This window comes from Euprymna scolopes, chromosome 32 (genome assembly GCF_053919585.1).
Source record: "Euprymna scolopes isolate OS-2025 chromosome 32, ASM5391958v1, whole genome shotgun sequence".
Classification (NCBI taxonomy): Eukaryota; Metazoa; Mollusca; class Cephalopoda; order Sepiida; family Sepiolidae; genus Euprymna; species Euprymna scolopes.
In genome coordinates this window covers 83,879,383-84,023,561 of record NC_136513.1, presented here as the reverse complement: position 1 = coordinate 84,023,561, position 144,179 = coordinate 83,879,383, and the positions used below count along the sequence as shown (strand labels likewise).

Genomic DNA, 144,179 nt, shown 5'->3' with positions numbered 1-144,179 from the left:
TCTTAAGATCAGAAAAGAGAGAAGAAGAAAGATTTTGGTCATTGCTGGCCTTAGAAGTGTTGCCATAGACTGTGGAGTCGTCTGCATAAATGTCTATGAATGATCTAGGAATGTGATTTGGGAGATCATTGTTGAAAATCAAGAAGAGATTTTTAGATAGGTTTTATATCGAAAAGTCTTCGGTAAGTATCGATCATCAATAATCGGCAAGTGAAATATTCTGATAAAAGAAGGAACAGGCGATTTTGAACAAAGTTAACACCTTACACAGCCTAACATCACAATATGCATTTGAAAAGTTTTATTACCATACAAGCCGAAAGGCTCAATGTATAAATTCAACAGAAGGTGCGCGTTCGAAATGAATGTTTCTGTTTATAGCACAGAAGAGATATTGCAAGCCTGTCTCTTCTTTATCATTATTTTCATGGCAAGTGCTCGTCTGAGCTCCAGTTTATGATCCCCCCTCACCAAACTTTCACCAAAGACACACGTCTAGTTGCTTTCCAACTCACTACAATTTGGTCGTCTTCAAGTCCAATGTAAACAAATTCTTGATGAACAGTCCCCTTAAGTAATCCAGTTTACCGAATTTCCACTACTAATGATTACTACGATATTATCCCATTGACTACTGTACACCCGTTAACCCTTATCCTCGAGTTGCCTCCGGGCCTTGATAAGTAGTGACTCCTATGTGTAAAAAAAAAAAAATTCCATAATGATACTTGACATTTTCATTTGAAACTTAAATTCAAGCCATTATCACTGCAGAAGCAGTAAGGCCAAGCATTTAAAATCAACAGTAGGTTCTTTGATATGGCAGAAGCGCGTTTGAAATGAATGTTTCTGTTTAGAGCACAATTGAATTATGATACTTGACATGTGCATTTTAAACTTTAATGCAAGCCATTATATATAAAAAAATAATTTTATAAAATCAACAGTAGGTTCTGTACAGTGCAATGTAGACTACAATGTAATATGATCTAAGTCACTGTTGCGGGGGGGGGGGGGGCGTGTAAAGCTTCCTTTTGGTGCACTACCACGATGGATCCCCAACTAGAGCAGGCAATCAATCGATTTGATTGAACAATTGGTGATGTCACCGATTTTCGATGACAATAAAAATATGGGATGGTGAAACATTCGTTGATCATCACTCAATCCCGGGCAAGGTCGGTTCTCCCTACTAGTAAAAAATATAATTGAAATGAAAGAAACGCCTTTACTAAATGAGCCACGTACTTACAAAAACGTCAAATAAGAAAACGAAACTTACTCATTTTTCGTCTTTCCTTTTCCTTTCGCATTCTTGGGCATCTTTGCTGGTCTTTATTTAAATTAACTCAACTATTAGAAATATATATAAGTAAAAAGAATTTAGACGCGTGAGAAATTAAAAGAAACATTCAAACAAAAACATATGATGAACTTCGTTACGATCCCGATGGTCTCCATGTTTTTTTTTTTTTGTTTATTGTTTGGCAAACAAAGTTGTGTGCGCGTCGTAGCAACCAAAAATTAAAATGGCGGACCGTTTTGTAGATAAGGGGGCGTGGTTTCGGAATAGAAGCTGCATCTTTTGGGGGCGTGGTTTCGTCGAAATACGGACTGTATCGAGGGTTGGGGTGTGGCTTGGGAATAGAGATCCCTCGCATCGTTTTGGGGATGGTGTTCGAAAATAGAGCTTGCACGGCTCTTCCCCCCCATGTATTTGCTGCTTGTTGAGAGAGAGAGAGAGAGAGAGAGAGAGAGAGAGAGAGAGAGAGAGAGAGAGAGAGAGGGGGGGGCTACAGTTCGATTTTTTTTAAATATATCATTTTAAGAAAAAAATATTAGGCACTTCTACAGAATTAGGACGAGATTTTGTAGTCGATAAATGGAGTTTTCAGATACACCCCCCAAAAAAAACAATGGTTTGAATTGACTTTTTTTGTTAATTCTAATAAGTCACAGTGGTAGCTTCCAAATTATACAATCGAAATTACTTGAATATTACTGAATTATTAAACAAAACAACTTTAATCGTGTTAGCAGGTGAAAATACCGCCATTTTGTTTAAATCGAAACGGAAAATTACCTCCCTTTTGAACTCTCCTGTGTCTTACGACCGTTTTCATCAAATTCTATTTTTTATTTTCTTTAATAAATAATTTTCTACCTTATCAATTTTTGTAATTTTTGGATATAATCTTCTTAAAAATATGAGGAATATGTAGATACTATCGCTTTCATGTGAAATTCAGTTTCGTTCCAATAGTGTAAAAGCACCAAATATTACTTAACTGTCATGTCGAAAATAATAATATATCAAAAAAGTACGAAAATTTTATTGAGTAGAGCAACTGCTATTGTGTTTTTAGTAAAAAAAAAAAAAAAAAAAAAAAAATTCTAGAACTATAGGGTACACGTTGGGCACCATTATGATGTAATCTAAAATATGCATTCTGATTTATGTCGCCTGTGTGTGAAATCTTCACCATTTACTTTAAAATATCTACGAAAAACGCAATTTCCCCTTGAATTTTCTGTAAAAATAACTTTCTACTCGATCAATTTTAGCAATTTTGGGGATATATTACTATTTTCGACATGACAATTAAGTAAGTAATATTGTTTTGCTTATAATGAAATATTTAAAGAAACCGATTTGTCGCTTGTCTCTCAACAAGCTCCATTTTTTATTTTTTGAGTGATTTAAACAAAATAAAAAGAAACTCTGTTCATGGAAATTCTATTTGGTTAACATGAAGGAGGGAAAGTTTTTCTCAATGGTTATTATAATTAAACTAGCGGGGGGGGGGTACCCGGCGTTTCCCGGGTGTTTGGAGGTGTGTGATTGTTGGGGTGGGGGTGGGGTGGATCAAAACAACCCTGTTTAAAAAAAAAACGTTGATCGGGTGTTTGGAGGTGTAAAAGAAGACAAAATAAGTTTTAGTAGAAAGGTAGGCTTGAACCCCCAACCTTTGACGCAGAGATGGAAAGGAAATGAAAAAAAACCTGCGACCTAATCATCTCGACCACGGGAATAGATGAATTGATAAGTGTGTTAAGTTGACGTTTATAAAGCGAAATTAACAGGTGCGAGAACGTTAAGTCGCATGATGTTTGACCTAATTTTGCGCTGGAAGCCAGTTTCTGTTTTCCCCGCTATGCGGCGATAAAAAATATCTCGAAAATAGCTTGTGAAAGTCGGGTAAATTAAAGATAGCTGCGACCCGAGTTCCTTAGTCGTAGATATTATTATTTAGACAGCATATACAAAGTTTTAAGGAGCGAGCCAACCGAGAATCACGGCGAAAAAAAACCTTTTATAGACATACACAAAAAGCGAAACCACATACATACATACACACAATTTCGCTTTCATATATATAGACTAGCGAGGGGTACCCGGCGTTGCCCGGGTGTTTGTAGGGGTGTGTGGTGTTAAATAAAAAAGAAGCCGGGGGGGGGGGATCGAAGCCGAACCCCTGAGGCGAAGTTTGAAAATGAAATCGGCCAGCCAGAAGTGAAAGATGTTTGAAAGTCGTCGAGCGTTACGACGACGACAATGACGATGTAAGCATTGTTATAAGCGAAGTAAGAAAAGAAAACAACGTTTTAATTAAGCGGGGGGGGGGGAGGTAAAACAAAAAAAATAACGTAAGGCAAACGAACGTTACGTGAAAAATGGCTTAAATAATACAGGGGTCAATATTTAAATTTAAAAAATCGAAAAAAAAAACATCTCACACCACGATTCGAACCCTAAATACTTAGTTAATGAACCAAGCCCTTAACTACCTGCACTAAAGCGGCGTATATAGAGTCTGTTCGGTTTATCAACTATTTAAAGTAAATCAGGTCACGACGTCATGACATCATCTGACGCATGCGTTGCTAACCCCCTGTCGAATCTGTCTAGATCTCTCTCTCTCTCTCTTTCTCTCTCTCTCTCTCTCTCTCTCTCTCTCTCTCTCTCTCACTTCGTCTGCCTTACTCTAAGGACTGGAAAATGGCGTCTGGCTGTTTTTATTTAAAAAAAAACTTCGATCGTTAATATTTTTTGTAAGCATATTTTTTTTTACTTCACTTTTTTTTTTTTTACTTTATTTTTCGTTTAACTATCGTATCTACCTATTTTGAATGTGGTAATAACTTTGGTAACGTTGCCATAGCGTAGAAGTTCATAGTTTGGCTTTAATTAATTTTTTTTTTTTTTTACCGATAACAACATTTTTAAATCGTAAATTCCGACGGCCATTAGAGGTTGCTGACGTCAAGATCACGTGACATGACTCAGCGGGTTTTAAATACAAGTTGACCCAAAATAAACGGCCGCGTGTATACTTTATGTATAAGAGTTGGCGGCCGTATTTTTGGGGGCAGTTGTAAATCGATTTAAAAATATGTAATGTTTAACATTAAAATGTCACTTTTTTGCTTAGTTGACGCACTTCTGATGGTCACTTTGGGCCGATTTTTCAATATTTGTCATCCGGAGGGTGGGGCTTTCATATGATACCGAGTTTGTGAATTTTTGTTGTGTCTGTTGAAAGTTTTTAGAAAACACACAAACATACATACATACATACATACATACAAACACACACACATACATTTTCGCTTATATATATATATATATATATATATATAGATAATTCAAGTGTTATTTATTCTGCACTACAAATCGCCGATTTCTCAGTTAAATTCGACAGTGTTGTCAAAACTTCCGACTTCCAAACGCAACGATCTTTCCAGCTGACTTCCACACGTCTGCGTAAGTAACACGCCTTCTCTCAACACGCCTCAAGCTCGCTTCACGTCCGCTTTTATAGACCAGTCTCATTTGCATAAACATTCACGGTCACGTGATTACTCACCAAAAAAAAACAAAATGTCTCGCCATGTTAGTTTTTCCTTTCTTTCTCTTTCATTTCGTTCCACGATCGACCCTTTGAATCATGCACACGTGCTAGTCAAGTAAGTCACGCGTTTCCCTACAGTTATAAAAAAATCGGTTAATAAAAAGAAAACAACAAAAATACAGAAAAGGCAGAAAGATCTTGCTGATGTTGTCAGAAATTGCATAACTTGAAATGCGAACATTCATCCATAATAATACTGGTGGCAGGGTTGGATCAAATACTGACTTTTAACAATTGAAATACAAATACAAATACTTTTATTCTTAAGTCTAAAAATACAAATACTTTTATTCCTCAATCTCAAAATACAAATAAAAATACAATAACTGATTTAAACAAAAACAAATATAAGTACTTTTTTTTTTCAAAGTAATAAAGAAATCCGAAAATATGCAAAAAAAAGAAGAAAAAGAAAAGAAATATTTCCTTCCAAATTTGACATTACATTACATTCTATATCATATCCTCATTGCATTTTATTATCATTAGAACTCTGAAAGTTTCCTTCTCTCTTTCTCTCTCTCTCTCTCTCTCTCTCTCTCTCTCTCAAATATAAATACAAATACAAATACAAAATACTATTTTCCTGGATGTCATAATACAAATACAAATACAAATGACTTTTTCTTGTGATGTTAAAATACAATTACATTAAAATTGTATTTAAATACAATTGAAATACAAATACAATTGTATTTGATCCAACCCTAACTGGTGGTCAGTATAAAAGTTGTAAATTGTGTTAATTAGCAGACCATACTATTAAGGATTGCTACAAATATTCTTTCTATGACCCGAAAGTACTGTGAGCCAGGGAGCTTCAATTATGTATTAAGCAGTCACTCAGATCAAGAATGTAAGGCGGAAGAGGGATTTCCTTACCATTGCGCTACTTGTGGACTAAAGACTCATTTTTCTGTAATGTGTCCCAAGACATCAAAATTCTTTGTGAGGAGGACTGTCTTATCTGATGAGAATAATTATATATTCCCTGTCACCAGAGTGTCCTTGAAAGGAAAAGGACCACCAGTGTTTTGTTCCATTGCCACTGGGAGTCAAAAATCTTTTTTCTCCCAGATTATTTTGCAGGAAGTGAAATCTAGGAAAAAAATTAGTGCCTAGACCTGTAAATGTAGATTAGGTTCTCAAAACCCCTTTCATTTCACTGCCCTATTCACGGACATTCTTAATTTGAAATTTCAAGTTGATAAAGTTGACGCGATTACATCTAACATAACTGAGGCAGGTTTTCGTCTCTGTCATGGATATAAGGATTTAAATGGCAACGTGCTGTATGATTTCGTCGGCTTGGATTTCATTTAGCGAATAAAAATTTTCCGTGTGATTAAATGTCTTGGAAAATTTCAAATAGAATTACTCCATTTGGGGATGGGCGTAATTTTTTGAAGCCCAAATCAAGTAAGGAAACTGAGCATGAGTTGCCTCCCTTTGATCAAGTTTGCTGATCATTACCTGCTTGTCCTTCATATTTGGTGGAAAGTGTATTAAATCCAATCCCTCTTATTTGGACACTCTTGGTCCAATTTTTCTATATATTTCCACAGTCAAACAACGTTGCAGCTCACAAGAGTTATGACAGCCAGCAAACTGGAAGTCCAAGACTCAAGTTTCGCCCTCATTTGGGCTCATTGGTTAGACATATCTAAACTTGGTGTTCAAAACCCAAGCCTCTTGCATGCAGGGCGAGTAAACCTAGAATGAACCGCCCCCTTAAGTAAACATTTCATCAAATCTCCACACTAACGTAATGTACTTGCAATAACCCTTATCCCTGAGTGGCTTCCGGGCCTTGATAAGTGGTGATCACTGTGTAAAAAAAACAAAAAAACAAAAAAAAACTAATAACACAGATCAATCAAACCATGGTGAAATCCGACTATGGAATGAACCTACTTTGTCTCGAACAAGGGATATGGTCATCCAACCAACAAGAACCCCAGCCGATGTCTGACAAGTAGGAATTTTATACAAGCTGGGACAATGCCATCCAACATGCTAACAGAGCGAGCAATTAGTAATAGAATTTTCAGAATGTGAGAGATTATATAATTATTTCCACAGTCAAACAACGTCGCAGCTCACAAGAGTAATGCACGTCTACAAACCGGAAGTCCAAGACTTGAGTTTTGCTCTCATTTGGTCTCATTAGCTAAACATATCTGAACTCTAGATTCAAAACCTGAGCCTCTTGCATGCGAGGTCAGTACTCTGCCACATGAGCCACATAAGCAAACCCGCCGCACACAAGAAAGTCTATTAACTAACACAGATCAAGCAAAACCGTGGCAAAATCCAATTATGGAATTAACCTACTTTGTCCTAACTAGTATAAAATTCCTACTTGGCTTATAGCTGGTTAGATGACCAAATCCCTTGTTTGAGACAAAGTGGGTCCATTCCATTTTTATAAATTTTTCTCTTTAGGTCAAGATCGAAGTCAAGTATCTGTTCTTCAGATGCTGCACTTTGGTTTCTTGTTCCCTGTTAATGGAGGAGAAGTCCTTCACGACTGAGACAATTTTAATTTTTTGTTCCTTTTTTTCCACATTAAAAAAACGACCCTGGTGTCTGACTCTGTCCCTGGGGCAGGCATTGTAAATAGGGACAAAAATAACACAAACTTAGAAACAGAGTGCAAGGGAAATGTTTGAGGCAAAACTGGTAAAAAGAAATTTTATAAATTTATTTATTGCGGACTATTATCCTCATCTTTCTTAGTTGTTGCCTCATGACGTTTTGGTCAACTATTCCACTGGCCTCCATCAGATAGGAACTCCGAATCTGTATTCTCAGCAATTACTGCCATCCATAGTTGTTGTCATCTCACCACGTATTTTAGTCAATTAAGCCTCTGTCCGGCTTTGGGTAGGATTGAAACCGCTATCTTCAGACAATATCTATTATCTTTCCACAATGGAGTTCACCGTTAAACGAACTGAACTGCTTGGGTCAGTTCAGCATTTTCATAGATTTTCTTCGAGAAGGAGAACAGATTGAAGTATTTCTGAAATTAATTTCTTAAGAAGACTAGGCCAAAGAAATAGTTGGCCGAAACGTTCTGAAACAACAATAAAAAAAAAGATGAGAATAATAGTCCTCAATAAATAAATGGGTTTGTATTACTGTACACATAGATTCGAAAAAGTTGTCAAAAAACAAATATATAACAAATAAATGTTATCAAAGGCAAGATAAGTTACTTTTCTACCAAACTGGATATATTTTTCGTGTTTTTATTCAATGTAACATATTTATTCAGCTCGAAAACCATACAGTGTTTACCGATGTATTGGAAAATTCAAGATGGCGTCTGATTCTCTCTTTAACACGGTAAGTTTGGGAAAAGGTGTTATAAATAAAAAACTATACAAAATACTATTAAAAACCCGCCGAATATATGTCAACTTATGTCACGGTAACATATATTGAGCGAGTTTTTAACAGTATTTTATCTGGGTTTTTATTTATAACACCTTTTCCCAAACTTACCGTGTTAAAGAGAGAATCAGACGCCATCTTGAATTTTCCAATACATCGGTAAACATTGTCTGTTTTTCGAGCTGAATAAACATGTTACATTGAATAAAAACACGAAAAATATATCCAGTTTGGTAGAAAAGTAACTTATCTTGCTTTTGATAATATTTATTTGTTATATATTTGTTTGTTGACAACTTTTTCGAATCTATGTGTACAGTAATACAAACCCAAATAAATTAATAAATAATACTCATTTTAATAGTGAATTCCAATTAATAGAAATGGTATAGTTAAAATAACTTGAATGATTGAAAAAAATTATACAAGTCATTCATTATTATCATTAGGGTCACCATGGACATTTTTAACTTTCTCAAAGCTGATAACCATATCAGATACCTGGCAAGATACAGGATGGCCCACTTAAAACTAGTCCGATCTATCTAATCTTTCCTTAATCAATTTTTTCAGATTAAGCGGCCCACTTAAAAGTAGCCCACTCTCTCTAATCTTTCTCTTAACCGCCAACTGACACCATAAGACAAAACGCACTTGTCATCATGTGATTTTTATCTTTGGAGGACTTTAAAACAAGAATTTTTTATTTCCATACTATATGGACCAGGCGTGTACGCAGACCCCACAATTTTAATGAATCATCATTGTTCCAGATCAAACATATCCATTCCTGTGTCTCTATACATCTTCTATCATTATATGTGATCAGTTTTCTATAATAGTCAACCATATAGGAGCCTATTCGTGACCAGACAAACACACACACACACACACACACACACACACACACACACACACGTTCAGTTTTATATTATATATATATATATATATATATATATATATATATATATATTTGGTAAAACTGATAATTAGTAAAAACTTGAAGAGAGTGCTCAATACTATTGCAGAGCAAATATGTGTTTTATTTTTTTTATTACCATTTTATCTGTTTGGCTAACAATCACTTCTGCGAGACCTGACGAAGCTGTTGGATCGTAAACATGGTCCAACATCTGAAACATATGTAACCAAACAGATAAAACGGTAATAAAAAAAAAATAAAACATATATATATATATGAACAAAACTTTCATGAGCAACATTTCTTTCCTAAAACTACACAATACCATGGGGCTGCTTCCCGGCTGACCATGACATGGTTGTTTCAAGTTTAATGAAAACAAATTCTTGTCGAGCCACCTTCTTAAATAATCAAATTCTGCCCAATCACCATAATCGTTACTAGTCATTACTTTATGAAGTATTTATCGATTGATTTCTTTAAAAAAGTAGAATAATATCTTATCTGACACTGTTTGCTGCCGACTTCGAATCGCCTGTTCATCTGATACACCAAGATACCCCACCCCCCCACCCCGTTTCCGTTCTTCTGTCATTCGAGAAAGCAGATCTTATTACCAGCTGATATCAATCCATTCGTGTGTATGCATAGATATTCACTTCAAGCTGTTTATTTTTAACCGGGAATAAAGCAGATTCAGTTACATAAAATTATTGCTCTGAGTTGAACACTTTCTTCAATCAAATGTTCTTTCGGGTTTGTATTACTGTACACATAGATTCGAAAAAGTTGTCAAAAAACAAATATATAACAAATAAATGTTATCAAAGGCAAGATAAGTTACTTTTCTACCTAACTGGATATGTTTTCAGTGTTTTTATTTAATGTAACATGTTTATTTAGCTCGAAAAACATACTGCGTTTAATGATGTATTGGAAAATTCAAAATGGCAGCCGACTCTCTCTTTAACATGGTAAGTTTGGGAAAAGGTGCTATAAATATAAAACTAGGCAAAATACTGTTAGAAACTCGCTCAACATATGTTACCGTGACATAAGTTGACATATATTCGATGGGTTTTTAATAGCATTTTGTCTAGTTTATTATTTATAATGCCTTTTCTCAAACTTACTGTGTTAAAGAGAAAGTCGGGCGCCATTTTGAATTTCCAAATAAATCGGCAAACACTGTATGTTTTTCGAGCTGAATAAACATGTTACGTTGAATAAAAACACGAAAAATACACCAAGTTTGGAAGAAAAGTAACTTATTTTACCTTTGATAACATTTCTTTTTTATATATTTGTTTTTTGTCAACTTTTTTGTATCTATGTGTACAGTAATACAAACCCGTTCTTTCTTTTATTGATAACTTGTGTTCAACTGTAAACATATATTGCTGGTCGGAAGTGTTTTTCATGTTGAGCTGCATTGACGTTTGAACAGTGGTCAAAGGATTCGGTCGCTATGAAGTTACAGAAGCCATAATTGACTGCAGCAAGTTTGATAGTCTGCGGTTGAATGACTGGGGTGGTGGAGTCTTACTTTCAGGTATTTTCAGCTGAATGGATGGTTCGGTTCAAATTCTTGTCATTTGTTTATAACCTTGCCTCCAGCTGCAAAAAATTTACCAAAAGTCAAAGGTTGAATCATTGGTTGCAATTTGGATCCAAAAGAAATTTTCCTTAAATGGTAGAACTGACGTGTGTGCCATTATGTCTTTGTTCTCATCTTTTACTGACATGGACTTCACCAAGATGTGAACCATGTCACCATTATCCATAGAAATTCTTTTCTCCCTAGACTATGGCGGGTCTACATTGTGGCTGACCAATGTTTCATTTAGGACGATCAAGTGCTTGGTATTGATGCGAGTCGTTACCAGACTTACTGAAGTTTGCTACTAGGAAAAAAGGCATGTCATACCCAGTTCCTTGACAGATTCGCAAATTAGTGTCACACACTCACCTCCTATCAAACTCCATGCAATGTAATCTTTTCCAATTATATTTGATTTTTACTTTAAGCTGATGTTTAAAACAGACGACCAGATTCCAATCAGAAGCAGAAACAATCCCATGAACCTCGTCTTTGTGGATGACCAATGAAGTGTTTTTCTTGTGTAAAGAACCATTCTTGTAGCCGACAAACAATCCGGGTGTATCTTGTCGAACTCATAAATCTTTCTGTCAAACTGAAGAATTTGGGCGAAATTTCAAACGGAACCCTTTATTTACTTCACAAGAGTAGCATGTTTGCATTTTATCAGCCATGACTGGACAGGGGTCCTAAGCAATTCACAATTGTATTTTTTTTTTTTATATCAACAAGATGGGTGATAACAGAAAAAATTATGAATGACAAAAACATAATGAAGGCTACAAAATAACGGGATGCAACATGAATACCATTTCCAAAATAACTGGATTCGGCATTAAATAACCCGAAAGGGTTGATATGCTGTAAAATAAAACAAACTCTACAAATAAATATTTGATATTTTGCAGGCTAACCTCGTATATATTATTTATATGAAAGTCGTAGTTGCTATCTGGAGCCTAAACTATTGAAAAGTCACTGGGGAAAATATAGAATTAGAACTAGTGTCCGCAAAGAGGATGATCTTATAGCCAGAAAATGCTTGAACCAACTGAACTACAAGAGATCATAAACATTATTTCCTGCTCGATTCATATCAGTATAATTTTATAGCTGAAATGAACATAGTTGCTAGGAAACTAAGGATCTATATTTACTTTCATTGCCAAGAGATGAAAGTCCTTCATGAAAATTCAGATATCACCAATTTTTGTGAAATTTTAACAGTAGATTCTCATAACCTAAAAACAAATTCTCCAACGTGCAACTCTGAGGCCATGATTCTCGTATTTGTGAATGTCCGCAGTTATGATATGGCAGTTAGAAACTCTTGATTTTATCTCCGCATTTCTGTAAGATGATGCGTTGGAGAGAGAAGTATTCCTTAGACCACCATCTGATGCTTGTCCAGGTGTGGAAGCTGAAAAGATGCATTTATAGTTCATGGTGCAAGCGACTTGTGATTGACTCATTTGAAAGGAATGGTGAGTGCATACAACAGCGTTTCTTTGGCACAATATCACTTGTGACTTGATAGGCAGTCTGGCAATACATGTAGATGATTTCATAATCTGTGGAAATGGTTTATTTCAGAAAAATGTGATTAGAAAATTGATCAAGATGAGTGCACAGTGAACGAGGCATAAAAAAAAAAATGACTAGTTTATGCATTGCCCCACACCACCACGATTTAGCACCAAAAGTCCCCAGTGGATGTCAATTCCTGGTGAAAATGAACAAACAGTGCAGTTTTAGGCCTTAACAGATGTAAATATGAGTTATGCACCATGCAAAAAAAGAAATGACTAAGTCTATCATTTGCACCCTCACCCCATTTAGCTCCAAAAGTCCATAAGGCCTTAAAATATTTAAATTTGAGTTCAGCACCATGCAAAACTGCTAAATAGACATACACAGAAAATTTTGGACAAATATGGTAAAATAGTCCCAAAAATGGAGTGTTTTTATTAGCCCTAAAATAGCCCCTGGGGCACACCCAAGAGTTATTGCGAAGCATAGACAAACAAAATTATATAGAAATCATTTAGTTACAACTTTTCAGAAAGATTTATGAAAATCCAAGGCATCAATTTTTTTTATAAGCACAAAAGTGTCAATTTTAGTCATTTTAATCCAAATGGCACCCCTAGAGGGGCAACCAGAGTTTTCCTGGAAAATCCGTTCTGTAACTTTTTTACTCATATCATGTTTAATGTTTGTGCAATTTTTCACAAAATTCCAAGGCGTACTTAGTGAAAAAAGTGTGGACGGACAAGGGTGAATTTTGTCAGAGGACAAAAAAGATATTAAAAGTTAAAAAGCATCCAAGTGGAACATTTAAATTTTTTTTTTCTAAAGCCCCAATAGACATAAAGAAAGGGAGATCATTAAGCAAGGGTGATGAATTGAGTGAGGACGAGAAGATATAGTTAAAGAGAGTGACAGTTCAAATGATGTGGGAAAGTCTGTTTGGAGTGATCTCCTCTTTGTTGTTGTTAATCTCTGAGTTAAGACGGTTGAGTTATCTGGTTGGAGTGACCTGCTCTTGGTTGTTGTTGTTGTTGTGCAAGTGAATTTTGGAGAAGGAGTCCAAAATATGGAGGACATCTTTCTTCGTTGGTGTTGAGAAGTTCTCTGAGTCGACTGGTTTTTGTGTGACTAAATCACCTTGCTCTCCACTAGAAGAAAGAAATGTAAATGTTTATAACTACTACAATGAAACCCTGCCGAAACCCATGTAAATAGTAAGCAAACGTACGTTAGGACATGATGTAAAAATCCTTATGATATACGTACCCAAGATGTCATATTCCAAAAATCATATAAATTTATCAAGTAATATTTTTAACAAAGAAAATAAAATTTTATGAGGAAACGAAAATGATATGCCTTCATTCACCATATTTAATAGGGACAACTCATTTAGAACTACCGAGATAAAAATCAGCTTTGTAATGAAATAAAATTAAATTACAGCACTTGCCTTAAAATGAGTTTAACCAACTTCCTCCTTTGGAGGAAGTTGCATGAGAGTATGAAATTCACAAGTCTAATGTATGGCTACGATTTTTTATTAAAATTATAAAAAATCGTAAAAAATTATTCCATACATATATATAACTGAAATTTTGAAACATTTTCAGATTTCAGATTGTATAATACTGTGAACTTTAACATATACATATAAATATTAGTATCAATATTTATAAGACAATCTCAGTCAGATAAAAAAAGAAGCTCAGTATACGAAATAGAGCAATATTATAAATAAAAAAAATGGAATTTCAATACTCCATGGAATAAGGAAGAAAACTCAAAATTTTTGTATTCCTTGTCGGATAATAAATATTTTGTAAATTTTTAAATTTACAGAATTTAATTCCAAATTTATATATATATATATATATATATAAGGGAAAAAAATCAAGACTAGTTATTTATTTGTTTCCCACGAAACAAAATGTGACACAAGGTCGATTTAATGTGGGAGATAATCAGCTCCCCTCAAAAAGGGATTCTGCAAAAATAAGATTGCCTAAGTATTTCTTAGAACTGCACGCCTGTGGAATTGTCTTCCGTTTTCCTGCTTTCCAGCTGTCTATAATATGGTTGTCTTCAAGTCCAACGTGAACAAGTTTCTGATGAGCCGTTCCACTTAAGTTAACAAATTTACCGAACTTCCATTACTGTCGATTACTATATTGTCCTTTTGACTACTCTACACTTTTTAACCCTTACCCTTGAGTGGCCGATCGGCCTTGATAAATGGTGACGCGTATGTAAAAAAAAAAAGAAAAAAAGGTATAGAAGAGCTTCCCCCTCCATCAAATAAGGACAATTAATTTGAGTGCAGCATCTGAGCAGACACCACACAGTTCGAGTATCGGATGAAATCAAGACTGTACCTATTTACTATGCCTCCCCACGGGACAGAGTTAGACACCAGGGTCGGTTTTTAACGTGGAGAAAAGGTACAAAAATAAAAATTGTCTCAGTCGTGGAGGACTGCTCATCGACTGAAATAGAACAAGAAATGGAAGTGTAGCATCTGAAGAACAGATACTACACTTTGAGGTATTTATTTGCTCCCTCACTAAGCAAATAAGGCACAAGGCCGATTTTTAAAGTGAAGAGTGAAAGGGAAATGGGAACCAACTCCCCGGGGAGTAGGGGAGCTGGATAGTGACAATTAGTATGAAGGGTTGCCCCTACATTGACCAAGGTCTTATATGTGGGGCTGCCGGAACAGATGGTATTTATTTGCTCCCCCACCGAGCAAATTAGGCACAAGGCCGATTTTTAATGTGAGGAGTGAAGGGAGGGGGAAGGGGAAAAGGGGACTAGCTCCTGAGAGGTGGGAAATGGGAGCTGGTTAAAGGTCAGGCATGTGGGGTTGCCTCAACATCTGTTCTTTGCTTGCAGTATCTGCCGGAACAGATGGTATTTATTTGCTCCCCCACCGAGCAAATTAGGCACAAGGCCGATTTTTAATGTGAGGAGTGAAGGGAGGGGGAAGGGGAAAAGGGGACCAGCTCCCGAGAGGTGGGAAATGGGAGCTGGTTAAAAGTCAGGCATGTGGGGTTGCCTCCACATCTGGTCTTTGCTTGCAGTATCTGCCGGAACAGATGGTATTTATTTGCTCCCCCACCGAGCAAATTAGGCACAAGGCCGATTTTTAATGTGAGGAGTGAAGGGAGGGGGAAGGGGAAAAGGGGACCAGCTCCCGAGAGGTGGGAAATGGGAGCTGGTTAATGGTCAGGCATGTGGGGTTGCCCCCACATCAGGTCTTTGCTAGTCATAGCTAGTCATAGCTTGCAGTATCTGCCGGAACAGATGGTATTTATTTGCTCCCCCACCGAGCAAATTAGGCACAAGGCCAATTTTTAATGTGAGGAGTGAAGGGAGGGGGAAGGGAAAAAGGGGACCAGCTCCCGAGAGGTGGGAAATGGGAGCTGGTTAATGGTCAGGCATGTGGGGTTGCCCCCACATCTGGTCTTTGCTAGTCATAGCTAGTCATAGCTTGCAGTATCTGCCGGAACAGATGGTGTTTATTTGCTCCCCCACCGAGCAAATTAGGCACAAGGCCGATTTTTAATGTGAGGAGTGATTACACATGAATGGATAGTCTGGTGGAAGATAAATAATCCAGTGACAGTAAAATCCAAATATATATATTATATTAGCTTTATATATATATATATATATATATATATATATATATATGTATATATATATAGTCTTTGAAGTTTTTAACATTTGAAACCACACAAAAAATTATTTTTTATCATTCATTAAAAAAAACATCTAGTCAGTAAGTCATTTAATCACCTGCAATCACTGCATCCACTCTCAAATTTACTATAATACCAATTTTTATATTTTTTAAGGGATCATCAGTTGTTTACCATGAAACACTGTTTCGGGGATTTAAAAACAAAACAGTGTATTACATCATGGCTCCCCAGCAGTGTTGATCAAACACCACCACCCTTAATCTTAGGAAGAAGACAAGTTACAAAAACTTTTTTTTCCAATTTCCTATTCTTAATTGTAATTACTAACCTTTTCATAGTATAAAAATGAATTTCTTACCTGTGCGATTCATCAATTTCCACATTTAAAATGGATACATTTTTTAATTTTTTAATTTATCAGTCTTGTATTTATAAGATTTGGATTAATCCATTTAACTACTTATCACCCCCACTATAGTTAGTAGTTTGTATATTTACATTCTTATTTATTTAAAATTAGATATATAAAGGTTAAAAATATTTTATTTTTTACATATATACATTTTTTTTTTTTTTTTAACTATATAAATTTATTATATGTAATTATAAATACATTTATACATTGCTAATATAGTTTTGGATTTCCTTTATCAATATAATCTGGTTTATCTTAAACGATTCAAAAGCATCAGGATAACGAACAAATGCTTTATTTAACTGTTTAAATATTTTATTTTTATCTCCACCTTGTTTTATCATCCTTATTACTAAGCTAGAAACTGGTGGTATAAAATCTGTTAATTTTAGAGTAACGCGAGCTATTCTCAAAAACTCTGACATAATGGTTCCATAAAACACAAAAACGGGGCAGGTGCTATCCTTATGGGGCATACGTACTATTTTAAAGGGGAAAGCGTTTCTTTTATCAAATATTTTATAAAGAAAAATTCCATCCTCAATTTTTATATCTAAATCCAGAAATGTAGCCTGTTGTCCTCTATGTTCACAATTCGCAATATATATATATATATATATATATATATATATATATATATATATATATATATATATATATATATATATAAGGCTCCTATATGGTTGACTATTTTAAAAAACTGATTATATATAATGATAGAAGATGTATCGAGAATCAGGAATGGGTATGTTTGATCTGGCAGAACGGTGGTTCATAAAAATTGTGGAGTCCACGTTCGCGCCTGGCCCTCAAAGTATGGAAATAAAAAATGAATAAAAAAAAACGTTTACAAGTGTTTTTGATATAGATGTACATAAGAATACTTTGATAAGTATGTTTCAACTTAAATAGGGATGGTATAATAAAATTGTGGGGTCTGCGTTCGTGCCTGTACTCCATAGAAATATGGCACAAACTTTAACAAAGACTTTTCATATCTATCTGCATAAGTATACTTTGATAATTATGTTTCGGTTTGAAAAAATATGGTATAATAAAATTATTGGGTGTTCGTTTGCGCCTGACCTCCATAGAATGTAAATATGTCACAAAGTTTAACAAGATTTTTTAAAAGGGGTGAGGGTCCACAATAACACCTTAACTTTAATCTTAATTCACGTTAGCTTTTATTTATTTTTTGGAGTTGAATCATATTGTGTCGAATAAATTTACCTCATAAATTCACGTTCTTATTAAAGTGAAAGTCCCCCCCAAAAAAGTCGGAACTTTAGACAATTCTTGACACAAATGTTACATAACTCTGTTTTTTTCCTTCTCCACTTGCAGGTGGCACTCTTTCCAAAATAGATAAATAATAAAAAATAAGAACGTTACTTGTTATCGTGTCAAAAGAAGGAAAAAATCCTGCTCATGTGATTACATGTCTTTTAAAAAACATTTACATAACCTCTTATTTTTATTTATATATCTGTTTAAGCTTTTTTTGTCAGTGTACTAGAAGGAATTCAGTTGATTACAACCATTTCTGCGGGTTCTTTACATTACAATAGTACAACCCTGAATCCGACGGTGCAATACTACACCGTTCAATACTGTAAAACTGAAACGAAGCTGTTCTGCTTGAAAAGGACACCATTTTCTTTTTATTCATATTTATATCGATTCTTTGCTTTAAAAAACTAAAGTAATTACGTGTTTATTTTTTTAATATCCCATTTTGCTGTTTCAGATTATTTTACTAAAGTAAGCTTCATTATTTTTCAAAACTGTTTTTGTTTCTTTGTTTTTCGATATTTCGTCGATATTATTTAGTAAGATTGTTTAGCAGAAAAGCCAACAAACGACTACCCAAAAAATAAATATACAAGTTACCATAGTCAATAAAAGTTCAGTTCATGTTTTTTTAAAAAAAATAGTTTTTAATGCTCTTTACTTGAAATAATTGCAGCAAACCGAGATTAAAACAAAATTTGAGGCGATAACTACTTAAATGAATTTTTATATAAACTACACATGCCATAATCGAATATTCCTCAAGCACAAAATAACGGAAAACATTAAAATATGTTTATAAATATTCCTTACGTTGACGGAACTCTCTTAAATTGTTAACACAGAATGTTTTTTTAAAACCGGTTCGTGATTAAAAAAAATTTTTTTTTTACTAATTACTTAAAAATACAAACCAATGAACTTTTCTACCGTAAAAGTAACTTTTATTGACTATGGTAACATTTATTTCTTGTATATTTATATTATTATATATATAACATTTTCTCTTTGTAAGTAAACATCATTTTGTTGGTCACTCTTGGCTACGAATGGAAACAAAGTTGATATAAAAAAATATATTTTCGCGAAAATTATCTTTACTTTCATCATATTTTGCTTAGGGTAAAATTTTGGAGTATCAAAACCTATCTCTTTACAACCCCCTCCTGTTCATAACCTATCATACTTTCATCAATCACAGTCCATTTTCTGTAGGCTGTTTTTGAACCCAGTCAACGACAGGTACTTCTGCTAGTATATATATATATATATATATATATATATATATATATATATATATATATATATAGTATGGTATAATCACGTTGGCACACCGGTTCTCATCAGATCACCGAAGTTAAGCAATGTTGAGCCTGGCTAGTACCAAATGGGCGACCATTTGGGAATTCTAGGTGCTGTATGTGTTTTCGTTTATCTCGGCATTGTTTCCAGTCGTCCTGAACCTCCACTTGCCACTAGTATTCAACAATGCTGACTCAGGAGAAGTGTGGTTGGAGATTGCGCAACTCTTGCCTCAAAAATTTCACATGCAGGCACCACTACCACTGTAAGGGTGCCTGCATGTGAAATTTTTGCTGTATCCATAGTCTGTCAAGACTCAAGAAAGCCTTTTTACATATATATATATATATATATATATATATATATATATATATATATATATATATATATATATATATACAGGGTGATGTTCTCATCGTATGACCAATCAAAGTAGTTCAGCGGGTTCAGATCAGGGAAGGAGTTAGGCCAGTGAGGGAAGGCTACAAAGTAGTAGCACCCTTTCTGAAGCCAAGCCCAGATCCCTTTGGACGTGGGCTGACGCCAAGTCCTATTTTCACATCCAGGGTCTGCCAGAGGCCACCTAAGTGCACCAGGGGACCACCGCACTCTCCAAAATATCCAGGTACACTTTGAAGATTTGAGGTGGCATGATGTGGCCCTCACTTGAACCACACTAAAGAACATAACTGTGGCCAGAAACTTTGTTTTCATCACCCTGGGCACGTCCCTGCTATTATCCGGATTTGCATTTTAAGCGTGTGTGCAATGGTTCTGTTGTCATAACTTGGATCGGTAGAGAGCCTGAATGGTACAGCAGCACATCTCCAAACTCGCTTGTTGAACATTCAGATATGATAGAAGGCTCCTATCGCTCTTGGGATTTGTACAAAACTGGTCCACTAGTAAATGGTCTGCAACAAAAAAAGAAAACCGGTTTTCATCAAACGGAAATGGAATCATGTCGTCTTTTCTATGCAGCAATTTTATACACACACACACACACACACACACACACACACACACACACACACACACACACACACACACACACACACATATATATATAAGTGGTCGTACAGTTAGGTTTATTAAGTTATATATATATATAATTTCAAGTTAATATTTTCCAGAGGTGAAGCAACCAAAGAAGTTTTAATGAGGTTAATGCAAATGTGCTCATACTGAAGTAACCGGCTAACCGAAACATGCCCATGAATGTGTAGCGATATATTAATGATAAACTACTTGATCGATTTACGCAATTTTTGGAATATGACATTTTCATCCTATGACAGGTGGTGCATGATAACAATTTGTCTGTATTTTTCTTTTTCTTTTCTATTTTTTTAATTTTTTTTAATTTTTTTTAATTAGATTGAATTCTGGATTTGTACTGAAAATAGCCACCAAATCATTTCAACACATTTCTTTTAAGCTAATAAACTAAGTGCTCCTCTCAGTGTGTGTGTGTGTGTGTGTGTGTGTGTGTGTGAGTGTGTGTGAGATTCTATTCTATTAATGTCGTGTGTGTTTTCCGCCGCTAACTCTCTTGTGAAGAACAAGTAAAAAAGTATTTAATTTAACATCCGTTCTTTCATTTCCTGTCATTTGTCTCACCAGTTCAATCGTATATAGTTTAAGCATTATTAAGTTGAGCAGAGAAGAATAAAGACTATCACCACTGGCAGCGACAACCTAAAAACCTTCAGGGTATATTATGAGCAACTCACCCGACAGTCCCCCCCCCCTCTCTCTCTCTCTCTCTCTCTCTCTCTCTCTCTCTCTCTCTCTCTCTCCATATATATACTAGCAAGAGTACCTGTCGTTGACTGGGTTCATAAAACAGCCTACAGAAAATGGACTCTGATTTATGAAAGTATGATAGGTTATGAAAAGGAAGGGTTGTAAAGATATAGCTTCGAATTTGGGAGTATCAAAACCAAAGCAAAATATGATGAAAGTAAAAATAAAATAGATAAACCCCATAATTTATTATACCATACCTGTTCACACTGAAACATTTATCACAATATTCTGTGGATCTATATTAAAAAACCTTGTTAAACTTTGTGACATATTTCCATTCTATGGAGTTCAGGCGCGAACGAACACCCCATAATTTTATTATACCATATTTCTTCAAACTGAAACATAATTATCAAAGTATACTTACGCAGATAGATATGAAAAAGTCTTTATTAAAGTTTGTGCCTATTTCCATTCTATGGAGGCCAGGCGCGAACGCAGACCCAACAATTTTATTATACCATCCCTATTAAGTTAAAATATACTTATCAAAGTATTATTATGTACATCTATATCAAAAACACGTGTAAACGTTTTTTTTTAAATTTTAAATTTTTTTTATTTCCATACTTTGTGGACCAGGCACGAACGCAGACCCCACAATTTTAATGAATCATCATTATTCTAGATCAAACATACCCATTCCTGTGTCTCGATACATCTTCTATCATTATATGTAATCAGTTTTTAAAAATAGTCGACCATATAGGAGCCTATTGGTGACCACACACACACACACACACACACACACACACACACACACACACACATTCAGCTGTATATATATATATATATATATATATATATATATATATATATATATATATATATATTTATATAGAAGAACAATAGGAATGGGAAATGAAGTCACAAAAACTATATATTGGTGGATATAGTTTGGTTCATTTATTCAATAAGGGAATGCAAACAATTAGTTGATGGATAGAAGGGACTCTTTATGCCAAGGCATTTCGAAGCCTAATGCTTCTCATCAGAAGAGTAGAGAAGATGCTAAGTAACATAGGGGGGATGCGGCGTCTAGTGTGGGATTCATTGGGAACGAATCAATTATAATTATAGATGATGTTGGGGGAGTTTTATCGAATTCTAAATAAAGGAGGAGCGTATATTATAGACTGTAATGTAGAAAGGTGTATACGGTCTTTATTATAGTCTTAAATGTATGTAGTATATGTTTTAGAGCTAAAGTGGAGGTATAGTGTGAATGGGTTGTAATTCTATTTTATCGGTGTGTAAGATGTCTATTATTATTTTTTACATGCAGTTCACCACTTATCAAGACCCAATGGCCACTCGAGGATAAGGGTTATTGTGTGTACAGTAATCAATGAGATAGTGTAGTAATAGTATTGGAGAATTGATAAAGTGTCATTACTTAAGGGGGCGCTTCATCAGGAATTTGTTTGTGTTGGACTTGAAGACATCCAGGTTGAAGTCGGAAGGGAAACAGGCAAACGGAACAGAGTTCCAGAGGCGTGCAGTTCTAAGAAAGAAGCTTTGTTCATGGAATCTTCGTTTTGATTTAGGCACAGATAAGGAGTGGGGAAAATTATTGACGGTGGTTTCAGCTAGTCGGGTGTTTTTTGAAAATGATTGGCGAGGGGGGACCAGAGAATGGAGCTCAGACAAGCACTTGCCATGGAAATAACGATAGAATGAAGACAGGCTCGTTACGTCTCTTCTGTGGGAAAGAGGTTGCAGGGAAGAGAAAAGGGCATCCCCCACTAAGCCACAAAGTCTATTTTGTACTCTGTCAAGGCAGGATAGGCTATTTTTAGCAGCTCCTGCCCAGATGTGGCAGCAGTACTCCATCCTTGGACGTACTTGGCTTTTATATAGATAGAGAATTACATCATTAGTGAGATATCTTCTGGAGCGGCAGAAGGATCCCACCATTTTCCCAGCAACCTTGGCCACAGACTTGATGTATGTGTTCCATTTAAGATCGGGAGTAAAGGTCAAACCCAGAAGCTTATCAAAAAATGGGGCCTCCCCTAGATGAGAGCCATCCATTTCAATTGATGCCAGATGGGGATCAGAGCGTTTATGATGTAGAGATAGGAGCTTGGTTTTAGATGCATTAAAGGTAACCAGCCACCTCTTCCTCCACTGTATCACATGCTCAAGATCAGAGGAGAGGGAATCAGAGAGAACATCATCATTTACGGCCTTTGATGTGTTGCCATAGATAGTTGTGTCATCAGCATAGATGTCAACGAAAGATTTTAGTATGTGTTTTGTGAGATCATTGATGTAGATCAGGAAGAGAGTTGGGCCCAGTATGGACCCCTGAGGGACTCCAGCATTAATACTTGATCTAATTGATCTTTAATTGATTTATTTCGTTCCTAATCAATCCCATGTTAGACGCCGCATCCCCACTATGTTACCTAGCATCTTCTCTACTCTTCTGATGAGAAGCATTGGGCTTCGAAATTCCTTGGCATAAAGAGTCCCTTCTATCCCCCAACTAATTGTTTGTATTCACTTATTGAATAAATGAACCAATCTATACTTACCAATCTATAGTTTTTATGACTTCATTCCCCATTCCTATTGTTCTCATATATATATATATATATATATATATATATATATATATATATATATATATATATATATATATATAATAAAAATCTTGATATTGAAAATTTATTTAAATTTTCAAAAAACTTTATAAACCTATAAGGAAGGCATACAAAATTTTAATTATTCAACAAGGAATACAAATAAAACTAAGAAGAAAAAAAAACATATATATATATATATATATATATATATATCTATATATATATATATAGATATATATATATCTTGACACAGTTGTATCGTTTACACACGAGAGAACGAGAGAGAGAGGGGGAGGAAAGAGAGAGAGAGAGAGAGAGAGAGAGAGAGAGAGAGGGGGTAGTAAACAAAAACGTGTGCGTTTGTCCTGGTTGTGCCAAATCTCAGAGATACATTTACTAAAACTTATACAAACAACAGGTGAGTGGAAATGTACGATTTTTTTTTTTAAATAGTAAGTTCAGATTTCGTTTAAAAAATCTTTTTTTTACGTAGATGACTTCATTAATTAATGATAATATTGGTGTTTTTTTTTGTCGCTTTTAACATGAAAATAAATTTAAAAAAATATTACCCAACGAACTATTTTTCCCCACGACGCGGCATAATGTTAACGTAAACGAATATCAATAAAGCGTGTCCGTGTCATGATTGTTAAAAATAAAAAAGAAAAAGAAAAAGAAAGAAAAACTTGGCGAAAATTTTATTTATTTGTTTAAAAATAAAAACAGGTGCTTGTCCAGAATATAAATAGGATTTTTAAAAAGTTAAATTTAATTTTTACGGTATCGCTTGTTGGTTCAAATTTAGAATTCAACCTAATCAAAATGAAAACAAACAAAACCACACACACACACACACACACACACACACACACACACACACACACACACACACACACAAATCTTTATGATGTACGTACCCGTCATGGGACGGAAATGTCATATTCCAAAAAGCATATAATCTGATGAAGTACTTTTATTTTTATAAACAAAAATCATTTTTAAACGATTTAAAACGATTACTGTGAAATCGTTAGCATTACAAGACTGATCTCTCAATTTTGAATTATTGTGTACTTATCTGCCTTTTTATCAAGATGATGACGCGAGACAATCCCTTTTGCTTTTGCCATAAGTTTGATTTTCTTACTTTAAAATATAACTACTTGATCAATTTACGTGATTTTTGGAATATGATATTTTCGTTGCGTGACAGGCACGTACATCATTTTTCTGTATTTTTGGGTTTTTAAATTTTTTTTTAAATTCTAAATAAGGACCTTTTTGTTTGTTAACATGTTAGATGAAAATCTTTAGGTACGGGCAAAAATGGACGATTAAAGATTGGGGGACCTAGTTTTGAAAGCCGATCTATCATGATTTTTTTGTAGGTTTCTGACTACTTTTTGATTGTACCTATTTACTATGCCTCCACACGGGGCAGAGTTAGACACCAGGGTCGTTTTTTAACGTGGAGAAAAGGTACAAAAATAAAAATTGTCTCAGTCGTGAAGGATTTCTCCTCCACCGAAAGAGAATAAGAAATGGAAGTGCAGCAACTGCAGCATCTGAAGAACAGATACTACACTTTGATCTGGACCAAAAGGCCAAGAACGACTACTTTTTGATTGTATTTGAAAGATTAGAGACTAAAGTTAATTTCCTAAAGTAAAAAATATTTGTACACCTGAAAAAAAAAAAAAAAAGTTATGAAAAATGTTTTCACGCGAAAGCAAAGAATAGTTAGAAAACGCGTCCCTCCCCGTGCAAAGAATGGTCAATGGGCTTCTAAATAATAACGTTATTTGAGTACGAGTACCGTCTGTATTCTGCGTAAGTAGAAAAAAAAAATGACTAGCGTTTTTTTTTTTTTATTAAATCTTATTTTTGTGGAAATGGATAAATAACCGAAATCTCACCATCCTCTCTCTCTCTCTCTCTCTCTCTGTCACACACACATGCCCACATTTTTCTCTCTTTTTCTCTCTCTCTCTCTCTCACTCACACATATGCACACATTCTCTCTGTCTCTTTCTCACATGCACACACATTCTCTCTCTTTCTCACTCTCTCTCTCTCTCTCTCCCACACACACACACTCACTTATACACATACACACACAACCCGTCAGACGGGATTACCAGTGGCAGCCTGGCGAAAGATTGGAGCCCTTCCCTTAAAAATAACCGGTGTAAACACGCATATTTACTCATTCAAGCGTGGCCAACATAAACAGAAGGCCATTTCATAAAGGTTACATAACTTGGTGACGTCGCAGAATAAACTACAATTGCCACAGTTAGACGTTGGACGACTATTATGACGCTAATTATTTTCTGTTTCGATTCTCCAAGAAATTGCGGATGAAATTTATAAAACTGGTCCAGAAATGACCGTATTTTCTTTCCCAAAAAGACAGAATTATTAGTGCAAATAATGCGAAGAGTTCTAGCATTGGAGCCGCGTTTTCAGTTTGGGAAAAGTTAGGTCACGTGGTACTCGGTCGACGGTGTCACGTCAAATAACATAGCCCCCCCCCCTCCCTGGTTTGATCCGTGGTGGCTTTCAGCCCTTCTTCATAAAAGTTTGAGAAATACCCGCCCCCATTTTTCTCGTCATTATTTTTTTTATTTACGACATCTTAAGCGATTCTCAAGAGTCCAAAAGAGAGAACAGTAGTTACGGGCAAAAATGGGGGGACCTAGTTTTGAAAGTCGATTTATCATAATTTTTTTGTAGGTTTGTGACTACTTTTTGATTGTATTTGAACGATTAGAGACTAGTTAATTTCCTAAAGGAAAAAAATATTTGTACACGTGAAAAAAAAGAAAAAAAGAAAAAAAAGGTTATGAGAAATGGGGTTTGTATTACTGTACACATAGATTCGAAAAAGTTGTCAAAAAAAAAACAAATATATAACAAATAAATGTTATCTAAGGCAAGATAAGTTACTTTTCTACCTAACTGGATATGTTTTAGTGTTTTTATTCAATGCAACATGTTTATTCAGCTCGAAAACATACAGTGTTTACCGATGTATTGGAAAATTTAAAATGGCGGCCGACTCTCTCTTTGACACGGCCAGTTTGGGAAAAGGAGTTATAAATAAATAATAATAATAAAAAAAACTAACAAAATACGGTTAAAACTCGCTCAATATATGTTACCATAACATAGGCTGACATAAATTCGGGGGGGTTTTAACAGTATTTTGCATATTTTTTATTTTCACCAAAAGTTGAAATTAGGTTTACTTCACCTCAGTTCAACTTGAGGAAACGGTTATTTGCCGGTGGAATCCAAGTTTAGGTTATTGACGGTGGAATCCAAGTTTAGCGTTACAAATTCCAGAGAATTATTTGAGGATGCACACTATTGCCAAACGAATTATTTCGCGCTAAATAGTTGTTACAATATTTTGGATTATAATGGTATGTTCCCGCATAGTTGGGAGATTCTATTTATAAAAGATGCTGCTGGGAACTGACGAATCAAATTAATTCCCGTTCTGCAACCAACCAATCAGAAACCAGAATTGCTCTATAAATATTAAACCTTTCTATAGCAATTTTGCATATGCTTTTTCCGTCTCGACATCGGAAGAATCTTTTGCTCTGTGGATTCCAACTCGAGAACTGTCTACTGCAAACCAGTCAACTCCCAGGAATTGTAGAACAACGAACCATCGGAAACTGCTCTGTCTACTCCAAACCAGTCACCTCTCAGGGCTTGTGTAGAACAACAAACTATCGGAAACTGTTCTGAAACTAAACATGGCTTACACTTCTAGAATAGTATTTTTTGTTTAAAAATTAACCATTGTAAGCGTCAAATAAAATATCGAAGCTGGTCATTTTGTTTACCTTACCGCCATCATGTAAACTGAAAAATAAAAATGTCGGCCTCTTCTTCTTCATAAAGTGATTCTTTAATCTGATTGGGCCATTTTTTTTTTCTTCGAGAGTGACCTGCCTTTGGAGGTGGGGGTGAGGGATTTTCCCTTTCTTTTAATTTATTTTACATTTTTGAACAGAATAAAATAAAATAAAACAAACGAAAAAATCATCAAACAAGATTTGAACAAAATAGAATAAAACAAACAAAAACATTATTGAACATTTATTTTATGTATGAAGCCCAAATCGTTTTTTTTTGGGGGGGGGCGGTGGGGGGGGGAGGTTCGATAATCATCCAACTTTGTTAAAAACAGTTGAACTTATCCTAAGCTAGACACTCACACCAAAATACTGTGAGAAATTCTGCAGAAATAAGCAGGCTCCTCATTGGTCGGTTTGACCACCCACGATTTTGTTTGGACCTATCAGATTGATTGTTGTTATTAACTGCTAAGTCGTATTTTTGGTGCTATTTTTATCTTTAAGGTTGCGCCAATTTTCAAAAAGATAGCAAGTCGAATGGCCGTAAAAACTCATCTCCTTATCCGAAGCATGGAACCTCAAACCCTTTTGTCTCTTTTAAACGTATTAATGCCCTAATGTGGGGCAAAAATGTTATTACCATTTTCAAACACAAATGCCCTTATGTTGGGCAAATTATTATATTCTTCGCTCACTGTTGTTCTTTACGATTTGATTGACTTTCATCATTACTTATATAATGTATCTCCGAGACGATTTTAAGGTCTACATTTTGACCTGTCCTGTGTCCGCCATTCGAACGGTTATTCACATTGAACTCCATGATGACCACCAGACTTGCAGCATTCATTCTTGGAAGGCATCACTTAACTCATCGACTTGTTGCAACTATTCTTCGAACAGCGTGGCGACTCGAATCCTACAAACGTGAAGATAAACCATGAACTACTACTCTTACAGGTGTTACCAGCTCTGTTCAGTAGAAAGTTAAAGATGATACATCTTTTGCAGTTTATATCTTTTTACTTTAATAAAATTTATGTTGAAGCTTAAAGGTGAGCCTGTTGTGATTTCTGATTGCTTTCTTTCATTCTGCCAAGGGCAAAACCGAGGTGGGAGAATATCTTATAATATCACATTCACTCTGTGGCTTGATCAAAAACAGTTGGACTTACCTTAAGCTAGACACTCGCATCAATATACCACATTTACTCTCTGGCTTGATCTTACATAATTGAATGATTTCCAGTTTGTTTTCAAATGATTTTATTTACCAAAAAATTCATTGTAGGCTAGGTAAGTTATTGTGCTTGTCCCAAGAGAGAAGTTGTTGTCCATCCAAGATCTGGGAAGAAAGAGATTGCGTTGCCGGTTTAACATTTTATAAACTTGATCATGTGACTGAGAGCTGGCTTCTGATTGGACATGCCAGGAAGGGAGTATATTTCCAAATCTCCAGTCATGAGAATTCGCTCCTGCTTATGTTTGTTACAAATCCGTCTGCTACAGTTTCTAAATAATAACGTTATTATTTCAGTGTGGTAACTTAGATGCACAAGTACCGTTTTACATGTTTTTATTTATTTTAAGGCGTTTTTGAAGTTTAAAACAAGTAGTGCCGAGTTGTTAACTTAGAATAATAAGATGACAGAAATTTTAGGTGCATCGAGTTTTGATGTAAATAAACACTTAAAAATAAGTTATGTAGAATAACTTATGGTGGCTATATTAATAAATGCCTTTAAAAAATGGGCCATGCTGTTAATATCCATCTTCATTCAAAGAGTTAATTTTCTGGTCTAACACTGTCGACCGAGTATCACATGACCTTACTTTTCCTAAACTGAAAACGAGGCTTGAATTTCAGACCCCTTCTGGGCTAATTGTACCAAATTATTTTACATTTGGACATGGGCAATTAAAAGGGAGTATTTTTTTTCTGGGAAAATACTGTAGTGAGAGTTAATATAATTTAAGTGCATTTAATTATTAATATTAAAATGCTCCATTTTAAAATAATCCTTGTAACAGTCGTCTGTCACCTAACTGTGGCCATTGTACTTTATTCTGTGATGTCACCAGCTTACGTGACTTTAGTGGAAGGGCCTATTATTTACGTTGGCCATGTTTGAATAAGTAAATATGTGTGTTTATCAACTAACCTTTTGTACCATTTTTTTTACAAAGAAGTCACATTTTATTAAAGGCCACTCGAGGATAAATGTTAAAGAGTGTACAGTGGTCAAAAGGACAATATCATAGTAATCATTAGAAGTGTAAATTTGGTAAATTGGATTACTTAAGGGGGACGGGTCATCAAGAACTTGTTTACATTGAACTTGAAGACGACCATATTGTAGTCAGCTGGAAAGCAGGCAAACAGAAGACAATTTCACAGGCTTGCAGTTCTAAGAAAGAAGCTTTGTTCATGGAATCTACGTTTAGGTTTAGGTTTAGACACAGATAAAGAGTGGGGGGAAATTATTAATTGTGTTTTCAGCTAGTGTTTTTTGTGAATGTTTGGCAAGGGAGAACCATAGATTAAAGCTCAGACGAGCATTTGCCATGAAAATAATGATAGAGCAGAGACAGGTTTGCAATGTGTCTTCTGTGGGAAAGAGATTGCAGGGAAGAGAAAAGGGTATCTCTTACTAGGCTATGAAGTCTATTCTGAACTCTGTCAAGGCAGGATAATGTGCTTATAGCAGCTTCTGCTCAGATGTGGAAACAGTACTTCATCCTTGGATGTACTTGGCTCTTATATAGGTAGAGAATTGCATCGGAAGTGAGATATCTACTGGAGCGGTAGAAAGATCCCACCATTTTTCCAGCGCCCTTGGCAACAGATTTGATGCACGCATTCCATTTCAGATCAGCAATGTTTAAAAAGTTTGTTAAAAAAATGGTGCTTCCGCAAGACGAGAGCCATTCATTTCAATTGGGGCCAGATAGGGGTCAGAGCGTTGACAATGGAAAAGAGAAACTTGGTTTTAGATGCATTTACATTAACCAGCCACCTTTTTCCTCATTGCACCATGTGTTCAAGGTCAGAAGAGAAAGAAACAGAGAGATCTTGGCCGTTGTTGGCCTTTGAAGTGTTGCCATAGATGAATTTTAATGTGGGGAAAATCCAGCTTCCCCATAAAGGGTGCTCTGGATTAGGACAAAAAAAAAATTATTTAGAAGGATTTCTGGTGCTTATGTGAATTAGTGATGTTTTAAACAAAAACATTTCAGGTGAAAACATTTTGTACTTACATGTCATGTCGAAATTTGTGTAAATTATAAAAATTATAAAAATGGCCCGGTAGAAAATATAATTACAAGAATAGAATTTATTGAATTATTGAATTTTACTGTAGGTTTTACTGTGGAAGAGTTGTGTGACCAATCGAGTGTGTCAAACTGACTTATCTCCCTTGATTTTAATTACAGGCCACCATTTCTAAACACAAAATGTTAGAATTGTATTGTGGATGATTTATTTTTATTAAAATACATCTAGCATATCTTCTACCGGATCATTTTTCATAATTTTTGGAATTTATACTAATTTCGACATGATATGTAAGTATGTAGTAATATTTTCACCTGAAATGCGTTGTTTTAAAACATTACGAATCTTCACAAGCATCAGAAATGCTTCTAAATAATTTTTTGCTTTTGTCTCAATCCAGAGCACCCTTTTTGGTTCTTATTCATATCAGAAGAGAATACTTGATCGGTAATTTTTTATTTCTAAGATTTGATTCTTAAAACGTAGTACCTCACCTCTTAAATGAATAACTAATTAATGTTACCGAAGCATTTATTGACTGCGTTTCTACCCGTATTTTGTTTAATTTATTATTTTTGAGCGATTATTGAAACCCCAAGGAAGTGACCTTCTCATGGCAGCCACTTTTTTTCTTGTTCTCAGATTACATTCGACTCTGCTTGTTTTTCGAACTGAATAAACGCTTTAAAATAAGTTAAAATACTAAAAAGACTTATACAGCTAGGTAAAAGAATGGCTTATCTTGCCTTTGATAACATTTATTTTGGTACACTTGTATTTTATTTTTTAAACATTTTTTTCCGGTTTGTTGTCTATAATAATAAAAAAAAAAAAATGGCTGATTAAAAAAAAAAAAGTAATAAATGTTTACCAAATAAAAAAATATGACAATGAAAAGTATATCAATAAATCATTTAATTCCTTCAAATCTCTGCCCATCAGTCTAAAATAAAGCTTGCTGTTTTTTTCACGGACCCCCCTACCCCCACCCCAGTATGCCAGTTAGACTAAATTAAAATCAATTACTTCCTGTTCTTAACATATTAGGTTCATAAGAAAGTTCTTGGGGAATTCTGAACTTTGATTCCAAATGATGTATTTTCAAATAAGTTTTCATTAAAATACCTTTACTTTATATATCATTTTAAAGAGCATTATTCGTCTTATCTAATCGTTTAAATAACAATCATTTTAAAACAATTAGGTCTTCTTTTCAGAACAATGAAAACAAAATGGCTAAAAAATAAATTCGCACAATTTTCATATTTCAATTCAATATTCATATTTCAATTCAATTTTCATATTTCAATTCAAATTTCTTATTTCAATTCAATTTTCATATTTCAATTCAATTTGCATATTTCAATTCAATTTTCATATTTCAATTCAGTTTTCATATTTCAATTCAATTTTCATATTTCAATTCAAATTTCATATTTCAATTCAAGCTATGTCGAAAAGCTGCTGAACAGTTCGTGATATCAAGGAAGCGTTTGGCCCAGGAATCACTACTGAACGCACAGCACAATAGTGGTTTAAAATATTTTGTGGCAGTGACGAGAGCCTTGAAGATGATGAGTGTAGTGGTCGGCTATCGGATGTTGACAACGATCAGTTAAGAGTCTTAGTCAAAGTCAATCCATACACAGCTGTTCAAGAATTTATTTCTGAATTAGACGTAATGTATACAACAATTTCCAACCATTTGAGAGAGGTTGGAAAAACAAAAGCTTGATAAGTGGGTGCCTCACGAATTAAACAACAATTAAAAAAAAAAATGCTGTTATGAAGTGTCATCTTTCCTTCTTTTACACAACAAGAATGATCCATTTCTCAACTGGGTTGTAACTTGTGATGAAAGGTGGGTTCTTTATGACAAGTGGGTTCTTATGATGCTCGGCTCAGTGGTTAAATGTAGACAAAGCTCCACAACACTTTCTGAAGCCGGAGTTGAATCAAAACAAGGTAATACAAACTGTTTAATGGTCTGCGACCAGTCTCATCGATTACAGTGTTTTTAATACAAGCAAAACCATTACTGCAGAGGAGTACTGTCAACAAATGGATGAAATGCATCAGAAACTTCAACAACAACACCCAGCATTAGACAACAGAAAAGACCTAATTCTCTTCCACGACAATGTCCGACTGCACATTGGTAAACCGACCTAGCAGAAGTTGAATGAATTGGAGTACAAAACTCTGCCTGAGCCACCATACTCTCCAGACCTCTCACCTATCAACTACCACTTTTTCAAGCATCTCGAGAAACTTTCTGTGTAAGAAATGTTTAAAAAAGCTAAGCGATATTAAAAACTCATGCAGTGACTTCATCGCCACTGAAACACAAAATTTTTATATTACTGACATAAACACACTTGGCAAAAGTGTGTTGATTCTGAGAGCACTTATTTCGATCAATAAATTTTTGTTTGAGCCGAGATACGTTCATCTAAATTTAAAAGTTAAAAACTGCAAGAACTTTCTTGTCAACCTGATAAGAATCTGAGGTTGCTCGAATGACGTACTTAAAAATCACACAAATAAAGAATTGCGCAAGCCTTTTCTAGTCTCACACAAAAACACACGTTCACATTTCAAGCTATATTACTTGTCATATACATACGCGCGCACGTTCACACACGTACATATATTCACGTTCGCGTATATAGACTCACATTCACGTGTATACACACACACACACACACGCTAACACACCCACATGTACTCACATACGCGCACACGTACGCACATGTAAGCACAGATGGACAACGTCATTTCCTTTCAAAGGAAATCTACACATGCGCAAAAGACCACCGGAAACGAGTATAAAAGCAAGAGACAAACTGTTTCCAGCCTTTTTAGGACCAGCTTTCGAGCTGGTCGGTCTACGGACCGACAGCGTGCCTTTTCGGCATGTGCGCGCACGTGTGTGCCTCACACCACTTGCTACTATGTGGGACAAAAAGCTAACAGACCGTACGTACACTTTATACGCTTTCTATCTCCATAACCTGGATTGACATTCTCACTCTCTCTCTTTCTACGTGCTGGACGGCCATTTTTCGTTCCGCTACATAGCTCACTTCTCTTCCCATGCGCGAACAAACGACAGTGACCCGAACGTGAGATGAACACATATTTCCTTTTTCCTTCTATACTACCAATCCTGCAACAAACGACGGTTACACCCGCGCGGACATGAACACGTGTTATATCTAAAACATTCATTCTTTCAACAGTAAATAAACGACACGTTTATCTTATCCATCAATTGAGTTTTTGTTTCCTTCATTCCATTCGTTTCATTATTTTCTTTTGTAACGGGATTAGGATTTATATATCCTAGTCCACTACAGAATCAACAGGAGCATTTGTGCTTTGTCGTACATTTGTAATGACTTAACTTATCTATAAATATAAAAGCGAAAATGTATGTATGTATGTATGTACGCTTTTCCTCGATGTCCACAAAAGGCTTCTTTCAGAGAACCGCTCGCTCGCTTCACAACTTCTTAAAACTTTTTATATCATGTATAAATTGTAATATCTCACAGTTAACCACGGAGCTTGCCTGTTTATTTAATTTTATTGACTTTCAAACCTTAATTATTCCACATTTCCCGCATCGGCACGTGTTAAATTCGGGTTTTCGGTATAAAAAAAAGCGAAACTCGACTCACAGGCCCAGAGCCAGTGGTCTCTAGAGAGCTAAGTAATGTTTGGTCAATGTCGACTTCATCATATCAGACGGTAGCTTTCATTTCGAGATGAGGGAGCGGGTTTTTAAAAACAAACAAACCGATTTATTGACCTCATTAAAAACTGTCCACAAAATGCTAACTGCTGAATAGCTATCGTCGTCACGTCAATCAAAAACGTGCACCTGTTTTTTTTCACACTTTACTATTTTCCAACTGCGCTTCATTTTTTTTCACGGGCACCTGTTTTTTTTCACATTTCGGGTTTTTTTCACACACACCTACAAACACTCGGGCAACGCCGGGTACCCCTCGCTAGTCATATATAATGAGTAAAATCCTATTATTAGTCTATATAAATAAAACAGATGTATGTAAAACAGATGTATGTGTGTCTGTCTGTAAATATTTAACCGATAAACTTTTAAACTACTGGTCACATAACACTGAAATTAACAGTAAATAGTAACCATAAACCAAGGATCGTTTATAACGAGTAAAATCTTTGTTTGGATGGATGAATAATGCATAAAGAAATATGTCAGCAAGTTGAAAATGCAAAATGTTAATTTCAACTTGTCAACATATTTTTTATTTCTTTCTGCATATGTCCAAATTCGATTCATTTCTTTAAGTCGTTTAATATTAAGTCATTCTTATCTATTTATCGATATTTACATTGGTAGGGAATGTGGCTGTAGCAGTAAATGTTTCAGTTTCGATTCTAGCTGATGGCATCCAAGTCATTTTTTTGTCTTTAACTTTTGAAATCAGTACCATATGTTAAGTGCAATATAATATTCAACAGAAAATTGGCTCTGTAATAATAGATACGAAATCCGCATGAATTAAAATATATTTAAACATATTTTATGACCGAACAAGGTCGGGCGCCCCTCCCCCCCACTCCACGACTAGTATTAGTATATAATGAAAACTGTAGTACATAAAGGAAAACAAAACCGTTTTTTATAACAACAATCGCCTGGCTTGGACTTCGGGACAAGAAAATGCACACACACACACACACACACACACATACAGAAATTGTATATATATATATATCCTTTTTGCAAAAACGCTGGGGTTTTCATTAGTTAGCTTTAGAGTCCACAGAGTGAATGAGGTATTGTGGTAAATGTTGCCAGTCAAGAGTAAAGTCGCCAAAGACGCCATTTTTACTTTAGTTACAAAGACCCTGCAAACACTCCCCTCCCCAGATCTTATAGGGTCTTGTGCCTAAATTTGTTTTGTCTTTTGGAGATTTTACTTTTTTAAATTTTTTAATTTTATATTGGAATTTTTTTAATTGGAATTTTTTCTTTAAACGAAATAAATTAAATATGAAGATCAAAGTGTAGTATCTGTTCTTCAGATGCTGCACTTCAATTTCTTGTTGTCTGTCAGCAGAGGAGAAATCCTTCACGACTGAGACAATTTTTATTTTTGTTCCTTTTCTCCACGTTAAAAAACAACCCTGGTGTCTAACTCTGTACCGTGGGGGAGGCATTGTAAATAGGAACAATCACCTAGACCGTTTGGTGTAGGTGGAAGAGAGTGTCCAAGTGAATAAAAAAAAATATAGAAGGTTCTTTTTTTTCTCACATGGGAGTCACCATCTATCAAGGCCTGAAAACTATTCGAGGATAAGGCTTAATGAGTGTACAGTGAGACAACAGTGTATTAATAGTTAGTGGTGGAAATGGGGTAGAAATGGATTATTTAGGGAGGGGCAGCTCAAGTCATTTTAACGGTGATAGTCCTTGAATGTGCCAGCCTGTTTACTGTATCTCTATATGCGGAAACATAGTTCCTTTGTTCCATATGTGCGGGTGAAATCACGACGTTATTTGTTTAAGCGTTCTTCATGCACGTGGGCGTTGAAAACGGTGATCGCTACGAAAATGTTCCTGCCGAAGATTTGTTCCAGCAGTTGCTACAAGGAAAATAAGGTCTATTGCTAGACAACAAATATTGCATTCATCAACAAATAATCTAAAATATTAGTTCCGAATTATGTCCCCTGAGTATAGACTCTTTATAACGCCTAAGAAAAATACAATTTTAACCAATTTTCCGTAAAAAGTTATTTTAACTGTATATAACTTCCTACTCGCTGAATTTTCGTAGTTTTTGGATATATTACTATTTTCTGCATGGCAATAAAGTACGAAATATTGTTTTGGTAAGTGTATAGTTTAGTGGTGTAAATTATTTGACTGACAAAAAAATTATAAAAACTATTCATTTTTATATAAAACACATTATTAGACCCAAAGGCTGCAATAAAACCAGAAAAGAATTCATTTTTATTATTTTTTCATCGTTTTTTTTTTATTAGATTAAATGTACGACATTCTAGACCGCCGTATTGTTTTTAAAAATTGGCCTTTCTAAGGTTGAACAGATTAACCTTTTCAAGGTCAAATTGGGCTTTTTTACTCGGAGTTATGAACCGTGTTTTTGGCCACCGTATTTTTTTTTTTGTAATAAAAAAGCGTAAAAAAGGACAAATTTGGCCTTTTTTTAAAGCCAATCTGACAAACCTTAGAAAGACCAAATGTTAAAAGCAATACGGCGGCCTCGAATGTCATACATTAAAAAATGATGCACCCCCTCCCCACAATTTTCTGGTTTTATTTCAGCCTTTGGGTCTAATAAGTAAGGTGTTTTATATAAAAATAATTTTTGGGTTTGTATTACTGTACACAGATTCGAAAAAGTTATCAAAAAACAAATATATAAAAAATAAATATTATCAAAGGCAAGATAAGTTACTTTTCTACCAAACTGGATACATTTTTTTTTTATTCAATGTAACATGTTTATTCAGCTCGAAAAACATGCAGTGTTTACCGATGTATGTATTGGAAAATTCAAAATGGCACCTGACACGCTCTTTAACATGGTAAGTTTGGGAAAACGTGTTATAAATAATAAACTGGATAAAATACTATTTAAAAAACACCAAATATATGTCAACTTATGTCACGGTAACATATAATGAGCGAATTTCTAATACTATTTTGTCTAGTTTATTATTTATAACATCTTCTCCTGAACTTACCGTGTTAAAGAGAGTGTCGGGCGCCATTTTGAATTTTCTAATACATCGGTAAACACTATGCTTTTCGAGCTGAATAAACATGTTACATTGAATAAAAACACGAAAAATATAACCAGTTTGGTAGAAAAGTAACTTATCTTGCCTTTGATAACATTTATTTGTTATATATATATATATTTTTTTGACAACTTTTTCGAATCTATGTGTACAGTAATACAAACCCGAAATTTTTTTAGGGCAGTCATCGCGAAGCGAATGGTCAGCAGAAACCGGAAATAAAGGAACACGCGGAACTTAGAAATAATATATTTCTGATTATTATAGACATGATGGGGGCAAAGAGTAAAGTTTAAAATATAACTTAGTTTTTTTTTTAGTTTACATTCCACGTGGACTTTCGGTCAAATTTCTAGAAAAGCTGTAAACGGTGTTATTCGTGAACAAGTCCCGTTTAATTTTTGTTCCGGGCATTTTGCTACGTTGTACGTTCTTTTTTTTTTTAACGTCTTGGTTTGTTTATTAAGAGTAAAGAAAAACGAATCAACATGTTGAGGTAAAAAGGACATTTTGTTTTTTGTTAACGAGTAATATAATAAGTTATAATCCTAATATATTTAACATTTTAATAATAATTTAGAAAAAAAAAAAAGAAAAAGAAAAGGCAGTCAAACTTTCTTGTTAGATTTTTTGCACGGAAAAAATAGACAAAGTAAAACCTCCCCCCCCCCCCAAAAAACCCAATGTAATTGTTTACGCGGGGGGGGGGGAACAAAACGCACAAGAAAAGTAGACGTGAAATTATATTCACGTCGTATGCATCTTTTTCTTTTAATTTTTTCTTTTCATATTTCTACCCAAACTTATGTGACAGATTTAAGGAAGGTTATGTGTGCGCTTATTTATTCATTAAAAAAAAAAACAAAAAAAAAAAACAACTTTTATTTGTGTATTCGGGTTTGTTTTACAATCCACAGACGTACGAAAAAGTGGTCAAAAATAAAATTAAAAAATAACAAATAAATTTTATCAAAGGTAAGATAAGTTACGGCGCTTCTACACTATTAGGACGAAATTTCGGAAATCGTAAAACTGAAATTTCACATGAAAACAATGATGTCTACGTATTCCTCGTATTTTTCAGATGATTTTTTTTCCCGAAAATTACGAAAATCGATAAGATAGAAAATTATTTATTAAAGAAAATAAAAATAGAATTTGATGAAAAGAAAACGATCATAAGACACAGGAGAGTTCAAAAGGGAGGTAATTTCTGTTTAGATTTAAACAAGATGGCTGCAATTTTTTCACCTGCTAACACGATCAAAGTTGTATTTTTAATAATTCAGTAATATTCAGGAAATTTCGACTGCATAATTTGGAAGCTACCATTGTGACTTATTAGAATTGACAAAAAAAAAAAAAAAAAAAAATCGGTAGAAACCATTTTTTTTTTTGTGTTCTGAAAACTCTATTGATCGACTACAAAATTTCTTCCTAATAATGTAGAAGCACCTAAGTCATCAATTTGTAGGGGTGCAGAGCATGAAGTTTAATTAAAATTAAATCTCTTTGCCCCAAACAAAATAATAATAAAAAAAGAATTAAACAAAACGACACATCCTTCTGATTTAAAATGCACAGCATTTATTTTTTTTAACAAAAACAACGTGGTGAATAAACAAAGGTCCGATCGGTGAAAGTTCTTTCGAAGTCATTATGATTAGAATGTTAGATGAAAGTCCTTCGTGGAATCAAGGAGTTTAGAAGGTTAAAGTCCTGTGTGAAAATAATGAGATTATTTTAAAGTTTGTGTTTATCTGGCGAAGTTCGCCTTACTTAAAAGTCCCATGAGGAAGGTAATTCGCGAAGAAAGTAATTCGGTGTTATTAATTAGAAAATGTGCAGAATGGATGCAATAATGGATGCATTGCATGTGTGCTTATTTTTGAGTGTCCGTGTGGCTTGTGTAATCATGGTGTTGGCGGCGTCGGCAGCGACGATGTTATGAAGACGAGAGACATGTTCTCGTGTGTTGTCGAAACGACTGAACGAACAAAATGAATTGAATTAATTGAATTCACTGAATTGAATTAACCCTAGGAGACTGTTTGATGCGTTTTTATACATTTTGGGTCGGCTCCAAAAGCAAGATTGCTGCTGCTAATATTTTGGTTTTTGGAAAAGCGTTAAAAAGACAATCTTCTGAATTTTCTCATTGATCACTTGTGTCACGTGATACTGTCGCCAACTACGTCCGCCAGAAATATGTTAATTTTACTTTTGTTGTTGTGAGAAAAGTGTGTGGGCGTATTTGAAATTATACCGTTGCTGGAAGAACTTATTTTTGTGCAAAATGCACGGGGAAATTGAAATGAATAAAGGTTGGTTTGTTTGCGCGCAAGCGTGTGTATGTGTGTGTGTGTGTGTGTGTGTGTGACTGCACATTTTTCTACCTATCTGAAAAAGTTTCGAGTGATTTTACTCGCTTTAAAACGTTTAATCAGTCGGAAAATCATGCAATGTTTAATACCGGAAGTTTGGAACAATGAGTTAAAACTAAAAAGTTATACAAAATGCTGCTAGAAACCCATCACAGCATTTAAAAAATTTTTTTCAAAGGTTTTTTTTTAATTTTTAATTTTTCATTTTAAATTAAAAATACATTTTACTTAATTTAACTTAAAGTTAATTTTTTTTTTATTTATTCTACATAAGTGTAAAATAAAATCTGTTTTTAATTATTTTGCATTTCACATTTGTAAAAAATAAAAGATTGTTTGAATTATTTATTTTAAAAATATTAAGCATTGAAGTTTTTTCATTGTAAATTTCCGAGTTGTCAATGTGATCTCATTCCGTTTTCTGGTACGCTCGATCTGACTTTCTGACTACCAGTCTGTCTCCTGAACGCCGGCCATATTTCATATTCTTCGTTAGCTATTTACACGAGACATACACATTTTAATGATGATTTTCTCTAGTTCAGACAAATAAATAAATAAACTTAACTCGAAATGACCCCTAATGTACTAATGTATAACATAGGAATCAGAAAAGAAACATTTGTAATGCGTACACAGCTTTATTTTTTCATAAAACCTCAATACGCTTTGAAGGGATTTTACCCACATATATGTATACTGAATTACTTTAAAGTTACACGCAAAAGAATAGTTGTTTATACATGTCTATTTTGAAACCGACGCATCATATATTAGATTGATTTTTTTTTTTTTTATTGTTCCACAGGGCTTTACGTTGCGAGTAAAGCAGTCGCATTTTTTTTCTTAGGAATCACCATTTATCAAGGCCCGAAGGCCACTCGAGGATAAGGGTTAATGAATGTAAGGTGGTAGTATAGAAATCGTTAATGGTGTTAATTGGGTAGGATTTGATTATTTATGAGACGGCTTAACGAAAAACGTTGGTTTTTGCCTCTGACAGAATGAAAGAAAACCAATCAGAAATTACAACAGACTCACCTTTTAAAACTTCAGCATAAATTCTATTAAAACAAAAAGATCCAACTTGCAAAAGATGTGGCATCTTTAGTTATCTGCTGTACTGGGCCGGTAACACCCTAAAAGGGTAATAGTTCATTTTCGCAATATGCTGGATACAAAACTCTGCTGACGAAGAACACTGCAACAGGTTGAAGAGTTGGGTGATGCTTTCCAAGATGGATACTGCTAGTACGATAGCCTCAGGGAGTTCACTATAGATGACCATCCGAATGGCGGACAAATGACTGGTCAAACTGTAGACTTTAATTTCGTCTATGACAGACATAATACTATAATGATGAAAGTCAATTGCTTCACAGAGCACAACCGTGCATGATAATATAATAATCCGCCCAACATAAGGGCATTGGTGTTTGCAAATAATAACATTTCGCCCCACATTCGGGCATTAAAACGTCTCAATGAGACAAAGTGATTTTGAGGCTACAAGCCTCGAGTGAATTTCGAACGTCCATTTCAGCTTGAGTCTGTTGAAACTGGTGATCTGAAAAGATAAATTTGGCGCCAAGATTATCATCAGCAGTTAGTAATAACAAGCAATTTGAATGGTTTAACAAAATCATGGGCGGACAAACCGACCAATGAGGAGCCTGATTATTTCTGCAGAATTTCTTACAAGATTTGAAGGTTACCATGCTGTATTCAACCGGGAAGCATGCCAGTGGAACAGTGTTCCAAAAGCAGGCAGTTCTGGGAAACAAAGCTTTGTTCATGGAAGCTTTGTTTACATTTAGGCACAGATAGAGGGTGGGGAAAATCATATATAGTAATTGTAGTTAGTCGAGTGTTTTTTGTGAAAGTTTGGCAAGGGGGACTGTAGATTGGAGTTCAGTCCAAGTGGCGACTAGAAATATTAAAACGATTATCTTTTGGCAATTTGTTTTTTTTTTTTTTTTTTGGCGATTGTGTTTTTTTAACCGGCCATCTTCCAAAGCTCATTACTGAGTGAAAAATGTCTTTTCAACTTTTATTTTTTTTTTTTGTTTAATAAAACAAGCAAAGTCAAATTATTGAAACAATAAAAGGGCAGACCCGAACGAAAATTACCCCCTTCTATAATTCTAACCGGTATTCTCCAGTTGGTATTTTTTTTTATGACCTAACCCAGCATAGTATAAACACTCTTAACCTCCCCATATTAAGAACGGCTTTCGGAACAAACATCCCTAACCACGAAAACTATACTACATACTAAAACATTCTAAAAAAAATTATAGGGGGTGGGGTGATTCTCGTACAGTTCCATTAATAAAAGGCTAAATAGAACAGTATACACTTTTTTTTTTTTTTTTTACGGGTTTTGGTGAGTCTGGAGCCACCCTTTAATTGCCATTACTCCCAGGTCCACTCTGACCCGGAGTGGTAGTACCTGTTAGGGTCCCAACTATGGGTTAAATAGAAACCGACTTGAAAACAACAAATATATTCTATTAAAAATATTTTCTTCAAAATCTTTGGATTCGGCATTAAATAACCTGAAAAGGGTTGATATGCCGTAAAACAAAAAACAACCAACCAACTAAAAAACATCTGAAGAAATTTGAATGTTTATATTTTCAAATTTCAATATACAACTCGGTGCATATTTAGGATCACACTTATTTAAAAAACAATAATAAATAAATAAATTATGATGTCTTATTTAACCATGACAGGATATGAATGCTGAGTCTTGTGACTGTATCCCCAATAATTACTGCCTTCCATAGTTGTTGTAATCTCACCTTCTGCATTACATTGCCGTTAGGAATCATCAGGCTAACATGCACGAGATTCATATTTTTTATATACCAACATAGTGTCTAGTTTAGCTAGTAAATAAATCATGTTCATTTTCATTCCCGGCTGCAAATTAGATCTTTCATTAGCCAATGGATGGGCTTTACTCATAGAGGTTCGCTTGTTTCTGACTTCTACTTTCTATTCTAATGTCTTATTTTTAATAAGGAAATGCAAACTATTTTGTGAATGTGTTTAATTAATAACTTATTCCCTAATACTACCTACGTATTGAGTACTGTTGAATACTGAAAATCGACGGGATAGGAATGTGCAGTCTTGTAATTGTATCCCCAGTAATTACTGCCTTCCATAGTTGTTGTCACACCAGCGTTTTGCCCAGCTTATGACACTTATTTAAAATATAAAAAAAATTTATGATGTACTCATAACAAATTTAGGTTCTCCCAGACCTTTTGTCCCCCAATTTTTCGTCTGATTACGGTGTAACGATAATAAAATAAACCATTCATTCAGGTGCCGCTTGTTATGGATTTAGTTGAATACGGTATTAAAAATCACTTTATTGGTACTTATGCACTAATGTTACCGGACTGGCGAGTGTTTTATAACTATTTTGTACTTTCACCTAACAATTGAATAAACAAAAAAGATATTGTAACACTTGAATTTAACTTGAAAATGCTTTTTAAAATGGTACTTTTTAATACTATTTAAACATCATTTTATTTTATATATATATATATATATATATACTAGCATTTCAGCCCGGCGTTGCCCGGGTGTTTGGATGTGTATGTTGAGCAAAAAAAAAAAAAAAAGTGGTAGTAGGAAGGCAGGCTCGAACCCATACAGCAAAGGAGGAAAAGAACGGGGAAAAAACCTGACGTCTTTGCTGTTACGGCCACCGCCAAACCGGAATGACTTATGTTTAAATTAATGCTAGACAATCGAAAGGAGAGGATGACTTTCAAAAATATCAGCGAAAAAAGCGACCCTCCCCCCCCCCGTAGAAAAGTGCCCAGTTGAAGGTGAAGATATTAATGTTTTTAGCCAATTTTTCGATATTTGTCATATGAAAGATCGAACTTTAAAAAGATACTGATCTTGGTAAAATCCATCGCCTCTATTGAAAGTTTAAGGCATACATGCAAACAGACATACATACATACATTTATATATTGGTAACTAAAACTTTTCGACCCAAACTGATGAAAAAGCTTGCCCTATCTCTGAATACCCTTTATGTAAAATTTCAAATATTTAGACCAGAAATTGTCTGAGTAATTTGGAAGAGACCGCAGAGGTCAATTTTTAAAAAACTTTGACCCCTATTATGACCCCTTAAAATTTATTGTTTGGGGCTCAAATGAAGTTATTAAGTTAGATCCATGTCCAAGAAACCTATATCTAAAATTTCACGTGTGTAGACCCAAAATTGTCGGAGGAGTTTGGTTGAGTTCTCAAAGGTCAAATCGTTGAACTTTGACCCCTTAATCGTCAAATTTCTGGCCCAAAACGGATCACATCGATTTTCCCAAATCTCAGTAACTTGTATATCAAATTTCGAGTCTGTAGACTAAAAATTGACAGCGTTATTGTGTAGGGAAATGTACACAGATACACAGACACGTTCACTTTTATAGATATATAGATTGGAGACGTTTTTTTCTGTTTGAAATTTTGTTATTTTTATTTCAATAATTTTATTTTTATAATTTCATAAACATATATTTTTTATAAAAATCCAAATGAAAGAAAACATTTATTTTTATAATTTCATAAGCATATTTTTTATAAAAATCCAAATGAAAGAAAACATTTATTTTTATAATTTCATAAACATATATTTCTTATAAAAATCCAAATGAAAGAAAACATTTATTTTTATAATTTCATAAACATATATTTTTTATAAAAATCCAAATGAAAGAAACATTTATTTTTATAATTTCATAAACATATATTTTTTATAAAAATCCAAATGAAAGAAAACATTTATTTTTATAATTTCATAAACATATATTTTTTATAAAAATCCAAATGAAAGAAAACATTTATTTTTATAATTTTATAAACATATATTTCTTATAAAATTTAAAATAAAATAAAAAATTTTGGTTCCCCGACACAATTCACCCTTGTCCGTTCGTCAGTTCGCACTTTTCTCAATTATTACACCTTGGAATTTTTTAAAATTTTGCACAAACATTAAACATGATATGAGTAAAAAAGTAATAGAACGGATTTTCTGGGTTAAAATGGCTAAAATTGACACTTTTGTGCTTATTAAACAAAAATGATGCCTTGGATTTTTATAAAATTTTCTGAAAAGTTGTAACTAACTGATTTCTATATAATTTTGTTTGTCTATACTTCACAATAACTCTTGAGTGTGCCCCAGGGGCTCTTTTTTATTTCTTAAATTTTGGGTACTTATGCAGTTTAATCAAGACATTAAAAAAATGAAAATATCGAAAAAAGGTTATATTGTACATATTGGTTTTGAACTGAAGATCTCCGAAAATTTTTTTACTTAATTTGATCAAGTCATTTTTTTTGTTTTTTTTACAGCGGAAAAACACGTTTTTACGAAAAGCACGTTGAAGGCAGATATCTTGGATTTTTGAAAATTTTTGTTTGAATTTTAGAAACGCCACGGGGAGATAACTCCACTTAAAGCGCCGACACTCCCTCCCCATCTTTAATACTAGCTTTTCTTCCTAAAAATCGGACCTTTTGCTTGGTATCATAACAAATTGGTTTTTTGCTGTAAAACAAAAACTACTTGATGAAATTAAATGAAATTTTTTTGTCAGAGAACTTCATTCCATAACGGATACGTACAATATAACCTTTTTTCAATATTTTCATTTTTTAATGTCTTGATTAAACTATACAAGTACCAAATGTTGTTATTGAAAGTTCAAATAAGGACTAGTGTATTATTTTTATCTGTATAGTTTTGTTAATTTTATTGTATACTTTTCAATAACGTCCTTTTCTTATGTTTTATTTCGATAAATTGTTTCACATTAGAAATACTGGAAAACAATGAAAGTGAAGATGTGGAAAGCGAGTTCCGCACACAAACGAACACTCAAACACTAACAGGTTACTTTAAGGCAACCACGATTATCGCCCTTTAACTTTGGTAACATCATTCTTTGTCACAAGGGTTGATAAAGCCTACCTTCACAATTGGTTTCTATCATACTCTCTCTTTTCGCTGGACCTTGCAACAATGCAGACCTGATGAAAAACACTTCTTGGTTTGGCAACAGTCAAACCATTCCGAACCGCCGTTCAAACTCTCATGAAAGACTCTTGAGTCTCGTCACGCAAGTAGCATCATTCATACGTCCTTTGTTAAGAACTTTTACAAACTTTAACTTGTATCTATGATGTAAATAAAATTACTTGGTTGTAATTATATTCTCAGTATATTTTGTGTCTTCATTTCTTTGCAAAGGAGACCATGCGACTTCTCTTTAATCTCCTACCTAACAATAGAAGATGATTTCGCCAACTACAAAGGAACTGATTTGCCTTATCACTGCTTACAGTAGCAACTACGCCAGAAGTTAAGAAGTACGTTAGCTGACTATAACCACTTTTCTGTAATTTTTTAATTTTTTTTTTTTAAATAAGTGTAATTTTAAATAAGAACCACATTTTTTTTTTATTAGTTACACATATAGAACATAATTCCAAAATTCTGTTATTGTTTTTCCAATTAGCTTGTATAATGTCAGGCGTTTGTAATTTCTATTGGATTAAGTGTTTGACAATTTTTTTTGTACATAAAATTGAAGGTAGGGTTTAGGGGCATTTGGTCTTTGAATGAAAAAAAGAAGAAGGAAATTAAATGAAGAAAAATATTTCTTCGAACTCCTGCTTTCCCACAACTAAATTCAACTGTAATTTCCACTGTCCATTCTTTCTCTCAGCCGCCGAAAAACTAACTGCCCGTCGTGCTTCCAACTTGTCCTTTTCATGACAGTTTTTGTCCTCTTATGCAAATTAATGCCATATGTATATTACTGAACCTTCTGCAAACGAAGACCTATAATTTCTCTTTCCTTCTCTCATTCCGTCACCCGACAGGATAGAGAGAGGCGCACCCATTTGTGTAAGTCACTTCCTTTATTACTTTCACCACGTAATCAATTTCTCTAATATTCTTGTTTAATTCCGCTACAGTTTTTGGTTTATCTTTGGGCTCCAATTTATTCACATTTATTTTTGTTCACAAAAATGTTTTTTTTTTTTTTTTTTACAAAAACAAAAAAAATCAACAAAATTATATTCTACTCAATCAAATTTCCTAATTTTTGGATACATTATTATTTTCTAGTTGATAATTATGTAAGTAATACAGTTTTTGCTTAAAAGGACATATTTAAAAAAAAAAAAATTATTGATGTAGTCTAACTGCAAACAGACATTATAATTTCTTTTGTTTTATCTTAAAAACTTTTTCTCTACATTTTTTTCCCAATTCTTTGAAGGTAAATGGAAACGGCTTTGTTTTCAACACCAGAAGTTCGGAAACCAGAAAACTTTAGAAGAAAAATGATGCGATTTAGCTTTTTCGATATCCAGGGCAAAATATGGGCAGTCATCCTTGTGGTGCTGGCCATTCTTTTCGTGTTGATGGCTTCCGTTTATAATTGGGCAATTCCTTTACAAGGCAACACCATCTACATGTCCGAACATCATCCTGAAAAATCCAAAAACGTGTATGGAATCATCTTCGATGCTGGAAGCACTGGATCCCGGATCCACATATTTCATTTCTTAGATCATGGACCAGGTGAGTTACACGACAACTTGGATTATCTTGCCTGTCAGTAATCGTGGGGATGGGGATGAAGGTAATGGATTACCTACGAAACTATGGAATACGAAACTATGGAATAGGCTACATTGTCCATTCAATTCATTTAAAAAAATAAAACAACTGCACCCTAATTGATCAGAGTTTATTTTAAAAACACAACAGGAAATTATCTACTGCATTTTTGTTAAATCATAAAACTTATCCTAAAAACAAATAACATTAAAAAATCTCATTAAACAAATGAACATTATGAGTTTATATATATACTAGCAGTTCAGCCCGGCTTTGCTCGGGCCCTATGTACTTTTCATAACTTTATGTGCATATGTATATATATATATTAAAAAGTTTGACTCATGTCCAGGTAACCTACATCTAACATTTCAAGTGTTTAGGCCCAAAATTGGCGGAGACGTTTGGTAGAGTCTGCAAAGGTCAACTCTTTAAATTTTGACCTTTTTAGCAGCCAAATTTTCGCCCAAAAGCTGATTAAAAAGCTTGCTGTATGTCTGAATACCCTTTATGTAAAATTTCAAATGTTAAGACCCAAAATTGGCTGAATAGTTTGCTAGAGACCACAAAGATCAAATCTTTTAAACTTTGACTCCTTGGCAGCCAAATTTTCGGCCCAAAACTGATTAAAATTCTTGCCCTATATCTGAATACACTTTATGTAAAATTTCAAATGAATAGAACAAAAATTGGTTGAGTAATTTGGTAGAGACCGCAGAGGTCAAATTTTTTTAAAACTTTGACTTCAATTTTGACCTCTTAACATTTATTGTTTTGGGCTCAAATCAAATTAAGTTTGATCCATGTCCAAGTAACCTACATCTAAAATTTCAAGTGTTTACACCCAAAACTGGCAGAGGAGTTTGGTAGAGTTTTCAAAGGTCAAATCATTGAACATTGACCCCTTGCAGTCAAATTTCTGTCCGAAAAACGATTAAAAAGATTTTCCCAAATCTCAATACCCCTTGAGTCTGTAGACTGAAAATTGACAGAGTAGTTTGTTAGGGAAATGCACACACACACACACACACACACACACACACACACACACACACACACACACACACACACACACACACAATTTCACTTTTATAGATATATAGATTCAAAGAATGAATTCATAACAAGATAAAGAACTTTTTGTGCTACAAACCTTTGATATACCAATTATCTTATCAGACTTTATTGAATGCTAAATAAGAACAAAAATGCAAATCAACCTAATTGACTATAGTCGGAGTTCGATTTTTAGGGAAAGCATGTTGTTTAAATTTTGATTTTTGAGCGTTTATTCGCAAAAATCGGTAATTTTATTGAGACCAGTGTCGTTAGTTCGTAAGGAGGTCCGTGGATGTGCGTCGTTGATTTACTGACATCGTATTGGATGATTATGCTTCATTAATTCTTTTTGCGGACTGTTATCCTTATCTTCGTAGTTGTTGTTTCGCTATGTTTCAGCCAACTCGTCCTCTGGCCTTCTTCAGATGATTGAAAAAGATCAGTTTTGTTCGTTTTTCTTTTCTCTTTTGAGTTGAGAACCCAAAGCGTAGTGCCGTTGATCCAAAAAGGCGAGACCAATGGAAGCATAGTCGAATTTGATGACACTGTGATGTTTGTTTATGATCATTTTTGGAATCCTTTGAAATGAGGCTCGAGATGCAATGGATAAAGGCGTTGAGTCTCTAAGGTTCCAGGTTAGCATTGCATGAAGATAGCAGTCTCAATCCTATCCAAGCAGACCAGAGGATTAGTTGGTCAAAACGTAGTGACTATGGAAGGCAGTAATTACTGGGGATAATTTACAAGACTCAGCATTCTTATCCTATCTCAGTTAATCACCTGGAGAAACCAGAGGATGAGTTAGCCGAAACACGTGCGACAACAATTATGAAGATGAGGATAACAGTCCACAAAAGAAATCAATGAAGCACACTTGTTTGATTTTTTTCTAAATGAATTAAATTGAATTAAACTGAATGGAATTGAATTACAATTAATTTACAAATAAAAAAACATAACATGTATTTCTCTCACATCTTGAAGTGTGATTGACATGATGGCCATGCTGTAAGAAGCCCGGGATTCAATCACATAACCTGATGTGTGTGAAATAACATAAAATATTTTGATATCCATTGTGTCATTTTTTTTGATGAGTAATTTGTATATTTTTTATTTATTTGTATATTTTTATTTATTTGTATATTTTTATTTATTTGTATATTTTTTATTTATTTATGTATTTTCATTTATTTGTATATATTTTTTTATTTGTATATTTTTATTTATTTGTATATTTTTATTTATATATTTTTGTTTATTTATATATTGTTACTTATTTGTATATTTTTATTTATTTGTATATATTTTGTATGTGTATATTTTTATTTATTTTTATTTATTTGTATATTTTTATTTATTTATATATTTTTATTTATTTGTATATTTTTATTTATGTGTATATTTTTATTTATTTGTATATTTTTATTTATTTATATATTTTTATTTATGTGTATATTTTTTATTTATTTGTATATTTTTATTTATTTGTATATTTTTATTTATGTGTATATTTTTTATTTATTTGTATATTTTTATTTATTTATATATTTTTATTTATGTGTATATTTTTTATTTATTTGTATATTTTTATTTATTTATATATTTTTATTTATTTGTATATTTTTATTTATGTGTATATTTTTTATTTATTTGTATATTTTTATTTATTTGTATATTTTTATTTTTTATATATTTTTATTTATTTATATATTTTTATTTATTTGCGGGCTATTATCCTCATCTCTATAGTTGTTGTTTCACGATGTTTCGGCCAACTATTCCTCTGGCCTTCATCAGGTGATTAACCGTGACGGGATAGGAATGCTGAATCTTCAACTGATTCTTCAGTAATTACTGCCTTCCATAGTTGTTGTCGGGTCATCACAGTTTCTCCTACTAATCCTCTGGCTGACTTTTGGTAGGATTGAAACCGCTATCTTCAGACAATGCTCACCTGGAACTGTAGAGGTTCAACATATCTATCTACGGGCCCCGAAAGGCAATCCAAGTTGGATTTTTTTGATCTTATAAATCCAAGTTTTTTTCTGATCTGAACTTCCATTTTCGGGTCCATACTGAATGGTATATATTAATTTTAATTATTGGAATTATTCTTTAGATGAGTAATTCCTGTGGCCTTTGTCAGGTGGTTAAAAAGAAATATTGATGTCCTTTGTAAAATATAATTACCCTTAGCTCTTATGCAATATAACGACTGTGTTATTGGTGGAATCCTCCAGATAAATGGATGATGTTACCAAGGTATTCTGGTATAATGCGCTTGTTAAATTTTTTTTTTGTTTTGAATGCACATAATCTTTCCTTAAAAACTATAAACGCTCTTCACCAGTGTCTGAGAATCCACTTCCCTTGACCAACATTCACTCGACCACTATATTACAGGGCATTACATGAATGTACCAGTTATTTTTTTAATTTATTAATAGCTTGCAGCCTGGCGTGGCCCTGTCATATAATATGCTTAAACGTGAGTTTAATTTATGCAGATTGCATATGTATTATTATAGAATCAATCCTCTATTGATTCTTATATATTACATAGAATAATTTTCCTGGTGGACGAATTGGCAAAATAAAATATAAAAAAAAATAATGATAATGTTGTTCATCAAATTCTGTCTGTGTTTGTTTACAATATCTGATATTTGGGCTTGACAATGAATGGCCTGGTAAAGTCACCTCTAATTAATGTTTAGTTTTAAAATATGCAAATGAAGAAATGATTTGTGATGATTTTAAATGGTAACACTTCTTTTATCGTAAATTGAACTCATTAATAAGAAAAAATAAAATAAAATTGTGGAGGTACCCCCAGGGTTTAATTGGGGATCATTCGATCTGTAGTTGAATGCTCTACCACTAAGCTATATCTCCAGATTATAATAAATCTGTTTTCTTTTTAAGAAGAAATGATTTGCAAAAATTTTATCATCTCCCTTGGCCGGTATAATGTAAAATATTCCTCTGTGAAAATTTTTCTTTTTTTATCTATAAGAGAGAAACGTTATTTTTAAGATCGGATTTTTTTCTAATTTTCTATAATTATCGGATGAATTTCTGTAGAAAACATATCTAAGAACACTGCCAGACATATAAATTAGCTTTGTATGAAATTTGCAAAAGATGGTCTCCGCCGTTTTGGAACCTATGAGGAACTCTCTCTCTCTCTCTCTCTCTCACACACACACACACACACACACACACACACACACGCTCACACTTACACTCTCACACACACGTACACTAACACACACATTCACACACACTCTTGCACACATACACAGACACACATGCACACACACACTCACACACACACACGGACATACACACACGCACACACACACTCACACTCACACACATGCACTCACACAGACATACACATACACACTCACACACATGCACACACACGCACACACACTCACACATATGCACACACACACACAGACATACACATACACACATGCACACACCCACACGCACACACACAGACATACACATACACACATGCACACACACTCACACACATGCACATACACACACGTACACACACGCACACATACACATACTCACAGACATGCACACAGGCATACACATACACACACGCACACACACTCACTCACACACACATACACACAGATACACAGCCACATGCACACACACACACACTCATACATACACACACACTCACATTCAGACAGACAGACACACACAAAGTGACTTTTATATAATAGCAGAGTAGAAAGATTTTTTGATTGCTTTCTTCATGGATATATTGTTAGATAAATATACTCTTTTGAAATATATTGTTAGATAAATATACTCTTTTGAAATATATTGTTAGATAAATATACTCTTTTGAAATATATTGTTAGATAAATATACTCTTTTGAAATATATTGTTAGATAAATATACTCTTTTGAAATATATTGTTAGATAAATATACTCTTTTGAAATATATTGTTAGATAAATATACTCTTTTGAAATATATTGTTAGATAAATATACTCTTTTGAAATATATTGTTAGATAAATATACTCTTTTGAAATGATCACATCAGTGGTTGGATGGCTACACCCTTTGTTTGCGACAAAGTAGGTACATTTCACCACAGTTTGCTTGATTTATGCTAACTAATAGACTTAAACAAAAACAACAACAAACAAAAAAAGCAATTAAAAGAATTGTTTTTGGCATCAGAAAAAAATGCACCAATTTTTCTGACTCCCATATCTGATTAATCATCCCAACATTATTATTATATGCAAAAACGAAACCTTTTTATGATGAGCATAAGACAAGATTTCCCCGGCTGCATCTAGGTTCGTTTGCCACATTTATGTGTATAGAACATAATTCCATCGATTTTATAAACATTTATTCATGTACATTTCTGATATGTTAACATGTTTCTTCTTTTAGAGGGACGGTTGACCCCCATCGGTACGACGGGTAGGTATGCATCGTCGTTGTTGCATGTTTTGTGTAAAGTATTGGTTTATTGATGTTTGTTGTTCAGTATTTTCCACAGATGCTGCCTTCCCAAAAACCAACTAGATTCCCCCTTGAGATAACCTTTCTTGGGTATATTGAAGGGGTTAGCTATCATTGAGCTTGATCTGTATTAAAATGGGTAACTGTTTAAGAAAACCAAGTGCTGTATGTTGAAAGGCTCTCTGCTTATATGTGTATATGTGCTTATATGCATATGTGTATATGTGTTTATGTGTTTATGTGTATATGTGTTTATGTGTATATGTGTATATGTGTTTATGTGTTTATGTGTATATGTGTTTATGTGTATATGTGTATATGTGTTTATGTGTATATGTGTTTATGTGTTTATGTGTATATGTGTATATGTGCTTATGTGTATATGTGTTTATGTGTATATGTGTATATGTGTTTATGTGTATATGTGTTTATGTGCTTATGTGTTTATGTGTATATGTGTTTATGTGTTTATGTGTATATGTGTTTATGTGTATATGTGTATATGTGTTTATGTGTTTGTATATATGTGCATGTATTATTACAGATTTCACAGTGATTTGCTTGATCTGTTCTTGGCATAATCACCTTAATACACCGGTTCTCTTCAGATCACTGAAGTCAAGCAATGTTGAACCTGGCTAGTACCAAATGGGTGACCATTTGGGAATTCTAGGCGCTGTATGTGCTCTCCGCTTATCTCGACATTTGTTTCTAGTCGTCCTGAACATCCACTTGCCACTGGTATTTAACAACGCCGACTCAGAAGAGGTGTGGTTGGAGATTGCGCGACTCTTGCCACAAAAATTTCACTCTCAGGCGTCCTAACAGTGGGTATCCATAGTCTGTCAAGACTGAAGGAAGCTACCATAGTCTGTCAAGACTGAAGGAAGCTGCATGTATATATGATGCCCCCCCCCTCCCGTCGATTTTGTATGTATAAGCTCCGCCACAACAACCAAGTTGCTCAGAAATCCCTACGGATGATTTGTTTATAGTGGTGAAGTTTATAGTGGTGAAGGCTTTGTGCAGAACCAACCACACTTTTTTTTTCTTCATCGATGCAATGGATGCCACAAGACAGAACATACCTCACGTTTTATGTCAGAGATTTTTCCTTCTGCTTGATGCGTGTGTAAATAAAGACTGAGAGTGCATCTCTCCCAATGAATTAAACGTGTCCTCAGATACCAACCTGGAAATGTCTGTCTCAGTGCAGTCAGTACATATATCGTCTAGCCTTTCCAAATGGTCACCCATCTGGTACTGGCCAGGCTGATCGTTGCTGAACTTCAGTGATCTGGCAAGAACCAGTGTATCAACATGATTGAGCCATATATACATATATATGATGAGAATAATCGAAATAGTATTCCGACAAAATAGAGAAATGAAAAGGAACAAAACGAGTTATGTGTTCATCAAAGTTTCGTCTTTATTTCATCGAGAGGAAGTCTCGAAATAAAGACGAAACGTTGATGAACACATAACACGGTTTGTTCCTTTTTATTTTTCTATACATATATATATGTGTGTGTGTGTATGTGTGTATGTGTATATATATATGTGTGTGTGTGTGTGTATATATATATATGCGTTTGTGTGTGTGTGTGTGTGTGTGTGTGTATAAGCTCCTTAGATCAAGTAGCTTCATGCCTTGTCTAGAGAGATTTCCAAACAAGTAAAAAAAGAAAAAAAAAAAATTAATTAAAGAAACCTATAAAACATCAAATTAATAGGTGAATTAATTTGATCTGCTAACCTTTTGAAAAATCATTCATAAAATTTAAAAGGCATTTTTGGAGCCAGCCACTTCAATATACTCCAATATTTGGTAACTAAAATAAATGCAAGTCTGGTTTCATGCTATGCATACTTGTTGTCACGTGGGAAAGTAATATTTCACGTAATATTGTAAGATGCAAGTTGAATTCCATTGCTCGAAATTATAAATCCGATTTTTTCCTGCAACTCGAATCAAGAGTTATTCCCCCTGAATAAAATGAATCAAGAGTTATTCCCCTTGAATAAAATAACCACGCTGATTTTATATAAAAAACAGTACTTTTATTCTGCCTTATATTTTCTCATCATTTGATCAAAAAGTATCCAGATTTTGCATAGTTTCTGATTCTATGTGCTGTTCGTTTTTTTTTGTTATATTCCCTTTGTGTTGCGCCCACTGCCTCCTCTCATATAATACTCGTTCGTATAATTCCACATTAGCTCTTAAAAGCTCTTCTTACTAACTTTTCCATCATTTAGTTTTGTCTAGTTTTAGTCAGAATTTCAAATTAAAAGACGTTTCTTCTTTACGACTTCTTTCCACCTTTTGACCATAATAACAATCTTCTGATTTACAGTCCTTCTCCCCAAATAAGTTTTTCTTTTATTTTATCATTATTTTTGTTTCAATAATTTTGTTTGCTAGCCAAAGTTGAGTATGCGTATGTGTTGATATTTTTGTATGTACAAGGTTCATTCCTAAACTAATTAACTGATCATTATGAATTTTAGGAACAAAGCTACTAGGTGCATGGGATTGAAATGTTGGCTATATTTAGTTTTATTTAGTTTTATGCAAAGGAGTAAAAAAGGAGATAGGAGTCTTTCGTAAAAAATTCAGATGTGATTTTGAAGAAATTTTAAGAATAAATCTAAAATTTTCTTAATTCTCCAAAATTACCGTTTCTTTAAAATTTGAGTAAAAAAAAGATAATTCCCTTCAATTTGTGACAACTCATTTATTTTTATGTTTTTTTGAAAAAATTAAATGTAAAGAAAATTTAATCTTTTTTCTTTTATAAATGTACAATTGTTTCTTGGCTTTGAAACCTAGTAGATAATGTACTTTTCTCTTCCCTGCAACCCCTGTCTCTGCTTTATTATTATTTTCATGGCAAGAGCTTGTCTGAGCTCCAATCTATGACCTTCATCATGCCCCAATTGAAATGAATGACTCGTCTTGAGGAAGCTCCACGTCTTGACAAACTTCTGGGATTGACCTTCACTCTTGGTCTGAAAAGGAACACATACATCAAATCTGTTGCCAAGATCGTTGGAAAGATAGTTGGATCATTCTACTGCTCCAGTACGTATCTCACTGCTGATGCAATCCTCTTTCTGTGTAAGAGCCAAGTACGTCCTAAAATGAAATACTGTTGCCACATCTGAGCAGGAAGTGTTCGGTACGCCCTATCTTGCCTTGATAAAGTCCAAAAGTGGCTTTGAAACCTAGTAGATAATGCCCTTTTCTCTTCCCTGTAACCTCTGTCTCTGCTCTATTATTATTTTCATGGCAAGAGCTTGTCTGAGCTTCAATCTATGCCCCCCCCCATTGTTAAACTTTCATAAAAAACACTCAACTAGTTACAACCACTATCAACGATTTCCCCCACTCTCTATCTGTGCCTAAATCTAAACGCAGATTCCATGAACAAAGCTTCTTTTCTAGAACTGCCCATCTGTGGAACACTGTTCTGCTGGCCTGATTCCCAACCGACTACAGTGAGGTAGCCTTCAAGTCTAATGTAAACAAGTTCTTGTTGAACCTTCCCCTGAAATAATCAAATTCTACCCAATTTACACCTTTAATGGTTACTATTAGTTTGAGAAGAAAGTTCTTGCGGAGTTTTTAATTGTGATTTCAAATGATGCATTTTCAAATTTTACTTTATATACCATTTTAAAGAGCGCTTTTCACTCTATCTAATCTTTTAAATTACAATCGTTTTAAAACAATTATGTCTTCTTTTCAGAATGTTGAATATAAGATCGAAAAAAGCAAATTTGCACAATTTTCTTATTTCAATTCAAGCTAGGCCCAAAAGTTGCTGAAACAGCTTGTGATATCAACGAAACGTTTGGCCCAGGAACCACTACCATAGCACAATGGTGGTGGTTTAAGAAATTTCATAGCGGTGACAAGATAATGATTGTAGTAGTCATCCATCAGATATTGACAACGATCAATTAAGAGCTTTAGTTAAAGTCAATCCACACGCAACTGTTTGAGAACTTGCGTTTGAATTTTTTTTTTTTTTTTTTTTACACAGTGATCACCACTTATCAAGGCCCGGAAGCCACTCAGGGATAAGGGTTATTGCAAGTACATTACGTTAGTGTGGAGATTTGATGAAGTGTTTACTTAAGGGGGCGGTTCATTAGGAATTTGTTAACGTTGGACTTGAAGACATCCAAGTTGTAGTCAGGTGGGAAGCAGGCAGATGGAACAGAGTTCCACAGGCGTGTAGTTCTAAGAAAGAAGCTTTGTTCATGGAATCCACGTTTTGATTTAGGCACAGATAAAGAGTGGGGGAAATTTTTCACAGTGGATTCGGCTAGACGGGTGTTTTTCGTGAAAGATTGGCGAGGGGGGACCAGAGATTGGAGTTCAGACGTAACGTATACAACGATTTCCAACCACTTTAGAGAGATTGAAAAGACAAAAGTACTTGATAAATGGGTGCCTCATGAATTGAATGACAACCAAAAGAAATGCCGTTATGAAGCGTCATCTTTCTTTCTTTTACACATCAAGAACGACCCGTTTCTCGAACGGGTTGTGACTTGCAATGAAAAGTGGGTTCTTTATGACAACTAGCGATGCTCAGCTCAGTGGTTAGATGCTGATGACGCTGTACGACATTTCCGGAAGCCAGAGTTGCACCAAAAGGAGGTCATGCTGACTGCTTGGTGGTTTGTGATTGGTCTCATCCATTATAGTTTTTTGAATGAAACCAAAACCATTACGGTGGAGAAATACTGTCAACAAATGGATGAAATGCATCAGAAACTTCGACAACAACACCCAGCATTAGTCAACAGAAAAGGCCCAATTCTCCTCCATGACAATGCCCGGTTGCATATTGCTAAACCGACTCTGCAAAAGTTGATTGAATTGGGTTACAAAACTCTGCCTCATACACCATACTCTCCAGACTTCTCACCCACCGACTATCACTTTCTCATGCATCTTGATAACTTTCTGTATTAGAAATGCTTCAGAAACTTGAAATATGAAAAACGCCTTCAGCAACTTAATTGCCACCAGAACGCAAGATTTTTACGTTACTGGCATAAATACACTTGTTTTGCGTTGGAAAAGTGTGTTGATTTTGATGGTGCTTATTTCAATCAATAAATTTTTGTTTGGGCGAAGATATATCCATTAAAAGTTAAAAACTGCAAGAACTTTATTGTCAACCTAATAAGACTTTGTTTTCCAAGTTACCTTAATTGAGGCTACTATTTTCAATGATATGCAATTTACTTTTGAATATTAGTGTTTTTCTGCTTAATGTGCATAATATTGTATGTTGCTATACATATGAAAACGTACCAGTCTGAAAGAAAACAAAACACTAATCAATATGGTAGACTTAATATCTGGTTTTACGTTTTTATTCCACAAAAAGAATCAATGTTGGAAAATTTAGTGAATGAAATTTTGGCTCTAATTTCAAATTGCGTTTATGTCTGTTTTTACAAACCTGAGTTGTTTCATCTCTTATTATGCTCTGAATCATATTAATAAGAGACAAATCTTTTATGAACAGTCAAATAGCACACAAAATGGCAATTTTTTAAATTTGAAATTTGAAGCATTTTTAGTAGATCTCTTTTATGCTATAAATCATATAAAGAAGATTAAGTGTGTTAGCTGTTGAAACGAATCGTATATGAACAGTTCATTATTGCACTTCCGTGTTATTAAAAAATTTTTTTCAAGAGGCAATAGGATTTTATTTATTTTGCTTTTGGTCCAATAGCACACGAGACGACAATTTTTTTTTAATTTTCAAGCTGCTCCCCTATAACAATTATAAGATGCCTCTCCCACCCCCTGTATCCATGACAAATAGCTCCCTACCTGAAAATTCTACCTTCAAACTTCTCGGCCTAACATTTGCAGGCAATATGAACTGAAACAAATACAAAGAGGACATTGCAAAGAAGGTGGGTTCCCTCTATCAAGCTAGAAAAGTACTCACACCTGAGAGTATCCTGTACCTTTACAAAGCGACCATTCGCCCATGTATGGAGTTTTGTTGCCACATCTGGGCTGGTGTATCTACCACTAGTCTCTCCCTCTTAGATAGCATCCAAAAAAGAGTTGCCAATCTATTCGGTCCCACTTTATCAACTAAGCTCCAGCCCCTGTCTCATCGCCGCAACGTTGCATCACTGTGCCTGTTTTACAAATATTTTAAGGGAATGTGTTCTGATGAACTTGTTTCACTTGTACCCCCTCGATGTACATATCCCCAACAAATCTGCTTAGCAATAAGATCTCACCCTTCACTGTTGTTGTTCCTAAATGCCAGAAAGCTTTCTATTCTAATTAAATAGTTTCTTCCATCAAACAGCTAGTCTTTGGAATTCCCTTTCTGCTGCCTGCTTTCCTAGCTGTACTGATATGCAGAAGTTTAAATGTAACATAAACAAATATCTTGTTACTCTTTCCTAGACATGGCCCCAAATAGTAGCCCCTTACGTTCAAGTGACGATATGCTTTGTAAGGGGTGAACATGAGTAAAAAACCCCAAAAAACTTTGAACAGTCATAAATCCCTAACTAACTGTGCTAGCAAAATAAATTTGATACCAGTATTTGTTTGAGAAGATCTATGTGTCCACATTAAAAGTTTTTAGACACAATGTGAATGAAATTTTGTCTTGGGACACTTATTAATAACAATTATCAGGTGAAAAGGACGCTTTTTGCCTACATACAAATTTAGTGAAAATTCAAGAAATATCAATTTTTACGGTCAGTTAGACGATAGCATAAAGAATTTTTTTTTCGATCCCCACGAATTATCCATCATCTTCTTTCAGTGACAGAAACTGCTGTTTATCTCTCTCATTAACTAGTAACAGATGGCTCATTGGGTAGTGACATCTAATTGTAAAGATTATCATAGAGCCTAGGATATTTAAATTACCTGGTTACAGTTGTTTTGAGAGGCCACCATTCTAGGTATGACCTTTTCTTTTCAAAGAGGTGGGTGGGGTAATGTAATATTGTTTCATTGTTAATGTTTTGTTTGTTAATTAACATATGAACTGGAATAGATACATTGAGAGCATTGCCAAGGCTGCTGCAAGGAAGGTTGGCTCCCTCTACCGTGCTAGAAAACTACTTACGCCTGACAGTATCCTATACCTCTATAAGGCAACCATTCGCCCATGTATGGAGTACTGTTGTCACATCTGGGCTGGTGCATCTGCTTCTTGTCTCTCACTCCTGGACAGGGTTCAAAAGAGAGTCGCCAACCTGATAGGTCCTGAACTGTCATCTAGGCTTCAGCCTCTGTCCCATCGACGAGATGTTGCATCCCTCTGCCTGTTCTACAAATACTTCAATGGTGAATGCTCTGACGAACTGCAAACACTTGTATCTCCCCGACGTAACTACCCCCGACAAACCCGACAAGCTACTAAGTCTCATCCCTTTACAGTAGAGATCCCTAGGTGCAAGAAAGCCTTTTACTCCAATAGTTTCTTCCCCAGAACTGCGGGTCTTTGGAACTCCTTTCCGGGATTCTGCTTTCCCAACTGCAATGATATGCAGAAGTTCAAGTGTAATGTTAACAAACATCTTTCTACTCATCTCCCTTCATAATGACCTCGCTAATTAAGTCCCTGATAGTAGCCCCGTGCTTCAAAGTGGCACTGTGCCTTGTTTGGGGTGAAAATTGAATTAAAAAAAAAAAAAAAAATTCATTATTTTTTTTTAATTAAAAATAAAGATGACAAACTGATGGATTAATGCTGATTTAAAAACATTAATTAACATTGTTTCATTGTTCATATTTTGTTTGTTGATTTACGTTTTATTTTGATAAAAATGATAATTACAAATTGGTTGATTAATTTATAATTAATAAACATGTAAAAAATATCTTGTATTTATTATAAACAAAATCTTATTCGACAACTAACGTTGCTAACTGGGTTTTAACTTTGAAGTATTATTTTTTACACCAACTGGCTTTGTCTGGAGTAGTTTCCATAAAATAAAAAAGATAAAAAATAAGTTATGTACATTTTTAGTATCCCAAATTCTTTTTTCATTAATTAATTTTGCGCTTAATAAAACCTAGTTATCCCCCTTGCATTTTTAACCCTATCTGCAAACCTAGTTATCTCCCTTACATTTTAAACAAAACCTTTCAGTAGTTCTATAAGCCGAATAAGATTGGCAACCACTGCCCTAGGTGTATTAGAATTTTGGGGGAATTTTTGACACCCCTAACAGAAAACTGCGAATAAAATATAAAAAAACTCGTAATTTCTCTTTTTAAAGTGGGTTGTTTATTTTCTGCATGGAATATACTTCCAAAATAAACTATTAAAGTTGTTTAAAAAATAATAGCAATATTATTTTTTATTAAAAAAAAACAAAAACAGTGTTTACAAAGCGCCAGTCAACCAGCCATTTTTTATACGTATGAAATCAATGAAATTTTACGAGTGAAATATTTTTCAGTTTTTAAACTTTAAAAATCTATCAAAATTTTTCTATCAGTTCAATTTTTACGATATTTTCAGGGTCAATGTGAAATTTTATGCTCTTTCTAATGAACCAAATATAATATTTTAGACAAACGTTTTTTTTTAAATTCACCCCCCCCATTTTAAAATGTCTGTTAAAATTTAAATTGATTTGCTCATCAAAGTTTTATATATCACAAATTGAAGATAAAAGATCAATAAATAAAATATTCTAATTTAAAACAAATAATAAAAAAGAAGTGTTTTTTGGAAATTTACCTGTAAAGTCCAAAGTATAAAGCCTTTTTTTTTAAAACCACGTTGATTTTTTTTTTAAATGAAAACTCCTGTTATGCTTATATCGTCAAGTAAATACCGGACGCTGATGGCAATTTTTTCTTTTTTATTCAATGTTTTCTTTTTTTTTTGGATATTAAAAAAAAATTCACTCGATACAGTAGAAATAAGATATAATAATCAAAAATTCGTGTATTTCATTAAGAGAATTAAAAAAAAAAATCAGTCAACTGGATTTTTTGTTTAATGGCAAAAACTTATAAGCGAATGTGTGCTTTTTTCAACTATGGAGGCCCCCAAATACTAATTTTGGTTAACAGCACGCAATAAAAAGAGATATTAATTCTGGTGTTTATAAATCACCGTAAGATAATCGCGAAAAAAATCTCCCTTTATTTGAACCGTCAGTAAATCTGAGTTCGCGTTTTGTTTGGAATCCTTGTTTAAAAAAGTATTTTATTTAAAAAGGACATGGAATATAAGTATAAATATGGATAAATTCTTAACAATGAACAATGGAAGTACACATTGAATAGAATTTTTTATAGGTAAGTGATTTTTTGGAATTTATATATATTTTTTATAATTAAACTAAGTAAAATTTCGTTGATTTTCTTTAAATCTTTTTTAAGGAAACCCGATTAAAAAAAACAAATATTGCATAATTTGCGATTAAACTTTTTTTTTTTTAAATTTGGTCTTTGCTCGTTTAATTGAAAAAAAAATTAGTGTTTGAATTACATTTTTCAAGTAGTTATAAGCTTCGAAAGATAGTAAGTTGATTTATTCAAGTTCATATACAGCATTTTTGATGGCCGATTCTGATACACCTACCCTGCACACTTTGAAGTGTATTGCCTAATGTATAAAATCCACTACGGCTGTCTGTTTGTCTGTCTCAAATTTTTTAAAGTGCATCTTCCCTAAGGTGCAAGGTCGCAGAGCGGTGGAAGGCGAGTCCAATAAAAACTCAAAAAAAAAAAAAAACATAGCATCAGACGATTGAGAACAGTTTGTGAATGGGCAAAAAAAAAAAAAAAAAAAATGTTGTCATTCAGCCCTTGAAAATTTTTTTTTTTAGACCAAAGTCAAGAATTGTTGATTTTTGTTTTTGTTTTCTTTTAATGTTTTTGCTCACCAACCAAAACAATATTTTTTCAGCTGTCATTTTGTCAATAGCCCAAATGGAAAAAAACAAAAACAAAAAAAAAACAGAAACGAAAGAGAAAAAACATGGAAAATGAAATTAAAGCAGAATAACTAAATAGAAAAATACGTCAAGTGGCTCTTAGTTTCAGTAGCCTTGTGGCTTCACTTTCTCACATTATATGAGGGATGTTTCATACTAAGAGTTAAGAGTTGCTGTTATCTAAGTTAGAACCTAGCCACCTCACACTTACCATTGGTTACTTATTGATTTTGAAGTAGTATGTGGGCCTCGTGTTTAACAGCCATGACAAGTAGGCATTTCTTTATTTTTGTTTTCTATTATATAAAAATGAAAATGTGTGTGTGTGTGTGTGTGTGTGTGCGCGCTTTTTTTGTGTGTCCAGTAAAGGCTTTTTTGGAGGGAGCACTCGGGGGGGGGGTCACTAATTTTTACAACTTTTTATATACTCCCTAGATTATAATATCTACAATTTATGAAAAGAAGGTTATGTCTATCTTTTATTTGAGCAACTTTTATTTTATAAAATTCATGCTATCCTGTGTTCCTGTGTGTTTGTCTGGCTTTTTAGTATTAATAAAGTGAAACTAATTAAAAACAAAGTCAGTTTGTTGGCTTTTCCGCCAGGGACGTCCAGAAAGCAATGAGCTTGGATCAATGCAGGGAAAACCCGTCATATCAGACAATTGCTATTCATTTGGACACTCCCCTTTTTATGGGGAGCTGGTTCATCTTGGGGGAAAAAAAAAAACTGGCTTGCAGCCAAAGTTAAGTGCTGGATTTAATTCCCCTATGGCATGATGTTTCACCTCATTAAATTTACGCACTCGTGTGAGCTCATTCACTTAACATTTTAATTGTTTAATTTCAACCATTCTCAACTCTTCTGCTTGCAGTAAGTTATCAGGCTATCACTTTCTTTTCCACCCTCGCCTCAAGGCTTTGGGTTCGAGCTTACTTACCTACCAAAACATTTTTCCCTACATATACACACCAACAAATACCTGGGCAATACCGAGCATCCCCGCTAGTCTTAAATAAGGGCAAGTCTAAATAAGAACTCAAGTAGGGTTGTTGTGTAGCGGGGGTTATCGACAAGATGCTGTGTAGCGGATATATATTGAGACACATATAACGGGGGACTCAGAACAGGAATAGATACATTGAGAGCATTGCCAAGGCTGCTGCAAGGAAGGTTGGCTCCCTCTACCATGCTAGAAAACTACTTATGCCTGCCAGTATCCTATACCTCTATAAGGCAACCATTCGCCCATGTATGGAGTACTGTTGCTGGTGCATCTGCTGCTTGTCTCTCGCTCCTGGACAGGGTTCAAAAAAGAGTCGCCAACCTGATAGGTCCTGAACTGTCATCTAGGCTTCAACCTCTGTCCCATCGACGAGATGTTGCATCCCTCTGCCTGTTCTACAAATACTTTAATGGTGAATGCTCTGACGAACTGCAAACACTTGTACCTCCCCGACGTAACTACCCCCGACAAACCCGACAAGCTACTAAGTCTCATCCCTTTACAGTAGAGATCCCTAGGTGCAAGAAAGCCTTTTACTCCAATAGTTTCTTCCCCAGAACTGCGGATCTTTAGAACTCCCTTCCGGGATTCTGCTTTCCCAACTGCAATGATATGCAGAAGTTCAAGTGTAATGTTAACAAACATCTTTCTACTCTTCTCCCTTCATAATGACCCCACTAATTAATTCCCTAATAGTAGCCCCCTGCTTCAAAATGGCACTGTGCCTTGTTTGGGGTGAAAATTGAATAAAAAAAAAAAAAGGGGATAATGGCAATAATGACAATACTGAGGGAGAGATATTATATTCATGGTATATCATGACAACTGTGATGATAATCCTTTTATCATATTATAATACAGAGCTGAGACATTTTTACAGTTCCTGTTAACACAGAGGAGGGGAGATACATTATTTGAGGGGTGGGTTATACAAAGTTCCTTTACAAAACACATTTACCTTTTCCTTTTTGGGTGGAATGACGACAAAAGGACCAACAGTTACAAAATATAGATGGTGATTTCTTTATTCATTAGCCAGTTGATTGATGACTCAGGAATTCAAGCTTGTAAAGGTCTACTCTTCTACCCTTCACCTCTAAGAGCATTTACTAGAGTCACAGTCCGACTCTCGTGTCTAACTGACTGTGTCTGTAACTGTGATATTCCTCCTCTAACTTTGAACCCCATCTCAATATATTGACAATCTCTTTTGTTTATGATGTTAGAGGTGTGCTGTTAACCAACGTGACTTTATCACATGTCAATTTACCTATACTATTTGCACATGTATCTAACACCTCTCATATGCAAAATAAATCCGTAAATTAAATTGTATTATTTGACCTATTTTTAATTATAAATAAGAACCCAATATATATATAATAATAAAAAAAATATGAAGTAAACATAAAAAATAATATATAGAAAATAATAATAAAAAATATAAAGTAATTAAATAAAATGATATATATATATATATATATATATATATATATATATATATATATATATATAAAATAATAATAAGAACCCAAGTAGGGTGACCCGATGTTGCTCGGGATTGAATGATGATCAATGAATGTCCATATTTTTATTGTCATCAAAATCGGTGAAATCACCCATGATCAAATCGATTAATTGCCTGCTTTAGTCCAGGACCCATCGCTAGATTTCACTGGGAGGAAGCTCCCATGCCTCTCCTAATGACTAAGTCCACAATATACTGTAGTCTACATTGCACTGTAGAGAATCTACTGTTTTATTTGTGAGGATGATTACTGTTTGAAAAGCTTTACACTTTAGATTTTAAATCGCTTCATTTTTATCATATTTTCTAATTTAAAATAAGTAATCCTCCTTACTGATTTTTATTTGAAACTAGCAGGGGTACCCGGTGTTGCCCGGGTGTTTGTAGGTGTGTGTATGGGAGAGTGTAAGAAATAACTCTGTTTAAAAAAATCGCCGCCCCCCTGAAAAAAAAAACAGCGAAAAGCAGAAAAAAAAAAATGGCATAAATAACCCTGTCGGATCGAACCTGCAATCTTAAGATAACAACGCTGCGTGTGTAGAGCGCGGGGGGGGGTTAAACTAAAGAATGAGTGAAGTAATAACCCTGTTTAAATTATAAGAAAAAGAAACGTTGCCCCGGGTGTTTAGAGGTGTAAAAGAAGAAAAAAAATTTTTGGTTGGGAGGTAGGCTTGAACCCAAAGCCTCAAGGCTAAGGTGGAAAAAAAAAATCCGACACGTTACACCGATGCCAAACAGACAAACAACTATGAACTGACAAAATGAAATCTTTAAAAAATGAGCAAGTTAAACTATGAGGGGCGTGCAATAAGTAATGCCCCTGACCCACTTTCCATAGCAGTAAGAGCAACGAAACTTGGCACAGTTATTAGTCTTTCTCTACATAGGAACCACCCAGAGTTATGCATGTCTCCCATCGTTTGATGCAGCTCTGGAGACCGTTTTTGTAGAACACCCCAGGTTGGTCCTTCAACCACGACGTGACTTCAGAAATCAAGGCTGCATCATCTGGGAAACCTTTTCCTTTCAAAAACAACTTCATGGCTGGGAAGAGGTGAATGTCAGAGGGTGCAAGGTCAGGAGAGTAAGGAGGATGGGGAAGGATTTCATAACCACACGCCCGTGCTTCTGATCTGGCGACATGCGAGTTGTTGACTGGAGCGTTTTCCTGTAGGAGGAGGGTATCTTTACTGATCTTGCCCCGCCTCTTGATTTTGATAGCTTCCCTTAATTTCCTCAAAACTGAATCATAATAGGTTCCTGTAATTGTGGTACCCTTTGCCAGGAAATCTGTCATCACTACTCCATCCTGATCCCAGAAGACTATGAGCATGACCTTGCCAGTGGAGGGCTGCACCCTTGCCTCCTTTGAAGGTGGTGAGTCCAAGTGCTTCCACTGCATTGACTAGACTTTGGTCTCTGGATCATGGTGATGGTCCCAGGTTTCATCCTGTGTAATCAGTCTTTTGAAAAACTTTGACTCATCTTCGTGGCACATCTCCAAATTCATCCTCGAGCATTTGACGCGTTCTTGCTTCTGGAATGGTGTGAGCAACCTGGGAATCCATATGGCAGACACCTTATGCATATGTAAATGGTCATGAATGATAGTTTCCACAAACCCTGTACTAGTTTTGATATCTTGGGCTATTTGGCGAATAGTAATGCGCCGATCTTCCAAAATGGCAGCCTCAACTTGACGGACAGATGCCTCATCAATGGCAGAAGGGGGGGCGACCAGGTCTGGGAGCTGTTTCCACAAACTTCCGGTCATGTGTGAATTCATGATGCCAGCATTTTACAAGGTCATATGATGGGGCATTATCACCATAAGTTTCTTTCATTTCATCAAAAGTCTCCTGTGGTGTGTGTCCTTTCAAATACAAAAACCGGATCACTGCTCGACATTCAATAGGCTCCATTTCACACCTGACTCAGTTCAAACACCTGTAAAATAGAAATCACAATTAGTTCAGATCTGTAATTTGCCACATAACCCGTAGAGATATAAATCATTGCACATGCAAAATTTCAGCTAGATCAGACAACTGGAAGTGGGTCAGGGGCATTACTTATTGCACACCGCTCGTAACATCAACGTTTTCTAGGTCAAACATGACGTTATCGTCGCAGTAGTCGTAGAAAATGAAAGAACGATTTTTTGCTACTCCCTCCCTGTACAAAACTGGTCATTTTAGAGTGAAGGAATTAATGTTTTTGGCCAATTTTTCAATATTTGTTGTCCAAAATGTCGGGCTTCAAAATGATAGCAATCTCGTGAAAATCCGTCGCTTCTGTCGAAAGTTTTTGCGAGACATACAAACACACATACATACATACATACATAAACACACATTTTTGCTTTCATATGTATATATATAGACTAGCGAGGGGTACCCGGCGTTGCCCGGGTGTTTGGAGGTGTGTGTGGAAACTCCGGGGGTGGGGGTGGGGGTTAAAAATGTTTTGGTAGGTAAGTATGAGGATTGAACCCAAATTGTTGAGGCAAAGTTGTAAATTAAAGTGTGAAAAAAAACGTGCGACGTTAACCATTGCCCCACTGCGAGATACTAACGGAAACACGTTTGAATTTATTTAATTACTTGGATTTGGCAGGTGCCCGTTTTAATGAGTTAATGAGGTCAAGTTTGACTGCGGGATAGTATTTTTTATTTTTATTTTCCCAGGATGTTATAGGAAAAAGACTAACCCACATGCGGCGAGCGACAAATGTTGAATATTTATCTTCCCGAAATCGAGCAAATTAAATAGACTGGCGAGCTTCGTTGTTAACTCTGAGATATTACGATTTATATGTGATATAAAAAGTTTTAAAAAGTTATGAAGCGACCGACCGCTTCTCTGAAAAAAGCCTTTTGTAGACATACAGAAAAAGTGAACACACATACAAACATACATACATTTTCGCTTTTATATTTATTGATGATTATCTAAAAATGTTCCATAGTAGCAGTTGTCTGCATGGGACTAAGTAACTTTTTAAGGTAAATTTTTTGTGAAGTATGTTATTTTATTGCCAATAACATGGTATAACAATAACAAATTATATTGGCTAATCAGTATTTACAAATTTTATTGTCAAAAATAACTAATGAAATTGGCTAGTCAGGAACAGACTTTTATTTGTGAGGATAATTGCTATTGGAATAACTTTACAGTTTAGATCTTAAATCTCTTCATTTTTGCTTTTAAATCAGTAAATTTTGCTATGATTTTTTTTTTGGTTGGAGAGGGTGACTAAAAGAATGTTTCAACTTATATTTTTTATTTGTGCATCATGGGATTTTGTTTTCGTATACAACAATTTTAAAAAGTGTAAATATTTTTCATGTAAGAAAAAAAAACATGGCCACTGATGATTGAAACATTGAATAAAAATTATATTCTCAACAGTTTGAAAAGTAAATTAGAAAATTTATTTCAGATCGAGAAATACAGTTTTATTAGAAAGTTCGTAAAAAAAAAACAAACAAAAATATTTAAATTACAATTGAAGTAGATTTTATTTTGTACTAGCGGCTGCGCCGTGTTGGCACACACAACACCAAGTCAAACATAAAATCGAATACACTCAACATCGTCTTACCATCAACGCTAACGTTGTGAACTCAGAGTATGGGAAATTCCCATATGCACAAAACAAAATCACTGAAAAAACAAAAATGCCCTAAGGGTGAGGATAATGAGTAAACGTTGGATAAAATGATGGTTAAAATTATTATGAACTTGCCAGGATTCGAACCTGGAATCTTCTGATCCATAGTCAGACGTGTTATCCATTGTGCCACAAGTTCTTTCCATATGCTGAAAGATGTTACCGCGACTTTATACAAACAGTGCTAAATTCCGTTGACATGGGCAGGTAACTTTTTCGACAAAAACAAAACGGCCAAAAAACCCTTATTTCGGGCTTTTTGTGTAACTCAGTGTTGTTCGTTACGAACCATATATAGATAAGGACAATCTAGGGATTCACACCTTTCAGGGGGAAAAAGAATTTTTCAATTCGGTGCATCCGTTCCAAAGTTTTATTGGTATATACACACACACACACACACACACACACACACACACACACACACACACACACACACACACAAGTAAAAAAATAAACATTTAGAATTTTATTAATAATATAAATAAATCTAATAACAATAATAAAATTTTTTTGTAGGAAAACAAATGACATTAGTGAAAGACACATTTCGAGAGATAAAACCTGGTTTGTCTGCCTATGCTCACGATACTAATAAGGTAAGTGGTATAATTATACAATTATTATCATGGCTTTATGAAAACCTCTTGAAAGGAACATACCCTTTTCTGTTGATTCACAGGGCTTCTTTTTATTTTTAATTATTGTATGTAAATATTTTGGAAAACTTTTAATATTTCAATACATGAACTTTAAACTACGAAAACCTTTCTATTTGATAGTTTAAATGTTTTTGAAAAATCAATGTTTTTGAAAAATCAATGGTTTTGAAAAATAGTTTTGAAAAATGGTTTCGAAAAATCAATGGTTTCGAAAAATCAATAATTTTGAAAAATCAATGATTTTGAAAAATGGTTTTGAAAAATCAATGGTTTTGAAAAATTAATGATTTTGAAAAATGCTTTTGAAAAATGGTTTTGAAAATTCAATGATTTTGAAAAATGGTTTCGAAAAATCAATAGTTTTGAAAAATGGTTTTGAAAAATCAATGATTTTGAAAAATGGTTTCGAAAAATCAATGGTTTTGAAAAATCAGTGGTTTTGAAAAATCAATGATTTTGAAAAATGGTTTTGAAAAATCAATGGTTTTGAAAAATCAGTGGTTTTGAAAAATCAATGATTTTGAAAAATGGTTTTGAAAAATCAATGGTTTTGAAAAATGGTTTCGAAAAATGGTTTCGAAAAATCAATGGTTTTGAAAAATGGTTTCGAAAAATCAATGGTTTTGAAAAATCAATGGTTTTGAAAAGTGGTTTTGAAAAATCAATGGTTTTGAAAAATCAATGATTTTGAAAAATGGTTTTGAAAAATGGTTTTGAAAATTCAATGATTTTGAGAAATGGTGCGAAAAATCAATAGTTTTGAAAAATGGTTTTGAAAAATCAATGATTTTGAAAAATGGTTTGAAAAATCAATGATTTTGAAAAATCAATGGTTTTGAAAAATGGTTTTGAAAAATCAATGGCTTTGGAAAATGGTTTTGAAAAATCACAAAGTAATTCATTTCTTTTACAACTATTAATACAATATATATGTATATTTAAAAAATACTATGTACATAATATGAAAATAAATTATTAAAAGAATATCTATACATAAATAAAAATATATAAAATGTAAAAAAATACATAAATAAAATAGTATATATATAAATAATACTGTAAAAATATAATAAAAAACAAATACATAAATAAAATAATATATATAAATAATAATGTAACAGTATAAAAATAATATGTATTTAAAATAATCATATAAAAAATAAAATAATATAACAAATATATAAATAAAATAATATATAAAAAAATAATATATATATGAAATAATACAAGATATAAAATAAATAATATGTATAAAATAATATAAACATAAATAAAATAGTAAATAAAAAATAATAATATAAAAATAAATAAAAAATATAAAATAATATAAAATATATGAATAAAATAATATATGTAAAATAACAAATTTATATAAAATAATACAAAGATATAAAAATAAATAATATTTATATAATAATATAAAAAAGAAACAAAATAATATAAACATAAATAAAATAGTAAATATAAAATGATAATATAAATAAAAAATAAAAAAAAACATAAAATGACAATATAAAATATACAAGCAAATAAATAAAATAATATATATAAATAATGACATAAAATATATAAAAATAATAAGTACAGTAATATACTAATATAAATAGAAAAATGAATACAACAATATATATATATAATATGAAAATATGAAGTAAACAAGTAAAATAATATATAGAAAATAATAATATAAAAAGTAAAATTAATTAAATAAAATGAAATATGCATAATAATAATAATAATAATAATAATAATAATATGAATATATAAAATTAATTAAATAAAATGAAATATATTTATAAAAAAACAATATAAAAATATAAAACAAATAAATAAAATAATATATAAAATAGTAACATAAAAATATAAAAATAAATAAATAAAATAATATATATAAAATAATAATAATCTACAAATATAATATAAATAAATTAAATAGTATACATAAAACGATAATAATCTAAAAATATGAAAATACATAATTAATATATATAAAATTATAATAATCTAAACATATAAAAATAAATAAAATAATATATATAATAATATATATAATAATAACATAAAAATATAAAAACAAATAAATAAAATAACACATATATATATATATATATATATATATATATATATATATATATATATAAAGACAATAATAAATTGATATGGCATAATCATGTTGACACACCGGTTCTCGTTAGATCACCAAAGTTTAGCAACTTTTAGCCTGGTCAATACCAGATGGGTGACCATTTGGGAATACCAAGCGCTGCATGTAGGAGGGTCTACATACCTTCTTGCAAGAACTGCAAACCATAACGCTGTCATCTCCCCCTTATGCAACTGCGGATCACTTGTGAATTTGATAGTTTTTAGGTACTTTCTCCTTTGAGGAAAGCCGTTTTGTTTATGGAAATCGCTCCAGACAAAGCATGAAGCCACTTGATGCAAGGATCTAAAAAGGGTGGTAAAAAATTAACCAACAATATGTATTAAATGGATAGATTCTGACCCAGACGACAGCAATTCTTCCTCCTTTGTCAGAAACATCGTTCATGGAATGTGAGGACTAAAGGACAAAATACAGGAAACAAGAGTAACAAGATTGCTGAAAATAAATACAAGAACAACTTTGTACTTACCTAACATATGACGCTTTTCGTTGACAAGTGGATGTCTGTGAAGTTATATCTTTTTAGGTCCTTACATCAAGTGGCGTTTTGCAAGAAATAAAAATCCGTCTCAGCAATTTTTTAAATGCAAATAAAATGCATTTACTTGTGGTTCTTCCAAAACAATGCATTTCATTATATTTCCAAAGTCCTCTTACGCATATGTGCTTTTTTAAATGTTTCTGTCTCCCTGCCACTTGACGCTCTTCTTAGGGGGCCTTGTGCCTAATTTTGTTGCGTGTAATGATTTCGTTTTTCAATTTTATATTGTAAAATTTTTTCTTACCTGTAATCTATCTATCTATCTATCTATCTATCTATATATATATATATATATATATATATATATATATAAAAGTAAACGTGTCTGTGTGTGTGTGTCTGTGTACATTTCCCTACGCAATAACTCTGTCAATTTTAAGCCTACAGATTCGAAATTTGATATACAGGGTACTGAGATTTGGGAAAATCGATGTGATTGGTTTTCGAACAGAAATTTGGCGATTAAGGAGTCAAAGTTCAACGATTTGACCTTTGAGAACTCTACCAAACTCCTCCAAAAATTTTGGGTCTAAACACTTGAAATTTTAGATATAGGTTCCTTGGACATGGATCTAACTTAATAACTTGATTTGAGCCCAAAAGAATAAATGTTAAGGGGTCATAATAGGGGTCAAGTTAAAAAAATTGACCGTTTTTTGTTTTTTTTGCTCAACATGCACCTCAAAACACCCGGGCAACGCCAGGGTGAAATGCTAGTAAAATATATATCCAAGATCAAAGTGTAGTGTCTGTCCCGGCAGATGCTGCAATCAAAGACCATATGTGGGGTTGCCCCCACATATAAGACCATTACTCTTGTAGCAATCAGTTATTGGTCAATGTAGGGGAAACCCTTCATACCAATTGTCACTATCCAGCTTCCCTGCTCCTTGGGGAGCTGGTCCGCCTTTCCCCAATCTCTCGACATTAAAAAACGGCCTTGTGCCTAATTTGCTCAGTTGGGAAGTAAATAAATCTAGCCCACATGGTCTCCGTGGCCTGGATGACAAGATGAAAATGTCAGATACTGCAAGCAAAGACCATATGTGGGGGCGACTCCACATATAAGACCTTGGTCAATGTAGGGGCAACCCTTCATACCAATTGTCACTATCCAACTCCCTTACTCCCCGGGGAGTTGGTCCCCATTTCCCCTTAAATCCTCACATTAAAAATCGGCCTTGTGCCTAATTTGCTCGGTGGGGGAGCAAATAAATACCATCTGTTCCAGAAGATACTGCAATCAAAGTCCTTGTGGCAATGAGCTCCTGGTCCATGTAGGGGCAACCCTATATACCAAGAGAGATTCTCAACTACCAGCTCCCATTTCCTACCTCTCGGGACCTGGTCCCCCTTCCCCTCTCCCCTCTCCACATTAAAAAACGGCCTCATACCTAATTTTCTCTTGTGGGGAAGCCAATAATTACTCACGTGGTTTATTTTTCTCTCCTTTTCTTGTGACGCAAGCTTGCACGCACTTGCTAATTTGCATACATGCTTTAATGGCTGCTGCTGCTAATATTTTTGCTAGCTCGCTTTCTTTCAGCTGCTGCTGATATGTTCACACGTGCCGATACATACTCTGTTACATCTAGATGCAGGCCTGGGCGGTTAATAAGGGGAGCTAGGTGTGCCCAGTTACCAGGATCCCTCTCGCGGTATTGCAGACACAGTCCGTCAAAAAGGCAAGCACATACAGTCAAAGACAGCGCAAATGCAGTTTTTTTTTTTTTATAAAGGAGTCACCATTTAACAAGGCCCGGAGGCCACTCGAGGATAATGGTTAATGAGTGTACCGTGGTCAAAGGGAACATGTTGCAGTAATCGTTAGTAGTGGAAATTTGGTAAATTGGATTACTTAAGGGGACGGTTCAACAAGAATTTGTTTACGTTGGCCTTGAATACGACCAAATTGTAGTCAGCTGGAAAGCAGGAAAACTGAAGAGTTTCACAGGTGTGCTGTACTAAGAAAGAAGCTTTGTTCATCGAATCTACATTTAGGTTTAGGCAAAGATAAAGAGGGGGGAGGGGAATTATTGATATTAGACAAGTTTTTTGTGAAAGTCAGGACAGGGGGGGAACCAAAGATTGGAGTCCAGACGAGTTGCTTGAAAAGTGTTGCAGTGCTTCACTATCCACCTATCAGGATTGCGAAATGGATTTTTTGACGGGTTTTACTCCCTTAGCCGATGTCTTTCCTAAGCTAACCACGCGGCAGTGGAGCTATTTGCTCGTAGCCGGTGAAAATTTGAAAATATCAACAACTTGCAACATAAAATTTTTTTTTGCCAAAATTACCAGATTTGGCACTAAATAACTCGAAAAGAATTGATATGCCGTGAAAACAAACAAACCAAACCAAACACCATGAATAAATATTTGAAAATATAAACAATTTGAAACATCAAAACTTTTTTTTTCCAAAGTTAACAGATTCAATAATAAATAACCCAAAACAAAACAACTAAACCAATAAAACTGGCCTTGTGTCACATCCAGCGAAAGAGGAAAGTAAATAACGGCTTAAAATCATCATCATCATCATCATCATCATCATCATCTATTTCACATGCTGACATGTGTTGGACAGCTTATAACTCATTTCTAGATCTTTATTTCTATTTCCCTGAAATTTATGGGCCCTGTCGGTGGGGCATTAGAATATGCCGACTGCCCTCCTGCAGAGGGTAAAAGTCCCTCAATGGGGGTCCTGGATATGACCTTAAACTATATCCAGTGGTGAGGCCCCAGCTTGTGGGCTTTGGGGAGTGTGGAGCCACCCTTTAATTACCATTGCTCCCAGGTTCACTCTGATATGCCGTAAAACAAAAACAACCAACCAACCAACCAACCTGAAATTTATGCTTATCATTGCCTCTCGGGATGTGGTGGTGTTCAGTGGTTAATGGCACAGACTGGCAACCTGGGCGTCCCAAGTTCAAATCCAGTCTGTTCCACACAAATCATTTTCACATAGGATGTTGGCAACCTTCGTGTAGTCCCTCCCGTGATCCCTGATGTCTTTCTAGAAAGAACTTTGACTAGAAAGATATCGGGGAAACCAATGCCAACAATAGAATCTTCAGCTTCATATGATCTGATGAGAATGATCGCTTCCTAGCATGTTTTCTTGGCCCCTTTTTCCTGCCAACTGACCTTGCTACTTCAACTGTTCTACATTTATTGACATAATCATTCTCATATGATATTTCATCAGTATATTCAGCTTAATGCCCGTTTTCACGTGCTGGCATTCGTTGGACAACTTTTAGAAATTGACTTCCGAACTAACTTATCTCTGGCCAGGACTTCATCACATTTTCTCTGAAGCCCATCCTTAAGGCTAACTTCCACATTTTCTTGTTGGCTGACCTTGCTACCTCAACTCTTCTACATCTACTAACGCAAGCACTTTCATCCATCATTCAAAGTTTTAGGGGATAGGGATAAGGCAGAACAGCATTCATTGCTTTAGTCAGGAAACAAGTCCAAGCACTGTGTGTCTCTGCCGAGTCCCTGTGATCGCACCTCTACTTATAGGAGTGTGAAAACCACGTGATAGGCAGAGCTTATATACTCCATAAGCAGTTTTAGTTTGTAAACCAATAATTTGTTTGAGTCACCAGCTCTAGGAAGGTCGTCAACCAGGACTAAACATGTAACGGGACGTGTCACGCGCATCAGGTTGTAACACAAGAGTCACGGCAACAGATCGTGATAGTCATTGGCACCAGATTATAACAGATATATGTCACTATTATCTTCACCTAGCTGAACGGGACACCCGGCATCGTCCGGTGTCCCGTCACAAACAAGCTGCCCTCCTGTGTTTATCTGGTGCTAAGACATATCAGGGAAGCAGCACAGGTTTAACATCAGTTTTCCTTCTCCTTGATGGATGACCTGGGGAGATCTACAGGTTCATCAACTCCAAGAGGGGTAGCCCCACCCCTGGGTTCTAAACCAGGTATTTCTGCACCCCCAACAATAAAGTCTTCTGTTCTGCATATATCGCATGATTTAACCTTTCCTCTGTTATTTCATAAAATTATTTTATATAATAACTTGAATTAAAGTTTCATATACAAAAGTCAAGTGTCATAGTCCACTTGTGCTCTAAACAAAAGCATTAATTTCGAACTTGCTCCTGTCTTATCAAAGAAGCTACTGTTAATTTTATATACCGGGCCCTTCTGCTTGTGTGATGATAAAACTACTCAAATGCACTTGTGATTTTAGGCAGTATAAGGATGTTAACTTTGGTTAAAATCGGACTATTTCTTTTTTAATCAGATTTTTTTTTATTATTAATTTTTGGTACTTATCAGATGCATAAAAACACTCACAGTCACAAAGTATATTTGTGTGAAATCTATATATATAAAAGCGAAAATGTGTGTATGTATGTTTGTATGTATGTATGTATGTATGTGTGTTTGTATGTCTTGCTAAAACTTTCCACATGGTCACGGATTTTCGTCAGATCGGTATCATTTTAAACTTCCAACCTTCGCCCGACAAATATCGAAAAATTGGTGAAAAACGTTAATTTCTTCACTCTGAAATCAGCACTTTTCTACAGGGGGCAAAAACCATCCTCTCATGACGAGTTCGCTTCTACGCATGCGTCATACGATGTCGTAACTTGATTTACTTTAAATATTTGAATAAGCGACAGAATTGTGTCGACGTCGCCTTAGCTCAGGTGGTTAGAGCGCTGGGTCATTATCTAAACGTTTTGGGTTCGAATCGTGGTGTGAGATGTCTTTTTTTTCAATTTTTTCAATTTTAATATTGAAGCAGGGTTATTTAAGCCATTTTTCACGTGTTTTTCAGATTTTTTTAACGTTCGTTTTTCTGTTTTTTTTTTACTTTGCTTATTCTTAGGTTTTCATTAACCCCCCCCCCCCACACTCCCGCCTGACCACACACACCCAAAAAACACCCGGACAATGCCGGGTTACCCCCTGGGTTATTTAAGCCATTTTTCACGCATTTTTTTTTTGGGGGGGGGGGGTTATTTTTCAGATTTTTTAAAGTATTTTTAACGTTCTGTTTTCTTTTTTGCGTTTTCTTTTTTTGTTTTTCCGATTTTTACATTTAGCATCACTCGTTTGCCTTACGTTAGTTTTTTTTTTTGTGTTTTTTTAAAAAATATTTACTTCACTTATTCTTATGTTTTGATTAACACCCCGCTCAAGCACACACACCGAAAAACACCTGGGCAATGCCGGGTACCCCCCGCTAGTCTATACATAAAAGGCAAAAGCAGCTTACGCATTTTTGCATGTTCAGCAAACGCTTTTATCGCCAGGGGTTTACTATTTCTTAAAACTGTTTATATTCTCCCTAGATCATAATATGTACGATTTGCGAAGGGACATTGTGTCTAGATTTATTTTGATTGACTTTTATAAAATTTGTGCTATTCCATTGTGTCGTGGGTTTGTTTGGCTTTTTAGTATAAATAAAGTGAAACTAAATTGAAACAATGTATCTTCCTCGGCTTTTGTGGCAGGGATGTCCAGAAAGCAAATCAGCTTTGATCAATGCGGTGAAAACCCGTCATATCAGACAATTGCTATTCATTTGGACACTCCTCCTTTTTATGGGGAGCTGGTTTTCCCCCAACATCTTGGGGAAACAAAACCATACCAAAAAAAAACTGTCTCGCAGCGAAAGTTAAGTGTGGGATTTCATTTCCTCTATTGCGTAATGTTTGACCTTATTGAATTTATGAACCTGTCACATAACTTTTTAATCGTTTAAGTTCACCCATTCTGAGTTTTCTGCCCACATAGCATGGTGGTAAGTTATCAGGTTATTAACCTCAAGGCTTAGCGTAGTGGTAAGATGTTAGGTTTTCTTTCACTTTCTTTTCCACCTTTGCGTCACGGGTTCGAGCCTGTCTGCCTACCTACTAACAATTTTTTTTATACACCTACAAACACCCGGGCAACGCCGGGCACCCCCGCTAGTCTATAATATAAATCTCACCTGTCTGTTTAAATGTATGTATGTATGTATGTCTTGCAAAAAATTTCGACAGAGGTGACGGATTTTCATGAGATCGGTATCATTTTGAAGCTTGACCCTTCGGAAAACAAATATCAAAAAAAATTGGCCAAAACATTCAGTCCTTCACCCTTAACTGGGCACTTTTCTACAGGGAGGGGTCGCTTTTTTCACCGATATTTTCGAAAGTCATTTCACTCTTTTCAATTGTCTGGTCTTAATTTAAACCTACATCACTTCTAGTTTGGCGATGGGTGCAACAGCTAATGCGTCACGTTTTTTTTTTTCACTTTCTTTTCTTCCTTAAGGTACGGGTTCGAGCCTGCCTGCCTACTGCAACTTTTTTTCTTTTTTTAACATCGGGCACCCAGGCTAGTTTAAAATAAATGGCCCAGCCGTTTCAGAGTCCATAGAAAACTCTCTTTCTCACATGCACACACAGATCTAAGCCTGTCTTTTGGACTCACATTACACACCTATTGTATCATTCTCATATCATTTCTCTCCATGCAACACATATCCTCAACCCTCATTCTTGATAAACTCTTATAATGAATAATGATTGATATATATATTTTTACCCATAGGCAGCCGAGAGTCTGGTTGGAATGCTCGATGAAGCGAAAAAAGTTGTTCCGAAAGATTTGCAACATTCGTGTCCAATTGCTTTAAAGGCTACTGCGGGACTGCGGTTATTGGGTGCAGAAACTGCGGAAAACATCCTAAACAAAGTAAGAGTCAGTTGTAATTACAGTGAGAATGTTTTTTGGACCATTCAGGGTATAAAGATTCCAGCTGATGAGAGAAACAAAAGAGACGGATTTCGGTAAACACTTCCGACGAAATATTTTAAAAATGATAAAGCTCGTTTTTATTTACTTAAAATTAAAAATGGCTACTAAAAAATAATGTAACTCAGTTTCTTGTTTTCATTTTTTCGTTTATTGCACCCAAAATGGGACACTGTGGATTGAAACAGTTGGTTTTTCCTTATTTAAAAAAAATATAATGCCTCCCATTAAAAAATTTGGTTTAAATATTTTTATTAAAAAGTTTTGTAAATATATTAAAAAAAAATGCACTCTATTTATAAAAAAAAAGTCTTTCTGATGAAAACTCATGAAATTCCGAACAATTTGGTTATTTTAGATTAGTTTATAGAAGCCATGTGTATAGCCAATAATCAAGTTGAAACCGGTATTTACTGAAGTCCCTTTTGTTTGTCTTGTGGGCTTGTATCTTTATACCCTGTTTAGTCCTATTTCTTTATTTTGTTTAAACCATTTATTTTTAATGTATGGTTAAATGTGACTGATAAAACATGTAAAGTTACTTTTATTTAACAGAGGTCATAGGTCATAGGTCATGAAATGTTTTCAGGGAACAAAGGTTAAATTTAAAGTATAGGTCAATATGTGAAGTGTCTAAACCAGGGGTTTTCAAAGTGAGGTCTCTGCATTACGGGAGGGAGGGGTCTGCAAGAACAAAATAGAGGGTTCTAATTAGTGATGGGATGATTTTTTTTTACTTTTTTTATTTACACAGAAATCACCACTTATCAAGGCCCAGGAGCCACTCGAGGATAAGGGTTACTGGGTATACATTAGTCAATGTGATTATAGCGTAGTAAATGAAAGTAGTGGGAATTTTGTAAATTGGATTACTTAGGGGGGAACGACTCATCAAGAACTTGTTTACATTGGACTTGAAGACAATCAGATTGTAGTCAGCTGGAAACTTTGTTCATGGAATCTTTTTTTTTTTTTTTATTACATTTTCACCCCAAACAAGGCACATTGCCACTTTGGTGTAGGGAGCTACTATCAGGGGAAACATCTACTGGGGTACTATGTAGGGATTAGGGTAGCGAGATGTTGGTTCACGTTGCACTTGAACTTATGCATGTCAGTACAGTTGGGGAAGCAGTGACCTGGAATGGAATTCCAAAGTCTAGCAGTTCTGGGGAAGAAACTACTGGAGTAGAAGGATCTTTTACATCTAGGGATCTCTACAGTGTGGGGGTGGGATTTTGCAGCTTGTCGGGTCTGTCGAGGGTGTTCACGTCGTGGGGGCACAAGTGCTTGCAGTTCTTCAGAGCATTCACCATTATAATACTTGTAGAACAGGTAGAGGGATGCAACATTTCCACGATGGGACAGAGGCTGAAGTTTAGATGCCAGTTTAGGGCCTATCAGATTTGCGACTCTCTTTTGAACCCTGTCAAGGAGCGAGAGACTAGTAGCCGATGCACCGGCCCAAATATGACAGCAATACTCCATACATGGGCGAATAGTGGCCTTATAGAGGTACAGGATACTTTCGGGTGTTAGAAGTTTTCTAGCATGGTAGAGAGAGCCCACCTTCCTCGCAGCGGCCCTGGCAATGCCCTCGATGTAATTGTTCCAACTCATGTTTCCTGTGAATGTTAGGCCAAGGAGCTTGAGAGACGTACTCTCAGATAAAGAGTAGTTGGCCATTGCTATAGGTGGTAAAGAAGGTTTCTTGTAATTATTGAATGAAACCAGTTTTGTCTTGGTGGCATTGAACGTTACCATCCATTTTTGTCCCCATTCCACTACTGATTGGAGGTCATCCTCTAGTGTTTCTGCCATTACTTTAGATATATGTTCATTTGTTTTCCTGTCATGCCTACTATAGAGTGTGGTGTCATCAGCATATATACCCATCTCAGAGGCAATCTTGTCGGGGAGGTCATTTATGAATATCAGGAACAGCAGAGCTCCAAGGATAGATCCCTGGGGCACTCCCGCATTTATATCATATTGTTTAGATGTACGACCGTCGAGGACAACCTGGATTTTTCTCTTATCTAAGAAGGATTTAATTATATTAAGTATTCTACCAGTGATACCGTAAGATCTAATCTTCCTGAGGAGACCCTCATGCCATACCCTGTCAAAAGCCTTAGATATATCTAGAGCTACCGCTCTGCCCTCTTTCGCTTTGTCCAGTGAATGGTATATGCGTTCAGAGATTACAGTGAGGATGTCTGCCGTGGAACGGGCTTGTCTAAATCCATATTGATGGTCGGTCAGAAGTTTAGCATCTGTAAGGTGCTGGACTAGAGCATGGTTAATTAAGGTCTCAAATATTTTGGCAAAAAGTGGGAGGAGGCTAATAGGGCGATAATTTAATGGGTCAGTTCTTTCGCCAGAATTCTTGAATACTGGTACCACAGAAGCAGTTTTCCAACAGCTCGGAAAGCAAGATTCATTAAGGCATTTAGGTTTAGGCACAGATAAAGAGTGTGGGAAATTATTGATAGTGGTTTTGGCTAATGAGTGTTTTTCGTGAAAGTTTGGTGAGGGGGGACAATGGATTGAAGCTCAGTTGAGCACTTGCCAGGAAAATAACGATAAAGAAGAAACAGGCTCGCAACGTCTCCTCTGTGGGAAAGAGGTTGTAGAGAAGAGAAAAGGGAATCCCTCACTAAGCTACGAAGTCTATTTTGAACTCTGTCAAGGCAGGATAAGCTGCTTCTAACAGTTCCTGCCCAGATATGGCAACAGTATTCCCTCATTGGTCGTACCTGGCTTTTATATAGCTGGAGAATTGTATCAGGAGTGAGATATCTACTGGAGCGGTAGAAGGATCCCACCATTTTTCCAGCGACCTTGACAATGGATTTGATATACATGTTTCCTTTCAGGTCAGGAGTAAAGGTCAAACCCAGAAGCTTGTCAAAAAATGAAGCCTCCCTAAGACAAGAGCCATTCATTTCAACTGATGCCGGCCCTGTCGGTGGGGCATTAGAATATGCCGACTGCCCCCCTGCAGAGGGTAAAAGTCCCTCAATGGGGGTCCTGGATATGACCTTAAACTATATCCAGTGGTGAGGCCCCAGCTTGTGGGCTTTGGGGAGTGTGGAGCCACCCTTTAATTACCATTGCTCCCAGGTCCACTCTGACCCAGAGTGGTAGTACCTGTTAGGGTTCCAACTATGGGTTAAATAGAAACCAACGTGAAAACAACAAATATACTCTATTAGAAAAATTTTTCTTCAAAATCTTTGGATTCGGCATTAAATAACCCGAAAAGGGTTGATATGCCGTAAAACAAAAACAACCAACCAAATCAACTGATGCCAGATTTGCATCAGAGCGTAGATGATGTAGAGATAGAAGCTTTGTTTTAGATGCATTAAAAGTAACCAGCCACATCTTTTCACATGGTACCACATGCTCAAGATCAGAGGAGAGAGTCAGAGAGAACTTGATTGTTCCAATATTTTTCCTGTTTCCGATACAATAACCAATTCTGTTCTAAATTACTGATTCCGATACAATTATGGATTCCAATTCTGGTTCTTAAAATTTTTTAAATATCAAATTTATTTTTAAATTTTTTTTTTTTTTCGGGGGGGGGGGGGGGGGTCCAGTTACTGCAAAATTCATGAAAAATGAGCAAATATTTTCCCAAACGTGCATGTGGGGGGATGATCTTTAATTTTAGTGATACTTTAAAATCAATAAATATTAAGCATTTCATCAGTACTACGAGCCATGGAAAATTAAGTTTAAAAAAAAAAAAAAAGCAATAAAAAGAATCAGTTTTTGGCATTGGAGTATAGGCGTAAATTTTTGACATTCCAATACAGATTCCAATACCCTCAAAAGTTCTGATTTTTCTGATTCCCAATTCTGATTCCAATTCTCACCAATTTGAAAAATAAATACAGATCCAGAATTTCTTCAGATAGTGACTTCCATGTATGTTTAGCAGCAATATCACTAAGAGTTTTTTTTTTTTTTACATGGGGTCACTACTTATCAAGGCCCAGAGGCCACTCGAGGATAAGGGTTGATGGGTCATTATCATTGTGATTTTAGCGTAGTAAACATTAGTGGCAATTTTATAACTTGGATTACTTAGGGGGACGGTTCAATAAGAACTTGTTCACGTTGGACTTCTCACTAAGTTTGTATTTGAAAAATCTCATTTATTTGAATACTTATGTTGGAAATAAGCTTGAAACCAGTTTTATTGCGTTAATGCAAACAATTTATGTATAAACTTCATAAACTTTTCTACGGACAAATTTATCTTTAGTTGACCTTTGACAACTAAATATTTTCGTTTACTAGCCAAATAGAAAAGTTACTAGCCAAACTCATATGATTTTTAGAATATGACGTCTTCGTTCTGTGACGAGTATGTACATTATGAAGACTTTTCTGTGTTTTTTTTTTTTTAAATAAGTGTAATTTCTAAATATACGACAAATTTTATATTGATACTTGAACGTATAAACATTCTAATTTCTTCAAACGTTTTACTAAACAGCCTTCGTTAAAAAAAAGTAGTATCTTGTTCTATTAAACTAATTTAACTTTGTTCGTTTTATTAAAAAAAAAAAAAGTAGTATCTTGTTCTATTACACTAATTTAACTTTGTTCGTTTTATTAAAAAAGTTGAAAAGATATTCTTCACTCAGTAGTGAACTTTGAAAGAAACACAATCGCCAAAAGATAAGCGTTTCATTATTTCTAGTCGCCACTTTAAAAAATCATTTGCAAATGCGACTCTTTCACTCGCAATGTCGAGGCCGGTTTTATAAGGGGTCCCTAAGAGAAAACCTGAAATATAAAAGGGGTCCACAAGTCAAAAAGTTTGAAAATCTCTAATTTTAGTCGTGTAGACATTTATAAGCAGAAGATTAATTTAAGTAATCTATTTAACGAGCAAAGTAATCCAACATGACAGAAGTCTGTCTGTTTAAAATGTATGTATGTATGTATGTATGTATGTATGTTTGGGGTGGAGAGGGCTCCCGTAAGCCGTGGTGAAGGCAACCTTTCTAGGAGAAGCAAATCTCTGATTTAAAAAACCATAAGCTGTAGACCAGTACCCGCATTAAGCTGGCCTGCAGTTTAACTTGTTGCTGGCTATCTTGCTCTTGCTTGTTGCTGGATCTCAACATTCTGAACCGAGAGAGAAAGACTTAGCTGTCGTACAAAGCTAAGACTCTGTAACATCATCTGTGTATAGATACTCCCTCAGGAGTTTGTCTATAAAAATGGTCCTGTAGCGATGGAAGTCATTTTTGGGCTCATGGATTATAAGTGTCTGAGGGAGTGTCACTCGTCTGACAAGACGTTGCAATCATCATGGATGTATGTATGTATGTATGCCTAAAACTTTCGACAGTGGCGACAGATTTTCGCAAGATCGGTATCATTTTGAAGCTCGATCTCTCGGACGACAGATATTGAAAAATTGGCCCAAAACATTAATTCCTTCACCCTCAACTCGGCAATTTTCTACATAATGGACGAGGAAAGGAGTCTAGCTTGCATAGTAGATGAGAAAGATAATATTTAATTGACAATAAAGTTAATTTATTACAATAACAGATAATAGGAAATGGAAGTCATTTATTAAGACAATAAAGAAAAGACAAGGGAGGTAATTTATTAAGACAACTAGATAAGAAAGGGAGGTAATTTATTAAGACAACTAGATAAGAAAGGGAGGTAATTTATAAAGACAACTAAATAAGAAAGGGAAGTAATTTATTAAGACAACTAAATAAGATAGGGAGGTAATTTATTAAGACAACTAGATAAGAAAGGGAGGTGATTTATAAAGACAACTAAATAAGAAAGGGAGGTAATTTATTAAGACAACTAGATGAGAAAGGGAGGTAATTTATTAAGACAACTAGATAAGATAGGGAGGTAATTTATAAAGACAACTACATAAGAAAGGGAGGTAATTTATAAAGACCACTAAATAAGAAAGGGAGGTAATTTATAAAGACCACTAAATAAGAAAGGGAGGTAATTTATTAAGACAACTAGATAAGATAGGGAGGTAATTTATTAAGACAACTACATAAGAAAGGGAGGTAATTTATAAAGACCACTAAATAAGAAAGGGAGGTAATTTATAAAGACAACTAAAAAAGAAAGGGAGGTAATTTATTAAGACAACTAGATGAGAAAGGGAGGTAATTTATTAAGACAACTAGATAAGATAGGGAGGTAATTTATTAAGACGACTAGATAAGAAAGGGAGGTAATTTATAAAGACAACTAGATGAGAAAGGGAGGCAATTTATTAAGATAACTAGATAAGATAGGGAGGTAATTTATTAAGACAACTAGATAAGAAAGGGGGTAATTTATTAAGACAACTAGATAAGAAAGGAGGGTAATTTATTAAGACAACTAGATAAGAAAGGGAGGTAATTTATTAAGAAAACTAAATAAGAAAGGAAGGTAATTTATTAAGACAACTAGATAAGATAGGGAGGTAATTTATTAAGACAACTAAATAAGAAAGGGAGGTAATTTATTAAGACAACTAGATAAGAAAGGGAGGTAATTTATTAAGATTAAACAAGGAAATTAATTTATCAAGATAATAAATAATAGAAAAAAGATAACGCAGGCCAACAAAATGGTGTCTGGATTTCTGCAACTGATTTATGGTAGTTTTGCATTGCTGTATCTGGAAAAGACATCCGTTTTTCTCCATCAGTTGCTAAGTTGATATGAAAAAAAAAAAAAAAATTAATTCTGTGACAAAATTGATTAAATTTATCATTATTAGCTGACTTTTGTCAACACACATCATCCTAAATATGTTTTTAAGAGATAAAATTTTTTTGCCAACAACATATATTAAGTACCTGACTGAAATATCGATTACTGTAAAGTGAATGGTTGACATTAATAAAGGTAAATACACGTAAATTACATGTTTCTTCACCATTGTTCACATTTCAGGGCTTGAACTTCTGTTTCTTCAAACTCCTGGAATGCTCAGCAGCAAGGAGGTCTCTGTTCAGATTTCAACAGTAGTCAGCTATCATAACTGTGTCCCCAGCGACTCTGATACCTGCTCTTCGTCTCTTTCAGGTCCTGATGGAATCTCTCCTCCTGCTTGTCACTCATTGAACGCAGTTTCTCAGGAAACTGGGTCATTTGTGAAAATAGGTAGTGAATCTTGATACTCATGTTGAAGCCCAAGTTTCTGAAAACAGTCATCATGTTGTTGACAAGTTCTGCGTTGTTTCTGGCCTTATTTTTGTCAAGAATGTTCTTCATTATCAGAACAAATGCTCCCCCCCCCACGCTCCCAGTTTCACTTCATTCATTGAGTTTTCAAATGGTTCTCTGATGAGCTTCTGGATCTGAGGACCATCAAAGATGACAGTTTTTTTCAACTTCTTCATCGTCAATCCTGGAAAAGCCTGGAACAAGTAAGTGAAGCAGTCACCGTCCTTGTTCCGAGTCTTGGTGTACTGCTTAATGTGCACCTTGATTAAGTCAAGCTTGATGAGCAGCGATGGGAGGAGTATCCTGTCTCTATCCACCAAAAAATTGTTGATGACATTCTTTTCTTTGCAAGGCACCAATTTCTCCCATACAAGTCAGTCCTTTTTCTGAATAATGCTGAACACGGGGCCGCACCAACTTTTGGAAAATTTTGAGGTTTTATGACTTCAAACTGATCCTTTTTAAACATAATTGCCCAGATCCGTTGGACCTGAATATTTCCTGATATTAAAATAATCATTTCTAATCAAAATTTGATACGGGATTTTACCCCCACCAACTTCTTCTAAAATCCTCCACACGTGCATACCAAAAAACATGAAAACGACATGTGGATATAGCTAAAAAAATGATTAAGCAAAACCGATGATATTTTTGGATTCAGCGTTTCAGATTCGTCCCAAAGCAGACAACAAATTTGTTGTTGACCAATGTAATTAAGATAAGCAAGGGAGGTAATTTATTTTATTAAGATAAACAAGAGAGGTAATGTATTAAGATAAACAAGGGAGGTAATGTATTAAGATAACACTAGACAAGGAAGTTTATTGCAAGAAAAAATTCTCTTTAGGCATAAAAAAAATGTTATTTTTGTTAAATATTATCATATGAGAAATCATTTCAAGTTAAAATCCATTGAGAAATACACATTTTGTATTGAGAAATTCACATTTTGTATTGAGAAATACACATTTTAAATATATAAACATTAGGGAAAGAATAACAAGTTATCATAACTGGCCATCTCATTTGAGCTATATTGGACAACTTTAACTAATGTTTACATTTTTGAAGTTTGTATTTTTCAATAAAAAATGTATACTTCTCGCTATATTTTAACTCAAAAGGATTCGTCATATAATAATATTTAACAAAAACAAAATTTTGTTTTTTTCGTTATAATAGAAAAATTTTAAATAATACGAGCATGTCGGCAAGTTGAAATGAACAATTTGTATTCTCAACTTGCCGACATATTTCTGTACACGCCATTTATCCATCCAAAGATTTTATTTATTATAAACCATCGTGGGTGTATGATTATCATTTTCTGTTAATTTCAATGTTATGTGATTAGTAGTTTAAGAGTTTATCAGTTAAATATTTGCAGACATACCCCCCCCCCCCACACACATTATTGTCCTCAGACAATTAGTTTCCGGACTATTTCTTCAATTAATAATTAAAATTGCTCTTTCCCCCCACTTCTCAATTCATTCTCTATGATTAGAATTGATAGTTTGGCTTTTGTTTTTGACAGGTCCGTGAGCTTTTCCGCACATATCCATTTAAGATGGTCGATAACAGTATTGAAATTATGAGTGGCATGGATGAAGGTGAGTAAGCAACTGATTCATTATTTTTGAGTTCAAAAAAATATCTTTTTTAAAATTGATGTTGCTTATTCGGATGCGGGAGGAGATGAGGTATTAGATATAGATCAATTAGGGTTTAAAGAACCCAGCATATAAGGCAGCCATTCTCAACCTTTCTTCCGTCATTGACCCCTCGGCTTTATGCATTTCTCCATTTACTCCCTAATCCTATACAAAAAACAAAATTCATAGCCATCATAAAGTGACAGAAAAACAAAAAATTAAAAAATAATCTTTTTATTGTTTAGGACATTAAGTTTTGTATAAAAATAGTATTAGACATTTGTATCTATTTGTTTCATTATGTAATTTGGTGGGAATTTTTGAAGATTTGTAAAACTATTCATTTTTGGAAAGTTTATTGTCTAAGGAATCAGAAATATTGATTTTCTGATTTCTTAGACAATAACCTTTCCAAAAATGTATAGTTTTGCAAATCTTCAAAAAATTCTCACAAAAGTTAAAATCAGGACAAAAGGAACCTGACTAATCACAAAAATTAAACCCTTTCTAAAAAGAAAATTATGAAGTTGTATTATGTTTCTTAGACATGAGACAATCTGAAAAAAAAAAAAACAAGTGAAGCATGCATGGTCCCCTGTGAGTGCACAGTGAATGAGGCATAAAAAAAATGACTAAGTTCAGCATTTGCCCCCACCTCCTTTAGCCCCAAAAGTCCCCAGGGGATATAAAATCCTGCTGAAAATGAACAAGCGTTACAGTTTTAGGCCTTAACATATGTAAATTTGAATTCTGTACCATGCAAAAAAAGAAATGACTAATCCATCATCCCTCCCTCTATTTAGCCCCAAAAGTCCTCAAGGCCTTTAAATATTTAAATTTGAGTTCAGCACCATGTAAAACTGCTAATAAATAGACATACACAGAAAATTTTGGACAAATATAGTAAAACAGTCCCCAAAATGGAGTGTTTTTATTCGCCCTAAAAGAGTCCCTGGGGCACACCCAAGAGTTATCGCAAAGTATAGAAAAAATAAAATTAGATAGAAATCAGTTAGTTACAACTTTTCAGAAAGTTTTATAAAAATCCAAGACATCGATTTTTTTTTAATAAGCACAAAAGTGTCAATTTTAGCCATTTTTACCTGAAAGGCATCTCTAGAGAGGCAACCGGAGTTTTCCTGGTAAATCTCTTCTGTTACATTTTTACTCACATCATGTTTAATGTTTGTGCAAAATTTCAAAAAATTCCAAGGCATAGTTATTGAGAAAAGTGCGGACAAACAAACAGATGAAAGGGCAAGGGTAAATTGATAAAGTGATAATTTAATAATAATATTTGTCAGGGGACAAATAAATATTATTATTAAATTATCACTCTATATCTGTGCCTAAATCAAAAACGTGGATTCCATGAACAAAGCTTCTTTCTTAGAACTGCACGCCTGTGGAACTCTGTTCCGTCTGCCTGCTTCCCACCTGACTACAACTTGGATGTCTTCAAGTCTAACGTTAACAAATTCCTAATGAACGGCCCCCTTAAGTAAACATTTCATCAAATCTCCACACTAACGTAATGTACTTGCAATAACCCTTATCCCTGAGTGGCTTCCGGGCCTTGATAAGTGGTGATCACTGTGTAAAAAAAAAAGATAAAAAAAGATACTTCGATTATTTACCCCTGACTTTATAATTTTTTACCCTCTAGATGTAAATTTACCCCTTGTTGAGAACCTCTGATATAAGAGAAACAAGAGGAACAGCTTTTGGTTGACACTGGCTTAACCTTGACCTTCGCACATGCACATGATATTCCATAAACAAACATAAAAAATATGGGTTATTTAGTTTTTTTACAGTAAGATTTATTTTTTAATGTAGGCTGTGTTTTTTAATTTTTATTTACAAAACTTGTAAGCAAAACTATTTAAAACAAAACTTTTACATAAACAAATGAGGGATAATTATTTTACATTTTAATAGTCATGTCATTTTTATTTTTTAAAGTTAAAAAAGCAAACCTAGTTATATAATTTTTTGGTAGGCATTTTAATTTTTAAATATGAAAAAACCTGAGTTATATTATTCCAAAATATTTTGTAGGTAACAGGATTTTCCTTAGATTAAAAACTAATGTTAGAATAGAGTATTTAGAAGCAGATCTTGTTTGACTGAAGACAGGAAATATAACTATCCTAAATTTTCAATTCTGATATTGAATTTTAATGCAGTGAAAATATTATAATAATAATAGAGAGAGAGAGAGAGAGAGAGAGAGAGAGAGAGAGAGAGAGAGAGAGAGAGAGAGAGGGAGGGAGAGAGAGAGAGAGAGTAAAGTCAGAAGAGAGAAAAAGAGACAGAAGAAGAGAGGAAAATAGAGATAAAGATAGTGAGAGCGAAGCTGATATAGCAAATAGAAAGAATATTTTTTAATTGTATCTTTTTTTAAAACAAGATGGCTGCAACGGGGCTACTTGTACCGGAAAAATATCCAGTAAATAAAACGTTGTTTAGTAAATCGTTATGTCTTTTGCATTTCCATGCACCAAAAATGGATATAAATATCACTAAAACATCCGCTGGGTCATCAGCTTCATTTCAGTACCTAACTTGCCTGGATGGGTTTCCTGTAGGCTAAGATAAACCGCGTCACACACACACACACACAGTAAGAAAATTTATAAGATTTAACTGGCTTTGCAAACTCACTTTTTGTCCCTCTCCCTCCTCCTACTCTTATTTTATACACTATTTTTCACTCTCGCATCTGCCACTCTTTCTGTTTCTATTTATAAACAACCACACATAATAAAGCTAACAGAAAAACAGAAAATTGAAATAGTCTATCATAAACGATAGGGCATATCACCACATGTAATAATACTATAGAACATGAAAGAAAAAAGATAGAAAGGTGAAAAGCAAGAAGGTGATAAAAAGAGTAGTTATCAATGGGCAGAAATCAGAAGCTCATAGTATCCATCAAAGTTCCATCCTGGGCCCAACTCTCTTCCTGATCTTCATCAATGATCCTCAAATCATATTCTTAGATCATTTTTAGACATTTCTGCAGATGACACCACAAACTATGGCAACACTTCAAAGACCACCAATGACCAAGATTGTTCTGATTCTTCCTCTTCTAATCTTGTGCAATGGGGGAAAAGGTGGCTAATAAATTTAAATGCAGCTCAAATCAAGCTTCTCTCTTTTCATCGTAATTGTTCTGACCTTCATCATGCCTCAATTGAAATGAATGACTCATCTTGAGGAAGCTCCACGTCTTGACAAACTTCTGGGATTGACCTTCACTCCTGGTCTGAAAAGGAACACATACATCAAATCTGTTGCCAAGATCGTTGGAAAAATAGTTGGATCATTCTACTGCTCCAGTACGTATCTCACTGCTGATGCAATCCTCTATCTGTGTAAGAGCCAAGTACGTCCTAAAATGAAATACTGTTGCCACATCTGGGCAGGAAGTGTTCGGTGCGCCCTATCTTGCCTTGATAAAGTCCAAAAGTGGCTTTGAAACCTAGTAGATAATGTCCTTTTCTCTTCCCTGTAACCTCTGTCTCTGCTCTATTATTATTTTCATGGCAAGAGCTTGTCTGAGCTCCAATCTATGTTCCCCCTCTTGTTAAACTTTTACAAAAAACACTCAACTAGTTACAACCACTATCAACGATTTCCCCCACTCTCTATCTGTGCCTAAATCTAAACGCAGATTCCATGAACAAAGCTTCTTTTCTAGAACTGCCCATCTGTGGAACACTGTTCTGCTGGCCTGATTCCCAAGCGACCACAGTGAGGTAGCCTTCAAGTCTAATGCAAACAAATTCTTGTTGAACCTTCTCCTGAAATAATCAAATTCTACCCAATTTACACCATTAACGATTACTATTAGTTTGGGAAGAAAGTTCTTGCGGAATTTTTAATTGTGATTTCGAATGATGTATTTTCAAAAAAGTTTTCTTTATAATAACTTTACTTTATATATATCATTTTAAAGAACTTTTTTTGCTCTATCTAATCGTTTAAATAACAATCGTTTTAAAACAATTATGTTTTCTTTTCAGAATGTTGTATACAAGATGGAAAAAAGCAAATCCGCACAATTTTCTTATCTCAATTCAAGCTAGGCTGAAAAGCTGCAGAAACAGCTCATGATATCAATGAAGCGTTTGGCTCAGGAACCACTACTGAGTGACAGCATAATGGTGGTTTAAGAAATTTCGTGGTGGTGATGAGAGTAGTGGTCGACCATCGAATGTTGACAACAATCCGTTAAGAGCCTTAGTCGAAGACAATCCATGCACAACTGTCCGAGAACTTTCTTCTGAATTAGATGTAATGTATACGACGATTTCCAACCATTTGAGAGAAATTTAAAAGACAAAAAGACTTGATAAATGAGTGACTCATGAATTGAACGACAACCAAAAGAAACGTCGCTATGAAATGTCATCTTCCCTTCTTTCCACAACAAGAATGACCCGTTTCTCGATCGGGTTGTGACTTGTGATGAAAAGTGGGTTCTTTACGACAACTGGCGATGCTCAGCTCAATAGGTAGATGCCGACGAAGCTCCACGACACTTCCCGAAACCTGGGAAGCTTTTTGAATGCATGCGAAACTATTACTGCTGAATCATTACGACGGAGAAATACTGTCAACAAATGGATGAAATGCATCAGAAACTTCGACAACAACACCCAGCATTAGTCAACAGAAAAGGCCCAATTCTCCTCCATGACAATGCCCAATTGCACGTTGCTAAACCTCCTGCAGAAGTTGAACGAATTGGGCGATGAGATTCTGCCTCATCCGCCATACTCTCCAGATGTCTCACCTACCGACTACCACTTTTTCAAGCATCGCAACAACTTTCTGTGTGAGAAATGATTAAAAAACCTAAGTGATATCACAAACGCTTTCAGCGACTTCATCGCCACCAGAACACAAGATTTTTACATTACTGGCATAAATACACTTGTTTGCTGATGTTGATGGTGCTTATTTCAATCAATAAATTTTTGTTTGAGCCAAAATATATTGATCTGAATTTAAAAGTTAAAAACAGCAAAACTTTCTTGTCAACCTGATACTCTACTACCTCACATTCATTAACTCATGTCCTCTAGTAGCTTTTGGACATTGATAAGTGGTGACTTTCTTGTAAAAAACAAAAAAAGAAAGACTAATTTTGGATTTTATCTTTTTATTTAAAAAAAAATTAAACTGGCTTTGAAGTGCTCGTCTGAGCTCCAATCTCTCGTCCCCCCTCGCCAATCTTTCACGAGAAACACCCGTCTGGCTGAAACTGCTGTCAATAATTTTTCCACTCTTTATCTGTGCCTAAATCCAAACGTAGATTCCATGAACAGAGCGTCTTTCTCAGAAGTGCACGACTGTGGAACTCTCTTCCGTTTGCCTGTTTCCCACCTGACTACAACTTGGATGTCTTCAAATCCAACATAAACAAATTCCTGACAAACCGCCCCCTTAAGTAAGACACTCAATCAAATCTCCAATACTAATGATTACTACAATACTATCTCATTGATTACTGTACACGCAATAACCCTTATCCCTGAGTGGCGTCCAGGCCTTGATAAGTGGTGACCCCCATATATAAAAAAAAAAAATTAATTTTTTTCCTGATTGAAAAAGTTTAAACCAAGCCAAATGGGTAACTTAATAGGTCACACCTGTTCTACTGTATCTTTAGTGACAAAGTTTTTAATTTCTGAAATTTCTTTCCTTTGCAGGTGTGTTCAGCTGGATCACAGTTAATTATATGCTTGGTGAGTGATTTTTATTTTCTTTTTCTTTGTTTTCAAAATAGTTTTTGGGGCTTCTGTAGATTAGTGATGTTTGAAATCAACACACTTCATATTTTAATTAATTGTAATTCATTATTGAGATGAGTATTATTTATTAATTTTGTTGCGGACTATTATCCTCGTCTTTATTAGTTGTTGTTTCACAACGTTTCGGCCAACTATTCCTCTGGCCTTCTTCAGGTAGTAACTGCGACGGGATAGGAACTCTGAATCTCCTAATTGCATTCTCAGCAATTACTGCCTTCCATAGTTGTCGTCGTCTCACCATATTTTGGCCAAGTAAGCCTCTGGCTGGCTTTGGGTAGGATTGAAACCATTATCTTCAGACAATTCTCACCTGGAACCGTAAAGATTCATTCCTATCCCGTCGCGGGTACCACCTGATGAAGGCCAGAGGAATAGTTGGCTGAAACGTCGTTAAACAACAACTAAGAAAGACAAGGATAATAGTCCGCAATAAATAAATTAATAAATAATACTCATAAGACTCTGCTGGTCTGTCATGCTTCAGCCTGAAATGGCCTCTCCAACAATCTGTCATGCTTCAATTAGACAGCCTGAGATGTATGTAATACCACATAATATCACAGAGAAATGTGTGGAATGCTTCAGACTGCTTTTGGACCATCTTGCATGAATCGAGCATCAATTTTTGAGTGGCATAAGAGATTCAAGGTAGGCAGAGAGTCTATGAGGGATGATGTGAGGTGTGGGAGAAGTAAGGAAATCAGAACATCAAAGTTGATTGGCCAAATAAAGAATTAAATGAATAAGGACTATTGTGTGTTTATAGAGACAATAAGTGCACAGTTTGATGTCAGTGTGGGAACTGTACACACAATTATTCGTGAGGAACAGAAAATGTGGAAGATTTGCGTGAAGTTTGTCTCAAAGGTGCTCGTAGTCAGTTTGGAATGGCGTCTCCAACAATCTTTCACACTTCATCCTGTTTGCTGGTCTGTCACACTGCAGTTAGATATGGTGTCTATGCCGATCTATCATACTTCATCCTAAAACAATGTTTCACCCTGAAATGGGTTTTTGTTGATCTGTCATACTTTAGTTAGACATGGTGTCTCTGCCGGTCTGTCATGCTTCAGCCTGAAATGGCCTCTCTGACAATCTGTCATACTTCAATGTCCACATCAGTCTCTGTAATCCCACATACCAACCTGCTCAATAATAAAGGCGACCTCGATGTTGTTTCTATGGTATTTTCTCCATCTGGCCACGTTATTATCTCTCACATTGGCATCTGTGGAGGAAGGGCACACATATTCACAAGTATAAAAATATAAAACAAAACAAAACACAAACTCTGATAAGAATTTAATCAATTTCACTCTGGGTGCATGTGTGACACCATCGACAAGTTCGTTATTTCTTGGGTAGGATACTGTACAAGTACCTTATCTTTAAAAATGAAACTACTTGATACTCTTATGTAATTTTCTGTTGTGCTAACTTTTCTGTATGTCACAGATAAGAGTTTGTTTTTTCATCTGGGTGCTATAGTGAAGAAGCACCTTATTTCCTATTTAAAAGTCACACTACTCGAATGTAGAGCGTGATTTTTGGTTTTAATAACTTTTATGTACGTCACAGGTAGGATATTCTTTGTTTTTTCATATGAGTACTATACTGCTCAAGTAGCTTATTTCTTGGGTAAAATACTGTACAAGTAGCTTATTTCTGTTTAGGCTGTGTTTGTCAATTGATATCAGCTCATCTTGATTTACTTTGGTCGTGATAGAAATTTGCAAAATAGTTTCGCCCCACCAACATTGAAACCCAATAACATCCAACTCTAACCAGAAGACCTTCAGACAGTTTGGCAGCATGATCCTAGGAAATATTCAAAATAGAGACAAGGAAAGTCTGTCCTCGAGAGAATCACCGAAAATTACGACAATTAGTGTGAACAACTCTAATGAGAAGTCTGAACAACAGATTCTCAAAAAGAGATAAAATATTTAAACTTTAGTTCAAACATTCTGAGTTTCCTTAAATGATTGTTTTACATCTTTTGATGGTTCAAGCAGTTCTGTCATTGTTAACACTGGAAAATGTAAATTTATGTCATAACCTACAATTGTCCCTAACTGACAACTGTTCTGAACTATTGCAAAGCCAAGACTCTCCATCGCTGTCAAGAACTGTCGAAAAACCCAAGGTCACACCGAAATCTGCCCATAAACTTACTCTAATGTTCAGGTCTTTTGTTTGCTACAGCTTGATCAACAATCCTATCTAGTTTCCTATTGTGTTCCTTTATGAACCACTTCCTATTTATTGTTCTGCTGCCAAACCTGTTTTCTCTTTCTTTTGTCATACTTTGTTTTTTCTTTCTTCTCTACTTTCTAATAGTTAGGAGGGGGACTCCGCTAGTATCACGTCTTTACCAATCTGTCATGCCTAAGTTTGAAATAAAAAAATGTTGAATAAATTATATAATTACTAGCATGGATACCCAGTGTTGCTCAGGTGGAGAAAGTGGTATAATAAGGATACTGAGCAACCCCATATAAAAAAAATTAAAAAATAAAAACAACTTTTGTTTCAATCAATATAGCAGCGGTTACCCGTGTGAGTGCAAAAAAAAAAAAAAATTTAACTGCAGTAGGTAGTCTTGAACCTGTAATGCGAAAGAGACGAAAAAAGCTAATGCGCTGTCACAGCAAAGACTATTTATGACGTCATGATGGGTCGAAATAACGTTTTTTAACATTGTACATTGAGATTGCAATTTGAAAAAATGTTGCCGCACAAAGTGACCCTTCCTTGCAAGAAACGGCTCAGTTCATCCAGACAGAATCAATCTTTTTAACCAATTTTTACATAGTTTTTGTCCGAGAGATTGATCTTTCTAATGATACCAATGTACCAATGTTGTTATGGTCAGATGCATCTTTAGAAAGTTTTTGGTGGACATACAAACACACAAAGAGAGAGAGACACACACACACACACACACACACGCACACGCACACGCACACAAACTAACACACATTTTCCCTTTTATATAATAGACTAGCCTGGAAGTTCGGCATTGCCTGGGTGTTTGGATGTGTGTGTTGAGCAGAAAAAAACCCCAAAAAATGGTAGTAGGCAGGCAGGCTCGAACCCGTGACGTGAAGGCGGAAAAGATGTGATGTCTTGCCCCTACTCCATGATCGACCGGAAGTCAGAATGTTGAAATTAGTAAAGTCATTCCAACCAATACTATGACATGCAAAAATAGCAACGCGAATAAAAAAAAACAAGCCTCTTTGTAGAAAACTGCCCAGTTGAGGGTAAAGAAATTAATGTTTTTTGCCAATTTTTCGATATTTGTCATCTGAAGGGTTAAGCTTTCAAACGATACCAATCTCGTGAAAATCCATTGCCTCTGTTGAAAGTTTTAGACACTTATACATATATACATACATTTAAACAGACAGGTGAGATTTGTATTATAGACTAGCGTGGGTGCCTGGCATTGCCCAGGTGTTTAGAGGTGTGTGTTGAGGAAAAAAAAGTTGTAGTAGGCAAATAGGCTCGAACCCAAAGCCTTGACGTGAAGGTTGAAAAGAAAGAGAAAAAACCCTGACATCTTACTGCTCGGCCACGACAGGAACTGAAAAGCGTTCTAATTTTACGATTAAAAACATCACGCGACTAACTTTGGCTGCAAGCCAGTTTTCCCCAAGCTCCCCATAAAAGGGGGGAGTGTCCAAATGAATAGCAATTGTCTGATATAAGGGGTTTCCTCTGCATTGATCAAAGTTAATTGCTTTTCGGGACCTCCCAGCACGAGTGCCAGGGAGGTTCGTTTTCTACGGATCCAGTTTCACTTATATACAGAAAAGCCAAACATACATGAAATATAAGAAATCACGAAAATAGTGTGTAAAACTCGCGCATATTAAAGATACACCTGACCTCGTTTCGTGAATTGTAGATATTATAATCTAGGAAGCATATAAAAAGTTTTAAGAAATAGTGACCCTCCCCGAGCGACCCCCCCCCCCCTCCCAAAAGCCTTTGACGGACATACACAAAAAATGCATACATATACTAACACACATTTTGTCTTTTATATATGCAGACTAGTGGGGTGCCCGGCATTGCCCGGGTGTTTGTAGGTGTAAAAGAAAATAAAAAGGAGAAAGTTTTGGTAGGGAGGTAGGCTCAAACCCGAAGCCTTGACACAAAGGTGAAAAAGAAAGGGAAAAAACCCTGACATCTTACCGCTCGGCCACAATGGGACAGGAAGTCGAGAGAGTTATAATTTAATGATTAAAAAGTTAAGTGACATGTGCGTAAATTTAATGAGGTCAAATATCACGCAATATGGAGAGACTTAATTTGGCGGTAAGTCAGTTTTCTCCCAAGATGTTGTTGGGGAAAACCGCTCCCCATAAAAAGGGGAGTGTCCAAATGAATAGCAATTGTCTGATATGACGGGTTTTCCCGACATTGATCAAACCTCGTTGTTTTCTGAACGTCTCGGCACGAAAGGCCGAGAACGACTTCGCTTTCACAGTTTCGCTTTTTTATGCGGAAAAGCCAAAGAACACGCTGAGAGTAAAAAATATTGCGAAATGTAAAAGTTGCTGAAATAAAAGATACTGTTGGATTGTGTAGTGGACTTTCGGTCAGCGTTAAAGTTGTGGATAACTTGACAAAGACTAAAGTTACTTCTCATGAAAGAGGAGAACTATTTATGGCACAATGGGAGATTCCATTGTGCACACATGGGCCAGTCTATTCCTTGGATTGTGATTGGCTGAATCACCTGATTGGATATGCTTGTACATAAATACAAGCCTTCAGTCCAGCTCAATCTGGTGTCTGTATTGTGCATAAGCTGGATCCTTGTTAAGTGTTGCTGCTATTATTATTATTGTTGTTGTTGTGTGTTATTGACTAACACAGTTCTTTTGATTATTCTACAGATACAACTTCCTTTCGTAAATCATAGATATTACAATCTAAGGAGTATATAAAAGGTTCTAAGAAAGAATGCCCCCCCCCTCCCCAAAGGATCCCAGTGGGGGAGGGGGTACCCGGCGTTGCCTGGGTGTTTGTAGGTGTGTGTGTTTTTGGGTAAAAGAAAACAAAAATCGTTGGTTGTTTTAAAAAAAGTGAAGCCTTGACGCGCAGTTGGAAAATAATAAAGTGTGAAAAAAAAACGTGCGACGTTTAACGGCAGGTGCCCGTTTTTGACAAGTTAATGACGTCAACTTTGAGTGCGGGACAGTATTTTATTTACTGCGAGCCTGTTCGCTTCTTTTTTTATATGGAAAAGCTTAATGCACATGCGGTGATCGAAAATTGTTGAATATTTATCTTTTCAAAGTCGGGCAAATTAAATAGACAGGCGACCCCGGTTGTTAACTCGTAGATATTATAATTTAGGCGCGATATAAAAAGTTTTAAGAAGTTGTGAGGTGACCGATCGGTTCAAAAAAATCCTTTCTTGGACATACATTAAAATGCACACACGCACACACAAGCATTTTCGCTTTTATATTTATAGATAAAGAACACTGACCTTTGACTTTTATTTTTGTAGATTTGCTGACGAACAATAAGAAAACCGTTGCTGCCTTGGATTTAGGAGGTGGATCTACACAACTCACATTTGTGCCCAGTAAAGCGGTAAGCATTTTCATTTCTGGAACTTTCATTCAATTATTCAATTATTCCATTATTCCATCATTCTATTATTCCATCATTCTATTATTCCATTATTCCATCATTCTATTATTCCATTATTCCATTATTCCATTATTCCATCATTCTATTATTCCATTATTCCATTATTCCATCATTCTATTATTCCATCATTCTATTATTCCATTATTCCATCATTCTATTATTCCATTATTCAATTATTCCATTATTCCATTATTCAATTATTCCATCTATTATTCCATTATTCCATCATTCTATTATTCCATTATTCAATTATTCCATTATTCCATTATTCATTGAATGTTGCTTATAATAATGCTCATCAGCTTTTCAGTCTATAAAAACAATTTTCAAATGTCCTCTTTTTTATAATCTATATGTATAAAAGCAAAAATGTGAGTATGTATGTATGTATGTATATATGTATGTATGTTCGCTTTTTGTGTATGTCTGCAGAAGCCTTTTTTGCAGTAGGTTCTCGAGGCCGTCACTCATTCTTAAAACTTTTTATATCACATCTAAATGATAATATCTACAACTTAACAACAAGGGTCAAATGTGTATTTAATTTGCCCGAATTTTACCAGCTCGCCACATCTTTCGAAAAGGGAATGATGGAGCAGGGAAAACAGTAACTGGCTTGCCGCGCAAAACTAGGTCAAAGATCACGCCACTTCCTCGCACCTGTATATTTCACTTTATAATCCTTAACTGAACACGCTTATCAGTTCCTTTCTCCTCGTGGCCGAAATGATTAGATGGCTGGCTTTTTTTCCCTTTCACTTCCACCTTCGCGTCAAGGCTTTGGGGTTCAATCCTACCTTCCTACAAAATTTTTTTTTTTCTGTTACACCCCCAAACACCTGGCCAACGTTTTTTTTTTTAACACACACACCTCCAAACACCCGGGCAACGCCGGATACCCCCCCCTGCTAGTCTATAATAAAGTAAAGATGATTTTTACCTTGTTACTTAGGCTATTATAGATTTTTAACCAGCACTTCATATGCTAATCTCGCGTCCTATTCCTATTCAATTAGAAAACTTTCTGATGTGTGTTTCTAGAAAATATATGCACATTTTTTATCTAATAATTTCTTACAATTATTCAGGAATAGCTGCTTCTCTCAAAGAATGTGTCAGAGATTTTAACTCTCCTACAATTACTTACTCTCATGTTCCTCAAATTAATCAAGAAATTTACTTAATAGAGTTACTTATGCTGTTATTATTTCATTTTTAATTCTTACTATTGCCTACATATTACATTAGATTTTAAATATAAATAATAAAGATGTTGGGGTAGTACCCCTGTTAGATAAGAAGAGCTGTCCCCTTCTCATATAAGTCAGAAGACAGACTAGATAAGTGAAAATGAAATTAGGAAAAGGTTAGGATTGAACCCTGTAGGCAAGTGGATAATTGAAATCCTCGTGTAGCAGGTACATATCGAAAGAGATGACGGGTTCATATCGGGGGCATGTATAATGGCGATTCAGAACAGATGATGATGATAATGAGGGAGACATTCATAACAGACTGGGATGGTTCTTGTGGACTTCATATTAATACGGACTGAGAGATAAGATATGATGCAACAGTTCTTAACACAAAGTAGAGGAAACACATTATTAGTGGGGAGGACACATAATACTTGGAAGGGTTATACAAGAGTTCGTTTATAGATGAATATACAAAACGCCTTTTCACGACACGAAAGACAACAGTTACAAAATATAGATGATTTCTTTATTCATCTGTCGGCCGATCGATGAAGTCAGGAATTCAAGCCTTTTCAACTACATGGTCCACTCTTCTGGCTTCGTCTCTAAGAGATACCCACTCTCCAACTGACTCTATCACTGTGTTTGATCTGCTCCGATTATCTGATCCTAATCAACTTCCTAACTTCAAACGCTCAATTCATATATTGAGAAATCTCCTTTGTTTATGACGTCAGAAGTGTGGTTCCAAACGTGACTAACTTTCATGTGGATTTACATATGTCTGTCCAAACACACTTTTGGTGAACAAAGAATTCTCACTTCTAATTGTTTTATATCTAACCTATTTTTAAACAATATTTTTTTACTTGCATTGTCCATTCTGTTAACTGACATATTTAATACCCAGTTATTCTAAAAGAATGACAATCGCTTTTTTCCGACATAAATAATATTTAGTTATTTCTAAAAGAATTAACAATGGACTGCATTCCTAGGATTTCAATTATCCATTTGCCTAGAGGGCGCGATTCTAGCCTTTTCCTAACATCATTTTTACTTATCTAGTCTGCCTTTTTGCTTACATGAGAAGGAGAAAGCCCTTCTTATCTAACACCCCTACAGATTCTTAGAAGGGACTATTCCTGATGTCACTTCCGGTTTCTGCTATTAAGCAGTCTGGACCTGAGATTCAGTGGGAGCAGGCCATAACCTTGCTTTGTACTTCCAGTTGAGCGGAATCCCATTCTGCATTTTCTGTTAATATATCTTTCATTTCACTGTTTCCAAGCCTTCGCGTTTTTCTTTGAACATCACAACAGAAGACACCCTCAATTTCGCGTAAATTCTTTCAGTCTTTGAAGAATAAAGGAATATCAGATTCGATGTCAGATACACGTACTACCTTTCTAGGACTATACCTTCTTCTTTTATTTCTTCTTAACATTTTTTTGTATTATTTGGATTCTTCAGACTACCATTTTCATCTTGCGTGCCATTTTCACGACCATCTGATTAATGTAACCTCCAATCTTCTTCAAGTTTTTCTAGTTGGATTCGGAAATCTGCACAGAATTTCAAACGGAAACCTTTATTTACATTACGGGAGTATCATACTCTCATTCTGACGGGATAGAGATCCTAAGTAACTGTGGAGAAAGAAGTGGCTTACCGTTAAAGCGGCTGCGCGTTTGTGCCTGCAGAGCACAAATTGAGAATCAAGATGGCACCCGCATGCGTTTATGTGGAAAAAAGTCTTGTGGAATCTCCGGGAATCTTGGAGAATCTTGTACCCTGATTCCATAAATAACGAGGAAAGGAAAGCGGGAGGACAGACGATTTTTAGTCACTAAAGCGAACGGACATGTGTAAAAGAAGAGGTAGAAGAAAAGAGTGTGATGAACGAAACAAACAACGACTCGGTTGAAAGTAGAGTTGTAACGAACACAGTAATTCGCAATTGTGTTCTTTGGTTCCCACACTGAGGATTGAACCGTTAATCTTCAGAAGAAGATCTCTCTGACAAATGAATTTTTTCCAAGTACTCTAACCACTGCGCTATGGGTCCGTGCATATTCCTAAGTTCCACAGAAAGATTTTCGAGTTTGACAAGTAATGTTTGTGAAAATAACACTCAAGATGAGAATAGTAGTCTGAAGAATTGAAATAATATGAATCTTCATCTAAAAAATTCAGAAACGCAACAGTTTTTTTGGTTCCCTGACAAACGGAATTTAAAAAAATTTTCCACAAACATTAAACATGATATGAGTAAAAGAAGTAACAGAATGGATTTTCCAGGAAAACTCCGGTTGCCCCCCTAGGGGTGCCTTTGAAGTTAAAATGGCTAAAATTGACACTTTTTGTGCTTATTTAAAAAAATTGATTTTATAAGTAACTGATTTCTATATAATTTTGTTTGTCTATACTTTGTGATAATGCTTGGGTGTGTCCCAGGGGCTCTTTTAAGGCTAATAATAACCCTCAATTTTTCGGATTATTTTACCATATTTGTTCAAAATTTTCTGTGTATGTCTATTTAGCAGTTTTGCATGGTGCTGAACTCAAATTTAAATATGTTAAGGCCTTGGGGACTTTTGGGGCTAAATGGGAGGGGGGGGGAGCAAATGATGGACTTAGTCATTTCTTTTTTTTGCATGATGCAGAATTCAAATTTACATATGTTAAGGCCTAAAACTGCACCGTTTGTTTATTTTCAACAGGATTTGATGTCGTCTGGGGACTTTTGGGGCTAAATGGGGCGGGGGCAAATGCTGAACTTAGTCATTTTTTTTTAAAAAATGTCTTTTTCACTGTGCACTTACAGGGGACCATGCATACTTCATTTGTTTCAAGTAGTCTTCACATGAAACAACGAAAAAAAAAAAATTACACACAAAATTTTGTTTACTATTCTGAATTGAGTGGAATATAACAATCAACTTTTGAATATTTTTTTTTTCTGCTGGTGGTTTTCGTGTACCTAATTTATTATGGATTTCATACTTTAAAATTTTTTTTTCATGCATCTATATTTAGTACTGTTTTTATACTATTTAAAGAGAACTTTGTTTCCTGTTCTGACAGACCAGGGGGAAGTCCATTATCTAGAGTGAACATAACTTCTCTAGAATCTTAAGTGGTCTGCTTTCTCAGAGAGACTTAACAATTTCTTGGGTGGTCTTCTATCTGAGCTAAATGTTTATCCCATTGCAGGTCTGCTGTTTGTAGTATGCCTCAATATACGGTCGGTACAATCATGTTGACACTTCAGTTCTCATCAGATCACTGAAGTTAAGCAACACTGAATGTGGTCAGTACCAGCTGGGTGACTATTTGGAACTACCAACGTACTGTGTATAAGTAGAAAGGTCAGGTCAGTCCTCCTGTTTTTCAGTGTGTGTAGTAATGGCGTGCGCACACATTAACAGCCATAGGAAAAGATTGTGGAGTTTACTGAATTATTTGCGGTCACATAATGATGATAGTGATGCATCTATGCTCTCTCTTCTGATCTTGATGCAATGAGGAAAAAGGTGGCTGGTTAATTTTAATGCATCTAAAACCAAGCTTCTATCTTTCCATCATCAACGCTCTGACCCACATCTGGCCTCATCTGAAATGGATGGGTCTTGCCTTGAGGATGTTTCATATTCAGACAAGATTCTTGGTATGACCTTCACTCCCGATCTGAAATGGAGCACATACATCAAATCTGTTGCCAAGGTTGCTGGAAAAATGGTTTGATCATTCTACCGCTCCAGTAGATATCTCTCTAGCTGTATAAAAGCCAAATACGTTCTCAAATGGAGTGCTGTTGCCACATCTGGGCAGGAGCTACTCAAAGTATCTATTCTGCCTTGACAGAGTTCAAAACCGACTTTGTAATCTAGTAGGTAATGCCATTTTGTCTTCTCTGCAACCTCTTTCCCATAGAAAAGATGTTGTGAGCCTGTCTCTGCTCTATCATTATTTTCATGGCAAGTGTTCGACTGAGCTCCAATCTATGGTCCCCCCTTTCCAATCTTTCACAAAAATCAATAGTCTAGCCAAAATAACTATCAATAATTTCCCCCTATTGGTGCCTAAACTTAAATGTGGATTCCATGAACAAAGTTTTTTTCCTAGAATTGCCCGCCTGTGGAATGGTCGACTGGTCTACTTTCCAGCTGACTACGATATTGTCGCCTTCAATTCCAACGTAAACAAATTTTTATCGAACCATCCTTGTAAATAATATGATTATATCAAATTTCCACCATAAATGATTACTACGCTACTGTGCCAATGACCATAATACACGCATTAACCCTTATCCTCGAGTGGCCTCCGGGTCTTGATATGTGATGACCCCTTTGTAAAAACAAAAAAAACAAAAAACAAACATGCATGATTTGCATGTTAATGAATCAAGGTAAAATTGGTTTTACATGTATTATTTTATCTTTTGTACCATGAAAAATATGTTTGTTCTATTTTAAGGATACTTTAAAGAAAGCTCCAAAAGGTTTCAGCAAATCAGTTTCTTTGGTTGGAACGGAATACCATTTGTATACACACAGGTAAGATTAAAGATTATTAAGGTTTTAGTCTTGTTTATCTAATGTAATGTAGAGAGGGACAGGAGGGAGATAGGAGATGAGAGAGAGAGAGAGAGAGAGAGAGAGAGAGAGAGACAGAAAGAGACAGACAGACAGACATACAGAGAGAAGGAAGGGTAGGAGGTGATTTTTTTCCCTATTCTATTGATAAGTATAGTTTTCTATTTATAAGATTAAAGATTATTAAGGTTTTGATCTTGTTTATCGAATGTAATGTAGAGAGGGACAGGAGGAGGATAGGATATGAGAGAGAGAGAGAGAGAAGGAAGGGTAGGAGGTGATTTTTCCCCTATTCTATTGGTAAGTATAGTTTTCTATTTATAAGATTAAAGATTATTAATGTTTTGATCTTGTTTATCGAATGTAATGTAGAGAGGAACAGGAGGAGGATAGGATATGGGAGAGAGAGAGAGAGAGAGAGAGAGAGAGAAGGAAGGGTAGGAGGTGATTTTTTCCCTATTCTATTGATAAGTATAGTTTTCTATTTATAAGATTAAAGATTATTAATGTTTTGATCTTGTTCATCGAATGTAATGTAGAGAGGGACAGGAGGAGGATAGGATATGAGAGAGAGAGAGAGAAGGAAGGGTAGGAGGTGATTTTTTCCCTATTCTATTGGTAAGTATAGTTTTCTATTTATAAGATTAAAGATTATTAATGTTTTGATCTTGTTTATCGAATGTAATGTAGAGAGGGACAGGAGGAGGATAGGATATGGGAGAGAGATAGAGAGAGAGAGAGAGAGAGAGAGAGAGAGAGAAGGAAGGGTAGGAGGTGATTTTTTCCCTATTCTATTGGTAATATAGTTTCCTATTTATAAGATTAAAGATTATTAATGTTTTGATCTTGTTTATCTAATGTAGAGAGGGACAGGAGGAGGATAGGATATGAGAGAGAGAGAGAAGAGAGAGGAAGAGAGAGAGAGAGAGAAGGAAGGGTAGGAGGTGATTTTTTTCCCTATTCTATTGATAAGTATAGTTTTCTATTTATAAGATTAAAGATTATTAAGGTTTTGATCTTGTTTATCTAATGCAGCAGTTACCAAACTTTTTTTTTACTGCAGGCCAGATAACTTAAAGAATGACGCATGTGGGCTGCATAATCATTCTGTTGCAAGCCAGAGCGAAAAAGTCTGGAAAAAAAAGATGAAAAACTAAGTTTAGCATTCCATGTTAGTCATGGGTGGTGCACGCGCAATGAACAAAAACAAAAGCCACCTAAATGTTTATTTATTAAAAAGTTATCAAAGAAAATGACAACAGCAACAATGTCCGAATTTTACGAACTAACAAGCAAAAAAGGTTAATGAGATTTCTGAAACCTTTTTTATCAGCCATAATGAAGGGTGAAGAAAATGGAATGTGAAAATTAAAAAGACATTGAATTAGAAACGTAATCAAAATCTTATTGAAACACAAGAAAAGCAGAGGATTTAGGGGTTATTGGTTAAGCTACGGCCCTCCAAATGTAGGGGAGAGCTGGAAGAAATGAAATGCCTAATTTAAAGGACAAAGCAATCAGAAGCATAAAAATGTAATTTTCTAAACATAATTTTAAATTGAAATTTTACCATAAAGTTTTGTGTTCCATATGTTTTATCAAGCAAATTCAAGTATCAAATTAGCTGACGTCAATGGCCAAATCTGGCCCACGGGCTTTAGTTTGGTGATCCTTGATCTAATGTAATGTAAGGAGGGACAGGAGGGGGATGAGAGACAAAAAAAGAGAGAGAAAAGGCCTTATTTCTATTATTACCGTGAAAAATCCTTGAAAATATGGAAAGTGTCTTGAAAATGTCTTTAAAAGTCCTTAAAAATCGTATTTCTTATCCCCATTTGTGGTTCAATATTAAAAATAAAACCGTAATAAATACTATTAAATTATTTGAAGCATTAATAAAAATACAGTTCTGTAAATATTGAAAAAAAAAATCAAAATTCATTGTTCTGAAATTACATTGTATTTTTTGTGGATATTTCTATAAATATTGAAAAAAAAAATTCAAAATTCATTGTTCTGAAATTGCATTGTATTTTTTGTGGATATTTCTATAAATATTGAAAAAAAAAATCAAAATTCATTGTTCTGAAATTACATTGTATTTTTTGTGGATATTTCTATAAATATTGAAAAAAAAAATCAAAATTCATTGTTCTGAAATTACATTGTATTTTTTGTGGATATTTCTATAAATATTGAAAAAAAAAAAAAATTCAAAATTCATTGTTCTGAAATTACATTGTATTTTTTATGGATATTTCTATAAATATTGAAAAAAAAAAATTCAAAATTCATTGTTCTGAAATTACATTGTATTTTTTATGGATATTTCTATAAATATTGAAAAAAAAAAATTCAAAATTCATTGTTCTGAAATTACATTGTATTTTTTGTGGATATTTCTATAAATATTGAAAAAAAAAAAAAATTCAAAATTCATTGTTCTGAAATTACATTGTATTTTTTATGGATATTTCTATAAATATTGAAAAAAAAAATCAAAATTCATTGTTCTGAAATTACATTGTATTTTTTGTGGATATTTCTATAAATATTGAAAAAAAAAAAAAATTCAAAATTCATTGTTCTGAAATTACATTGTATTTTTTATGGATATTTCTATAAATATTGAAAAAAAAAAATTCAAAATTCATTGTTCTGAAATTACATTGTATTTTTTATGGATATTTCTATAAATATTGAAAAAAAAAAAATCAAAATTCATTGTTCTGAAATTACATTGTATTTTTTGTGGATATTTCTATAAATATTGAAAAAAAAAAATTCAAAATTCATTGTTCTGAAATTACATTGTATTTTTTATGGATATTTCTATAAATATTGAAAAAAAAAAAATCAAAATTCATTGTTCTGAAATTACATTGTATTTTTTGTGGATATTTCTATAAATATTGAAAAAAAAAAATCAAAATTCATTGTTCTGAAATTACATTGTATTTTTGTGGATACAAGAGTTACGTCTCTTTGTCACAAAACTATCTGATATTTTCCATATAATAACATCGGGTAATTTTATGATTATATCAATCATGCAATTTCAAAATTTAAAATTAAAATGAACTCAGCATACACCAGTCTACAATGGGGAAAATAACATTTAATCACGCTTAGTTGGCCAAATAGAAGTGGGTCAGGGAATGTAAATATGATTGTCGACGGACATATTGTTTTGTCTGTAAATGGAAATTAACTTTTTTAGTTTATTACATCATTGTTTATATATCAAATTTTGTATTGAAAACTTGAATTTTGTCTGGAGAAGATCTTGAAAACTTTGCAAAATCTTGAAAAGTCCTTGAAAATTGACATTGAAATATGTATGAACCCTTGAAAGGTAAGGCTGATTTTTTCCCCTATTCTATTGATAGTTATAGCTTTTTACTGATACATATGCAGGTTTTTGATAGAATAATTTTCTTTAATTGCTTTTAATTGGAATGGTTAAGTTGGTTGTGTAAAGTTATGTCATGGGCTTTCTCAGTGTAGTGGCGTGAAGGTTGCTTACATGTGTATGCCTTGCAATTTATGGTCAGACTAATTGTTTGCGTGCTAATTTAGAATTAAATCTGTTTAAAAAAGCTAAATTGCAGGAAAATCTTTATGATGTATGTATCCATCATCAAATGAAAATGTGATATTCCAAAAATCATGTAAATTGATCAAGTATGTTTTTTTATATAGAAAGTTATTTTTTTTATATAGAAAAATATTTTTTGTGTAACCCCTCCAGGGTAGTTAAGGTGCATAGGCTCGTGGTTGAGATACACCTGTAGCCGATACCTGTGGCGTCACCCGTGTTTTCGTCTAGTGGTCGAATTCGTCTTCGTCTTTGTCATCGTCATCGGTTACTCTCTGGTTCCGCTTTCAAATCAGCTTCCAAACGTCACCTGGGCTATCGGAGAAATATATTGTATTCACAACGGCGTTTCCAATTAAAGAAAGGATAGTTAAAACTTAATTGTTTTTTCTTAACATAGAACTGATTATTGTCTTCGACTTTACAAATAATAGTCACACACTGGCCTAGTTATGCAACTTAGGGGGCTGGCACTTTTCTTTCCTTTACCAAGTTCTTTGTTCTTCATCTACTGTCAGTCCATGGGAAGGGATCAGCTGCCAGAGTGAAAAGAAGATGCTGATTAGTCAAGTGTCATGTTTTTATCAAATCAGTCGTTCCTCCTTCCACCTTTTTGGAGTTATTCTTTCCCTTTCTCTTTTTCTCCCCCTCTCTTCTTTTATCCTATTAATTTGTACTCCCTTTTTTTCCTTTCTTCTTTTGAATTTCCTCCTCTCGACCTTATCTATACCAATTTTTAACCTCATTTGCACTAAGGTGTTAACCCATTATCAATTAGGCATGATTAGTCACCCCAGTCGAACAACGCTCGGCGGCGACCCTCACCCCAAAGCTGTCAGCTAAGACATCCGCGCCTCCTCATCTCGCTCAACAGAGATTTTAAAAACAACTTTTCCGTTGTTAACAGATATATAACAGCAATGAGATAAAAGAATTATCATTTGTTTTTTTCTTTCTGACAAAAATCCCATAGACATTTCTGTTTAAAACAACATCAAACCATCATCATCATCATCATTAGAATTCAGCTGTGCGAATTCCTCTGAATTCGTGTCGACTAGCAAGGTCACTCAGCATCGCTCGGTCCCCATCGGGTCACATTTGTATAGAAGATTATTTTTTTTTGTATAGAAAATTTTTTTGTATAGAAAATTATTTTTTTATATAGAAAATTATTTTTTTTATATAGAAAATTAAATTTTTTTATATAGAAAATTTTTTTTTCACGATTTTTAGTGATTTTTACGGTTTATGACCTAAATAGTGATGTAGATGATTTAAAAAAATACTTATTGTTAATTTTAGATGGCGGCATACTGAATGTAAGCAATGGACAGTTGCAATCTGGAGGTATCTGGCATCTGTGCAGATACTGAACTAATATGTACAAGGCGTGTTTGAATCAATTCCCACTTTATTTATACCATTATAGTCATTTATTTACAACAGAACAAATTCGTTGAACCAAGTCATAAAGGGTTAATAATAAATTATAGTAAATTTTGATCTCGATATTTTGAATTAAGTTGTCTCTCCTTTAGTTGTGAGGATATGGCGGATCAAATGCAATGTTTTAGTTTATCATAAAATTTGATTTTCTTAGTTAAATTAAAAACTACTTGATCGATCAAAATGCCTCCTTGCTTTCTCATAAAATTTTCTTAATTAAAAAAAAAACTATTCGATCAATTTATGTGATTTTTGGAATATGACTTTTTGTTCTGTGCACATAATAAAGTTTTTTTTTTTTTAAACATTTTTCTGATTTTTGTTTTGAAAATAGGTTTACTTCTAAGAAAGCACTATTGCTTTTTTTTATTTTTTATTTATAAAATTTTCTAATTTTATTTATTCTCATTGCAGTTATTTGGGACTTGGTTTGATGTCTGCTCGTTTCGAAATGATGGAAAAATATCCTGGTAACTCCTTTAGTATTTTGCATATTTTTTTATTTTCAACTCCTTTTCCCAAACTTACCGTGTCAAAGAGAGAGTCGGTCACCATTCTTACTTTTCCAATACATCGATAAACATTGTCCTTCATAACGTTATCGTCGCCATATTCTATTCATCTTTTTTTAATCTCTTTCTTCTTCCAATGTTTTTTTTTCCTTTTGTTCACCCCCAAGCAAAGAATATACTGTCATATCTATAGGTGAGGCATGGGACTACAAGATGTTTGTTCACATTACATTCAAATTTCTGCATGTTAGTAAGGTTGAGGAAATCTGGAGCAAGGAGGGAATTCCAAAAGCAAGTGGTTCAAAGAAAAGGAACTATTAGAGTAGAAAATTGGAGCTCCTGTGTTGACGCTTGTGTTTCGTAGATTCAATTTATGCCATCCTTTATCCGTATAAGAGCAACATACGTCCTAAAATGGAGTACTGTTGCCATTTCTGGGCCGGCGCTCAAACCACCTTGATAGAGTTCTAAACTGGCTTTCCTTGCAACCTCTTTCCCACTAAAAAGACATTGCTAGCTTGTCTCTGCTCTATCGTTAATTTCATGGCGACTGCTTGTCTGAACTCCAGTCTTGGATAAAATGGCACAGTAACGTATGGAATGCTTTAGACTGCTTTTGGAACATCTTGCATGAATCGAGCATCAGTTTTTGAGTGACAAGGAGTCTGTGAGGGATGATGAAAGGTGTGGGAGGAGTAAGGAAGTCAAAACACGAGAGTTGATTGGCCAAATAAAGAATTTCATTGATAAGGAGCATCATCTATATATATAAAAGGCAAAATGTGCATGACCATTTCGTGTATGTTTCGCAAAGCTTTCTTTCGCACATGCTCCTAGGGTCATTACTATCACTTAGAACTGTTTATATACCCCCTATATAATAATATCTAGGACTTGGCAACGCGTGTAGTGTCTAGATTTACTTACAGCGACTTTTACAAAATTATTGCTATTTTGGCTTCTCACATGTTGATTCGGCTTTTTTGTATAAAAAGCAAAACTAATTCAAAGCTAACACGGTGTTCTCGGCACCGCGCCGGGAACATCCACAAGCAATCAGCTTTGATCAATTTGGGGCTAAACTCCTTATATCAAACAATTGCTAATCTCCTTTCATTTTGGGAGCCGGTTTCCCTCCTCCACCATCATCTTGGGGAACCATCATCTTGGGGAAGCGAAAACTGCTCCGCATTGAAACAAAGTCAACAAACCCCAAAAAGCTGTCACGCATTAAATAAAATACTCCTACGTCATCTCGTAACGCTCCCGCGATGACCTCATTTAGCGGCTATCTGTCAATCAAACCTCTTTCATTCGCTTTATAAGCCTTATTTTAACACTCTAATAAATTCCTCTTACTCCTGGCCTAGACGGTTAAGTGGTTGGCATTTGTTTCACCTCCGCATCAAGGCTTCCGGATTCAATCCCGCCTCCCGGCCAAAACTATTTTTTTTTTCTTTTACATCTTTAAACTCTCGAGCAACGTTTTTTTTTTTTTACTTCGCTTATTCTTATTATTTACCTCCCCCATACACACACCTACAAACACCCGGGCAACGCCGGGTACCCCCCTAGTCTATATATATATATAAAAGCAAAAATGTATGTATGTATGTGTGTATGTTTGTGTGTCTGCTAAAAACTTTTGACAGACACGATGAAAATTCACAAACTTGGTATTATATCAAAGCCCCATCCTTCGCTCGAAAAATATCAAAAAATTGGCCAAAAACGTTCATTTTCTCACCCCCGAAATCGACAATTTTCGACAGGGGGGGGGTCAACAAAAATGGTCTTCTCGTGATGACGACCGGTTCTACGCATGTGCCAGATGACGTCATGATCTGATTTACTTTAAATAGTTGAAAAACTGAACAAATTTCATGTACGTCGTGTTAGGTCAGTCGATTAGTGCATTGGTTCATTATCTAAATGTTTTGCATTCGAATCGTGTTGTGAGATGTCTTTTTTTTTTTCGATTTTTGAAATATAAATATTGAACCAGTGTTATTTAAGCCATTTTTCACGTAACATTCGTTTTTCTGTTTTTTTTTTACATCGCTTATCCACCCCCGACCCACACACCCCAAAACACCCGAGTACCCACCGATTTTTTAAATTTTAATCTCGAAACAGGTTTATTTAAGCCATTTTTCACTTGTTCGTTTCCTGTTTTCATCGATCGCTTGCCTTATGTTAGTTTTTTTGTGTTTTTTCCCACTTAAGTTTTAACGGTGTTTTCTTTTTTTACTTCGCTTATAACAAACAAACCTGGTCATTGACGTCGTCGTTGTCGTCATAACGCTCAACGACTTCCGAGCGCGCACCTGTCAATTTGGTTCTTACTTAAATAAATTCAAACATCTTTCACTAACTCATTCTGGCTGGCCGATTTTATTTTCAAACTTCGCCCCCCCCCCCCCGGGTTCTTTTTTATTTAACACCACACACACCTACAAACACCCGGGCAACGCTAGTGTGTCTATAAAGGCAATAAGTGCAAAATTTGATGTCAGTGTGAGCACTCATGAGGAACTGACGATACAAAAGAGGCTTTCGTTATGAATTTTTTGGAACAGTACCACAAGTGCATTGCAGCCACAGGAAATTACTTCAAAGAATTTTGTGTGTGTACTATCAATAAAAGTGTCCATATGTAAGCCTCCTGCCGTAGGTCAGTAGATGTGGCCTCTGACCCTGTCGAAACTGCAGTGGCCTTGATCGTCTTCTTCTGGGAGTACTTTACAGGATTCTCTCATTTCACAAGCTTCGCTGTCGGTTCCTGACGTCAGCATTTGCTGAAATTCAATTAGCTTCTCATGCAGATCAAAAGAAAACAAACACAGGGGTTTCTAGTCTTCTAAAAGTTAATTCATGAAAAATACAAGTTTTTTACTTATATACAATTATTCAGTTCAATTGCACCAGAAAACAGTCCAAAATCTTATTCTTCGTTCTCCACGATGCCAACCGTGATGGAGAAAGGGGGGATGCGTGGCATTTCCTTGGGTGCGTGTGTGTGTGTGTGCGTATGTTTCTCTCGAGATTTGGCGTCGATCTGATAATTTTAGCCCGGGCATTCACTTATATTCCAAGGTTCATTTGTCAGTTACATATTTTGAAGTGACTCGTAAACTACACAAGTTGATCATCCCCAGCAAAGTCCTGACGTCTGATAGATTTTTCAGATCGAGTACTCCAACGACTGCTTTTTGTTAAGTTTGTGATTAGCTGATGATTTCATTAGCGAAGATTTGTCGGATGAAATCGAATTACATTTTGTTATATGCACATTTGTTGCCATTCAATGTGAAATCTTTTTCCAAATTCGTTGGAATATTGCATGGAGTTTTTGATCGTGGTTCTTCTGCTCTGATCCAAAACAAAAGAATTATTTTAAAATATTTCAAGATAAGGCTTTATTTTTTGGGTATTCATTTTTTTCTGACTTTTGTCTGAAAATGGGAGACCAGAAAAGGGTTGGTTGGTTATATTTTTTCTGGTTTGCCCTTTTTTATATAACAAGGGGAGATAATTCTTAATGTTTCCAGACATTCATTGTTACTTCACGGTATTTATCTCTCTTATTTATTCTGCAAGGGAATGTAAGACAAGGTCAGAAGATGGGAAAATTGACACCTAGAGAGGGAGCACTCTGGTCCTGCAAAAATAAATCTTATTGGTGAAGGCGTCTCAGACAACTTGCACCTTCTGAAAGCCAGGACGCAAGACCTGGAAGAGTAGACTTCCTGAGGATACCAAGAAAAGTTCACCAATATGGCCCTGTTTCTGTAGGATTGATTGTCAAAGTTGGAACTTTTCACATCTTAGCCTTAAATAGTTTCCACTTCCTGTATAATCATTCAAGGGAAATAACTCATATTGCCATCAGTAATATTTAAAACCAGAAGTAAACTTGTACTAAACGTTTTTTTTCTTTTTCCAGGTGACCCAAAGAAGTTAATGACATCTTGTTTTCCACCTGGTGTAACTGAAGAGATAAAAAAAGGAGGCATTACGTATACCATCAGGTAATTAAATTTGTGAAAGAAAGTTATTGCTCTAATATTATGCAATACAATTAATTTGAAGCAACAAATAGTTAATCAAATATTATGCTATACAATTAATTAAGGCCAACATGCTTGCCAGTCGGTTTGCCTCAAACTCCACACTGGACTCTGCTACCCCCCCCCCCCCTTCCTGACTGTCATTTGCAGACTGATGCCACACTAGACGATCTGAAAATCATCCCTTCTCAGGTGCATGTCATCATAAAAAATCTTGACACTTCAAAAGCATGTGGACCTGATCTCATCCCGGCTGTGCTTTTAAAAAAGTGCTTCGCCAAAGTAGCTCCAGTTCTCTCCAGACTTTACAACAAATGCCTTAATGAATCTTGCTTTCCTGATTGCTGGAAAACTGCTTCTGTAGTACCAGTTTTCAAGAATTCTGGCAAAAGAACTGTCTCATTTAATTATTGCTCCATTAGTCTCCTCCCACTTTTCGCCAAAATATTTGAGTCCATAATAAACCAAGCTCTAGTCCATCACCTTACAGATGCTAAACTTCTGATCGACCAACAATATGGATTTAGGCAAGCCCGTTCAACAGCAGACATCCTAACTGTAATCTCTGAATGTATGTACCATTCACTGGACAAAGCAGGGGAGGGTAGAGCGGTAGCTCTAGATATATCTAAGACTTTTGACAGGGTATGATATGAAGGTCTTCTCAGGAAAATTAGATGATACGGTATCACTGGATGAATACTTAACATAATTAAATCCTTCTTAGATAATAGAAAAATCCAGGTTGTCCTCGACGGTCTTATATCTAAACAATATGATATAAATGCGGGAGTGCCTCAGGGGTCTATGCTTGGACCTCTATTATTCCTAATATTCATAAATGACCTCCCTGACAAAATTGTCTCTGAGATGGGTATATATGCTGATGACACCACGCTCTATAACAGACACGACAGAAAAACAAATGAACACATATCTAAGGAAATGGCAGAAACACTAGAGGATGACCTCCAATCTGTAGTGGAATGGGGACAAAAATGGATGGTCACATTCAGTGCTGCCAAGATTAAACTGGTTTCCTTCAATAATTACAAGAAACCTTCTCTACCACCAATAGCAATGGCCAAAGACTCTTTATCTAAAAGTGCATCTTTTAAACTCCTTGGCCTAACGTTCACATGAAACATTAGTTGGAACAATTACATTGAGAGCATTGCCAGGACTGCTGTGAAGAAGGTAGGTTCTCTCTACCATGCTAGAAAGCTACTAACGCACAAAAGTATCCTGTACCTCTATAAGGCCACCATTCACCCATGTATGGAGTATTGTTGCCATATTTGGGCTGCTGCATCTGCTACCAGTCTCTCGCTTCTAGACAAGGTTCAAAAGAGAGTCTCCAACCTGATAGGTCCTGAACTATCATCTAAGCTTCAACCTCTGTCCCATCGACGAAATGTTGCATCCCTCTGCCTGTTCTACAAGTACTTTAACGGTGAATGCTCTGACGAAGTGCAAGCACTTCTACCCCCTTGACGTAAATACCCCCGACAAACCTGACAAGCAGCTAAATCCCACCCCTTCATAGTAGAGATCCCTAGATGTAAGAGAGCCTTCTACTCCAGTAGTTTCTTTCTCAGAACCATTAGACTTTGGAATTCCCTTCCGGGTCCCTGCTTCCCAAACTGTACTGACATGCAGAAGTTCAAGTGTAACGTGAACCGACATCTTGCTGCCCAACTCCCTATATAGTACCCCTGTAGCTTAGGTCCCTGATAGTAACTGCCTACATCAAAGTGGCAATGTACCTTGTTTGGGATGAAAATGTAATAAAAAAAAATTAAGCAACAAATAGTTGAATACTTCTTGTAAACAAATATAACATTTAGTAGTCAAATAGATTAATGTTTTTATGAATGTCTAAGTCAGTCATAAAACCATGTCCATTTTAATAGTATTCCTAGGTGGAATAAGTATTTTCAAAAAGCAACGAAAGTGAAATAAATTTTATACAGTAAAAGGCAAGTGAAAATAACAAATTGATTTATCAAATGCAATGCTATCTATGTCTACATATTAAATGACCATCTCACTATTTATGTTTCGTTTTTATTTTTTTCGAATTGCTCAGTGCTCGACAAGAGAAGAATGGATTTGATCCGTGTTACTCGATTGCCCAAGGATTCATCAAGAAAAATGTGGATCTGGTTGATGAGCTGAAAGAACATCACATAATGTTGTTTTCTTATTTTTATGATCGAGGTGTCGATTATGGACTGATCAGTAAGTATTTTGCTTGGAAATTTGAATTAATGAAAGTCTTCAAAAATTTTTAGCCGTTTGAATTAATGAAAGTCTTAAAACATTTTTAGCCGTTTGAATTATGTTAGATTGAACCGGCGCGACACTAACAAAATCAGAAGTGGCATATACACACATTTCTGATGATCTACCTGGTCCTATGAAAATGACCTGAATTGTAACTATCACCAAAAACAAAGAAAGGCTTGCATTCCAGATTAGGGAGTTAGAATTGCTTAATGCAAAATAAAGAAGAACAATCAAATATTTAAAATATTTACATTTCAGGAATTTCCTTTGGAGGGAGATGAACTTGAATAATGAAAAGAGACGAAGACATAACGGAAAGAGATATGATATTTGCAAAACAAAATATGTGACAGAGGTAGATCATCCAATTTGTGTCTTGGTTACGTGGAGTTAATGATGTAATGAGATAGCATGGTAATACACTGTTGGAAACGCCCCTCCATGGGATTAATGGACTATCTCATGATGTCACTTCCTCTGGTGATGTCACTTCTAGTAAGGAGTACCGGTGCCCGGGAGTCAGAGATTAGTATGCGGCCAAGGAGGTCATGTACAAACACCCTACGGTTGAGGGATGGTATTGCCTGTAATATCTGTGAATACATGTTTGTTCCTAGAAGTCCTGTGTTACTTGTGTTTTATTTCCATTTAACACCATAACAACTGGTGACGTCGGATTCGACTTTCACACGGGTTAACTCCACAAAAAAGGAAAAGTAATGAAATGAATTTGACTTCAAAAGAACTTCGGATTTACAAGCTAAGAATTCGGCTGGCAATTATGTTCTAAAAACAAAAAAAAAAAAGAAAAGAAAACGAACACATGGCAAAGCATTCGACTCAATTATAAATTAATCTTTTTGTCTCTATATTTAAATTGAAAAGGACTGCACTAAACGCATTTTTGTTAATGCCGTAAAAAAAAAGAGAAAACTGTTGATGCAATTTCACTGTGAGAACAATTCTAATTGTAACTTGTCTACGGTTTATTCTTATGCAAATTTGGACATTTTTCAAATGAAGAGAAACGTTTTTTTTGTCTTTGTTTTTTGCTGCTAACTTTATGCAATATTTAATGGAACAGAAATGTTTTTTTCCCTTTCGTTTTACTTGGACTAAAGGAAATACTTTTTTTCATTGAGTGGAATTTTCTGAAATATTCTATTTTTAACTGTCGGTTCTAAAGTGAAAATTTTTTTTTTCTTCCTCGTGGGGAGAGTATCCCCCCCATCACACAAACACATATAATAAATGTTAAAAAGTAGTCATTTTAGTTAACTTCCGACCAATTCCACAATTATTTTTATTCTTTTGCAACTGTATTGTATCACAGTACATTATTTTGTTTTTGTTTTGCAAGTAAAAAAAAAATTTTTTTTGTCCACCCTCATATTAGAGTGTCTCTAAGGTTTTTACCAAGAAGCAAGGGATACAAAAAAGCGACGACGACGATTATCTGACCTTCGCGTCCGTGGTAAATAAATACTGCAATGATTTCCATCTATCTGACTTATCGGCAGATGACTTCAAATGTTTAATTTTTGCACAGGATTTAGTCTCATCTAAAAACACTGAGATTAGATGATGTGTTCTCTCTAGACTTGAGAACGAACAGGGACGCACTCTCCAGAAGTTGGCCGAGGATTGTCAACGGGTAGTCTGCGTAAGGAACAATTCGAGACACGTCGAGGCGCAACATTCATTAGAAGGATAACCTTCAGACCGGAAAAATACTCACCCCAGAAAAGCAAAGTTGAAAGTAAGAAAACTCAGGCCACACCTAATAAGTACCACCCAGTCACAAGACCCAAATCCCCTACAAGGTCGAATCAATGTTTTTACAAAGATAAGTACTGCAACGAATGTGGCAGGAAGGGCCACAAAGCGATCCAGTGCAGGAAGAACAAGGTCAAGAACAATGTCCGACAGACTAGATTCGACTTGGATTTTGATAAGAACTGGCGCAAATATGTCACAGTTAACATCGCAAATAAAACTGTGCATCTACAATTGGATTCCGGATCAGACCTGTCCATCATTAACCTTAAGACATGGAAAAGGCTAAGGAAACCAACCATGCAAAAGGCGAACAAATCAGCTCGAGCTGTGACAGGCGATAAAGTGGAATTTGAGGGAGAGCTCACACTCCCGGTGACCTTAAATGGTGTTACTAAAAAAGTGAAAGTGTATGTACATAGGAAATCCGAAAACCTGTTCGGTACTGATTGGATGGAGCGATTCGAATTGTGGGACCAACCTATGAATAAATTCTATCTTAGGGTAGAAGACTCGGCTACGGAGGAGCAACAACTGAAGGACGAGTTGAAAGTGGAATTTCCAGAAGTATTCTCACCAGGACTAGGAAAATGTACAAAGGCTAGAGCAAGATTCGAACTAAAAGAAAAACACTTTTCCCGTTTTCAAGAAGAAACGAAACGTCCCATTTGCAGCAACAGAGAAATCAAAAAAGGAATCTTCAACGGAAACTGCAAAGCTGGAAGCTAAAAAACCCGCACCAAAAAAATTCCCCAAGCCAAAGCAACCTAAGGAGACTGACAAAACTGATGAGAAACAAATTAGCCATGCGGATAGCCTATCCAGGCTGATACCATTGAAAAGGGACCCGTTTGAAGATTCCATCATTGCCACTTTTCAGGCGGACGGGGAAATAATAACGATAATGGGCAACACAATCAGAGAACTCCCGGTGTCTCTACCGGAGATTAAAAAGGAAGCATTTCAACAATTTCTACACGTGTGTAGGATTACACCCAACCCGAATACACCAACAGCAGTCTCACCTGCAGAAATGATGTTTGCGCGGAAAGTGAGATCCGTTTTTGACAAGTTCTTACCCAAACAGTCCAGACCACTAATTACCACTTGTGTACCCAGTGTAATGTTTCATATCAGGTGAAAAAGTGTTTTTCAAAAGTTATAAAAACAACACATCATTCTGGGAGGTGGGTACAATTACTAAGAGAGTCGTTGACATGGTATATATCATTCAAGGACCAACATATACCCACAAACGTCACCAGAACTAACTAAGAAGATGTCGATCAGTTGGAACCAGCGACAGTCCACCATTGGAATATGAGCCAATAGAACCTGCTCAACAAACACCTGAACTACGACAGTCGTTCCATAAGAGAAAGTTTACCGAGCCATTGATGGGAAATCCTAAAAGGAAGAGGTATTGAAAACTTTTACGAACAAAAAGCTTGGGATGGGGGTGATGGAGATTCCCCTTCATGGGGTTAATGGACTTTCTCATGACGTCACTTCCTCTGGTGATGTCACTTTTAGTAAGGAGTACCGGTGCTCCAGAGTCAGAGATTGGCACATGGCCAAGAAGGTCATATGCAAACACTCTACAGTTGAGGAATGGTATTGCTCAACCTGCTTTGCCTGTAATCTCTGTGAATACATGTTTGTTCCTAAAAGTCTTGTTTGTTTCGTTTTATTACGATTTAACACCATAATATACACACGATCAGAGTTTAGATTTTGGAGTCAGACGGGACAAGTCAAGACGAAAGATATCGTCTCTGTGTTTTGGAAGCTGGGAGAATGTGAATTTAGCTTAATTTAGAAAATTATAACATCTTGCAGCTGCGATGGGAAGTCAAGAATAAAGTTATATCAAATATAAAACCTATTGTTGTTTGGTTACCTTTGGAGGCAGATGAACTTGAATAATGAAAAGAGACGAAGACATAACGGAAAGAGATATGATATTTGTTTGTGCGCTACATGAACTTAAACTGTTTAATTGTATTTGAAAACTCACGCATACATACAACAATAGAACATTTAACCACTAGACGTCACACATGGTATGTATCGCAACATTAAAAAAACATCTGTTAAATAGACACTGTTTATATACACTCACTCCATTATTACTGCATTGCAGTCGGAGGAGATTACTTTGAAGAGAATTAGAGTTTCATGTGTATACTATCAATAAAAGTGTCTATACAAAAAAGTCTGGAAACTTATTGAAGACACCTCGTATGTTATTTGCCTGTGTGCTACACAGACCGAGTCTTAATGAACTGTTTTATTGTACGTGAAACGCTCACACATACATCCAACAGTAGAACATTTAACCACTAGACGTCACACACGGTATGTATCACAATGTTAAAAACACATCTGTTAAATAGACACTGCTTATATACATTCACTCCGCTATGCACCGTTTCCATTAGTAATAAATATAGTCATTGTTTTTAACTAATTTGATTTGGTTGTTTTTGCTTTACGGCATATCAACCCTTTTCAGGTTATTTAATGCCGAATCCAAAGATTTTGAAGAAAAACTTTTTAATAGAATATATTTGTTGTTTTCAAGTCGTTTTCTATTTAACCCATAGTTGGGACCCTAACAGGTACTACCACTCTGAGTCAGAGTGGACCTGGAAGCAATAGCAATTAAAGGGTGGCCCGCACTCCCTAAAGCCTGCACGCTCGGGCCTCACCACTGGATATAGTTTAAGGTCATATCTAGGGCCTTGAGTAATTTGAGAAACCTTATATTCTCTAACGTACAGTCCGCATCACTATATTATTTTTTATTCTTTTTTTTATTTACATGAATCCAAGTGTAGTCAATTAATTGGTTGATAAATAAAAAAAATCCGTAATATTGATGTGAATCAATCTTCTTAGATCAGAACTCAAGTGCCATTCTCCAAGCGCAAGGAAAACCTTAGAGGCTGTCGTTATGAGAAAAGTGAGATGAAAGAGGATGTGACACAAGAAGACTTCCATGGGGTTTTTCAGAAGTTGTTGGAATGGTACAAGTGCATTGCAGCCGGAGGAGATCACTTTGAAGAGGATTAGAGTTTCACGTGTGTACTATCAATAAAAATGACAAATCAGAAGAATGAGATACAATAAAACTGTTTTAAACTTTGAAAAAATGCCACAGAAGCGTATGGAATTCTTCAGACTGCTTTTGGACCATCTTGAACGAGTCTAGCATCAGGTTTTGAGTGGCATAATAGATTCAAGGAAGAGAGGAAGTCTGTGAGGGATGATGAGGGGTTTGGGAGGAGTAAAGAAGTCAGAACACCAGAGTTGATTGGCCAAATAAAGAATTTCATGGATAAATACCGTTGAGATAATAAGTGCACGATTTGACGTCAGTATCGGAATTGTGCACACAATTATTCGCGAGGAACTGAAGATTTGCACAAAGTTTGTTCGAAAGGTGTTAAGAGAATACCAGAAAGAAAGATGTTGTCATAGGTATTAAGACAGTTCCTCACTCTCCCTATAGTCCAGACTATATTGCAGCCAGAGAAGATCACTTTGAAGGGGATTAGAGTTTCATGTGTGTACTATCAATAAAAGTGTCTTTACGAAAAAAGTCTGGGAACTTATTGAAGGCACCTCGTCTGTTACCTGCCTGTGCGCTACACACACCGAGTCTTAATGAAATGTTTTATTGTACGTGAAACACCAACACATACAACAATAGAGGAACATTTTAACCACTAGATGTCACACACTATATCACAACATTAAAAAGATATCTGTTAAATAGACACTGTTTATATACACTCACTCCATTATTACTGCATTGCAGCCGGAGGAGATTACTTTGAAGAGGATTAGAGTTTCATATGTATACGATCAATAAAAGTGTCTATACAAAAAAAAGTCTGGAAACTTATTGAAGACACCTCGTATGTTATTTGCTGTGTGCTACACAGACCGAGTCTTAATGAACTGTTTTATTGTATGTGAAACGCTCACACATACATCCAACAGTAGAACATTTAACCACTAGACGATAGAGATGATGATGTCTCAGCAGACAGCTGTTTTGTACAGATTCCAGACTTTATAATTTTGTAGCCAAAGAGCAAAGAAACTTCTTATGTATACATAAAGAATACATATGCAAGGTTGCTAAAAAAGGTTTAATTTCTACGGAGCAATTCTGGTTTCTGATTGGTTGATAGCAAAACGTGAATTAATTTGATTGGTCAGTTCCTAGCAGCAGCGTTTATAAATAGAATCTCCCAACTGTGAGGGACCATACCTGCATCATGAGTCAAAATAATTGCAACATAAAGATTCATCTTTTCATGTTTGTCTTATTTATTTTTTATTCCTTTTTTGAGAAAATAATTCTGATTTTCCGCCATCGACTGTTCCATGATAATATTTATTGAATTCTATATTTTCAGAATCTGCTGGTGGTAATGTGACCGTGGAAAATTTCCGGAAAGCAACCGAAGATGGTTCGTATATTTGCATGCACACACGTTTTCTTTTGTTCTGAATCAACGATCATCAACTCTTTGATTTTCATGACAAATTTTCTGAATTTTTTTATTTTTTATTTTACTTGGGAATCACCATTTATCAAGGCCTGGGGCCTACTTGAGGATAAGAGTTAATGAATGTAAGGTGCTAGTGTAGTAATCGTTAAGAGCTTACTTACAATGCCTTTGAAGGCTACCATGTTGTATTCAACCGGGAAGCAGGCCATTGGAACAGTGTTCCACAGGCTGACAGTTCTGGGAAAGAAGCTTTGTTCATGGAATCTGCATTTAGATTTAGGCACAGATAGAGAGTGGGGGAAATAGTATATAGTGGTTGTAGCTAGTCAAGTGTTTTTGTGAAATTGGGGTTCAGTTGAGCACTTGCCATGAAAATAGTGATAGAGCAGAGACAGGCTCACAAGGTCTCTTCAGTGGGAAAGAGGTTGCAGGGAAGAGGAAAGGGTATCACCTACTAGGTTTTGAAGCCTGTTTTGAATGCTGTCAAGTCTGGATAGGGTGTGCCGAGCAACTCCTACCCAGATGTGGCAACAGTGCTAAATTTTAGGATGTACCTGGCTATGATACAGATAGAGGATTGCATCGGCAGTGAGATACCTTCTGGAGCAGTAGAGTGATCCAACCATTTTTCCAATAATCTTGGTAACAGATTTGATGTATGAATTCCATTTCAGATCAGGAGTGAAGGTCAGTCTCAGAATCATGTAAAGACGTGGTGTTTTCCTCAAGACGAGTGTCATTCATTTCAATTGGGGCGTGATGGGGGATCATAGCGATTATGATAAAAGAAGAGAAGCTTAGTTTTCAATGCATTAAAATTAACCAACCACCTTTTTCCCCATTGCAACTTGTTCTCAAAATCAGAAGAAAGCGAATCGGAAAGATCTTGATTATTGCTGGCCTTTGAATCTTGCCATAGATTGTGGTTTCGTTTGCATAAATGTCTACGAATGATCTAAGAATGTGATTTGAGAGATCATTGATGAAGATCAGGAAACGAGTTTGGCCCAGGATGGAACTTTGAGAGACGCCAGTGCTAATACAATGAGTTTCTGATTTCTGCTTATTGACGACTACTCTTATAAGCTTATCAGAGAGAAAGGATTTAATAATTGAGAGGATATTTCCAGCTATTTCATAGGTGGTAATCTTGTGAAGTAGACCTTTATACCATGCACTATCTTTGATATGTCAAGAGCTATTGCTCTAGAGATGAAGCCCCCGTTGAAAGATTCACTAATGCTGTGTAATATAACAGTTAGTATATCAACTGTAGATCTCACCGGACAGAAGCATGTCACCGAGCAGAACTGAAGATTAAAATCAAAATACAGAGTGTCCAAAAAGGTCACTGAACTTGACCCTTGACAATTTCACTACTTGCATATGGTGTTCAGTGCTTTACTTATTAATATTAATTTCCAATTATTATCTGTAAAATATCCGAAATAGAGAGAAAAAAATAACCATTAATGGTAAAATGACAAAGATTTTTTAACCCTTCAGTGACTTTTTGGACATCCTGTATTATAGCTGGTTTGTATGAATGGGACCTGTGGTGTGAATTCAACTATGGTGATCAGGTGTCTGCACTAAGTCTGGCATCAATATGGTTTGTTGGAGAGAGCTCTGAGAGACCATGTGACTCAGTCCAGGGTAGAAATGCAGCAAAGTGGCCAATCTTGTTGGACTTAAAACATTGTAATTTATTTATCACAACCTTTAAATGCCTGTGCCATCGGACCATTCCGTTGCGCAGTCTTTGGCTATATGGCTCTGGCCACGGTATTTGTAACAGATGATCTCTGTTTGAGCATTCATTGTGGGTGGAACTTTGACTTCGCTTTGAAGTGACTGCATGACTGTAACAGTATCCTTAGCTGCATCTCATATGAGTATCCAAGTTCGTGCCAGCAAATCAACCGTAGTCAAGGTGTCAAGGTCTGGTGCTTGTTGCAACTCCACTGAGATGCTGTTGGGGAACCCTGTCACAAATGCTAGTTTCATTGCAGTCTTGAGCCCTTTCCCTGTGAATCGAGCTATTCCTGCAAGTTGTCGTCATTTGTTGGTGCATACACACATACGTTCTCCTACCCACTTATTTAAGCTTTGCAGAAGCAACGAATGCCCCATCTCCATTTTACAGCCTTCATCCATTTAAAAAAAACACACACACCGCCCAGCACTTGCAGATCTCCATAAATAACAGCACAGAGCAGTTTCTGATAAGAAAAATAGAGATAGAGAGAAGAGAGATTGAGGGACAGACAGACAGATTGAGATGACGGTAGCAGTACAGCATGTGAGTCCAACTATCTTCTCTGTTGTGTCCTTTTTTATTTTTATTTTTTTTTTACATAGGAATCATTACTTATCAAGGCCCGGAGGCCACTCGAGGATAAGGATTAATGGGTATACACTAGTCAATGTGATTATAGCGTAGTAAACATAAATAATGGGAATTTTGTAAATTGGATTACTTAGGGGGACGGTTCATCAAGAACTTGTTTACATTGGACTTGAAGACAATCAAATTGTAGTCAGCTGAAAAGCAGGCAATTGGAAGAGAGTTCCACAGGCGTGCAGTTCTAAGAAAAAAGCTTTGTTTGTGGAATCTACATTTAGGTTTAGGCGCAGATAAAGAGTGGGGGAAATTATTGATAGTGGTTTTGGCTAGAAAGTTTGGCGAGGGGGGGACCATAGATTGAAGCTCAGACGAGCACTTGCCATGAAAATAACGATAAAGCAGAGACAGGCTCGCAACGTCTCTTCTGTGAGAAAGAGGTTGCAGGGAAGAGAAAAGGGCATCCCTTACTAAGCTATGAAATCTATTTTGAACTCTGTCAAGGCAGGATAAGCTGCTTCTAGCAGCTTATCCTGCCCAGATGTGGCAACAATACTCCATTGTGGGCCGTACCTGGCTTTTATATATTCTTATATTGATATTCCTTGAATTGGAATGTCTATTGTTCTAATTGTGTTAGTGAGGTCATTTTTTAAGGCACCAGAAATGTAGACGATTCTTTTATTTACAAATGATGTCATCAGCTCAGCAATCGGATTCGACACCCAGAATGCCCAGTTCACTATCATTGTGTGTGTGTGTGCACATACCCGATATTTTCTGGTGTCGCTCGTCATCTAATCAGCACTGGGTTTCAAACATGTACATCCAATTTTTTATCCAATTTATTTTCCAGCTACGAGGAATAAATTTTCTGTTTCTTTATATCGCAGTGTGTCGAAAGCCGAAGAGTGGCCACCCTTTCCTTTGTATGGATCTGACTTACATCTACTCTCTTTTGCAAGATGGATATTCGTTGCCAGAGAAAAAAGTAGTCCAGGTATGTATTTGTTTGTACCGATAAAAGGAGCCTAACAGAAATACCTGACATTGGATGGGCGACAAATATTAAACCTCGTATTTCATGTCATCTCTCGACCAAACCATTTGTTGAAAAATGTTCACCGAAGTTTGCCACTTTCATCTTTCTGATACTTCTGCAGTTTAATAACTCGTTTTTCCTTGATGTTGCCCCGGCATATGTTGGCGGCTTACATAAAATGCTGAAATATACCGAGCATATTTTAAAACGTTAGAAAAAACCCATTTATTGTAGAGTATGGTCTATGAAGAAAAATGGAAATAAAAAAAAAAATCAATCTACGGTAAGTTCCATTGATAAATATTTATGTACAGATAAAGTTTTTGCCTTAAATAAAAAAAACAACGCTAAAGCTTTATTTTGAAACATTTATTGAAAAAAACCAATTCAAGTAAATTGATTATGTACTAAAGATGACGACTATTCAAGGTAGCTGCCTTCAGCCTCAATCATCTTGATACAGGTCCAGAACCGGGAACATGCCTTTTCCACAAGTGCTGGCAGGAGCTTGGCGAATACTCGGCAGATTAGTAGTGATCAGGCTTGCTTTGGTGTTGTGGGAGGTCATGTTGGTGATGTTTTCGACGTATGACTAAACAAAGTTGTTCAGTAGGTTCAGGTTGGGGTAGGAGGGGGCCAGTGAGACATGGGTATACAGTCTTAGCATTCCTTCTGAAGCCAAGCCTGGATCTTTTTGGACTTGAGTATCTGCGCCAAATTCTGGTTTGCATCCCTCTGGGACTTTTAGGGCTAAAAAATGCCTTTTGGAAGCTCTTTTTTCATATTACTCAAAAACTTGATATGTATGTCTATATAGTGGTTTTCCATGGCGCTGAATTCTAATATACATGTCTTAAAGCGTGAAAATACACTGTTTGTTCACTTTCACTGGGAGTCGTCATTCTCAGCTGATGAAAAAAGGTCACAAATGCCCACAAAATGCGCAAAAAATGACACTTTTTTTCCCCTGGTCTGTCACACTTCTCACATTCATCATTTCTTCACGATTTTTAGTAGCGTCATCTCACATGCAGCAGCAGAGAGGAACCACACGTGCAGCTTGTTTTTTTTGTTTTTTTTTTTAAATTTTCCACTGCTGGTTGTAATGAAAAATTAATAAACATTGATTGATTCTTAACTAATAGTAAAACTAAAATATATAGATAACAATCACCATCATCATCACCATCACAACTGTGTTTTTTATGTTTGAGAAAATATCTGCACATTTAATACTGAGCAGTAATTGAGCAAAATAACAATTTTATGATTAAATATTCAGAGATTTATAAAGAATCAGAATCAGTAATTATATCAGAATCAATAATTATATCAGAATCAATAATTATATCAGAATCAATAATTGTATCTGATTCAATAATTGTATCAGAATCAATAATTGTACCAGAATCAATAATTATATCAGAATCAATAATCATATCAGAATCTGTAATTATATCAGAATCAATAATTATATCAGAATCAGTTATTATATCAGAATCAATAATTTTATCAGAATCAATAATTATATCTGATTCAATAATTGTATCAGAATCTATAATTATATCAGAATCAGTAATTGTATCATAATCAGTAATTATATCAGAATCAGTAATTGTATCAGAATCAATAATTATATCAGAATCAGTAATTATATCAGAATCAATAATTATATCAGAATCAATAATTGTATCAGAATCAATAATTATATCAGAATCAGTAATTATATCAGAATCAGTAATTGTATCAGAATCAGTAATTATATCAGAATCAGTAATTATATCGGAATCAATAATTGTATCAGAATCAATAATTATATCAGAATCAGTAATTATATCAGAATCAGTAATTATATCAGAATCAGTAATTGTATCAGAATCAGTAATTATATCAGAATCAATAATTATATCAGAATCAATAATTATATCAGAATCAGTAATTGTATCAGAATCAATAATTGTATCAGAATCAATAATTGTATCAGAATCAGTAATTGTATCAGAATCAGTAATTGTATAAGAATCAGAAATTGTATCAGAAGCAGTAATTCTATCAGAATCAATAATTATATCAGAATCAGAAATTGTATCAGAATCAGTAATTGTATCAGAATCAGTAATTGTATCAGAATCAATAATTATATCACAATCAGTAATTGTAACGGATTCTGTAATTGTACCAGAACCAATAATTGTATCAGAATAAACAATTATATCAGAATCAATAATTATATCAGAATCAATAATTATATCAGAATCAGTAATTGTATCAGAATCAGTAATTGTATCAGAATCAGTAATTATATCAGAATCAGTAATTATATCAGAATCAGTAATTATATCAGAATCAATAATTATATCACAATCAATAATTGTATCAGAATCAATAATTATATCAAAATCAGTAATTATATCAGAATCAGTAACTGTATCAGAATCAGTAATTGTATTAGAATCAAAGATTGTATCAGAATCAGTGATTGTATCAGAATCAATAATGGTATCAGAATCAGTAATTGTATCAGAATCAGTAATTATATCAGAATCAGTAATTATATCAAAATCAGTAATTATATCAGACTCAGTAATTATATCAGAATCAGTAATTATATCAGAATCAATAATTATATCAGAATCAGTAATTGTATCAGAATCAATAATTATATCAGACTCAGTAATTGCATCAGAATCATTAATTGTATCAGAATCAATAATTATATCAGAATCAGTAATTATATCAGAATCAGTAATTGTATCAGAATCAATAATTATATCAGACTCAATAATTGTATCAGAATCAATAATTAGATCAGAATCAATAATTATATCAGAAACAATAATTGTATCAGAATCAGTAATTATATCGGAATCATTTATTGTAACAGAATCAATAATTATATCAGAATCATTAATTGTATCAGAATCAGTAATTATATCAGAATCAATAATTGTATCGGAATCAATAATTGCATCTGATTCAATAATTGTATCGGAATCGATAATTGCTTCAGAATCAGTAATTATATTGGAATTGGTAATTTTATGTAAATTATTAATTGTATTAGACTAAATAATTATATCACAATCGGTACTAATTTTGGAATCAATATTTAATCAGAATCTATAATTGTATTAGAATCAATAATTGTATCAGAATCCATTATTGTATCAGAATCAATAATTATATCAGAATCAGTAATTATATCAGAATCAGTAATTGTATCAGAATCAGTAATTGTATCAGAATAAGTAATTGTATCATAATCAGTAATTATATCAGAATAAGTATTTGTATCAGAATCAGTAATTGTATCAGAATCAATAATTGTATCAGAATCTGTAATTATATCAGAATCAGTATTTGTATCAGAATCAGTAATTGTATCAGAATCAGTAATTGTATCAGAATCAGTAATTGTATCAGAATCAGTAATTATATCAGAATAAGTAATTGTATCAGAATCAGTAATTATATCAGAATCAGTATTTGTATCAGAATCAGTATTTGTATCAGAATCAGTAATTATATCAGAATCAGTATTTGTATCAGAATCAGTAATTGTATCAGAATCAGTAATTGTATCAGAATCAGTAATTGTATCAGAATCAGTAATTATATCAGAATCAGTAATTATATCAGAATCAATAATTATATAAAAATCAGTAATTGTGTCAGAATCAGTAATTATATCAGAATCAGTAATTATATCAGAATCAGTAATTGTATCGGAATCAATAATTGTATCTGATTCAATAATTGTATCGGAATCCGTAATTGTTTCAGAATCAGTAATTATATTGGAATTGGTAATTATATTGAAATTATTAATTGTATTAGACTAAATAATTATATCACAATCGGTACTAATATTGGAATCAATATTTAATCAGAATCAATAATTGTATTAGAATCAATAATTGTATCAGAATTCATTATTGTATCAGAATCAATAATTATATCAGAATCAGTAATTATATCAGAATCAGTATTTGCATCAGAATCAGTAATTGTTTCAGAATCAGTAATTATATCAGAATCAGTAATTGTTTCAGAATCAGTAATTATATCAGAATCAATAATTGTATCGGAATTGGAAAAGTATTAGAATCATCTCATCACTAGTTGTTATATACACATTTCGGCTGATGTTACCCCCCCCAAATATTTTTCAGGTGTATCTTTTTTTTTTTAACTTAGAAACTTAATAGTCAAACATTATTTTTTTTCTGGAGTGAGGGGGGGGGCACTGCTTATCAAAGCTGAAAAGATAAAGCTTAAATATCAGATGATCTGTAATGGTGGAACTTGCGTGAGGTTTGACTATTTAAGAATGATTCAACAAGAACTTGTTTACATTAAACTTGAAAGCTATCATGTTGCAGTTAGCGAGGAAGCAGCCCCCCCCCCCGGTATGTTGTTCTACAGACCGGTGATGTATATATATAAAAGACAAAATGTGTTTTTTTATGTCCAGCAAAGGCTTTTTTACCAGGATTCTTGGGGGGGGGGGTGTTACTATTCTTCAAAACATTTTATATACTCCCTAGATGCTAATATCTATGATTTGCGAAGGGACGTCGTATCTAGATTTAATTTGATTAACTTTTATAAAATTCATGCTATTTCATCCTCTCGCGTGTTCGTTTGGCTTTTTCGTATAAAACCGAAACTAATCAAAAGCGAAGGCAGCTTCTCAGCCTTTCGTGCCGGGACGTCCAGAAAGCAATTAGTTTTGATCAATGTTGGCGAAAACCCTCATATCAGATAATTGCTACTCATTTGGACACTCCCTATTTATGGGGAGCTGTATTTCCCTGACATCATATGGAAGCAAATAAATAGAACGTCGGAAAGCTTAACTGGTCTTCAACCAGCGTTCATCTCTGCATTCACTTAGCAAGTTAACTTTTTGATGGACAGTGCTAAATTTGAATGCTTTTCACTTCCTGCGGATTCGTAGCATAGCGGTAAAATATCACTTTCTTTTCATTTTCTTTTCCTCCTTTGCGCCACGGGTTCGAGCCTCCCTCCCTACTAACACTTTTTTTTTTCTTTTACACCTCCAAACACCCGGGTAATGCCAGGTACCCCCGCTAGTATAGATATAGATTGATTCCATAATAAATCTTTATACTTGGTATTTAGTCTTTATTTTTGAATAATTATAATGATTATATATTCCACTTGCCTTAACATCTTTTTATATAGATGTATCTTATATAGGCATCGTCTTTTTGTTAAATGAATATAGCGGTATTTTAACATGTTGCATTTTGCCCGATGGAAAATTTCATACACACACACATATTATATATATATATATATATATATATGTTAATACAAATTTTACTTAATGATCATTTTTTGTAATTTAAATATAAAAGCATCCACATTTTAAATGAAACAGTAATCAAAAACTGGCTGAAGACGACTGATGAAACTCAGTCGAAAGTACTTGCAAAAAAACAACCCCCCCCAAAAAAACAGATGAACGAAGACGACTATGAAACATTTTTTTTACACAGATTTAACCGAGAAATAAAATGACAAAAAAAAAAGCTTATTAAACAAAAACACGCTGTGCTGTTTAACAATACTTGCCTGAATGAAAACATGCTGCCTAAATACACGATATCTATACAATTGAGGCTCCCTCAGTCTTTGACAGACTGGATACCCACAAAGGGGTGCCTTTGCATGAAATTTTTGTGTCAGGAGGTGCGCATCTCCAACCACACCTCTCCTGAGTAGACATTGTTAAATACCAGTGGCAAGTGATATGTATGTACAGGACGACTGGAAACAAATGCCGAGATAAGCGGAGAGCACATACAATGCCAAGAATTCCCAAATGGTCACCCATCTGGTACTAACTAGGCTCAATGTTGCTTAACTTCGGTGATATGACGAGAACCGGTGTGTCAATATAATTATGCCATGTATATATATATATATATATATATATATATATATATATATATATATATATATATATATATATATATATATATCAGGGATGTGAGTTTCGTGATAGAGCGTTGATTGAATTTGAATAAAATAAAATATGTATAAGATTCACTTGAAAGCCAAATCACAACGCAATATTACAAAAATAAACAAATATTTATTTGTTTCAAATTTATAATTTAAATATTTCGGAGCCAAACTCCTTCTTCAGAATTTTATACATTTTTTTCTTTTTTTCTTTCTATTTTTTTTCTTTCTATTTTTTTTTTCTATTTTTTTTCTTTCTTGCCATGTTGTTAAATTGGAGAAAAGAAAAATCAATAAAATTAGTAAAAGTCTGCGTGTTGTCCCTCCAACGCATCATGCCAGCATTTCAACATACCACCGCTCGCTTCTATCGGAACTCACATCCCTGACGTTAATATCGCATAGTCAAGACACCATTCCAACATTTCAAAATACCACCGCTGAGGAACAACATGCAAACTTTGATAACGGATCTCAAATTTGAAAACTTCAAAAAAATTTTTGACTGATCTGTTTACTTAATTCATGGGAGTAGATTGTTCATATCCTGTCATCCATTGCTTGAGTATTTCTAAGTTCAAAAGACACACCTGAAGATAGTTGGCAGTTGCATTAACTGAAATAGTGTGAATATAAAAACTGAGATGAGGAAATACAAATTCTCAACCCATACCTCCAAAAATTTTGAAACCAAAACATTTTTGTGAAAAAATGCCAACCGATTTATAACATTCCGTTTTGTTTTTCTTCTTTTTTTTTTTTTTTTTTTCAAACAGTTGACGAAGAAGGTGAAAGGGATTGAAATTAGCTGGGCCCTCGGAGCGGTTTTTGACCTTTTGGCCAAAACAATGACCAAATCATGAGAATGGAGTGCACTGATCCAAAATCTAGATATGGGCAAGGAATGAGGTAGGGGTCCATAGCCGTGGTTGTTCCAGTGGTAAAAAGTCTTTATTAAATACTGTGATCGTTAGGAGGATCGGTATGAAACATCAAGCAAAGTGCCTTTATTTTTTTTTTTAAATTTTTATGGATGTATATAGAATATATAATTTCATATTGCAAGTATATATTTTAAGCAGTAATAACACACACACACACACACACACTGGATTATTAATTCTATAACTATCATATATATATATATGATAGTTATGGAATTAATAATCCAGTGTAATAGAAATTGAAAACCAAAAATTGTTTATCTTTATTCAATGTGACTGATTTAAAGAAAAGCACAGACGTTAAAATACAAAAATATGTGGTGCGTTTATGACATGGAAAGTTGAAGCGATTAATTGGGATTGGAAATCAAAAAAAACAAAAAAACAAAAACAGAACTTTTGTGGTATTATAATCGATATATTTTTAGCTTAATTTCTAATTCCAAAAAACGATTTTTAAAATTATTTTTAAACTTGATTTTAATGAAAAAAAAAAATGTTACTAATATTAAATTTTTTTCATAACTTATTGGTGAGATATAAAAATTAAGAACATATCTGTTTTTTTTTTTATAGATTGTTTTCCAATATTATACCCCAAAAATTGTGTAAACAAATTTTTAGTTGATTTTTTTTATGTAACTTTGGTATATTTAATTGAATTGATAATTATATCCGAATCAGACATTTAGAACAGAATCAGTCATTGTATCAGAATTGGAGATTTAGAACAGAATCAGTAATTGTGTTGGAATCAAGAATTTAAAACAAAATCAGCAATTGTCATGGAATCAGGGATTGCATTGGAATCGGGGATTTAGAACAGAATTGGTAATTGTATTGGGATCTGGATAAATATTGGAATCATCTAATTTCACTAGCAAAACGTTTGGTTGGGAAAGTTTCAGTTTTATTCGATTAGTAGTTATTTGCTGATTAAAAGTGATAAAGCATTATGTTATTTAATTGTATTAGATTTCATAATGTGATTCAAGAAGTCTTCAGCAAGATTAGTTTAAAATGGATTGAATGAGTCTACCTTGTTTAAAGTTTGTTTTAATAAGAACAAGATATTCATGAACATCTAAACAATTTTTGATTTTTCATTTTTCACACACACACACCTACATCTTGATATTTTTATGCATATAGACATGTACAAGGTAGTTTTTATTTCTCTCTCTCTCTCTCCCTCTTTCTCTCCCCCTCTCCTCCTCCTCTCTCTCTCTCTCTCTCTCTCTCTATATATATATATATATATATATATATATATATAAAACGTTAATTATCATTTCAAATATTTAAACTTTTGAAATATACACTATTAATATACGAAAGCTCTGGTCGATATAACCCATTATTTATTGAGCTTATTTTTAACTGCAGTCTTAAACTATATTCTGGAAACTTAATAATATGTGGTTTTTAATCTTTTAACTTTTTTAAAACATGTATATGAAATAATTTTTATACATCACTTACAATTTTCCAATATATTATCTTCTTTAATTAAGGTAAACAAAATTATCATTTGTCGCTACAATAAATTTCCTGTTTCAATATAAAACGATTTCATCAAGCGACATGGGTCTCCATTCTTCATGAAGCCAGTCTAAAATTAATGAATTAAAAGACTGGCCTTGATGAAGAACAGAGGTTTCTGGCGCCTGATAAATTCTTTTTAGATTGAAACAGTAAATTTATTGTAGTGACTAATGATAATTTTGTTTACCTAAATTGAATAAAATAATATTCTGCTCTTTTTATTGAGCACTATCAACAAGCTTGTTAAGTTCAATGGTTTTTACTTTTGGATATCTTTACCTGGTATATATATATATACTCGGGGTTTTTTATATTCAAAAGTAATGGACTAATGAATTCAACGAGGTTGTTAGATAGTGCTCAATAAAAAGAGCTGATAATACTTATTTATTGTTATATAAACATGCTCACATCCCGCTGCTACAAATAGCCACTTGTTTCAATCAAACAACAGATATCATCAGGCAGCGACTTGACTATTCAAAAGTTCAATGAATAATCTTTATTCATTGAACTTTTGAATAGTCGTCGCTGCCTGATGATATCTGTTGTTTGATTGAAACAAGTGGCTATTTGTAGCAGCAGGGTGTGAGCATGTTTAAATAACAATAAACAAGTATATATATATATATATATATATATATATATATATATATATATATATATATATATACAATTAACTGAAATTTTGAAATGCTTTTAAATTAAAGCTTGTATAATACTGAAAAATTAATGTCCATATAAATATTAATATTAATAATTATAAGACAATCCCAATTAGATAAATAAGCTCAATATACGAGATAGAGCAATATTATAAATGAAAATTTGGAATTAAATCCAATAAATTAAAAAATATTACAACAAATTTATTATTCAAACAAAGAATACAAAAATTTTAAGTTTTTTCTTTAATTTTTCAATAAATGGCTCATTTCATCAGAAGAAATGACTGCCTATAAACATTATTTTGCTAAAAACATTTCCTTTGATGATATGAGCCATTTATTGGAAATTCATGGATTAAGAAAAAAAACTTTTACTTTTTGTATTCCTTGTCAAATAATAAATTTGTTGTAAATTTTTTAATTTATTGAATTTAATTCCAAATTTTCATTCAATTAAGCTACACAGAATATTCCGCGTTTCATCCACGCTAGTATTCGTCAGGCTGACAAATCCTAGCATGGATGAAACGTGGAATATTCTGTGTAGCTTAATTGCCATATATATTTTTATAACTTACTACCTAGCTCTACCTATGTATTGAGCACTGTAGAAGTAAATACTTAAAGTTTACGCATAAACCTATACTTACGTATATTAATTTATGTGATTAAATGAAGTAGTCATATATATATATATATATATATATATATATATATATATATATATATATATATATATATATATATATTCTATTCTATATGAAGTAGTCATATATATATTCTATTCTATATGAAGTAGTCATATATATATATATATATATATATATATATATATATATATTCTATATTATATATATATATATAACTACTTCATTTATTCACATAAATTTAATATACGAAAGTATAGATTTATGCGTAAACTTTAAGTATTTACTTCAAAAGTGCTCAATACGTAGGTAGAGCTAGTTAGTAATTTCATATAAAATAGAAATTACTATATATATATATATATATATATATATAATAAAAATAAAATATAGAATATATATACATTATATATATATATATATATATATATATATATATATATATATATATATATATATATATATAAAAATATATTTATTTACCAGTGGTGAAAAAACCGGACTAGAGTGCTCAATGTGTAGCCAGAGCAGTATATAGGAAATTTATTACTGTGAGTCCAGAATGAGTTTACATATTGTTTCAGCTAGGGGAAAATGCTCAAAAAGAAGAGGATAGTCCATCTATGAATTCTGACGATGCTAGTTGGATATTTCCTCTTCTTTTTGAGGATTTTCCCCTAGCTGAAACAATATGTAAACTCATTCTGGACTCACAGTAATAAATTTCCTACACACACACACACACATATATATATATATATATATATATATATATATATATATATATTCTATATTTTATAGAGGAATTAGACCTGGAGTCTAAAGAGCATTTTAATGTATTAATAAATGTATTAATACTTTTAAAAGAACATTACCCATAGTAATATAGATATATAATAAGCTCAATAGGTATAGTTATCCTAGAGCTATATTAATGTTGAGTATAAAGAGTAATAATTGTAAATTATCAATCAGTTTCAAAAAGAAAAAAACAAACAAAATCAAGTTGATTTTTTTTGTCTTTCCTTTTGAAACTGATTCATAATTTACAATTATTAATGTTTTTACTCAATATTAATAGATATATATATATATATGATGATGATTGCAACGTCTTGCCAGACGAGTGCCAATCCCTCAGACACTTGAAGTCCATGAGCCCAAATGCCTGAGGATGTATCTATACAAAGACGATGTTACAGAGTCTTAGCTTTGTACGACAGCTAAATCTCTCTCTCGGTTCAAAATGTTGAGATCTAGCAACAAGCAAGAGCAAGATAGCCAGCAACAAATTAAATTGAAGACCAGGTTAATGTAGGTATTGGTCTCCCGCTTTATGGTTTTTTAAATCAGAGATTTGCTTCTCCTAGACGGGTTGCCTTCACCACGGCTTACACCCCAAACACACACGGTGCTAGTTGGCCGTTGACCCCCCCAAAAAGGGTTCATTCGACCTTTGGAAGGTCAAGATATATATATATATATATATACATAATTTTTCAGAGCATGAGAGATGATATAATTATTTCCACAGTTAAGCAACGCTGCAATTCACAAAAACCAAAACAGTCAACAAACTGGAAATCCAAGACTCTTGTAAGTTGCGACGTTGTTTGATTGCAAAAGACAGAAGGAAATGGATAGAAATGTGTGACAGAAAAATCAAGGAGTTCCCCGCGTTTTGCATCGAAAAACTAAAAGAAGCGAGAGTCAAGTCAAAAAATAATACTGAGCAGTGTGGAGCTAAATTCTCGCATTTATATGTCTGTCACCACTGCGGTCGCTATTGCAAGTCTCTAGCAGGACTAAAGTGCCACATACGTCTAAGTGAATGTCGACACGCTGAGTTCTAGACCTACAGGTCAATTGTTGGAGTCTCATACGTCGAAAATCGATGAAGAGTCCATCATCATCATCATCATCATCATATATATATATATATATATATATATATATATATATATATATATATATATATATATATATATATATATGGTGGTTTGAAAATTGAGGGCATAACTTTGGAATTATTATATTCTATGTGTGTAAAGGAAGTTTTTTGTGTAGGGGTGGCTTTTCTAACAGCACTAGTTTAACTTTAGTCATGATCTATTTCTTTCTTTCTATTGTCTTTGCTTTTGGCTGATCCTATTTATTTGCTTGTGTTTGGTCTGTTGTATTCTGTTATCTGAAATAAAAAGGGCCAACATTTACAGGATGCTGACTGCGTCACCTGTGTTGACTATCAAAGAAGCTTTTGGTGATCATAATGCTCAGATCTTTCTTCTGAGCCACATGGCTTTTATATTTGTTTAGTGTCATTTTTTTTTTTCATGGTTTTATTGGTGTATATGGCAAGAGGTTTATTTCATATGTGATCCTCTCATAGGTATATTGTTTATCTATCCAATATGTATAAATAACATTGCACTATTTCATACATCGCACTAGTTAAACGTATACAATAACTAATGGTGATTTGTATTTGATTTCACGGGCCTATAACTCAGAAACCATCTATGTCCATGGGAACTTTTTTGGTGTACATTTAGAATTACACTTACTTAAAAAAAAAAAAAAATACAGAAAAATCTTTATAATGTACATGTTCATTGCAGAACGAAGATGTCATATTCCAAAAATCACTTAAATTTATCAAGTAGTTTTTTTTTTATTGAAGAAAATCAAATTTTATGATTTTTAGCGATTAAGTATTTTGGCAGCCATTGATGATCTCTTATGAAGAAATAAATAATACTCGTTAGTTGAATTGATTTGTCTGCTCTTGAATTTTAATGCAGACTAAAAATATATGGCGTCTACCAGCTGTCATATTCGGCTAGTCATAAAATTTGATATTCTTAAATAAAAAAAGAACTACTTGATCAATTTACGTGATATTTGGAATATGGCAATTCGTTACATGAATACAGACTTAAAAGCGCAAAAAAAACAACAAAAAAACTAATTTCAATAATTTTTAATTAAAATAAGACAGAAAAAACTTTTCAATGATTATTAAATAAAAAAAAGAATCGGAAAAACAATAAAAAAATAAGTACATGCACAGGGGAGATATAGGCATGAGAGATAAAAGCAAAGGAACCGACTTGCCTTGTCACCGTTTCCGGTAGCAGACACACCAGAACTTAGGAAGTACATTAGCTGACTATTACCTCCAATTGAAAAATATTTAGTTGCCCAAAGCAAAATCTGGCAGCGTCAATCAAGTCAGAAAAGCTTGAATTGTAAAGAATTCCAAGTAAAAAAATTGGTACTATCAATCCGGTCAGAGAAGCTTTGAATTATAAAAAAAATCCAGGTAAAAAAAAAATTGATAGTATTAATCCAGTCAGAATCAGCAGAATCAAGACAAAAAGCTATGACTGAAAAATTAAAAAAAAAAGTTCAATATATTTTATAAAGCGATTCTGATATCTGATTGCTTCGTTCTTGTCACCTCTGTCGATAAATATAATCGTCCAAAGTTTTGTGAACATATGCGATATCCTTATGTTAAAAATATTGCAACAGTAAAAAAAAAAAAAAAAAAAGAAAGAAAGGCCAAAGAAATAATTATATTTGGTAAAGATTTTTTTTTTTTTATTATTTACACATATAGAACAGAATTCCAAAGTTCTGTCATTGATTTTCCAAACGGCTTGTATAATGTTAGGCATGTGTAATTTCTATTGGATTAAATGCCTGACAATTTTTTTGTACATAAAATTAAAGGTGGGGTGGGATTTAGGGGCCTTTGGTCTTTGTTCACCGTCGGGGTTCTGTGAATTTACTCACGTTTATTCTTGTTGACAAAATTTTTTTTTTTAACAAAAAAACAAAAAAACAAAACAAAAAAAAACAAAATTATGATTTGGTGCTGATCTTTTTTCCTTTTTTTTTTTTTTAATTTTTGGCAGATGTGAACTTACACATCTCTCACTTTATGATGGCCAGTGTCTTGTTAAATATATCCCACTCTCCAACTACTTTTTTTGTTTGTTTCACTCTCTTTACTAATGAATCCATTTTATATTTTAGTTGAGTGATCTTTCAATTCTTTTTTGTTCATTATTAGTTTCTCAGTTAATCTCTTCAAGTTTGCTTTCCATTAAATTAGCTTCCTACTCATCCATCAGATTTAACTCTGTATTCATTTCTCAGGTTTAGCCTTTTACTAATCCGTTAGATTTAGATTTCTATTAATCCATCAGATTTAGTCTACTAATCCTTTAGATCTCTGTTAAGCAATCAAGTTTAGCTCTGTAATTATCTTTCAGATTTAGGTCTATACTAATCCATCAGATTGAGCTCCCTCTTAATCCATTGGTGTCTACTAAGTCATCGGGTTTAGCCTTCTATTAGATTCATTAGATTCAGTCATCTATCAATTTAAGTTGAGCCTAATTATCGTTCAAATTTAGCTTTCTACTGATCCATCAAGTTACACTCTGTTAATCCATGGGATTTAGCTCTATAGGATTCCATCAAATTTCACCCTCTATCCCTATGACGGATCCCATTTAATGCAAATGTTTTGTTGATGTACTAATGTTAATCACTGGTCAACCTTAAGCAAGAGATCTTCGATGTTCACATTTGCCCCCCCCCCCACACACCCACTCCATTTTTCTTGGTTCATAGTTTGTGGGATTGAGTTTTTCATTTTTTTTTTTATGGTTAAAAGAAAAACTGTTTTCATGTGGTTATTTAATTTCCTATTCCTGTACTTCTTTTTTTTTTCTGACAAAATATTCGAGGGCATTTTTTTTTTCTGTTTGCATTTTTTTGTTTGCATTTTTTTTGTTTGCATTTTTTTTTTCTGTTTGAATTTTTTTGTTTGCATTTTTTTTTCTGTTTGAATTTTTTTGTTTGCATTTTTTTTGTTTGCATTTTTTGTTTTGTAATATTTATTCATTTTCTACCTTTTACCCCACCCTTAACCTCTGACCTCACCAATTGCTGAAAGTATTAAGTTATAAAAATGTATTCAACATTTTTTAAAAATTTTAATTTTTTTATTTAATAATAAAAAAAATAAATAAAATAAAATGGGCTGCATCTGTCTGACATATCTATTGTGTTTGGAATTATGTCTATTATACTTCTTCCTTTCCCACAGGTCAGGGTTATGTTTCCCAAGATGAGTAGCTCAAATATGTTCTTGAACCAGATAACAGTTACGTTTTTACCTTCCAAATCTATTGATACCCCCCCCCCCAGCTGCTCTATTAACATGAACTTTTGACCTTTAAAATTGCTAAAAATATTAAAATATTGAATATAAAATATTGTTTATATTTAAAAAAAAAAAAAAGAGCTAAAATAAAGTTTAAATTGGGTACCATCTGTTGGGTTTATTGGTGTTATGTAACTCTTGCTTGGGCCTCTAGCTATTATCTGTCAATTATACTAAGGGGGCGAAAAAGAGGTGGGGATCAATGAGAAAATAAAAGAAAGCAATATGGTTATGAATGAGAAAATATGTAGTAGTGTTCTTCATTCAACGTCGGGCAACATCGGGTCTTCTTGTAGTTCATAAAAACATTGAATGTTGAATAATATTTTTATTTATTTAAGTATTTAAAAAAAAAAATAAAACACAAAAAGAAAGTTCAAAGTGCTTATTACGATAGAGACGGCAGATTGATTATTAAGATATATAGTTTTAAGCCAAAACAACGGTACTTACTTGTCATGTCGAAAATAGTAATATATCCAAAGATTACGAAAATTCAAGGAGTAGAACGTTAAAGTGTTGAAAACAGAGATAAGTATGTCCCCTGTATTTGCAATCTTCAAGGTGTTCATATCTAAGGAAAATGCTATTTCTCCCAATTTTTCGTAAAAAATTACTTTTAACTGTAAGTAATTTTCTACTCGATGAATTTTTGTAATTTTTTAATACAATTTTCAACATGACAATTAAGTAAGTATTGTTTTTGCTTAAACAACATATTTTCATATTTTAAAAAATCGATCTGTCGATTATCTTAACAAGCACCAAGTTTAGTTCTTAACCCAAATTAATTATTGCTTTTTTTTTTTTTGATGATTGTTATTGTGGTAATTTTTTTTTCTGTTTGGTTGAATAAAATCAAAAAAATTATATTCTAACATAACCTGTCCTCAAGTATTGGCAATATATGACACAAATTTAAACATTGTTCAAATTCTAAATTGTTTTGTTTCCACTGAATAAAAATCAACACATTAGTTGTTAAAATTGGTTTTATTTTTTGTTACTGTTGCAACATTATGTGCGAGTTATCTGCCCTTGAAGTGAAGTCAGCCATGACAGTTTGAGAAGTGAAATAATGGTTATCTACAAAAATGTCTGTTACTGAAATGTTTAGTTATTAATGTGTGCTGGGATCAGTATTATTTGTTGAGAGACAGAATCTTCTTTCCACTCTTATAAATATCACTAATATCGAAATAAAATATTGAACAGAATTAATTATGTATTCAATAACGTTGATTTAAAATACATTTTTTAAGAACATGGCTTAACATTTGCCATAAATAACTGGCAAGACAACTGAATATTTATTAATATTAATTAATCATGGCGATATGTTTAAATAATAAGAATATGCATAAAATAAATTATGATTGTTTAAAATGCCGCTTCTACAAACCAGCAAAACTTTTGCATCAATCTGATATTATAAAGAAAGCATATTGATACTAAATTCTAAGAGTCGACTGTGATACAGACCATATTTAAAGGAGAGCAAGATATTTGTTTACATTTAAATTACTGCATGCTGGTACAGTCGAAGAAATGGGGTGCAGGGAGAGAATTCCAAAGTCAAGCAGTTCAAAGAAAACAGACATTATAGCAGAAAATCTTACGGTGTATATGGACCTCTACAGTGAAATGCTGCTGCTAATTGAGTGGGTTGGAGGTATTTACATTGAGGAAGAACATAAACGATTCAATGAGGGTATTTGTTAACTATATCAGGGTTTGCATAGACTTGAAAAATCCTTGAATTTTGACTTTTGCCTTGAAAATGCTTTATTTCTATCATTCCCCAGAAAAATCCTTGAAAATATAGAAAATTTCTTGACAATGTCTTGAAAGGCCTTAAAAATTGTATACTTTAT

The 144,179-nt window shown here is 34.4% G+C and overlaps 2 protein-coding genes, 1 non-coding gene and 2 pseudogenes across 6 annotated transcripts in view; 2 read left to right on the top strand and 3 right to left on the bottom strand.

Annotated features, from left to right (window-relative positions):
* Nucleotides 1-1,475, bottom strand: part of LOC145256457 (basal body-orientation factor 1-like) — an 89,773-nt gene extending 88,298 nt beyond the window's left edge. Inside the window, exon 1 of the mRNA XM_080115385.1 lies at nt 1,283-1,475. Within this exon, the coding sequence (XP_079971511.1) occupies nt 1,283-1,323 (41 nt within the window). The 5' untranslated portion in view covers nt 1,324-1,475. The remainder of the gene's footprint in view (nt 1-1,282) is intronic.
* Nucleotides 1,476-19,083: 17,608 nt separating this feature from the next.
* LOC145256728 (5S ribosomal RNA) lies at nt 19,084-19,200 on the top strand (annotated as a pseudogene).
* A 4,572-nt stretch (nt 19,201-23,772) lies between these two features.
* Nucleotides 23,773-134,604, top strand: LOC145256456 (ectonucleoside triphosphate diphosphohydrolase 5-like). 4 transcript variants are annotated; one of them, XR_013863993.1, is made up of 15 exons: nt 23,773-23,896; nt 47,177-47,481; nt 69,808-69,887; nt 79,261-79,404; nt 88,238-88,313; nt 94,085-94,120; nt 99,717-99,802; nt 105,544-105,623; nt 111,124-111,179; nt 115,168-115,252; nt 117,381-117,532; nt 123,787-123,840; nt 127,120-127,226; nt 134,039-134,343; nt 134,415-134,597. XR_013863993.1 is itself a non-coding variant. In XM_080115382.1 (14 exons), the coding sequence occupies exons 2-14, from the start codon at nt 47,181-47,183 to the stop codon at nt 134,123-134,125; spliced, it is 1,344 nt and encodes a 447-aa protein (XP_079971508.1). In that variant the 5' UTR covers nt 23,773-23,896; nt 47,177-47,180; the 3' UTR covers nt 134,126-134,604. The 4 variants fall into 4 exon arrangements, 2 of the variants coding, with proteins under 2 accessions (XP_079971508.1, XP_079971510.1); XR_013863994.1 differs by lacking the exon at nt 23,773-23,896 and adding an exon at nt 37,837-37,954; XM_080115382.1 differs by having other exon boundaries at nt 134,039-134,604.
* LOC145256681 (U2 spliceosomal RNA) lies at nt 24,956-25,097 on the bottom strand (annotated as a pseudogene).
* Trnah-aug (transfer RNA histidin (anticodon AUG)) lies at nt 69,355-69,427 on the bottom strand. Its single transcript has one exon. It is a non-coding gene; the product is annotated as a tRNA-His (tRNA).
* Nucleotides 134,605-144,179: the final 9,575 nt, after the last annotated feature.

Excerpts from the sequence above, each read along its gene's own strand:
- LOC145256456 (XM_080115382.1), top strand. The coding sequence starts at position 47,181 with ATGGAAACGGCTTTGTTTTCAACACCAGAAGTTCGGAAACCAGAAAAC. Across the intron at positions 69,888-79,260 it reads ATGCTCACGATACTAATAAG|GCAGCCGAGAGTCTGGTTGG; the intron begins GTAAGTGGTATA and ends TTTTACCCATAG. Across the intron at positions 115,253-117,380 it reads GGCATTACGTATACCATCAG|TGCTCGACAAGAGAAGAATG; the intron begins GTAATTAAATTT and ends CGAATTGCTCAG.